This window comes from Coenobita brevimanus, chromosome 102, assembly GCF_032717465.1.
Source record: "Coenobita brevimanus isolate Jiangsu-jjx chromosome 102, ASM3271746v2, whole genome shotgun sequence".
Lineage (NCBI taxonomy): Eukaryota > Metazoa > Arthropoda > Malacostraca > Decapoda > Coenobitidae > Coenobita > Coenobita brevimanus.
The window spans coordinates 18308239-18447407 of NC_137055.1; the positions used below are offsets into that span (position 1 = coordinate 18308239).

General features: G+C 41.8%; 1 protein-coding gene across 1 annotated transcript; it reads right to left on the reverse strand.

Annotated features, from left to right (window-relative positions):
- Positions 1-63619: 63619 nt before the first annotated feature.
- Positions 63620-105926, reverse strand: LOC145415407 (UDP-glucosyltransferase 2-like). Its single transcript, XM_080284690.1, has 7 exons — positions 105912-105926; positions 104864-104985; positions 103269-103890; positions 100705-100803; positions 68756-68879; positions 67952-68171; positions 63620-63911 (listed from the first exon to the last, which is right to left on the reverse strand). Exons 1-7 carry the CDS (start codon positions 105924-105926, stop codon positions 63620-63622), a joined length of 1494 nt encoding a protein of 497 aa, XP_080140816.1.
- Positions 105927-139169: the final 33243 nt, after the last annotated feature.

The following is a 139169-nucleotide window of genomic DNA, read 5'->3' on the forward strand; positions in this document are numbered from 1 at the left end:
AGGGGGGCGGGGTGGTGGAGTCGGAGGTGAATGAAGGGCGCAGGTGGCAGTTTTGGTAGGTGTGAGTAGTGTTATGATTTTGTATGATTACTTGGTATGAATTAGGGACTTTTACAATTGTGAAAGATCCCATGTAACGTGGTGATAGCTTGTTCGGGGCCGTTAATCTGGCCACCATGATGGAGTCGCCTGGCAGGTACAGGCTGGGTGTAGTGGTGTTGGATTGGAGGTCCTGGGTGTTTTGGAGGTGGAGTAGTCTGCGTTTGACATGGTGTAGGGGGTCGGAGATGGGGGACGTGGCGGGTGGTTGCAAGTGGTGGCGAAGTGGCAGGAGGAGTGGTGACTCACTGAACACTTGTTGATGTGGGGTGATGCCATCCTTGTGTAGGAAGGAGTTCATTACCCACTGCACGATTTTTACGTTGGCTGGCCAGACTTTGTTTTGTGTTTCCTGGATCCTAGTCCGCACTTGGTTGAGTAGAGTGCGGTGGCTCCTCTTGTAAATGCCATTACCCTGTAGCCAGGACAGGGAAGAGTGGGAAATGTTGTACCCAAATATTTCAGCAAGCTCCGTCCATATTCTGCTGGTGAATTCCAGGGTGCTGTCAGACTGGAGGGCCTTGGTAATGTCAAAATACGGGAATACATGGCAGACTAAGGCGTCTGCCACAGCGACAGAGTGGTGGTCCTTGACTGGACAGGCAATCATGAATTTACAATAGGTTTCGATGAATGTGATAATGTATTTATAGCCTGATTTGGGTGAAAGGGGACTGACAATGTCCATGGATAGGAACTGTCATGGCTTACTGGCGATGATGTTGCTGGATGGGCCTGGTATCCTGGTGGTGTCTTTACCAAGTGCACATGCCCAGCAGGCTTGGACAACTGGCTTGGCTAAGTGTGAGGAGTTTGGTGTCCAGTAGATGTCACTGAAAATTTTTAGTAGTTTCTTGGATCTTAGGTGTATTCCATTATCTGAGTGTAAGTGGGTCATGGTGTCTAGGGCGGTGCCTGGGTCGAGTGCTATGTGTCCTGAGTGTGGGCACAGGTGTTCGCTGTATGGCTGAAGTTTGGAGAATATGTGGGGTGGGATCCAGTCGGGCCGATCTTTTTTTTTTTTTTTTGCCATTGCTGCAGGAGGCTGGGAGCGGTGTGGATGGAGTTGATGGGCGTTGGCATTTGTATGTAGTTTTCCTGGCCGATATGCTATATCGAAGTTGAATTCCTCGAAGGCTTCTCTCCTTCTGATGATTTGGGTGTTGTGGGTTTCTGATTCCCGCAACCACTGGAAGGACTGGTGGTCAGTGATTATGGTGATGTGGGTGCCGAACAGCTAAGCCCAGAAGTAGTCCAGAGCCAAGATGATGCCCAGGCATTCCCATTTGGTGGTGGCATAATTTTTTTCCGCCTGGTTAAGGGTACGACTGGCGCAGGTGATAATGTGTTCCTGACCTTCCAGGACTTGAGCTAGGACGGCACCGATCGGTACTACGGATACGACAGTGTACAAGTGAAAAGGTAGGGTGTAGTCAGGGAATGAGACTATTGAGGCAGTGATTAGTTGGTTTTTGAGGGTGCTTAATGCCTGTATGTGGTCTTCTGCCCAGGTGAAAGCTTCTCCTTTCTTCGTCAAGTTGTGAAATGGTTTTACCAGTAGTATGATGCAAGACTGATGAAGGTGCAGACCTCATGGACGTCTCAGGGCTGGGGGAGCCCTCCTTGGAGGTGACATGTCCCAGGAAGGAGACGGATTGTTGAGCTAGGACACACTTGGATGGCCTAAGCTTGAGCCCTGCTTGCCAGATTTTGAGGATAACTTGTTGGAGGCGGTGAAGGTGGTCGGCCCAGGTCCAGCTGAAAATAATTACGTTGTCTAGGTATGAAAGGCATATCTACCAGGTAAGTACAGTGAGTACTGACTCCATCAGCCAGGAGAATGTTGCAGGGGTGTTGCAAAGGCTGAAGGGGAGGACGTGAAATTCGTAGTGCTTCCCGTTACTAGTAGAAAATGCTGTATTGCCTTCGGAATGCACTGGGACCTGCCAGTATCCTGACTGCAGGTAGAGGGTGGAGAACCAGGATGACCCATATAGGGAGTCAAGAGAATCGTCGATCCTGGGCAGGGGTGTGGCGTCCTTGGTGGTCACGTTGTTTAACTGCCTGTAGTCTATGCTAAAAGCACATGGTGCCATCTTTCATTTTCACTAGGACGATGGGGGAGGACCAGAGGCTGGTGGAGGGAGAGATGATGCTGACATTTAGAATGTCCTCGACATGCTGGTCCTCCTCGGCCCATTGGTTGGGTTTTTCCTCTTAAATGGTTGGCGTATAGGTGGTCGGGTGGTGTGTATCTCGTGGGACAGGTATATGGTGTGGCCGATGTCTCTTGGTCCCAATAAGATGTCTTGGAGGTCCAGGAGGAGACGTTGAATGCTGTCAGTCTGTTTTGATGAGAGGTGTTCAGGTATGGGGGACAGGGTGGTGGCAGGAAGGGAGAAGGGAGAGGCGCATGGTTCAGCTTCCTCTCCTCCATCTTACCGTCCACTAATCCCTTGGGGAGGGTGAGGGGGGGTGGAAATGTTGGCTATGCGCACTGCTCCAATGTGGGGGAGGGGAGGGAAGTGGGGGACAACAGGCAGGAGGTGATGGCTCCCGTAGGTAGGCTCGGTGAGAACAGCATGGAGTTTCTGGTGAGCCAATGCTGGTGGAGCCAGGCCTCACGGTGGGGGGAATGGTAGGGGTGGAGGCGATGGTGGCAGGGAAGGTGGTGGGTGGGGTAGTGGTGGGGAGGCTAGGGGCTGCAGGAGGTAGGGTGGATGATGATATGATTGGGTGGGTAGCTGGGCGGGTGTGCACGTACATTGTGGCTGAGGGGGGGATGTGGGGATTTCCTGAAGTGGAGATACCACTCGTGGCAACTGATGCTTGTGTGAAATTTTTGCAGGAGATCCAGCCCCAGGTAGCCATCATAATTATGTGCAGCAGGTCGAGTCAAAGATAATTAATTGGTGGTGCGTGACACATTTTGCTGGGTTTCGGTATGTACGGCCCGGGTCTCCCCACCTATGGGCAGGGGGCCATCCCCCACATCTACGAGATGGGTAGAAGTGGGGAGGAATGGCCCGAAAGCTGAGGAGTGGTGGGAATAGAAATGGTGTTAGAGGCAGGACCTGGCTGCTCCCATATTAATCAGTAGCCTCACTTTCACCCCATTCAGCCTCATCTTATTGTAGACTGGGGGGCGGTATATGTGTGAGGTAGCCCCCACCACTGTGGGGAGGTGGGGGGCAGTCCTAATAATCCAGCTGTTATAGGGCGTCCTCCTCTCCAAGCTCTGATTCTCCGGGTTCAGAGTAGTTGACTGTGGGGGCTTTGTCCTCAACATTGCCATCCTCTATGGATGAGACCTTGCGGCACCCCTGGTTGGCTGCCCTATGCCAGGCAGCCTTCAGCAGCTCCTGTATGTCATGAATAGTGCACCAATGGCTACATGCAGGGAATTCCCACAGGTTGATGGAGATGAGATTGTTTTCTCTGGGATTGGGGTGCTTCTTGGTGGGGAGTGCCCGTGGTATGGTGGGTGAAGCAGTGTTACTGGGGGACATCCGGGGTATGGGCTGTGCATGATTTTGGATTGGGACTTGGCTAACTGCCCCGATGTGTTGGGGGGTGGTGTGGGCGGTGAGGAGGCGCCTGACCAGTTGGATGTCCTTATCGAGGTCTCCTGTGGGATTATAGATCGTAAAGAACACTCAAATGGCACTAGGGAGGATCCTCAGTAGAATGTTGAAGGTGTGTTGATCCTGGGTGGCAGCATCGGCTTCCGGGTAGGCAGCGGTGACGAGCTGCCTGGCCTGGATGAGGGTGTCGTCCAGACTACCATCAGAGGTGAGGGCATTGAGTTGAGAGCAGGTGACAACCTTCCCTAGTGATGGCATGATTGTTTGGGTCATGAATTGCTTGAATTGTGCCCATCTCACCTCAGGGACGATTTTTGGAGCAATGTTGGGGACTATTTTTCCCAGGTGGGGTAGGGTGACTGTGATCTTTTCTTCTGTCATGTTCAAAACCTACATCCAATAATGGTTTGACCATGAACATGTATATTCTATATTGCATTGTTCGGGGTCAAACTAAAGTAACTGAACATGAGGTTTGGAAGCCATTTTTGTTACTCTTTGTTCCTTGTTGCTCTCTGCCGGATCTAGAACCATCGCTAGCCACCAGTGTTATCCAGCATGTTCAGGGTTCAACTTCTTTAACACAGAACACGTGCATGGACTTGGGTTCTTTTGTTCAGGACCGGGCAACAGCATGCAACAGAGGAATAGGGCTCAAACACAGGCTAACCAGTCTTACACGTATATTACCTTACAATGATGCAATGCGGAGCACAATACATATGGCAGAGTACGACACTTATTGACTCATAAAGGGTGGACACTGACTAGATCACAGACAAGTGCAGGTGGCAGCAGGGTGTGGGAGGTGGGTCGTGTGTGGTGCGCTCTCAGGAGAGATGCTCATCTCGGGCTGTGTGGTAGAGTGTCCAGTGTGGGCTGTAGGGCAGCATTATGGGTGGCCCTCCCCTGGTGGGGCCATTAGGCGTGTGGTGGCCCTCAGGATTAGGGCTAAACAGGGCTACTAGGCACGCTGCTTAGTGCCTGCCATTTGAAGTGGTGAAAGTCCTGCTGTAAGGTCCGGACTTGTCCCGGTCCGGGGTCATCGGGGCACCCATCAAGGGTCGGGGCATGTGGTCTCGTCGGGAAGGGGAAACTGTCAGGGGCTGCCTGTGGCCACTCACTCCTATGAAGTCCGACAGCAGCTGGGGGTGTCGAGTGCTCAGCTGCAGGGACAGGACACCAATGCTCACGATGGGTCCAATCCAGACGTCCTCCACCAGGAACTCTGTAGGGGAGCAATCTCCACCCCTAGTGGTGCGGGGGGAGCGTGATGGGCGTCTCGCTCGGCCTCTGGAAGGGCGGGCCAAGCCATGGATACTACACTCAGTGGGAGCCTCCGTGGTAGTGCAAGAGGGAAGACCGGTGGTCATACCCTCAGCTTGGCAAGTCCGGTGGATGTTGCCGAAACTTCACTCCGGGGCAATGAAAGGAGATCCATTGGGCGTTCCTTCTGCCTGGCAAGTCCAGTGGCCGTTACGAAGGCTTCCTTCCGGGGTAATAGAGGAAGGAAGTCCGGTGGACATTCCTCCCTCCAGGTAAGTCTGGCGGACGTTACCAAGGCTCCACTCGTCCTAGGGCCCGCAGGTAGAGGAAACCCGGTTGATGTTCTTGCACCTGCGTTAAGTCTGGTATGTGTTACTGAGGTCCTGCTGCCAGGGGAAAGTTGCAGCCAAGGGGAATCCAGTGGAAGTCCCCTGTATGGCAGGTCCGGTGGATGCTACCAAGGCTCTGCTCCCTTCCCTGGGACAACAGGTGGGGGAAGTCTGATGAACATTCCTCCAACAGCAAGTCCGGTGGATGTTACCATGCCCCTGGTCCCGGTGGTGTGTAGCAGAAAGGGAGATCCGGTGGAAGCTCCCTCTACAGCAAGTCCAGTGGACGTTACTGTGCCAGTGCTTCCCTTGGGATGGGTAGGTCTGGGAAGACTGGTGGTTGTTCCTCCTCTAGTGGCAAGTCTAGTGGACATTACCAGGGGCCTACTTGGGACTGCATTAGAACAAGTCCCACCTCGAGTCTGGTGAGTGCTCTCCTGGTAGGAGGGTAATGGAGCAGGGCGATGAACTCCTCGCTGGTCCTGCTGAGTGGAAGAGGGGCATATGGTAGTGGGGTACGTGGGCCTGTGTGGCTCGGGGCCCCTGTGTGGGTGTGTGCCTCCCTGTAGCCTCCTCCTGGAGTGGGTGTCTTGCCCTCCCTAGGGTCTACTCCTCGGTTGGATATTTCAAAAATAAACAAAAATGGAAAATCAATCTGCATAAAGAATATATATATATATATATATATATATATATATATATATATATATATATATATATATATATATCCCTGCTTGTCATAAAAGGCGACTAAAAGGGTTGACGGAGGGTTAGTGCCCTTCCCCAGAAAACAACTAACTAAAAAAAACAATAAGCCTCGGACAAGGACTGACCAAACGATGACGACCAAGGACCGGACAAAGGACATGGTTATCGGAACGTGGAATGTAAAGGGAGCGAATGATGAGGTGAAAGAGAGAGAGATTGTCCAGGTTTGGGGGAGGCGGTGGCAGAATTGGTAGAGAGGCGGCCTGCAGTCCTAATGGACCCAGGTTCGAATCCCGGTTGGGGCAGGGAACAGTTTAGGGATTTGGATTTCTTAAAAAGCAGACTTTTCTGATCTACCAGATGACGCGCCGACATGTCATAAAAGTACCCCCGCTAATACCAATACACCAGTCCTGTATGAGACAGCCCTAGAATGTATTCAATATGGATGGTGGGTGTTAGCGCCGAAGTGGTGACATGTGGAGATGTAGGAGGACTACTGGGCCCCAAGGAGGACTACTGGGACTTGGGAATAGGCCTTGAAACCTTTGCCCAGAGTCGGACACGTAAAAAAAAAAAGAAAAAAAAAAAAAAAAAAAGGTGCTTGAAGGTGCGAAAGTGGATGTATGTGGAATAACTGAAACAAAATAGAGAGGAGAAAGTGTGAGAGAATGGGAGTATGAATGGGGTATATGTGCAGGAGTAGGTGAGAATGAGAGGGCAAAGGAAGGAGTATGTATAGTTGTGAGTAAAAGATGGAAGAGGAGCATAAGACAGTATGGATCAGTTGGGTCAAGGATTGTGTGGGTAAAGTTGAAAGCTGGAATACAAATGTGGGCGATTGTGTGTGTGTATGCACCAACGCAAGATCGTGCTAGAAGAGTGAGAGAAGAGTTCTGGACAAATGTAGAAGTGTGCATGGAAAAGTTTGGAAGGAATGAGAGAGTGTTTTTGATTGGTGATATGAATGATAAAGTTGGGAATGTGAAGGTGAGTGGGGTGTGCTTGCTGAGATAGATGAGAATGGGAGTGCGTTAGTGGACATTTGTGCTGCGAGGGGGTTGGTGATAGCCAATACCCTCTTCAGGCATAAAATGATCCACAGGTATACATGGCGAGTGATGCGAAGGGTGGGTGGTGAACTGAATGAAAGGAAGGCAATGATTGATTATGTGTTTGTGGATGAAAGGATGCGAAGATGAGTAATGGATGCAAGAGTTTACAGAGGTTGGGGGAGTGGACTTTCTGACCACTACTTGGTGGTGGCCAGAATTAGAATTAAAGTAAGATGGAGGAATAGAAGAAGGGAAAGACGCGAGGAAGGAGTAGTTGCAAGGAGAGTGGAAAGGTTACAAGAGGATGAGAAAAAGGCAGAGTATAAGAAAGAAGTCGAGGAACGATTGGGCAAATATGAATTGAAGCAGATGGGAGACGTGGAAGGTGTGTGTAGGATATTTACAGAAGAAATATGTGCAGCATGTGATGTGGTGTGTGGAAGGAAGAGAAGACGGAGGGGGGTGCAAGGAACAGCGTGGTGGACTGAAGAGGTGAAACAGGCTGTGGCACAAAAGAAGAAAGCATACAATCAATGGATGAGAAATAGGGGCATGGAAGAAGTTGAAGAGATGGCATGGTATTGCTGGGGTTATGGTGAGTTGGTGTTGTGATGGTGTCCTAATAGGGTTATGGAATGGTGTAAAAGGGATAGTATGTTGTTCGTGAGGTGGCAGGGTGATAGTACTTTGACACGGAATGAGTAATAGTTTTTGAGGATGGCTGTGAGATCACAGAGTGAGGAAGGATCTGACAGTGCTGGAAGGGTGATGATGGCAATGACAAGGAAATCATGGAAGTGACTGCGTGTTGATGGAATAACACGGTAATGATGTGTTGAGAAGGAGGAAGGATGCAAGCAGAGAGTTCAACAGAGCAATGGCCACATAAATGGCGATAGTAAAGAGACGAAGGATGAATGGAATCGGGGAATCAGTAAGGGAGAGATGCTGATGAGACGAAAAGTCTTTGACTCCACTTCCGTAAGACGAACTGTAAACGGCTACCTTGTGAGAAAGAGAAAAGGAAACGTAATAACTAGTAAGATATTATAACCATTATTCTTAAGGAACCATTACTGGAAAATGGTTAAGCCATGTTTAACTTATGACAATACATACAGAGCCACAAACTATGCTGTTCTCGCTGGACAGTATATCTCTGGTTCAGGGACAACAACGTGACGTAATATAGGTCTCAGTAACTGTCCGTTTCCTTTAGGGGCTTCATGGCTCTATGATTCACAAATATTTGATTATAGTTTGACTTTAGTAAATTTAGTTACCAGGGGGTGTTACGAGGTAGCTTGATGAATAAACATGAAAGTTTAGATGATGAAGTCTATGAAAGCCTTCAGTAGGAAGGAAAGGTTGCTGTTTCACATAGATTAAATTAGTATAATTAATGAAGTTATCACAGAAGTAAAAAGTTGCTGCCTAACAGTACTGTGATCCAGACCATGTCGTATGGATGTTAAGCTTTGATTTTGTTTGAAGGTAACAAATCTTAATCGAATGCACCGGACATGAGTTACGTGAGAAGAGCATGTCGCCTGACAGGGAGACACTGACAGACTAATAAGGAAGTGATGTTGCGCTGTGATGTTGACACGAAAATGCTGGATAACATTAAGAGAAATACTTTTTGAGATTGGCTGGCCATGCCAAGAGAATGGAGAATGAGGGGCTAGCTAGGAGAGTGTACGGAATGTGTGTGAAGTGATGGGAGAAGGACGAGAGAGAGAGAGAGAGAGAGAGAGAGAGAGAGAGAGAGAGAGAGAGAGAGAGAGAGAGAGAGAGAGAGAGAGAGAGAGAGAGAGAGAGAGAGAGAGAGAGAGAGAGAGAGAGAGAGAGAGAGAGAGAAAGAGAGAGTACGAGACATGGGTATCTGCGAAATTATACTAAATATTGCAGCTCCAATCTGCATTATATATGGTTGTTATGTAGGCTACTCATACACATTATTCCAGTGCAATATGAAGATTGAATTAACCATACGCACTGGTACGGACACGGACAAAAGTATCTTTGTCTTTCTTCCGAAAGGAATATGAAATCTTCAGGATCATTCTGCACCCGTTGCCGCATCTACTTTTGATCAATTGGTATTGATGGGTAGATAAATGGTTTCAGTTTTATATGAAGCATCACAACTGCTGAGCCGAATCGTTGGAACTGTAACACGAATCATGTATGAATCATATCATCAGTTTTTTTCCTTTCCGATAGTTTGTGCTTCGTCGCTATCCGGATCACAAGGCACTTACCGTATCATTGAGAGGCTTACGAGGAGGTACGAGACCACGCAGACAATGACAGGTGTCATGACAGTGTTGTGTTTTTCTAATACAAGGACAAAGGAACCAAACACAAGAACCCCTCAAGATTGCTCCCTCCAAGAAAATATAAAAACAATATAATAGGGAGCAAGATTCAAGATTCGTTCATTTCTAGATGCCTGGACACACAGCGTTAAAAAGACTGAAGGTCATAGGAAGTAGGAAATACAGGCAAAGGAAGACAGTTCCAAAGCTGATCTGTTGCATACATGAATGAAGGGGAGTAACAGTTAAATCTTCCATAAAAGAGTAAGACAGAAAAACGTTGAGAGTTTGCTGCTAGTCGGTGCTCCGTGCCAACCGTAGGGGTGGAGGGATGCAAGCAGATAGTTCAGAGGAGCAGTGATAATTGAAGTAGCGATAGAAAAGAGATACAGATCCAATAGTGCGGCGAACACGCAGAGGTTGAAGGGATGCAGTAAGATGAGAAGAGGTGATGAATTAATGAAGCCTTAGACATCACTGTCGTTGAGAAGAGCTGCATGTGGGAAGCCTCAGCACACATGAGATTTGTACAGTAGGCAGGTGAAAATAAAAACGGTGTAAGAAGTCAACAACTGTGGAGAGGTAAAGAAGGCAGGAGTCGGTTTAGCACATATCATGTCTTGGAAGCAGATTTTACGAAAAGTAATATAATTTTCTGAAGATAAATCCCAAGGGAATGAAACTCCAAGTACGATACGTTTAAAAATCATGATGGATCGAGTTGGATAGTGTTAAAGAAAAATTAGAGAAATCTCCTGAGGTAGATTTTGACGGGTCATAAAATGTAATAACTGAGTTTTTGATGCATAAAAAAAATGAAGATTACTTTTCCCCCAATCAGAAATATGAGCTAAGTCAAACATTAGGTGTGCCATTGCTTCATCCCGTGTTTGATTAAAAAACTGCAGAGATGGACGCTGCAGGAGGCAAATGGAATGGTGAAGGGTGGAGTCATCAGTGTATGAATAGGTTGGGTTCCACATACTAGTTAAATAATGAGGTTTGAATTGAAGCAAAAGTACTTGTCCAAATGACAGCCGTTTCTAACAGCTATCACTACAGCCACGACCACCACCACAACAACAACCACCATCATGACAGCATCCATTAACATTATCACCACAGCTGCCTCCATCATCATCATTAGGAGGACAGCTACTACCACCATCATCATAGCTACCACCATCACCACAACTACCATCACCACAACTACCATCACCACCACCTCCATCACTATGGCTACTACCACCACCGCCATCATTACAGCTACCACCACAACCATCACCATCATTACAGCTACCACCATCACAATCATTATTGCTACCACCACCACAACAACAACAACCACAACCATCACATCTGCCACCACCATCTTAGCTACCACCAACAACAACAACACCATCGCAGCTATCACCACCGCTACTACTACAGCTAACACTAGTTTCTGCTGAATAAAATCATCTCTCCATAGCATCAGTGAAGTAATAGACATCGAAATGTATATGCACACCCGCGGCCATAAGAAATGTTGCATCGTCTTCGATACCCTCTGCGTCCCTGCTGCCCCTTTCCATGCTGCTGGTTAAATTAGGTAGGAGGGGACTGACGGGGTGGGGGGAGAGGAGAGAAGAGACAGTGTGAGTGGGGGTAGGGGGAGGGTGGCAGGCCTGGCGACCGAAGAATGGTGAAAGGAAGCAAGTGGAGGAGGGGGATGCTTGAAAGAGGGAATCATTAATTTGGCTATCATACATTTCATTTAGAGCTTAGTATATGGATTACCATTTAGCAGGTAATGCCACAATAGGTCAATGACATACGGTTTTAGATAGTTGGTGATTGTTAAGTGATTACTGTCAAGGAGAATCATTATTCGTCGTTTTACCGAGGTTGGGTTTCTTGCACCCTCACCCCTCCACACACACTTGCATCCCACATACAGTCCTGCCACAACAACCCTGCATTAAATACTGTACAGTGCTATTCTCTTTATATTTGGCAATTATTTTGGCATTAGGGTTATAGGTAATAACCCATGAGTTGCAATACTATATATAACTTTTATGAACACGAGTTTTGTAAAGTGAAGCATTCACTTCCTTTGCCAGTTTTTATCCCAACTGTGAATATAGATATGCTACATTTTATCGTTTTTCGTGGCTATCTACGCATTAAAATCTGAATCCTTCTTTACCTATGTATAACAGAGGGTTGAGGATGTATGCTCATTTAGAAGGATGACCTCGGGATGGTTTGTCTCCCCGTACATTCTTTGCCACTTATTCGACTAAGTGTCATTTACAGTTCGGTTGTTTCGATAGTTTCTTTTATAATTATATTTCAGTTTGAGATGTCTGACATATTTACTAGTTTGCCCTCGTACTTATAGATCACATCTCTCCTTTCTTCTCCTCTCCACCCACCCCGTCACTCATTTCCTACCCGTTTTAACGCCTAAGGTACGCAATTCCTCCACCCTGTCTATCCTCCAGACTGCAATTAGGGGTCGATTTTTCACACCAGAAAATGTATGTTTCATTTCCATATGTCAAATACTAACCGCACAGTGATGGATCTAAGCTGAAAATAGTTAGCCACCGCATATTGGAGAAAATGGAGAAATTTTCCCAAAACGTAATTTTCGCACATTTTCACAGAAAGTGCTGAATGCAATATAAATTCATGAAACATTTTTTTGGTAGAAGGAATGAGCATAAGAAATAAATAAATAAAGGTGAAGAAAATTGTTATCCAGCGTGTTCAGGGTTCAACTACTTGAACATAGAACACGTGAATGGACTTGGGTTCTTTTGTTCAGGACCAGGCAAGAGCATGCAACAAAGGAATAGGGCTCAAACACAGGCTAACAAGTCTTACACGTATATTACCTTACAAAGATACAATGCAGAGCACAATACATATGACACAGTACAACACTTATTGACACATGAAGGCTGGACACAGACTAGATCACAGATAGGTGCAGGTGGCGGCCAGGTGTGGGAGGTCGGTCATCTGGGGTGCATTCTCAGATGAGACGCTCATCTCGGGCTGCATGGTAGGGCATCCTTTGAGCGCTGTTGGGTGTCATTGTGGGTGGCTCTCCCGTGATGGGGCCTTTAGGCGTGTGGTGGCCCTTAGGACTGGGGCCAAACAGGGCTAGTAGGTGCACTGCTCGGCACCTACCTTTGGAAGCGGTGGGAGTCCTGCTGCAGGGTCCGGGCTCGTCCTGGCCTGGGGTCGTCTGGGCACCCCTCGTGGGTTGGGGGCTGCAGTCTTGTCGGGTTGGGGAGGCTGTCAGGTGCCGCCTGCAGCCACTTCCTCCCGGTGAGTCCAACAGCAGCTGGGGACTTCGAGGGCTCAGCTGCAGGGACATGCTGCCCAGGCTCATGACGGGTCCACTCAAGATGTCCTTCACCAGGAACTCTGTAGGGGAGCAATCTCCGCCCCATGTGGTGTGGGGGTAGTGTGAGGGGCGTCTCACTTGGCCTCTGGAGGGGCCGGCCAAGCCAGGGATGCTGCCTTCAGCGGGAGCCCTTGGGGTATTGGAGGAGGGAAGACCGTGGTCGTTCCCTCAGCTTGGCAAGTCTGGTGGATGTTGCCAAGACTCCACCCTGGGGCAGTGGAAGGAGATCTGGTGAATGCTTCCTCCATCTGGCAAGTCTGGTGGATGTTACCAAGGCTTCCTTCTGGGGTAGTGGAGGAAAGATGTCCGTTGGACGTCACCAGCGCTCCACTAGTCCTGGGGACAGCAGGTAGAGGATGTCTGGTGGACGTTACTGCACCCACAGTAAGTACGGTGGACGTTCCCGAGGTCCTGCTGCCGGGGGAAAGTTGCAGCTGAGGGGAATCCGGTGGAAGTCCCCTGTATGGCAGGTCTGGTGGATTCTACCAAGGCTCTGCGTCCTTCCCTGGGATGACAGGTGGGGGAAGTCCGATGGACGTTCCTCCAACGACAAGTCCAGTGGATGTTACCATGCCCCTGGTCCCGGTGGTGGGTGGTAGAAGAGGGAGATTCGGTAGACGCTACCTCTACAGCAAGTCCGGTGGACATTACTGTGCCGCTGCTTCCCTTGGGGTGTGTGGGTCTGGGACGACTGGTGGTCGTTCCTCCTCTTGTGGCAAGTCCAATGGACATTACAGAGGGCCTACTTGGGACTGTGTTAAAAATAGTCCCACCCCGAGTCTGGTGAGTGCTGTCCTGGTTGGAGGGTAATGCAGCGGGGAGATGAACTCGCTGGTCCCTCTGGGTGGAAGAGGGGCATATGGTAGTGGGGGACGTGGGCCTGTGTGGCTCGGGACCTTTGTGCACCTCCCCGTGGCCTCCTTCTGGGGTGGGTGCCTCGCTCTCCCCAGGGTCTCCTTCTCGGGTGGGTATTTCACCACCGTCGCGGGGTTGAAAGTCACGTCCTCGTGGCTGGAGGTGGTAGGTATCAGAGGTGGATGTCTGGTGGGAAGGCATGAGGTGGTGGAGTAGGTCCGTCCAGTGGTGTGTGGGGTGGTTTGGCTCCTGGTGTGAGTTCTAGATGACTTCCAGGGTGGAGGTCTGGTGTGTCTGCTGCAGAAGGTGGATCAGCTTGGATGTTCCTTTTAGCCGATGTTTGTTTCCTCCAGCAGGAGTCCACAGCACGTGTCTGATCTTCATCTTGGGTGGCAGGGAGTAAGGTGAGTGACCTGTGGCTGTCAGCTGCAGCCTGGAGATGAGTGAGGTCACCCTACTTTTATGTGGTCGTGGTGGGGGGGTCACCCTAATAGGCTTAGTAAGTCGGGCTACTGGAATTTACCATCCTGTGTGGTGTATTTTTAGGGTAAGGGGAAAAGTGTTGGGTGTGGGTGGTGTGGTGGAGGTTCATGTAGTTGATGTGGGTGGTGGTGAGGGTGTTGGGGTGTATGTGGCAGGTGAGTGAGACAAGCAGCCTGATCTGGTTGTGATTGTAGTTAGTACGGGCTTGGGCGGTGAAGAGGTGGAGGTGCATGGTGCGTTAGTTGGGTGGGCATGGACGGTTTGTGGTCAGGGAGGTGGGGTTGTGATGCTAGGTGGTGGTGGGGAGGTGGTGGTCGAGGTTGGGGAGGTGGTGTGGAGCCTGGAGTGATACGTGGGGATGGAGTCAGGAGTGGGTGAAGTTGAGGGGCATGTGGGCGTGCGTTGTCCTGTCTTGGGAGTGGCGGTGGTGAGGGCGGTGACGGGAATGGGGAGGACTGGCCACGTGGTGTTGGGGATGGGGACAGTGGCGTGGCCGTGGAGGCCAGGGTTGGCAAAAAAAAAAAAAAAAATTGAAAAAGCCCAACCCACCTGGGTTTTTTCGTTTTTTTTTTTCACAAAATACCCCCCAAAACCTGGGCAAAAGTTTTTTTTTTTTTTTTTTCAAAGTTTACCTTATCTGTCCAACCCTCATCCAATTCTACATTGCCCCATGAGAAACGTGGGAGCCCGGGGCTAAGCAGTTGGTCCCGACATTTAAGACGAGAGTGACCAGCCTACTCATCCCTGAGTGGCATTACATGAGCAATCAACCCCAACCATCCCTTGGATATAAACCTTCACCAGCTCAATCCGATTGGAGCGCATTAATTACCCATGACACTACCATGCACCAAAATTTGGTTATATGGTTACCACCCAGTGTAGTAAATGGTTTCCTGGTGTACAGGAAACCATTTGGCTTGTCACTCAGTGTAGAGTCACCCACAGGCAGAAGGAAGAGGAAAGAATGAAGGACAGAAAGACAGAAGAGGGAGTGTAAAGTCACCCGCAGGCAGAAGGACAAGGAAAGAACGAAGGAAAGAAAGACAGAATAGGATGGAAGGAAAGAAGGATGGAGGAGAGGAAAGGACAGACACCCGACAGCAGCACTACAACGATTGAGTGGATGGTGAGCGCCTCCACCTACCTTAAATAAAATTATGTTTCCGCTACACATAATTATGAATAGCCCAATAAAATCTTATTTTTCACACAGTTATTTGAATGAGGGAAATGAACACAATCATGTATTGACCTATTTGGCTGTTATCCTTGGGCTGCCTGCTATGCAGCAAAAAAGGCTGCAACATGGGAAGCTTGAGAGCATTGCACAACTCATGAGCTGGCACAGATCAGTCTACACTACACAATAGTAGGGGAAGGAGTCATTTGCCTTGCTACTCTCCTTTTTTTTTTTTTTTTTTTTTTTTTAATTTCTCAAAATTCTAAAAAAATATTATTGGAAATTCTGTTGCATGAGTGATTTCACACATTATCTTAACAGTACCAGTAATAATAGCTCTGGTAACCAAATATCTAAGCCTATAAAATACATCTTTTTTAAACAGAAAGCAATGTTATCATATACCGTATTTCTATAGAATTATCGATATTTGGTAATGATATGAGAAACATATAGTATAAGTTAACTCCAGTAATGATTACTGTTATATAACAAATTTTCCCCACTAATTTCAAAACTTTCAAAATTAGAGACAGTTTGTATTCACCACATTACATGTGGACGTATAAAAACTGAATCTTCTGAGAAGGAAAGCAGTGTAAAAATATTCTTAAGATGAAGAAAACTTGGACCTGATTTTTGAAATTACATTCAGTAACAATTTTTTTATTTTTCATTAAATATTATTTCTGTTTCTAAAGTCATTTATATGTTTTCATTTTGTTTTTATCACTGAGGCAAAGAATTGCATTTTTATTTGAAAAAAAAAAAAAAAATGCTCTTTTGTTATATTAGCTGGGTAACATGACAAGAACTATAATTTACTGTGACACAAAATTATTATCATTTCAAGAGAAAAGGATATTGGTTATAAAAGCTATCAGAAAAATAGAAATATTAAGAATAGTTTTGAAATAATCAAAGAACAACATTCATATTTGCAAAGACAATGTTTTCCTGATGTTGGTGATGAGAAATGTAATAAGCTTTTTTTTTTTTTTTTTAATCACTAAGATTGTGCTGCCAAGAGTGTATATTATAAATACTTGGGGATCCTTTTTTTTTTTTTTTTTTTTTTTTACCAGTGCAATAGAATATAATTAAGTATCCTTTATTTACTTCTAATATTGTGTGAAAAAGTATAACCATTTAATCAAACAAAACTGAATTTGTTATTAAATACATTATTAAAAAAAAAAAAAAAAATCGGTAAAATAGTGTTTTTTTTCAAGTGGGTTTGACTGAAAAAAACCCGGGTGGGTAAAACCTGGTTACCCACTTTGGTGCCAACCCTGGTGGAGGCAGGTGTGTGAGATGAGGCCGCCGGAGGCGAGTGGATAGTCTGAGGAGAAGGTGAAGTCGGAGGGGGGTGTAGTGGGAAAGGTGATCGTGGAGGGGGTGATGGGTGAGGGTGAGGAGAGGGAAGGTGTGAAATAGCAGGTGCATGAGTCAGTGCTGGGGGGTGGGGAAGCATGCTGGGCAGGAGGGTAAGGGTGGCGGGGTGGCGGAGTCGGAGGTGAATGAAGGGCGCAGGTGGCAGTTTTGGTAGGTGTGAGTAGTGTTATGATTTTGTATGATTACTTGGTATGAATTAGGGACTTTTACAATTGTGAAAGATCCCATGTAATGTGGTGATAGCTTGTTCGGGGCCATTAATCTGGCCACCATGATGGAGTCGCCTGGCTTGTATAGGCTGGGTGTAGTGGTGTTGGATTGGAGGTCCTGGGTGTTTTGGAGGTGGAGTAGTCTCCGTTTGAGATTGTGTAGGGGGTCGGAGATGGAGGACGTGGCGGGTGGTTGCAAGTGGTGGCGAAGTGGCAGGAGGAGTGGTGACTCACCGAACACTTGCTCATGTGGGGTGATGCCATCCTTGTGTAGGCAGGAGTTCATTCCCCACTGCACGATTTTACGTTGGCTGGCCAGTCTTTGTTTTGTGTTTCCTGGATCCTAGTCCGCACTTGGTTGAGTAGAGTGCGGTGGCTCCTCTTGTAAATGCCATTACCCTGTAGGCAGGACAGGGAAGAGTGGGAAATGTTGTACCCAAATATTTCAGCAAGCTCCGTCCATACTCTGCTGGTGAATTCCGGGGTGTTGTCAGACTGGAAAGCCTGGGTAATGTCGTAATACGGGAATACATGGCAGACTAAGGCGTCTGCCACAGCTACAGAGTGGTGGTCCTTGACTGGACAGGCAATCAGGAATTTACAATAGGTTTTGATGAATGTGATAATGTATTTATAGCCTGATTTGCGTGAAAGGGGCCTGACAATGTCCAAGGATAGGAACTGCCTTGGCTTACTGGCGATGATGTTGCAGGATGGGCCTGGTATCCTGGTGGTGTCTTTACGAAGTGCACATGCCCAGCAGGCTTGGACAACTGGCTTGGCTAAGTGTGAGGAGTTTGGTGTCCAGTAGATGTCACTGAAAATTTTTAGTAGTTTCTTGGTTCTTAGGTGTATTCCATTATCTGAGTGTAAGTGGGTCATGGTGTCTAGGCGGTGTCTGGGTCGAGTGCTATGTGTCCTGAGTGTGGGCACAGGTGTTCGCTGTGTTGCTGAAGTTTGGAGAATATATGAGGTGGGATCCAGTCGGCTCGATCTTTTTTTTTTTTTTTTGCCATTGCTGCAGGAGGCTGGGGACAGTGTGGATGGAGTTGACGGGCGTTGGCATTTGTATGCAGTTTTCCTGGCCGATACGCTATATCAAAGTTGAATTCCTCGAAGGCTTCTCTCCTTCTGATGATATGGGTGTTGTGGGTTTCTGATTGCCGCAACCACTGGAGGGACTGGTGGTCAGTGATTATGGTGATGTGGGTGCCGAACAGCTAAGCCCAGAAGTAGTCCAGTGCCCAGATGATGCCCAGGCATTCCCATTTGGTGGTGGCATAATTTTTTTCAGCCTGGTTAAGGGTACGACTGGCACAGGCGATAATGTGTTCCTGACCTTCCTGGACTTGAGCTAGGATGACACCGATCGGTACTACGGATACGGCAATGTAGAAGTGAAAAGGTAGGGTGTAGTCAGGGAATGCGACTATTGAGGCAGTGATTAGTTGGTTTTTGAGGGTGCTTAATGCCTGTATGTGGTCTTCTGCCCAGATGAAAGCTTCTCCTTTCTTCGTCAAGTTGTGAAGTGGTTTTGCTATGTTCGTGAAACCCTCCACAAAATACTGGTAGTATGATGCAAGACTGATGAAGGCGCAGACCTCATGGACGTCTCAGGGCAGGGGGAGGTCTGCGATAGCATGCCGCTTATCTGGGTCAGGTGCTATGCCCTCCTTGGAGATGACATGTCCCAGGAAGGAGACGGATTGTTGAGCTAGGACACACTTGGATGGCCTAAGCTTGAGCCCTGCTTGCCAGATTTTGAGGATAACTTGTTGGAGGCAGTGAAGGTGGTCGGCCCAGGTCCAGATGAAAATAATTACGTCATTTAGGTATGCAAGGCATATCTACCAGGTAAGTACAGTGAGTACTGACTCCATCAGCCAGGAGAATGTTGCAGGGGTGTTGCAAAGGCTGAAGGGGAGGACGTTAAATTTGTAGTGCTTCCCGTTACTAGTAGAAAATGCTGTATTGCCTTCGGAATATCACTGGGGCCTGCCAGTATCCTGGCTGCAGGTCGAGGGTGGAGTACCAGGATGACCCGTATTGGGAGTCAAGAGAATCGTCGATCCTGGGCAGTGGTGTGGCGTCCTTGGTGGTCACGTTGTTTTACCGTTTGTAGTCTATGCAAAAGCACATGGTGCCATCTTTCATTTTCACTAGGACGATGGGGGAGGACCAGAGGCTGGTGGAGGGAGAGATGATGCTGGCATTTAGAATGTCCTCGACATGCTGGTCCTCCTTGGCCCATTGGTTGGGTTTTTCCTGTTAGATGGTTGGCGTATAGGTGGTCGGGTGGTGTGTATCTCGTGGGACAGGTATATGGTGTGGCCGATGTCTCTTGGTCCCAACAAGAAGATGTCTTGGAAGTCCAGGAGGAGACGTTGAATGCTGTCAGTCTGTTTTGATGAGAGGTGTTCAGGTATGGGGGACAGGGTGGTGGCAGGAAGGGAGGAGGGAGAGGTGCATGGTTCAGCTTCCTCTCCTCCATCTTACTGTCCACTAATCCCTTGGGGAGGGTGAGGGGGGTGGAAATGTTGGCTATGTGCACTGCTCCAATGTGGGGGGCGGAGGAAAGTGGGGGACAACAGGCAGGAGGCGATGGCTCCCGTAGGTAGGCTCGGTGAGAACAGGATGGAGTTTCTGGTGAGCCAATGCGGGTGGAGCCAGGCGTCACGGTGGGGGGGAATGGTAGGGGTGCAGGCGATGGTGGCAGGGAAGGTGGTGGGTGGGGTAGTTGGGGGGAAGCTAGAGGCTGCAGGAGGTAGGGTGGATGATGACATGATTGGGTGGGTAGCTGGGCGGGTGTGCACGTACATTGTGCCTGAGGAGGGGGATGTGGGGATTTCCTGAAGTGGAGGTACCACTTGTGGCAACTGATGCTAGTGTGGAGTTTTTGCAGGAGATCCAGCCCCAGGTAGCCATCATAATTATGTGCGGCAGGTTGAGTCAAAGATAATAAATTGGTGGTGTGTGACGCATTTTGGTGGGTTTCGGCATGTACGGCCCGGGTCTCCCCACCTATGGGCAGGGGACCATCCCCTGCATCTACGAGATGGGTAGATGTGGGGAGGAATGGGCCAAAAGCTGAGGAGTGGTGGGAGTAGAAATGGTGGTAGAGGCAGGACCTGGCTACTCCCATATCAATCAGTAGCCTCACTTTCACCCCATTCAGCCTCATCTTATTGTAGACTGGGGGGCGGTATATGTGTGAGGTAGCCCCCACCACTGTGGGTAGATTGCGGGCAGTCCTAATAATCTAGCTGTTATACGGCGTCCTCCTCTCCAAGCTCTGATTCTCCGGGTTCGGAGTAGTTGACTGTGGGGGCCTTGTCCTCAACATTGCCATCCTCTATGGATGAGACCTTGCGGCACCCTTGGTTGGCTGCCCTGTGGCAGGCAGCCTTCAGCAGCTCCCGTATGTCATGTATAGTGCGCCAATGGCTACATGAAGAGAATTCCCACAGGTTGATGGAGATGAGATTGTTTTCTCTGTGATTGGGGTGCCTCTTGGTGGGGAGTGCCCATGGCATGGTGGGTGAAGCAGTGTTACTGGGGGGCATCCGGGGTTTGAGTTGTGCATGATTTTGGGTTGGGACTTGGCTAACTGCCCTGATGTGTTGGGGGGTGGTGTGGGCGGCGAGGAGGTGCCTGACCAGTTGGATGTCCTTATCGAGGTCCCCTGTGGGATCATAGATCGTAAAGAACACTCTAATGGCACTAGGGAGGATCCTCAGTAGAATGTTGAAGGTGTGTTGATCCTGGGTGGCAGCATCGGCTTCCAGGTAGGCAGCGGTGATGAGTTGCTTGGCCTGGATGAGGGTGTAATCCAGACTACCATCAGAGGTGAGGGCATCGAGTTGAGAGCAGGCGACAACCTTCCCTAGTGATGGCATGATTGTTTGGGTCATGAATTGCTTGAATTGTGCCCATCTCACCTCAGGGACGATTTTTGGAGCGATGTTGGGGACTATTTTTCCCAGGTGGGGTAGGGTGACTGTGATCTTTTCTCTGTCATGTTCAAAACCTACATCCAATAATGGTTTGACCATGAACATGTATATTCTATATTGCATTGTTTGGGGTCAAACTAAAGTAACTGAACATGAGGTTTGGAAGCCATTTTTGTTACTCTTTGTTCCTTGTTGCTCTCTGCCGGATCTAGAACCACCGCTAGCCACCAGTGTTATCCAGCATGTTCAGGGTTCAACGTCTTTAACACAGAACACGTGCATGGACTTGGGTTCTTTTGTTCAGGACCGGGCAACAGCATGCAACAAAGGAATAGGGCTCAAACACAGGCTAACCAGTCTTACACGTATATTACCTTACAATAATGCAATGCGGAGCACAATACATATGGCAGAGTACGACACTTATTGACTCATAAAGGCTGGACACTGACTAGATCACAGACAAGTGCAGGTGGCAGCAGGGTGTGGGAGGTAGGTCGTGTGTGGTGCGCTCTCAGGAGATACGCTCATCTCGGGCTGAGTGGTAGAGTGTCCAGTGTGGGCTGTAGGGCAACATTATGGGTGGCCCTCCCCTGGTGGGGCCCTTAGGCGTGTGGTGGCCCTCAGGACTAGGGCTAAACAGGGCTACTAGGCACGCTGCTTAGCGCCTGCCATTTGGAGTGGTGAAAGTTCTGCTGTAGGGTCTGGGCTTGTCCTGGTCCGGGGTCATCGGGGCACCCGTCAAGGGTCGGGGCATGTGGTCTCGTCGGGATGGGGAAACCGTCAGGGGCTGCCTGTGGCTGCTCACTCCCAGGAAGTCCGACAGCAGCTGGGGGTGTCGAGTGCTCAGCTGCAGGGACAGGACACCAGTGCTCACGATGGGTCCAATCCAGACGTCCTCCACCAGGAACTCTGTAGGGGAGCAATCTCCATCCCTAGTGGTGCGGGGGGATTGTGATGGGCGTCTCGCTCGGCCTCTGGAGGGGCGGGCCAAGCCATGGATGCTACACTCAGTGGGAGCCTCCGGGGTAGTGGAAGAGGGAAGACTGGTGGTCATACCCTCAGCTTGGCAAGTCCGGTGGATGTTACCGAAACTCCACTCTGGGGCAGTGAAAAGAGATCCAGTGGGCGCTCCCTCTGCATATGTATATATATATATATATATATATATATATATATATATATATATATAGGGTGTTTCAAAAAGAGTGTCCCTAAATTGGAGAATGAATAGAGTAGGAAAATTTAAATTTGCTTTACTATGTAACATTTTTGGAAATTTGTCATTTTTACCATGATATTACACATTATATGTTTAATAGGAAGCTCTAGGGGATGAAAACGATCAGTAGCTTACCATCCACTATATTGTAGTTACTTCATAGCCACCATTTATATATATGTAACTCTTTAGTCTTGGAATATGTAAGTCTTGAGTTTGGTTAAAGTTATTTTGGTAATCGAAGAACAGGAGGAGTTAAAGATGAATACAGGGAGTTGATCTTGATTTATTATCTTCAAAGAAAGTCTAAGTCTAAGCGTATGTATTACACTGGGACTTACTATACTAACTAAGTCTAATCAGACCCCTCTTCTTATTTGATCTCTCCATTATCTGCCGGTTCTCTGGCTAGCCCCTTTCTGAGCTCTGATTCCTACATTCTCGTTTAGCAGGGGCCGTGTCACGTGGGCTATACTGTTGTGAAGCTTCTAAAACACTGTATGTCTGCGTATATGTACAGTTTCCAGTGCATGTCCAGCATTCCTTCACTTAAGAGTTGCAAGCCTGTTTCCCATTCCCACACCTTGTCTGGTGTTCGGTCTATCTATCTATTGATCTATCCATCATGCTATCTGTTATGATTTGTATTTATGATAAGGAGTCCTGACATCGCTCGGTCACGCAGCTGGCGGTCCTCCAACAGCAATCATTATTGACATATGCTAATCTGTTAATACATAACATTGATTATAATATTGTATAGATATAATATTCATGTTAATATTGCAATGATCCAGTAATATTACATTTTAAAAAAGTTGTATGCATAATTGAACAAATACTATCTATCTATCTATCTATCTATAGCCTGACGCCCTAATCCCGCAAAGGATGGCTGCAGACAAAACGCCTCTAAGTCACTCTGTCACCCACCATTTGACTACCCTCCCCCAACTCACCCCCCCCCTCCCTCAAATACCTCTCAACTCCATCCCTCCACCTCATCCTCGGTCTACCCCTCCCTCTCCCTCCCTCCATCTCACCTACATACACCCTCTTAGTCAGTCTTTCATTCTCCATTCTCTCCACATGTCGAAACCACCTCAGTGTATTTCTCCTAATCCTCTCAACCACATCCACACCTACCCCACAACGTTCCTTCACTTCTTCATTTGTCAACCTGTCCCTCCACGTCACTCCACATGCTCCTTTCAAGTAACTCATTTCCACTGCTCTCACTCTTGACTTGTTCCCCTCTTGCCAGGTCCACGCCTCGCTTCCATACGTCAGGGTAGGGATCACAATACCATCATGCAGTGACTTCTTAATTTCCATACTCACCTCCCTATTTCTCATCACTGCTTTCAGTGTACCAACAACTTTCCTTCCCTGCTGTACCCTTTCACGCACTTCATCCCCCAAAGTTCCATCCTTACTCATCACACTACCCAAGTACTTGAATGCACTCACATTCTCCATATCCTCACCATCCAACCTCACTGCACGCTCTGTGACTTCATTCCTTTCAAACACCAAACTTTACTTTTGTTTACATTAACTTTCAGCTTCCTCCTCCTACACACTGTCCCAAATTCATTCACCAAACCTTGCAACTCCCATTCATCTTCACTCAACAATACTGTATCATCAGCAAACAGCAACACCGGAAGCTTCCAAATCTCACCCTCATTCATTAGGGCCACCCCTACATCCACTGCCCTACCTTGCATCTCTTTTACAACCCCATCCATATATATATTAAACAGCCATGGAGACATCACACAACCCTGTTTCAGTCTCACATTGAGATCAAAGAACTCACTCAGCTCACCATCCACTCGCACCGTAGCCCTAGCTCCCTCGTACATACTCTTCACAGCACTCAACAAAATCCCCTCCACTCCATATATTCTTAATATCTTCCACATACCTTGCCTATCTATTCTGTCATAAGCTTTCTCCAAGTCCATTAAGGCAGCATACACTTTCCTTCCCTTCTCTAGATACTTCTCCACTAAACATCTAAGAACAAATATCTGATCTACACACCCTTTTCCCTTCCTAAATCCTCCTTGTTCTTCTCCAACTAGCTCCTCTGTCATATGCCTAACCCTATCAATGAGTATTCTACCATATATTTTACCAGTCACACTAAGAAGGCAAATACCCCTATGGTTACCACATACTTCTCTCTCCCCTTTTCCTTTGTACAGAGGAACAATTATACCTGATTTCCAGACCTCTGGAACCCTTCCCTCTTCCCAAGCCAATCTACACAACTTCCATATCCACTCCACAACAATCTCACCCCCATACCTAAGCATTTCACCACACACTCCATCAATTCCTGGGGCCTTTCCCAGCTTAATCTTCTTCATCGCTTCCACTACTTCCGCCCTACTGATCTCTTCCTCCCTCCTCTCATCTTTTCTTCTCTCAGCCATTCCCCAACCACTTATACTCACACTGCTCTCACTCTCTACATTCAACAAATCCTCAAAGTGCTCTTTCCATCTCCTCAATTTCTCTCTCTTCTCCACCAACAATCTATTATTCCTATCTTTCACTCCCCTATTATTTCCCCTTTCACACTGCCTTACTTTCTTTACCTCCTTCCAAAACAATTTCTTACTCTCCCTCCATTTCACACTCAGATTCCTCCCAAACTCTTCATCCACTTTCTTCTTACTCTCCTTCACCAGTCTCTTAACCTCCCTTCTCCTGCTCACATATACCTCTCTCTTCTCTCTCTCATCTTCTCCCCTACCTCTACTCGCCAACCATTCACCATATGCCTTCTTCTTTTGTTCCACAGCTCGTTTCACCTCATCATTCCACCATGCTGTCTCTTGTACACCCTTGCATCTCCTCACTCCACAAACCGCCTCACACGCTGCGCCTATCTCTTCCGTGAATATCTTACATACGTCTTCCACCCCTTCCATCTGCTCTGGCTCATACCTTCCCAATCTTTCTTCCACTATGCTCTTATACTCTGTCATTTTCTCACTATCTTGCAATTTCTCCACTCTTCTCACAGGAGCTGCTTCCTCCTGTCTTCCCCTTCGCCTCCTCAACCACTTTCTTTGCATCTTTACTTTGGCCATCACTAAGTGATGGTCCGAGACTCCATTCCCCCACCCTCTCCACACTCTTGCATCCAACACTTGTCTTCTCATTCGCTCATCCACACACACGTAGTCTATCATTGCCTTTCGTTCAACAAGTTCACCATCCATCCTCCTCATTACTCTCCATGTATACCGGTGGATCATCTTATGACGAAAGTAGGTGTTGGCTATTGCGAACCCCTTACAAGCACAGATGTCCACCAAAGCACTTCCATTCCCATCTACTTCAGCTGGCACACCCCACTGACCAAATTGGTTATTGTATGACATTTTGTAAGATGTGTATGTATAACAGACATATGCATATAACTGTGCAGTGGTAATACTGCTAGGTCATTACATTACATATGGAGTTATCCTTTTAGTAATGTCTAATATTTCACTTAACTTGTACGATGATTCTGGTAATACAGAATTGTACCAACACTGTATTAATTGTTACACAATAATTGTATTTAATTGTTACATATCATTGACAGTTACATAACTGTAGCAAGTGTAACATAATTCTAGTAACACTGTAGTAATATTGTAGTAACATTGTAGTAATACATAATTGTAACATTGTATGAACTGTTACGTAATTGTATTGTAATTGTTACATATCGTTTGTAGTTCCATAACTGTAGCAAGTGTAACATAATTCTAGTAACGCTGCAGTAATACTCAGTCCTGACATCGCTAATCTGGTCATGCTGCGGTCGATGATAGTGATGATGTGCCTTGCCACTGGCTCGTGGAGAAGAACAATTTGCTTTTTGTTTCACTTATAGAACGAGTTTGTGATATTTTGGCATTTGTAGTAACACACCTATTTTCATTTTTTTGTTATGTGATCTTACTGTTTTTTTTTTTTTTTTTGTATGTTTTGATTTTCTATGGTTTGTTTTTCTTCGTTTGTCTACGCTTTTTCGGTGTTGTCCGAGGTTGAATAATTGCTGGCTAATTCCCTTGGGACCCTTTTTTAAGGTTTAGTTTATATTGCACTGATATTACTGAAAATGATATTATACGGCCCCATATTTAGTTATTTTATACAAAAAATATATATACACTAAATACAGTATTAACTATATAATGTACACTGACTTGTTGTTCACTTGTACCTATCGTGGGGAATATATGTGTCAGCACTGTGTGGAAATCTTTGTCTTCACAATTGTGTGGAAGATGTTGTTTATGCTTGCTAACTTCATTTGTGTTGGCCATTTTTGTTTTCTTTTCCTAGTTCTCCTTGTAATTTATTTAAACTTTTTCCACTAGGTAGGTTTAATTAGTAAATGTACAGTTCTTTTAATTGCTCACTGAGTAACTGTGATAGTATATTTTCTTTATTATTTTGTAGATGTAATAATGTATACCTGTATGTATGAAACACGTATTTTATGTAGGTATAAATGGTAACACTCGTTTGTAGTAAATAAATGCTGTAGTAAATGAATGAATATATACAGTGTAGAATATTTATTGTTGGTGCAAGTATTTAGTGATTCAGATAACTGAAGTAGGTATATGTATTTAAGTTGTAACTATACAGCACGTTTTATATGTTTGTGCAGAAGTTTTTTGTCTCTCACTGTGTATTGTATAAATGAAGTAACTATGTAACTCACTAGTTTTTACCATGGTTGGAATGGTGTCATTGGTGGTGAGTGGTGGTGTCACAGACGAGTTGATTGACGTGGCTTCGTCTCAGCAAACACGCATGGTGACGTCGTTTCGGCAGATACACATGATGACATCGTCTTCCTACACTGGTAGCTGTGGTGAGTAACTGAGTAGTGATGAGTAACCTGAGTGAGGAAAGGTGAGTAAGATGCGTTATAAATGTGGCTCTGGTGTTTGCCACATCGTCTTGACCTCTGCGTCAGTGGTGGAGGTAGGGGGGTGATAGGAGAGAGCGTTGGGGATCTACTACTTGTTGCTTTATTCTTGCTTTTCGTTTACTTGTTTTATTTTTATTCTTCTTGCTGATACATGAAGTTGCTTGAAGAAGATTATAGAGTTGTCATGTAGACTTGTTATTTGTAGTTAATTGTAAAGCTTGTTGATCCTCACTCGTAACTCGTCGTTGCTACTGTATGCTCGTAGACTCGTAGGCTTGTAGACTGGTAGACTCGTTCTTATTGTATACTCGCTTGCGGTTACTTGATCGTAGAATTTTAGTTTCTTGATAATTTAGAATCAGCTATAGAACTGGAGCTGATCTTGGTTACAGTTTCGCCTGCTTTTGTGAAAATGATGGTTCATAGGCGTTGAGTCGATTGTTACTGCCACCATTTATTGTAAAAACTTCGTAGCCACCATTTATACATATGTAACTCTTTAGTCTTGCAATATGTAAGTTCTGAGTTTGGTTAAAGTTATTTTGGTAATGGAAGAGCAGGAGTTAAAGATGAATACAGGGAGTTGATCTTGATTTATTATCTTCAAAGAAAGTCTAAGTTGAGCAGCGTATGTATTACACAGGGACTTACTATACTATCTAAGTCTGGTCAGACCCCTCTTCTTATTTGATCTCTCCACTACTTGCCAGTTCAATGGCCAGCCCCTTTCTGAGCTCTGATTCCTACAATCTCGTTTAGCAGAGGTCGTGTCATGTGGACTATACTGTTGTGAAGCTTCTAGAACACTGTATGTCTGTGTGTATGTACAGCTTCCAGTGCACGTCCAGCATTCCTTCACTTAAGAGTTGCAAGCCTGTTTCCCATTCCCACACCTTGTCTGGTGCTCTGTCTGTCTATCTATCGATCTATCCATCATGCTATCTATTATGATTTGTATTTATAATATGGAGTTCTGACACCTCAATACATTTGTTTTTTCATACATTTGAGTACACTGATGTATTGTCCACTACAGAATTACAACAGCTGCACGAAATTTCTTTTCCCCCTCATTGATACAGGCTTAGCCTCAGCGCAGAAGTGACTGGCATACACGTTCAGATACCCGTGGTGTGTTCCTTACTTCTCTGCACGCCTCTTGAACACTTTGCCACAATTCCTGATAGTTGTTGACTGGTGTAGCATACACTCTGTTCTTCAGGTGTCCCCAAAGATAAAAGTCAAGTGGAGTTAGGTCAAGTGATCCAAGTGGCCAGTCAATGGGACCTCCACTGCCTGTCCACTTGTTAGAGTATATAGCATTAAGGAAATTCCTCGAACCTCGTGCAAAATGAGTTGGAGCCCCATGCTGGAATCACATTCTCGTATGTGTTCTGAGGGGCACATCTTCAAGTAGTATGGAGAGGTCATCCTGAAGAAATTTGGTGTACACATTGCCCATAAGTTGATGTGGTAGCAAAAATGGTCTGATTAGACAATCACCAAGAATACCGGCCCACACATTGATCACAAAGTGTTCTTGATGTCCCCTTGTTGTTGTTACATGTGGGTTTTCTGCCGCCCATGTGTGTCTATTATGTTGGTTTAGCATGCCACCTCTTGTGAACACAGCCTCATCACTCCACAAAACATGTGTAAGAAAAACGTTGTTCTAGGTCACATGAATAAGAAGCCATCTACAGAAATCCACTTGCTGGGGATAATCACATTCGGTCAGAGCATGGATGGGCTGGTGATAATATGAGTACCTTGTCTGTTTACAATCCTCCATACAAATGCATTAGCCACACCGAATCGTTCACCAAGTCGACGTGTACTTGTAGATGGTTCATCTCCAATGGCATTGAGAATATCCTCTTCTACATTGAGTAGGTGCTCAGCATGAGGTCTTCCTCTGTTTACTGCACATAGATTCAGTGTGCCATATTCCCGTAGTCATCGTTCTACATGGAGGAAAGTGGGCCAAGATGGTTGCCTCCGGTTAGGACATCGCTCATCATACATCCTTACTGCTTCAGCTGCATTTCCTCCTGCTGCTCCCAACATATGTAACATGTCTGTGTACTTTTCAGGTGTGTATGGTTCCATGTCTGATGCTGACTTAACCCGCTGCATGCCAGGTATTTTCATCCCTATTGGTCACCCCTTTTTTAATTGGCTAAAATGATAGATTTTGATGTGAAAACAACGAATTTCACCATTAAAATACTCACCAAAGCTCAGAAATGGGTTTTATTGAGTTCTGCATACTCGTATACAGGTATTCACGTTCTCTCACACTCGCCACGAAGGTGAGAGAAAGCCGTTTTCTATGTAAGGTAGACTCCGGTATTTATGTTGGGAAGGTATAGCAATGTTCAGTATACTTCTCTGATTACTTATTACTTCCATATCTGTCACAATTTTCGTGTCTGTCTCAAAGTGAATGCATTGTCTTACACTTACTTGAAGATAGGTACAATCTGACTTCACTAAGAACGGTCCTGGCACTTACAAGAAGGTGTTTACAGCTTGACATCACTACGTACAGTTCTTATACTTCCAAGAAAATATTTACAACTTGATTTCACTATGTATAGTCCCTTCACTTACATGAAAATATTTACAACTTGCCTTCACTATGTACAGCACTGGGTGAGACAAACAGGCAGAGTGAGGCAGAGAGAGTGTGACGGGGGGAGTGAGTGGGTGTATGGCCTTGACTGCCTGGGGCATGATAGAGGAACAGTTAACATACATGCCTCCCTATTTTTACCTGCAAATCTTGAATACTGTGGTCACACTGAATGTTTTAATTTAAAACCATTTTAAAGCGGCACTGGCACTGATTGCAGATTTTTGTTAGACCATTTTAAATCAGCACTAGCACACGGCAGGTTAAGTCTGCTGGTACATCCTTCTTTCCCTCACCTTCTCACAGTACCTTCAAATCACGAAGTTTCATTCAAACCAATGAGGCAAACATGATTTGCTGCATCAGGTTCACATTTATGTAGGTTTCGTTAATAGTGTACATTACATCGGTATACACAAGATTATGAAAAAATAAAGGTATTGAGGTGATGGTAAGCTGCTGATCATTTTCATCCCCTAGAGTTTCCTATTAAACATAAATTGTGTAATAGCACGGTAAATATGACAAATTCACATAGTAAAGTATATTTTTATTTTCCTACTCTATTCATTCTGAAATTTATGAATCCTTTTTTGAAACATTCTGCATATATATATATATATATATATATATATATATATATATATATATATATATATATATATATGGTTGGAGCTGCCACAGTTTGAAAACCACCTCGTTCTGGACAGCTTTGGAGAGTTAGAGAACCTTTTCATACCTCTGCTCATAAAGTGAGTGCTGTTGTTATTCTTAATGATGTGTGTGTGTGTGTGTGTGTGTGTGTGTGTGTGTGTGTGTGTGTGTGTGTGTGTGTGTGTGTGGAGAAACTACATTACTTAAGTAATTTTTACTGGTTTCAACGAAACATGGTACAAAGGTTGAGGGTCTGTCAGTGAGACAATAAGTACCTTTAGTCAAAAGTCAAGGTCACAGGACTTGGTTAATTCAATTTTAAACATATCCAGTAACGATCAAACTTGAGGGAAGTGTGAAGGATAAGGCAAAAATTATTTTGAGAAGTCATTCAAAGGTTAAGGTGGTAGGGAAATATTAAAATTCAACCCACATGTGGAACTGCTTACAAAATAACTGATCAATTTTAAACCATGATTAACTCTTTAACCGCGGGCTTGATTTGCTTTTTCTTGCGGCACCCGTGGGCATCTTCGTGCTGCGACAGATTCTCTAAAAATATTTGCCAAAAATCAGTTATTAGTCCTAGAATATTAAAATCACATATGCTTATGGCACATACCTTCAGCTTTCTCCTGGGGTGTTTGTTGAGCCTTCGTCGAGTACCATAGGACTTGTGGAGACCTCTGAAGTTGGGTAACGAAGTCTCCACTTTACACTTCCCGACAACCCGTAATATGATTACCACAGCCTGATATTTTCACTAGACACACTATTCTATGATTCTCAAATAGTTTGGAATCCATATTCCAAAAAATAAAATACTGTGAAAGCAATGAAAATTACGATGGCGTATGACCTTCCCAATTGCACTAGTTCGCCGCTGGTGTTGTCATTTATTATTCATAAAAACACTCAGAGTTTATATTTCGAATACTATATAACACTTATATATATCGACAGTCTTTATCCATAAGTTTCCTTCAGTAATAGTAGTTTATTGTCACTGTAGGCATTCAATTTCTTTCAATAAAATACGTAGCATTCACTTTCTTGTCCTGTATTCTAGCATTGAGAGTGAATGTCACTTTCACCTTCACTCTCATAACTCACAGTATTCATACATGCTAGAGTGAAACTTTCACTTTCATTACTCCTAGTATATATACTCGTATTCTTATAATACTACTCATTTACATTTCTATTTACGTTCTCTATTTTATTTATATTATTTACATTTCTATGTTATTTACTCTGTGTTATGCACTGTCACTTGAAGTAACTTATAAAACTATTTTCCACTGTTCACTTATATTTACATTCATTACTTTACTTGCTATTTACACATTATTTACACATTATTTACAATTCCACTTGCACTGTTTTACTCAACAGAAAGATCGTAGTCACTCTTTTTCAATTGTCAGCCCTTCACCTCTTTCCACACGAGGTTTAGTAGGGGGTCAAGATCACAGGGCCCTTTGCATGGGGCTAAAAAGTGGCTGAAGTTAGCAGGAGCAAACAGACGTACCTTCACCTTGGAAGATGACAGTGAACTGATAGGGGTGGGCCGGGGTGGCCTACCTAGGGAAATGCATTACTGCCAACGTCAGCCTTTTGATAGCTTCTAATATATAGCAGTGAAATGATTGGCAGGAAATCTAGACAATACATTATAAATTAGGTAGTTCCAGGTGAATGTATATATCACTTAGGCTTCTCCCTTCCCTCCTTATATATATTTTTAGTACGAGAATAGATTATACGGTATATTTTAAGGGGAAATAAACAGCGAAAATTAACGAACGAGTGCACGTGAGATGTTGTCAGGTGATAATTAGCCAATTCCAGGTGTATGGCACTCTCACTTACCTTATTTCTTTTTGGTATATATTATTTGGTATAAGAATAGGGCATAGAGCTTATTTCAATGGATGAAATCAGTGGAAAATTCCAGGGAAGATTTACTTAACATAGCACTGCCAGGCAGGCGAGAGGAGAGGGTAATGGAGGGAAGGTAGGGAGGGGAGTCAAGAACGGGGAGAAATGGCTAAATTGTCAACAATGGATACGTAACCAGGGGAGTACTTAGAGATTTGTGGGCCTGGAGGCTAGGTTCTTTGCGGGGCCCCCTCCTGGAGGAGGGCCCCCCAAAGAACCTAGCCCCCCTAATTCTCAAAACTTATCTAATATCTCTGCCGGGATTGTCGAGATGATAAATATATACCGTAAAGTGGGGAAAGTGTGCACCTTTTTTGGGGGTTTTTTACCCATGGGAAGAGTTATAGGAGGAAACTGAAAAAAGTGAGACATGTTTTTAATGTTTATTAATAGAGCAACCTTTGGCACATATTGAAATGTTTCTGGAATTATTCATGTGGTAGGTAGTGAAAAAAAATATATGGTTGCACATTTACCCCAGGGTTGGGGGTAAGTGCGCAACATGTTTTTTTTCTCAAATTTAAGCACACTTAAGCATATTTGAACAATCCTAACGATACCTTAAATGCATTATTTGTGTTGTATGTGTATTATGTACTACCTCATTGGCCATACAGATGTAAAAAAGTACACACACAAGCAAAAAAAGATGAAAGAAAACATAAGAAAACGTAAAGCATTTATTAACGCATGACCATGCTAATCATTTCTGAAGCAATAAAGCAAAGTTTGTCTTTAATAAAGGATGGCTCAGGCAAACACAACAATGGGAGTTACATCAGTAGACCAAATGTCCTGATTTTGTGGCTCTATAAAGTATGAAAATTCACTCCTGACACGTTGTAATCACGTTTGAAATACTTCGCTCACACTTCCCCACTTACTTTTTCAACAAAATGATAGTCTGAATTAGCTTTTTTGCCAGTAAACTTCACAATACCATACAACCCCTCCTTTATTTCCTTGGTCTTATTCTCTTTCTCAACTCCTCCCGCTTCTCTTCCCTCCTTCTCTTTTCCTTTCTCTTCTCGAGCCTCCTCTTCTCTTTCTTCTGCTTCTGATTCCTTCCCTGAACTTTCCTCATCATTATACTCTAGAAGACTCTCTGGCATGTCCACATCATTTGATGAAAGCTGCTCTTCCGGGATACTGTCCGGGTCGGCTTCAGATACTCTCAGCTTCTTTTTGGCACCAGTTTTCTTGGTTTGCTGGCCAGAGGGACCTGCACCAATATGCAGGGATGTGTAGAAGTCGTGAAACCCTCTTGACGGGTTCTCCTGCTTTTACATGCCTGATAGGCTCAGACAAATCCTCTGGGGAGTAACGGCGCTCCTGCTTGGGGTCTGTTTTTCTCACGTATGGTCGCACCATCTGTAAAAACATGAGAAATAAATTGCATTGACAGATAGATATTATGGTATTTGGATTGTTTCTGTTTTGTTATGCTCTAAAGATTGAAAATGTAGGCTATAAGGCATGAACCAAGTCATTTAGATAGCAATTTATAGGCAATACCAGCATGTGCGCGTTTACCCCATGAAAATTTGCGCAGTTACCCCACCATTCATTAATGACTCACTATTCACTAATGCTTAGACCTAGCAACTTATAATTATAGCATAATCTACCTAAGGATATACACAATTAATGAGCCTAAATAGAGTACCCTAGGAACATTTATTGTTAGGTAACTTACCCTTAGTGTTCCAATGTAGTGCTTCGTCCAAAATTTCCGTCAATGCTCCGTCCTCCCTGTATAAAGCCGTGGTGGTCACTGTTCTTGATAAAATGGTTGGGTAACACTTGTTAAAGTTGAACCAATGACTCTGCTTCGTATTCAAACTTTGAAAAATGAAGAAAATCAAAAATCAAAACCTGTTTATGACCATTTTAAGAAATAACTTACTTAAGTGCGCACTTACCTCGTTCGGTGAGCACTTGCCCCATCTTATGGTATATTTTTAAATATTAATAAAAAAAGCTTATAAATTTTTACGGCTTTTGGGGGCCCCCCTCAATTGGGGGCCCGGGGGCAGTTTCAAACAGCCCCCCCCGCCCCCCCTCAGGTACGCCACTGTCCATAACCTAGCTACGGTAAAGATTATTCTTGTACTGGATAATGATTATGGCGCCAAGAGGGAAATGTTAAAATTTCGTGTAAGATTTTAAGGGGATGCATTATCTAAGACTTGCTGCACAAAAACGTAACATTGATGTAGTTGCATATTTCAATGCCATATTATTTTTCTGGAAAAACAAAATATCTAGCCATAAACGGATGACAAAAAATCAATAAATGAACGCACGATAATCAGAAATACATATTCTGTGTGGAAGTGTCACGAGGCACGTAATGCAGTATTTCTGCAGATGTTATCTGAAACTCTTAGCCTAATAGAAATATAACTTTCATCTTTATTTTATCAGTAAACTGTTATTTTAGTTATAACAGTATCATTCCCACGTTAATATATTTTATCCAGCAATACGTCATAAATCGGAAGTAGATTAGGCTTCAAAGAAAATTTTTCTTCTGACGAGGTCATTGAGATCACAGTTGTTTTTCAAAACTTCGTTAAAACAGTGAAACCATAATAATGTCAAAGAGGTGTTACTGTTTCACCATGTTGGTGAAGCTTACCTCAGAATTACACATCATGAAGACATGCCGCCTTTAAAATTAAAGAGCCCTCATATGAATGACACTTTTTTTTTTTAGCCTTAAGATGTGTATAATGTGGGGGTCAATACAAGATTAATTATTGGTCATTCTCGGACGTGTACCGACACTGAAACACCAAGTCAGTTATGTGACATTAAATCTTTAAACGTAACGTCACAGTTTAGGTTACGGGGTGAAAGTTATAATAATCACTTCAATGGAATGTTTTGAATTGTGTGGGGGAATAGTTGGAAATCACTTACAGATACGACATCGTAACTGTTTTGTGCATCCATTCATCATGTTTTAATGTGAATGATAGATGCTACATAACGAAAGTGTTCAACATTAGATTACCTACTGAGGTCAAAGGGTTTGTCGCTTGCACTGTGGTGTGATTATTTAATATCTATCTATCTATATACCTAGGCTGCTTCCCCCAAGGAAAGGGAGGTAGCCGAGACAGGACGACACACTCCCCATTTACTCATCCATTCAACACATTCATTCGCATCTTAGCCCCAAAGGGGAGAACGGACAGATCCTTACCACACCACACTGCACAAGGGTCAACTGCGCAATGCAATCAGTGACATCCGCAGCAGGGCCCGATAGCAGAGCTGGTTTACCCCTGCCACATCATAATAGACTCATCCCCTTACCCTCACCTGACCTGAAATAGCTGATCAGACCAAATGCGGGAGAATATCCCCTCAGGGCTGCGTCATCATTTATTCATTCACAATTTCTCTCCACCCATTTCTGTCATGCACAGCCACTCTTCCTTGCTCAACAGACATCCCTCTCGCATCCAGCGCTCTCTTCACACTGTCCATCCATCCTATTCGTGGTCTTCCTCTCAGCTTTACACCTCTCACATCAGATCTAGTTATCTTTTTCAGCAATCACTCATTATCCATTCTCTCCATATGCCCAAACCATCGCAGCACCCTCTGCTCAACTCTACCAGCCATCTCCCGAACAACTCCAGTTCTCCTCCGCACTTCATCATTCCGCACTCGATCCATACGCGTCACTCCACACATACTCCTCAGACACCTCATCTCCATTACATTCAAACTTTTCATCTCTGCTACACCCATATTCAATGTTTCAGCCCCATACAATGCAGTCGGTACCACAACACGCTCATACAGCCTTCTCTTTACATCCATTCTAAGCAAACGACATCTAAACACTTTTTTCATTCCTCCCAGCACCTTTCCTACTTCATTTATTCTAAACTTCACTTCTGCATCTATTCTTCCATCCACAGCAACATGTGACCCTAGATATTTAAAACACTCTACCTCCTCAAGTAACTCACCATTCAAAATTATATTCATCCCCCTACCATCTACCAACCTCGTACACTTCATCACTTTACTCTTATTCTCATTTACTTTTAATTTCCTCCTTTCACACACCCTTCCAAACTCCTCTACCAACTGTCTCAATCTTTCCTCTGAATCAGCCACCAGTGCAGTATCATCTGCAAACAGCAGCTGCTCCAGATTCCACTCTCCACCATCAACAATCACCAGACTCAGACCCCCACCTAAAACTCTTGCATTCAACTCCCTTCCAACACCATCCATGTAAATATTAAACAACCAAGGCGACATCACACATCCCTGTCACAACCCCACTCTCACAGGAAACCAATCACTCACAGCATTTCCCACTCTTACACACGCTCTACTACTTACATAAAAACTTTTCACCCCTTTTAATAACCTACCATCAAGTCCATACAATCTTAAAACAGTCCACAAAGCCTCCCTATCAATTCTATCATACGCTTTCTCTAAATCCATAAATGCCCAAAACACATCCTTGCCTTTTGCTAAATACTTTTCACACACTTGTCTCACCGCAAACACCTGATCCACGCATCCCCTCCCTCTCCTAAAGCCACACTGCTCATCACCAATCACTCCCTCTGTACCCTCTCTAACTCTCATAATTAACACTCTACCATACACCTTACCTACAACACTCAACAGACTTATACCCCTAAAGCTAGTACATTCATACTTATCATCCTTGCCTTTATACAACGGGATCACACAAGCACTTGCCCAGTCAACTGGCACCATATCTTTCACAAAGCACACATTCAACAATCTTACTAACCACTCAACAATAGTCACTTCACCACCCTTCAGGCATTCCACAGTACACCCATCCATACCTGCAGCTTCCCCTGTTTTCATCTCCTTTACTGCCTTCTGCACTTCCTCCTTCGTGATCAAAGAATCATTCAACTCTCCCAACACATTTATTCCTTGCACCCTTCCATCCGCCACAAACTCAGCCACCCTTTCCTCCTCTACATTTAACAATCTTTCAAAATACTCTGCCCATCTCCTCCTTACTGCATCCATCTCAATTAACATCTTTCCATCCTCTGCTTTTACTCGTTCTTCCTTCCCAGACTCTCCCTTTCGCACCTTTTTCACCTCCTTAAAAAACATTTTCTTATTCTGTTGAAAATTCTCTGTCAGCCGCCTACCCCACCTCTCATCTGCTGCCACTTTAGCATCATGCACAGCCCTTCTTGCCTTATTCCTCTTTTCCTTATACCTCTCATATGATATCTCATCCTTCCTCTGCAGCCACACTTGATATGCATGTCTCTTCTCAGCCACAGCCATACTTACTTCCTCGCACCACCATTCACTGCCTTTTCTTACACCACCATCCACACGTCTCACACCACACACCTCTTCTGCATGCCCCACCACAGCACTGTTAAATAACTGCCATTCCTCCTCCACACTGCCATTTTCCCGATCTTTCACTGCGTTCCACTCATCTTTCAATTTCTCCTGATACTCTATCTTTTTCTGTCTTTTATCCAACTCACTCACTTTCAAAACCTCCCTGCCACACGTAACTCTCCTAGCTCTCACCCATCTCTTATCTACTCTTAACTTTCCCTCCACCAGGTAGTGGTCAGACATACCTCCACCCTCCCATCTCAGAACTCTCACATCCAACAAGCTTCCTATTAGATTCCTACAGTAGACACAACCACATAGTCCATCAAAGCTCTCTCAATAACCCTTCCACCCTCCTGTCTCACCCATGTATACTTATAAATATCTTTCTTCTCAAACAGCGTATTTCCAATCACCATCTCTCGCTCAACACACATCGCTATCATTCGCTCCCCATTTTTATTTCTTCCAGGCACACCATGCACACCAACTACACCTTCAACTGCTACATTTCCCACTCTAGCATTCAGATCTCCCATCATTACCACATTCACATTCGCTCCAAAACTCTGCAGACACTCATCAACATCATTCCAGAAAGACTCCCTCTCTTCTTCATCCCTTTCACTACCAGGCCCATATGCACTCACAAACACCCACAACTCACGTTCAAATTTCACTTTCACCCACATCAGTCTCGATGACACCTCCTTCCATCCAATCACAAACTGCTGTACTTCCGGACTCACTAACAAGGCCACACCTTCTCTTGCCCTTCCTCTATCAACACCTGACAATCTTCCATTCACACTTCCAAACATAGACTCACCCTTCCCTTTCATCTTCGTTTCACTCAAAACTAACACATCCAACTTTCTTCTCACAAACATTCTCCCAATCTCCTCCCTTTTAGCCTCAATCGTACTACATCCACGCACATTCATAGACCCAATCTTCAGGGTACGGGGATAACTCCAACCCCCATCCCTTTCTCTGGCCTGTTTCTTTTTAGGAACTAAAAAACAGAGGAGGGGGTCCCTAGTCCCCTCACCCTGCCTCTTTTAGTCGCCTTACGACACGCAGGGAGTACGGTGGCAGTATTCTTCCTAACACAACCTGGCCGCAGAGTAGTAGTACCACCCCATAATGCGGCCAGATTCTGTCCCCCCCGCCACAGGGGGGGACACAAATTTATGAAGCGTATTTCCGCACACGCCATAGCTACATTGGTTCATCACGAAGTGAAACTGAATTCGAGCTGGAGTTCACTCAGGCATACTATATCAAAGCCCAACTCGAATCACCTGAAGTTGTAAAGGTTACAGTGTTACCAGACGAAACGCGAAGGGGTTGGACTGGCGAGGAATCACTTCTTTTATAAGTGACTGAGCCTTCAGCTTCTGCCATCGCTGGCCTCTTTTTTAACAAGGCATATGGGCTGATGGCATACCTCCTATTGTCCTCAAGAACCGTGTTACCTTGTCGAAAGCTTGAGCAGGTAAACTCTTTTGCCTTTGTTTGTCGACTTGTACCAATCTCTCCGAAGGGTGACCATTCCCAGCCTTCTAACTATCGCAAAACTGCTTAAACATTCTGCAGTTATAAAATTTTCAGTCTATTCTTAACGAAAAAATGTTTAAACACCTTTCCTATCATAACCATCTTTCCGATCGGCAATATGGGATCTGCTAGGAAAACTCCACTAGCAGTCTTCTCACCCAGGGATGGATCATGGGCGGGGGGAGGATGAAGGATGCATCTCTCCACCGGCCAGAGAGAGAGAGAGAGAGAGAGACCTGTTGGATGCAGCTGAAGGTGTCACTTTTGTGGGGGGGAATATATATATATATATATATATATATATATATATATATATATATATATATATATATATACGGTATATATAATCCTGAAGAGACAGATGAATGGAAGTATGCAAAGTATGGTCCCTACACTACTCCCCAAATTTAGCCCTAAACTCGCAGCTCGTCAGAGAGGTCGAGATAATGTACGTGCTGATAATACGGATGAGCATTTTAGGCGAGCTGTGTGGTATCCCTGCCTGGATATTGTGACTGAAGCTATTGAAGTCGCTTTACATCTCACTGCATTCTTGTCAGCAAAATGGTGGCATTCATTCCAGCACACCTGCCACATTTTGAAATGAATGATGTAAAGAACAGCGTGCAGCTGTACAACACCGTGCTGGGTAATCCAGATGTAGAAGAACTCAAGCTGCAATTCATGCAATGGAAGGAGTTCTGCTCTGGCCTTGAACAGCCCCCATTGGAGGCTCTTGATGTTATCCCTGATAGGATGGGGTATATCAAGATTCTTCTTATCATCATCTGCACTGTTCCTGTCACCATCTGCTCTGCTGAGAGAGCCTTCAGTGCTTTAAGAATTCTGTAGAATTACCTTAGTATCAGGATGAATGTTGAACGGCTAACAGGGTTGGCTTTAATGTATATTCATCCCGAAATTGAAATCAACATTTAGGAAGTAACTGATAGATTGTACTCTAAGAGTCTCTCAGATGTTAATTAATTGTTAGGTTGGGATGCTTAAGTTATAAGACTCAGTTTGTGGTTTGTACTCTGATCTAGTAATTTAAGATTCCTAAATTTTGAAAAAATATATGTTGTTCATCAGTTTATGTTGTTCATCAGCATCATCTCTAAACTGGTGCTTCTTTCTGTAAAAAATATTAAATGCTGCACATGTTATATATGCAGTATATAGCTGTTATATATTCAAATGAGAGTATTGGAAGGATAACATGTCATATACAATTAAACAAGTTGCTTTGAATTATGCCTGTACAAACAGTTTCTGACTTCCGTTTCAATATTTTTGTTCTGAAGTTATTCAAGAATGAAAATGTTTGCACAATAAATTGAATTTGCAAATCAAACCTTTCAAAAGTCTGTTCAGTGACACAGTAATTTTCTCCTTCACTTGACTGTTGAATGATGATACAAGATATACAGGGAGTGCACTTTAGCTGCTGACAATATTGGTATTTAGATATATTGAATTTACATAAAACTCACAATAACAAGTTGAGCACAGACAGAACAGATATTGGTGACTAATAATGCATTTGCAACATTGCAATACGTCTTGTCAAGTCTTCGGTTAGTTCAGACCCCTCCACAGAAAAATCATAGATCCACCCCGGTTCTCACCTTCCTTTCAGGCTCCTAGTCGTCCTTCTCTGGGGAGGTTGGCGAAAGCTTTGCCATTGCACTTGACATCTCAAAGGCTATCAATCGAGTCTGGCAGAGATCTTAAAATTCCAAACGGGCCTTTTATGGATTCTATCCTTTTATCTGTGCCTTCAATTCTAGCATCCTTTCTGGTCGTTGTGGAGTTGCTGACAACAGTTGTGTTCCTCGGGTTCTATTCTATCATCATCTTTCGTCATTCAGTTCATCAATGACCCTGTAGCTGTATATCTAACCCTATCCACTTAAAGGTTGTTGACTTCACCTTTCACCCTTCCATTCGCATCTAATAGTGTCCATCTCAGCGACCACTTCAACAAACACCGGATGAGGCTATGGCACACCTAATACCTGACTTGGCTAATATCTCTGATAAGTATAAAGGTAATCTTGTTTTTAATGCATCAAAAACTCAATTTTTACACCTTTCGACCCGTCAAAAACATTCACAGGAGTAACTTCGAATATTTGACAATATCCAACTCAAACCTGCACCATCACTGCACATGCTTGAGGTTTCATTGTCTCGGGGTTTGTCTTGAAAAGAACGTATTATCTGCCTCCAAGAGATTAGCTGTGCTAAACCGACTCCGTGTTTTCTTTACTCCTTCACTGTTGTAAAATTTGTATAATGGTTTTATTCTCCCATGTATAGATTGCAACGCTATTGTGTAAGGAGGCTCACCATATGCAGTTCTTCTCAACATGGTGGAGTAATAGGTTTTTAGTTTCATTAACTCTCCTCCTCTGACTAGTTCCCTAGAGCCTATGTTTATCCAGCCTTATGAAATACAGCAAAGTCAACTCGCTGGTATCGACAGGTGCCATCACAGCTTTCAGAAGTCGACTGTGGTACTCTGCCTCTCGGCTGAAATTTTGGTATCGCTGTTCCCGAGTCAGTTACACAAGCAGAGCGCCGTGCCATAATAGTCCACCCGCAGTCAAACCAGAATTCGAGGGAAGTACAGCAGCAGCACAAGACTGTTTTGGCACGGGCTTTGACAGTCCAAATTTCATAGCCATAACTCGCATTACAAATCTTGCATGCCTTGTTAGTGAAGACTCTTGTTGATGTCAATGTGTTATTTCCTTTTCGCTATACCTTGACTTTCAGTTATGTAGCAAGATTGTAACGAGTGGCCGGATTCTGCAACATTCCTTACTTCTAAACCAAGTATCGCGGCAATCAGTATCAAGGAATGGACTGGGATGGGAGATAAAGCCCTAATGTCTTTTATGCTGCGTGATCAGAATATTATTACGAGGGTATTAATCAGATTGATCACATCGCTATCAGTAGGAGGCATAGAAGTTCTCTGCTAGATGTTCATGTTAAACGGGGAGCGGATATTGGTAGTGACCATCAATTCAGCATTGCAAAAATAAGGTTTAAACTTAAAAATCAGAAGAAGGAAAAATCTGATGTTGGTAGATACGATATTGTTAAGCTTAGAAGGGAAGGAGAAGAAAAGGAGGAATTCAGATTAGAATGGAGAAATAGGTTTTTGGTGTTGGAAACGTTGGAAGAAGGGGAGAGAAGTGTAGATGAGATGTGGGAGGATGTGAGCAAAGTTTTGCATGAGACTGCTGAATGTACGATTGGAAGGAGACATAGATTCAGGAGAAAGAAATGGATATCAGAGGAAATGTGGGATATGATAAAAAAGAGAGGTGAGGCTAAATTGAGGAGTGAGATGCAATGCGTTGATGAACGAGAGATTGAATTAGCAAAAGCTGCGTACTGGAGTTTGAATTCAGAAGTAAGAAGGTTAGCTAGGAGAGATAAAAGAAGATGTGTGGATGAAAAGGTTGCAGAGACTGAAATCTTAATAAACAAAAATGATGGACAGAGTCAAAGAATAGCATATGAATCGATTAGAGAACTGAGTGGTAATGCAGGTAAACGCAAGGAAATACCAGTTAGAGACAGGGAAGGAAATTTATTGACCAAAGATGGAGATATTAAAATAGATGGAAAGAGCATTTTGAGACAGTTCTTAATAGACCAATACCACCAGAAGAGGATATACCGTCTGCTCAGGAAGATTTAAATATAGAAACAGGAGAGTTGAGGCTTGCAGAAGTGGAGAAATCAGTAAAACAGTTAAAGAATAATAAGGCACCAGGGGAGGATGGTTTATTTCCGGAAATGTTTAAAGTGGAGGGGGATAGATTAATAATGATCTTGACCAAGCTCTTCAATAAGATATGGGTGACGGGGTTACTACCATCAGTTTGGAAGAATGGTGTAATTGTTAAAGTTCCGAAGAAGGGAGACCTGAGTGAATGTGGTAATTGGGGGGGAATCTCTTTGTCACCGATAGCTTTGAAAGTTTTCAGTAGAGTGTTGTTAAATAGGTTGGAGCCGGTGGTTGAGGGTATTCTGAGGGATGAACAGGCTGGTTTTAGAAAGGGACGTGGTTGCAATGATCAGATCTTTATAGTTAGGCATTTGATGCAGCAAGTTAATGAAATGAGAGTACCGTTAAGTCTTTGTTTTGTTGATTTTGAAAAGGCTTTTGATAGTGTTTCGAGAGAGACTATGAGGAAGATCAAGAGACATTATGGAATACCAGAGGAGTTTGTGAGGGTCATTATGAACATGCATGAGGACACATTTTGTAAAGTGATGGTTGATGGTTGTCTGAGTGATTCGTTTGAAGTCAATTCCGGAGTAATTCAAGGTGGTGTTCTATCGCCTTTACTATTTATATTGGTCATTGATTACATTATGAAACGCGTTGGAACAGTAACCGGTGCAGGTATACTTTGGGGAGAGAACAGGAAACTTTTGGATTTAGATTATGCAGATGATATAGTTTTGATTTGTGATGGGCCAGAAGAGATGCAGAGAGTGTTGGACTGTTTGGTGAGTGAAGGTCGCAAGGTGGGTTTGGTTATTAATTGTGGAAAAACTGAAATAATCAATATGAATATGGAAAATGCGCAGGAATGTGTAGTTGGAGGTATGGTTGTAAAGCAAGTTGATAGGTTTAAATATTTAGGTACATATTTAGCCAAGGATGGTTCTTTGAACTTTGAATTCGAGGAAAGGTTAAAGAAGGCTAATCAGGCAATGGGAATGCTTAATAATATTTGGAATAATAACAATTTTTCTGTGCATACAAGAATCAAACTTTATAAGGTAATGGTTAGGAGTATCCTAATTTATGGACACGAGTCTTGGTACAGCACAGTGACTATGGAAAATAAATTCTTGGTGTTTGAAAACAAAGCACTTAGAAGAATATTAGGAGTTAAGTGGTGGGAAAGGATACCAAATAATAGAATTAGAGAAATAACGGGAGTGCAGCCGATCGATGAATATGTTAGGTTCTCACGATGGAAGTGGCTAGGATATGTGTATAGGAGACAGGGAATAGTACGAGGTACACCAGGGTGGGTGGCACTTGGTAGGAGAGGTAGAGGAAGGCCAAAAGAGACATGGGTGAGGACAATGAGACGGGAAGCTGGAGATGAGTGTTGGGGAGATCTTGAGGAGTTAGCACAAGATAGGATGTGGTGGTGTGAGTTCATCGAGGCCCTATGCATCCCCGAGGGTGCCACAGGAAATGATTGATTGACTGATTGATTAAGCAGGTGGCGGAGGTATACAGGATGAAGGTGTCAGATGCACGAAAATGAATAATATATATATCTACCTTTCTATCTATAGCCAGATTGATATTGAGTGTATGTATGTACAGTCTCTCTCTCTCTCTCTCTCTCTCTCTCTCTCTGTTTATATATATATATATATATATATATATATATATATATATATATATATATATATATATATATATATGAGCCTCTGTGGTAGAGTGTGCGTTTTTGTACACGGGTGAACAAGGGTTCGCCCCCCGCCAGGGTAATAAACTTTGGGAGTGTTCACCCAGCCACGTACTGCATTGGCGGACACAAGGGGTGCTATAGTTGAACCAGTGTCGCATACTATAAGTATGTTTGGACCCAGTCGGCTTGCGCTGGCCGATTACACTTGGTTCACAGACTACACACACATCCAAAACCACTGGCCCACTACAACACTACAATTACACTTACAAGCACTTCTCACCCTACATACAATCACTACTAGACAACCTAAGCCACTTGGTAGAGATACATTGGCTGTATCGTCCCGACTTCGGTCGGGATAGGCCGGTCCTGCAGTGGATGCACAAACGGCTGATGATGATGATGATGATAATGCTCTCTCTCTCTCTCTCTCTGTATATATATATATATATATATATATATATATATATATAGAGAGAGAGAGAGAGAGAGAGAGAGAGAGAGAGAGACATTTATACTTTGAGTGCATGTATGTATGTCCAGTATATCTATGTGTGCTTATAAATTGCCAAAAGTGTTGATATATTAAGGGGTGCTTTACTTTTCGAAACACTGCAAACACCCATCTTTGGCTTATCATATACATATGAGCATTATTATATTTTCTGACGCAAATCATGGTTTTGTATCCTTTATACTTAATTTTTCTTGAGAGGAAAACTCTGTAGTTTTTCAGCCTTTTTATTTTTTATTATTTTTGGACAAACATGTAAGCCTCGTGCAACTGGAGGGTGAAAGGGGAACTTCCGTGCCCATGTCTAAATAGCAGTGCTTCCCATCCGATTAATCCAGCTATTTTTCTGCCGTCCACCAGTGTTGCCCGCTAGGTTCTTTGTAAAAGACAATGAATAAATATTTGTTCAACTTGAAAAGCTACTCTAGTTCGTACAAATCCAATAATGCTATAGCGTTTAACTTAGCAGAGCCAGTCTGTAAGATTGTACAGGGATAACTAATACAACTCTGTATATAGGACTACATAATAGATAGATAAATAAATAGATAGATAGAGAGACAGATAGAAGCAGGAAGTCAAATGATGAGAAGGTGTTGTGTTTGCGAGAAGCGAGCAGCGCTAAACGCTTACACGGAGGAAAGCTGACGACAGCGGCCAGTAAGGAGATGATGCAGTTAGCTGTCAGCAGTCCTCTCGTGAGAAAGTTCTGTTGCCATGAGGAACATACGTGACACACACACCCTACTACACCAGATTTTAGGAAAGAGAGTTTAGAAGGAGACAAGCGACCCTAGAGAGAGGTCGAGAAGGAGATTAGCCTTAGAACAGAGAGAGAGAGAGAGAGATAGCGAGACAGGGAGGTAGCTACCCAGGACTTATACTATTATACCTGTTTAATATTTCCAAGACAAATAAAAATAGTCCCATACTATTCTTTACCTCTCCCGTCACTACATGACATCTGGTGGGGAAACTACTACAAGATATAAAAGCCGCTCGACCACAAGTCTAAAATATACGCCTCTACAAGCAAATACAAAGTCGCTGCTTTATGATACAAAGTCTTTATGACATTTGGTGGCAGCGAACGTATACGAACCTCGTCTACGAATCAACATTAAATTCCTACAAAATATCAAGATTGACAACAACCAACAATATCAGCTCCTGCCCCCTCCGTCTCCCAGATCATTACGCTGATGCAGAGGTCAAGAGATCACTCGACGCCTTGCAGGTAGCTTAACGACAAACCAGCAAATCTGCGGACATCGTCTCCGAATTAAAAGCAAATTTCTACAAAAGCAACCGAGACTACAAGATTAGCTTCAGTTCTACAAAGTCTACAGCCATCTACAATCAACTACAGCCATCTACAATCAACTACAATTAACAACTCTACGTCGTCTGTATAATCTTCTACACGCACCTACAAGAAGCGGCAGTCTTCATCCCACAACGAGTAAATCACAAGAAAAAAGGACCAAGAATACATCAAGAAAGAAAGAAAACAAACAAACAAACGAAGAGTGAGAGACGACTCACAACTCATAACCACCAGACCTCACCCTCCTCTCTCTGCTACATCCACCAAACCCCCAACGCTTACACAGGTGTGAAGAGGTCAATGCACGCAGCAAAACACCAAGTCCATATTTACAACTCATCTTACTCACTCGTCTTCACTCAAGTTACTCATCGCTACTCATTCACTCACCACAGCTACCAGTGTGGGAAGCCGACGTCACCATGTGCTGAGATGACATCACAACGCGAGTCTGCCATGCCAAGCAACGTGTGACTGACACCAGGCACTTCTCACCCACTACTCATTACTCATTATTCACATAGCTCCTACTCATATTCACTTATTTTCACAGTTAAGTTGGAAATTCGACGTTCTATGTTGAGGTTTGCCTGGGACAGCCGTTAACCACTACAAATACCAGGCCATGGAGTTTCCTGAGTAATATCGTCCATCAACACACCACTAGAATTATCAAGAGATCTTCAATCAAACCTGTATTTTCTTCCGAGATCGACTTTTGTATCGACACACCTCTACGATCTGTATCAAGTGGGTAAAATTATACTTGCTCATTTCTTCTCAGTGCTAAAATTAGCTATATTCAACTTATTTAATCATCTAGTTTGCTAGGACATAAATAAACAAGAGGCGTATTTCATAACATCATATCTTAATGACAGGAATATTTTCGCAACCACCCACGTTAATACCAGATGACACACAAATTGCCACAACATCAGACTCACAATTAAGAGACAGCCCACCCATTGTACAACCCACACCACACGTTATAGATAAGGAAACAAATACGGGAGTTTCGGATGATGAGTGGGAAACCCCTTCAGACGTTGAGAGTATTGACTTCGCAGCTGCCTTAAATACGTATGCCAATATACTTAACAGGGTTCACCGGTCCGGTCATACATATTCTACCATTCCCTCACATAACGATAAACTCGTACAAGTTGAATTAACAGGGCAATCATTAAATATGAATCAAGAAATAAATAACTGCTGATGTCTCCACAATCAAGAGAACCCTATTAGCTACTCTGGAGAATTCTAAGTGGATAACAGATGATGGAAAGATGTCCCCAGACCTCGTCGTGGACATCATTGGTTATGTAGCTGCCTTGTGTAAATTACCTGATAGAACCCTTAAGATCGCCAAAACAATCGCGTACATCCCTGGAATGTGCTTACTAGACTTAATGAACGAGGTAGAGATGCAGTGCAGTAAAGCAGGTGTGGTCGACACACATGCACATTCTGGTAGAATCAGGGTACCTGAGACAGTATCAGCTGTGAAAACATCAACACCGGCCCCAAACAGAGAACAAAATCGATCGCGACCTGAAATGAGGCAGCCCAAACAAACAAAGACGCCTAGACCTCGTTCCCACACGCCTTCCTACAGGCAGTTTCATAAGTTTTCGCGCAGCCCGAGCAGGTCTCGCGCTATAAACAACACTTTTTATGGGAAATCACCTCGTAGGTCACAGTCAAGGGATAGGTCCATTCTGTGTCATTACTGTGCAAAACCAGGACACACAAGGTATGAATGCTTTATCAAGGCAAAAGAGGATAATCAAAAGACACAAGGGTTTGGTCCTTACTGTAGGCATCATAGATACCAAGGGCACTGGACTAGTGATTGCAAAACAGTAGAAAAAATTGTGTCTATGTTCAAATCGGGGGAAGACCAAGTCATGACAAAAAACGAACAAACGTAAAGAAGAACAAGGTTAAACTTCACATAGGAGGCATGTTGGGAAATGAGTGTATCTTGATACCAGCTGTATGTGAGGATCAAAACGTTTCCTTATTTTTAGATACAGGCTCTCCAGTGAACTTAATAACACATGAAGAACTAAATAGAATTCTTAAAAATAAAAAGAAAGTAACTTTTCTGGATGAAGCTGATTTAGAATTAAACACAGTAGATGGTCAAGAGATTACAGTAAAAGGTATGATAAGATTAAATCTCAGTTTCACAGAAACTACAAGACCATTCTCTGCATTGTTCTATATCGTTGAAAACTTAGCAATTAAAGCTCATATGTTACTGGGCTTAAGATCCATGAGAACTGAGAACATAACTATACTCCCACAAATGAATGGAATAGACTTTGATAATGAATTTATAGAGGAAATACTTTTAGAGCCCTCACCGATTGGTAGAAGAGAGCCAAAAAGAATTGGTAATATTAAAGGCTTTAACAAACATACACAAACAGATGAGTGTATAGATCCACTTACACCAGCAACCCCATCCTCCAGAATTAGTGACCCAGCTAACAGTACTGATTTATCAATTTTTCCAGCCCATCTCACTAATGATTTGGTTATACCACCTAATTCATACATGAAGGTTACCATAAAGAGCAAATTACGGAATAGTACTGTTCTTGTCTTAGAAGAATTATGTAAAGTAAAGGGATTGTCAGTAGAAAACGCATTATGTCATACGAACGACGAAGGGCTAACTCAGATATTCATTATTAATCACATGAATGGGGAAGTTCAGTTGAAGAAGGGAACTTGCATAGTTAATATTGAAAAATGTTTCGCCCCTGTGAAGGAAATAAATATTGGTGGAGTAACAAGTGAGATCAAATCTACGGATAGAGAAAGAATAAAAGAGAATTTAATTCACTCAGGTGAATTTGACGAAGAAAATGATTTGTTAACCCTGCTGGAAACACACAGGGACACCGTAGCCTTGCCCGGAGAACAATTAGGGTGTACTAACTTGATTAATCACATGATTAATGTGCACCCAGAAACACCACCAATTTTCGTACCAGCTTATCGCATACCACACTCCCAACGTACACTTGCAAATCAGTATGTCGATGAAATGTTAAAGCTTGGAATTATTGAGCCTTCAGTTTCTCCGTGGAACGCTCCCCTTTTCTTTGTGCCCAAGAGAAATGGAGAAATGCGTGCGGTAGTAGATTACCGTAAACTAAATAATCACACAATCCCTGACAGATTTCCCATGCCATTGCTAAGTGATGTTCTACAGAATATTGGTCCTGAGAATAATATATTCTCGACCATCGATCTCCTAAACGGATACTATCAGATTCCGGTATCTCAGGAGTCACGTAAATACACTGCCTTTTCAACAAACAGAGGCCATTATCAATATACAAGAATGCCAATGGGACTGAGGACAGCCCCCGGTACGTTCCAGCGTCTTATGAATTACGTATTGTCCGGAATTTTAGGACAAGGAATATTTGTTTATCTTGACGATATTATTATCGCAACGAAGAATATTAAGGATCATCTCAGGAAATTAGACTTACTCTTACAAAAGCTTAGTGATGCTGGATTAAAAATTAAACTTTCTAAATGCAAATTTTGCTTTAAGGAAATAAATTTCTTAGGCCACAAATTAAGTTCTGATGGTATTCACACCACTGATGACAAAATACAGGCAGTGAGAGATTTTCCTGAACCCACTACGACTGACGAAGTTAGACAATTTTTAGGTCTGGCTGGGTACTATAGGTCCTTCGTACCACAGTTCTCTCATATAGCCTTCCCTCTATTCCAACTACTCAAAAAAGATGCTGTATTCCAATGGGAAGAAGAACAAAAAAGGGCATTTAACAATCTAAAAATTAAACTAACAAATGCACCTTGTTTAGCATATCCGAATTACACGAAATCATTTCTTATTTGTACAGACGCATCAGTTAAAGGATTAGGGGCTGTACTGATGCAGGAAGATAAAAGAGGAAAGAATCAACCAATTGCATTTGCCAGCAGACAGACAAGAGGTGCAGAGAAAAATTATAGCACTACAGACTTAGAGGCACTTGCAGTGATTTTTGCATTACAAAAGTTTCGAGATTTGGTATATGGTTACGAAATCCACTTATTCACCGACCATAAACCACTGGTGGGTATGTTTAAAGAAAAACTCCTTTCTGGGAGGAGAGCAAGATGGAAATGTACAGTTGAAAACTACAATGTACAAATACATTATATACAAGGTAAAATGAATATAGTAGCTGACGCATTATCTAGGAACCCGAACACAATTCAGGTCGCGGCGTTAGATCTCAAAGGAAATATCCCAAACCACGAGGATATCGCAAAGGCACAAAGACTTGACCCAGTATGGTCAAAAGTAATATACAAGTTAGAAAGTGGAGATGACATACAATTACCCAAACTGCATGTCCCACTTGAACAATTCACAATGGTCAATAATACATTATACAAAATTAACTCTAAACAACCAAAACGCCAAAGAAATACTAACCAGTTGGTAGTACCTAATGACATGATACCCCAAGTATTACGAATGATACACGACAGCCCACATGCAGGACACCCTGGAAAGGATAAGACATTCAACCAAGCCCAGCTATTATATTACTGGCCTTCATTACGAAGAGATATACACAATCATATAGACAGATGCGAATCATGTGCGAAACACAAAGGATACCCAATCACACCTGCACCGATGGGTAATTACCCAGTACCACATCAACCATGGGACGTTGTCGCTGTTGATTTACTCAAGATGCCATTATCATACAATAATAACCTATACTTATTCGTAGCAACGGATCATTTTTCCCGTTATGTCATTTTAGCTCCAATTAAAGATAAGACAGCAGAGACAGTAGCAAAGGCAATAACAGATAATGTAATATGTCGCTTTACTACCCCTAAGGTACTAATAAGTGATAATGGAGGAGAATTTAATTCTGAGATCTTACAAGAAATATGTAAACAATACAACATCAAAAAGGTTAACGTTTTGGCCTATCACCCAGCATCGAATGGGTTGGTAGAGAGACAAAATAAAAAGGTATTAGATGTGCTACGACACATTCTCAGTGAAAATTATGCAAGCTGGGATGATTGGATTCCCAGAGTAGAGGCCTCCATTAATGGGTCTATAAATAAATCCATTGGTGACACACCACATTTCATTATATATGGCACAGATAAAAAATTACCATATGAGCTCCTAGAAGGTGACAGCATGCCTATATACAATTACGATGATTACTCTAAACTCCGTTTACGTGAATTCCAGGACATTCACAAAAGAGTGCAAAAACAATTAACGATGTCCAAGGAAGAAATGACGGAGGCATTTAACAAAAAGGCAAAAGATTCACCTATCAGCTTAGGAGACATTGTTTACGGAGTCATTCATACGAGAGACAATAAATTATCCCCTAAATTTGAGGGCCCATACAGAGTAATTAACATAAAGGCAAACAAAGTTTTAATTAAGTCACTTTCAAGTGGCGAGGAAAAACAAGTTCATATTGACCATTTAAAACGAGTTTCAAGGGAATTATCACATAATTATTCAGCCTCGGATACAACCGAACAGGTGAACGTACCTCAAGAAACCAAGCAAGAACACAACAATGATTACAAAAAGAAATTAAGGTCATATACCAAACAATCGAACATAGGTGCAACTATTCCAATGAAATCTACAGTACATCATTTACGAGAATTAAATATCGATTTAAACTCCTTCTATAAATGAAATAACAGCCAACCGTAACGCACATCATCACTATCATCAACCACAGCTTTATAGGAAATTAATAGATTTTTTTTTCGGTAGGTTACGATGAAGGGACTTATGCTATGGATTCTCCTATACATAGTAAGGGTATATGCGCACCTAGACCCCAAGCATATAGTACGACAAGGATGCCTCATAGCTCCAACGGCCACGACTACAATCGTCAAGGACGTCATGAGTACTGAAATAAGTCTAGATTACTTGTATGACTTACCTACTTATATAGAAAGACTTGCGACGCCGATGCGAACTCTGGACTTCAAGATAGGGAATTATGTTTCACAATCACATATCACCAAGGAAGTGGATGAAATGGTGAAGTTAGCGAAATGGAAACTAGAACAGGCGAAGTCAACTATGCTCGTCATGATCCAAGATCTCCCATCTTATGGAACAGAGGTGCTGAGCGACAGGAACAACATCACACGTACTCGCCAAAAGCGCGGTTTGTTCGATCTGGGCGGCGCAATTCTTGGGAACATCTTTGGATTGGCTACAGCGGATGACCTTAAAGAAATAAACAAAAAATTTAATAAGATAGCTCAGGTACTAACATACCAAGATAAATTCATCACAGGACAGAACTCGGCAATGAAAACAATTGTGAAAAATCTGAAACAAGCAGAAAACGTAGCTCTCGAGAGTATAGATAAAATAAATGACTTGGAGGGTAACGTTACCCTTTTCCAGCACTTCTCCATCATCACAGAACGTATTGACACGATTCTACTACAATTAGAGAACACTAGAGATCATTTCCGGGCACTTATGCGAGGAATTTCGAATGCTGGTGATGGCAAGATCACAAATGACTTACTCCCAGTTCATGAGCTACGTCAGATAGTTAGTCAAGGCATACATAAACATAAATTGAAGCCATTGTTCCGCAGTAGGGAATTTATGCAATATTACCCGTACTTGGAAGCAACACTAACACCAACATCAGTGATAGTTCATGTACCATTCATCACGGAAGACCTGTTCACAGTATACCAAATACACCCCTTCCCCTATAGAAACAACAACACTTTAGTCATCATCAACATCAACACAGACACCGAACTCATCATGGTCTCCAAGAGACGAGACACTGTCACTTTCGCAAGTGAGTCAACGATTGAGCGAAAGTGCCGCACATCCTTACATGCTGTTCATCTTTGTCCTGCGTACATTTTCACGTTTCAGCCTACTGATACGGTCCCTTGTGAAATGGCTATCATCAGCAATAACAATATTCATCATCATTGCAACTTCACTTTTGCTCCAGATAAACTTGTACACCTTCAACGCATTGGACACTCGCAGTTTTTATTTCCCTCATAACACATCAGTTTACATAGTCTGTCCAGATATACCACCATCTCATACATCAGCCTCAGGATTATACATAGCACCAGACTACTGTGCGGTATTTACACCATCCATGTCTACTTTTTCCACCATCAATCACTACGCCATTATCAACCATACACACAAACATTTCCACCCACTGCCTGATATGAACTTAAACATGAGCACAAGTATTAAGCTGACTTCACCTAAGTTTGAAACTATGCAGCTGATCAATGAAACTATGAAGCCCTGGGAAGATTTGAGTTTGAGTATGTTCAACCCATATTATGTGTATAGCCAAGCACCTTCTGTCTTTATAATTATCTGCATTGTGGTTGCAGTATTGCTGTTGGCCATGCACAGAATGCATGCAAGAATTGCTAATTTGGAGTCATTGTTTAGTGGGGGGAGAGTTAACATCACAGTTAACCACCCTGAATGAAGTGTATATATTTTGTATATAGTATTAATTATATAAAAAAAAAAAAAAAAAAAAAATAATAATAATAATAATAATAATAACACAAAGAAGAATGACCCATATATGACAAACCAGTACCATTATCTTTGAATGAAATATTAATAACTCTTACAATAATCTTAATTTTAAACTATTTTTATTCTTGCATGTATGCAATTCACTATAATAACCCAAGTACATACTGTATTACAGTTAAATAATTTACTTTAATGCATTTATTCCAATATGTATTCAACTTATTTAAAATGTAATATTACTGAATAATCACTATTTACTATGAATAATATATGTATACAATATTCATACAATTATGTTACTTTACAATATTATGTATTTCACTTAATTAGCTTATAAGTTCATTATAATGTGTATGTAGTATGTATTAATATATTATAACTATTAAATGTCGATGGTACGCCATTTTCGCGGCCGAGCAAATATAGGACTACATAATAGATAGATAAATAAATAGATAGATAGAGAGACAGATAGAAGCAGGAAGTCAAATGATGAGAAGGTGTTGTGTTTGCGAGAAGCGAGCAGCGCTAAACGCTTACACGGAGGAAAGCTGACGACAGCGGCCAGTAAGGAGATGATGCAGTTAGCTGTCAGCAGTCCTCTCGTGAGAAAGTTCTGTTGCCATGAGGAACATACGTGACACACACACCCTACTACACCAGATTTTAGGAAAGAGAGTTTAGAAGGAGACAAGCGACCCTAGAGAGAGGTCGAGACGGAGATTAGCCTTAGAACAGAGAGAGAGAGAGAGATAGCGAGACAGGGAGGTAGCTACCCAGGACTTATACTATTATACCTGTTTAATATTTCCAAGACAAATAAAAATAGTCCCATACTATTCTTTACCTCTCCCGTCACTACATGACATCTGGTGGGGAAACTACTACAAGATATAAAAGCCGCTCGACCACAAGTCTAAAATATACGCCTCTACAAGCAAATACAAAGTCGCTGCTTTATGATACAAAGTCTTTATGACATGTAGACCTACCAAAACCCATTTTTAACAAGGTGAATATTCGAAGGGTAATTGCGATTCGACCGTGTGTGGTGCTTCGAGAGAACTGCACATGTTGGCAGATCAGATCCTGCCGAAGTATATACAGTACTCATAGTACATTATCATGCACAAATGAAACAATACAGCGCTGTCACAGAAGATAGATCGTTAACTTTACATACGTAAATGTCCAGTAGTTTGATCCAGGTTGAGGAAGAAACAGTTTGATGATCTTAATTTTGTATAAAGAATCTTTTCTGGTCTTCCATAAGATCCAACAACATGTCATAATAACGCCGTCGTTTATACATCATTTCTGAATGAGACAAAATGTATTCCTTGTGAGCAACAATTACTACTACAGAAGTGGTGAATGTGAAGATGTGTGGCACGTTGAGTAAAACTGTTGAGCCTCGGTGGAAGCACTATCACCAGACCTATGTCCAGAGTCTGGCACACAAAATAACAGAACTAAAGCCAAGGTCAGTGTGAACAACAAAATAGGAGAGTACATATTCGATGTACAACATAATTAAATAACCCGAATGCGGCAGTGTATTCTTCCTCGAATTATCTTCATACCGAGAGAAGCGGGCAAGAAAAACAGAGACAATCGTACACAGTAGTACCATTCACTAAGAGGGCGTGTGCGCGCACGCACACACGCACACACACACACACACACACACACACACACACACACACACACACACACACACACACACACACACACACACACGTTGCCTCCACACCGTTAAGACTTGTAAACAACTTGCTAAGTTCTGTGTGGGTTATTGGTAACGTCGATGTCAAAGTCAATTAAAATGTTTTAATTCAGTCCAGGTGCATTCATAGGCCACATACCTGGTTCTGAGTCATCACAATTGTAGATTCCTGAGTCTCATCCACTAAACAAAATCCAAATTTTAGTTCACATTCACCACTTTACATCACATGTCGAGCCAAACATCTTTACTCTTTCCCACCACCAATCCCAGCCTCCAACACACGAAGATACCCATTCACTTCTTCCCATCATTCATTAAGCCCTCCCAACTTACTTCCACCTCACTGCAATTTGTTGTTAGAAAGGTATGTGTCCGGTGTCGAGAGATGAGGAGAGATGATATTTTTTGGTGACCACAGCAATACATGTGTGAAGCCACAGTTGCGTTCTGGTAGAGTGTTTTCTTCCCACTATTCCTCTGTCCCAGGTTTAGTAGTTAAACCCCCAGTGCTTGATGGGAATTCATCAGAGTAACTGAGGATATGTTCCTGGATATGCCAATTTTATTCACTTTGTTGGCCTATACTGTTGACTAACACTGATTCTGACATACATAAAACTAGTTTTTATAGGTAATTCATTTTCAGATGCATTATTTTCACTACAAACATCTTTTCTCTCGGGTACTTGGCTAGCATGGGGAAGTGTTGATTCTGGCTGTCTTTTCCTGCAACGGACCTCATCTTTTCTGAAACATCCATTGGTTGGATTAAAAACGTGTATTTCTGCTAATAATCTAAATCTAGGTTTGATTCCACTTACGGTTTTACATCAAAGAAGGTGTTTTAGTATGCCATTACAATGGCCCTCACATACTTGCATTCTGATAAGATTGCTTCAGTGACATACACAGACTCCTCACTCAGAAATGCAGTGACGAGAAAGGAGCAGAAACTGGATACTTTTTCACTGCAACATTTTAGAAGCTGAGCGTCATCTGTGCGAAAACCACATGTGTGGTCGTGTCACTGCACTTACATAGTGGTGATATTTTTCTGCATGAATCAGTTTGCATTCGTGCCTCTTCAAACATAGATTTACTGTGCACAGAATACTGTTGTTGCTTACTCGTATCCCACTTATGGAAGCTGGCATAATTACAGTATTTGTCTCCATTCATCATTTTTCAATAAATTCGTCCTCGTTCTACCCCGTCCACGAGTACTCTCAGCTGACCTCATGTCACACCTTCATCTCATTCGCTTGACTCACTCATTCCATCTCTCTGCAGAATGCGTGTAGATGTAAAGGAAATATTAACTCTTAGGCTAAGAGGACTCTGGTGCATGGGTGCCCCCCCTCACAGGAATTTTTTTTTTTTTTTCGGTCTACCAGACCCCACATTTAGTCTTATGAAATAGTAGAAAACATCATACACACACAAATATACTTACTTATCATGCAACGATGTTTACTGATGTTTATGGTACATTTAACACGTACATGTATAATAGCTGAAACTGGTTTGATAAGAGACCCCCCCCCCTCCCAATTTCGTTATCTATTTAATATGAGTGCAAAAAAAATTGTGTATTCCTCAGCTGATCACCACAGACCTCTTCTTTGAATATTTTCAAATGCTAGTACTGCAAGTGAAACCTGTAAATATTCTTTCATGATTAAGTAAAAATAAACACTCGTCATCTTTTCATATTCTGTCTATGTAATTATAAATTCGGATTTATAGTCTTACAGTTTGTGTACGAATGTATAAACTTTTTTTTTTTTTGTAACCGAAGGGTACATACAATTTTGAAATAAGGTGAAGAATCAGCAGGTGAGAGAGAGAGAGAGAAATGGCGTTCCCCCGAGCTAGACCCTGTATTGGATCATATAGCCCCGCTAGGTTACTGTACAGGAGCGCGCTACCACTCCCGGCACGGCAGTCCCGGGCGAGGCTGGAACTTGCAATCCCCCGATTACGAGCTTGATGCTCTACCACTGAGCCACCTTGCCCCCAGAGAGAGAGAGAGAGAGAGAGAGAGAGATGTTACTTTTCAGAAAATAAAAATAAAAATCATCAAAGTTATAATCTCTCGTGTCTCATTAATTTTATGAACCCGAATTCTAGCACTTTGCGAACATCAGCAAATGCATATGAAGGAACTCATGGATATCCATTTTTAAAAATGGATATCTGCGAAACATACGGTCTTTCTTGAATTACAAGCATTTACATAGGCGCTTCTTGAGTTGAATTAAACTATTTTCTCGTATTACAATATAATTGGCCTGATAAACTACTCTAAAGGTTGTGCTGTAATTATATTTTTCTTACTCATCAGTACTTGATAATAATTTTGGATTCTGAGTGAGTTTAATTATCCTGTGGTAATGAAAACTCATTGAAGTTCATCGCCTTTTCTATTTCGATTTCTGCTTATTACAAATTATATTTGTTTCAGTGGTTTGCAAGGTTGGTCTCTTGTACTCTCCTGAGACTACACTGCTAACATATTAAAACTATTTTGTTTTTCTTTTTACTGACATCTCACACCTAAACACAGAACAAAACAAGTAATACTTAAGGAAACAGAATCACCAAAAAAAAAAAAAAAAAAGAAAAGGCCCTTTGCATTGAGTCAGTGGTTTTGTAAATGTGTATAAAAACGCATTTTCGAGTATGAAGAGGATCCATCAGTACACATGGAAAATATTATTCCATAAGAGATAGGTTAGGATGTTAGAATCTTTTCTGATGTTTAAGGCACGTTTAACACTTCATCCATCCATCCATCATCCAATCATACGTTGCCCCATGAGGAGCGTAGGAGCCCGGCGCTAGGCAGTTGGTCCTGACATTTAAGATGAGAATGACCAGCCTCACTCATCTCTGAGTGGCATTATGTAAGCAATAAACCCTAACCACCTTTTGGATATAAACCTTCACCGGTTCAATCCGACTGGAGCACCTTAATTACCCACTAAACTACCAGGCGCCTGGTGGTTTAACACTAAAATTGTATAATAACAAACTCGTATGTGAGGAGACCACTGTAATTACGTTATCTAATAAAGTATGAGTGTAAAATAACTGTGTATTCCCCATCTGATCACCACAGATCTCTTTTTTGATTAATTTCAAATGCCTGTTGTGGAAGTGAAACCTGTAAGTATACTTTCATGACCTGTGTAGGTATATCATCAAACTTATCCTCACTAATTTACAGTACATAGTTTTATGCTATAAATCTCCCTCCAACACAACCTAAAACACAGAATTAGCTTATCATCAAGTTCAGTAAAGAATTTCACTTAACACATCTCTTATGTATTTCATACTTCACTGTCCACAATGCAACAATCCCATACACACATTATCCCCTTTTTCAGCTTCTGCGTCACTTTGCTGGAGAAGTGGCGAAACGTGGCAACTTTGGAAACCCAGCCAATTTGTCAAGAAAATAATGTGAACCAATTGGTTTATATCAGTGTTACAAAAAAAAAAAAAAAAGACACATTTGCCCCTGTGAACTGCTCCTGTCCACCCAAATGATCATTTACATGCACAGTTACAACAGAGTTTATTTCGACTATCATAAATATCAGCAAGTGCGTTGGTGGAGGGTTAGTGCCCCTCCCCTTAAAATAAATAACTCAAAGTTAAATGGCCATCCCTTAGGGGATTATGGCGCCTGGCAAGAGATAGATAGATAGACTTATATTTCCAATAAAAGGAGATGACAGTATACCATTTCACTGACTGATTTATGTACTTCATCCTGTACTAATTGCTATTCTTATATAAGCTATATTTCATCAATTTAAGTCTGATCCGTTTCATATCAGAGAATGGATTACTATACATTCCTAGAAGAGTGACGGCTGGAACTGTAATTCTCGTCATCACCTGACGGACAGAAGGAATCTCCCAGTAGAAAGACACTGACGATTAAATTTAAATAAACACTCATCCTTTAATATTTTACCTTTGTAATTATAAATTCGGATTTATACAGTCTTACAGTTTGTGTACGAAACCCCCTTTTTTTTGTAACCGAAGGGTACATATAATTTTGAAATCAGGAGAATAATCAGCAGGAGAGTGAGAGAGAGTGAGAGAGAGAGAGAGAGAGAGAGAGAGAGAGAGAGAGAGAGAGAGCGAGAGAGAGAGAGAGAGAGAGAGAGAGAGAGAGAGAGAGAGAGAGAGAATGTTACTTCTCATAAAAAAACAAAACTTCATCAAAGTAATGATCTCCCATGTCTCATTTATAAACCCAAATTCTAGCACTTTGCGAACATCAGCAAATGCATAAGAAGGGACTCATGGATAACCGTTTTAAAAAATGCGTTATCAATCGATATTTGTCAAATATACGGTCTTAATCTTGAATTACAAGCATTAACATAGGCGCTTCTTGAGTTGAAGTAAACTATTGTCTCCTACTACAATATAATTGGCCTGATAAACTACTCTAACGGCTGTGCTGTAATTGTATTTTTCTTACTCATCAGTACTTGATAATAAATTTGGATTCTGAGTGAGTTTAATTATGCCTGTGGTAATGAAAACTCATTGAAGTTTATCCCTTTTTCTATTTCGATTTCTACTTTTTACAAATTATATTTGTCACAGTGGTTTGCAAGGTTAGTCTCTTGTACTTCCCTGAAGCTACATTGCTAACATATTAAAACTAAGACTTTTCTTTTTTTTACTAATACATCTCACACCTAAATGCAGAACAGAGCAAACAAGTAATATTCATGAAAACAGAATTATATATATATATAATCCCTTTGCATTGAGTCAGTGTTTTTGTAAATGTGTACAAAAATGCATTTTCGAGTATGAAGAGGATCCATCAGTACACATGTAAAATATTATTCCATAAGAGATAGATCAGGATGTTAGAATCTTTCCTGATGTTTATGGCACGTTTAACACTTCATCCATCCATCCATCATCCAATCCTACGTTGCCCCATGAGGTGCGTAGGAGCCGGGCACTAGGCAATTGGTCCTGACATTTAAAATGAGAGTGACCAGCCTCACTCATCCCTGAGTGGCATTATGTGAGCAATAAATCCCAACCACCCCCTGGATATAAACCTTCACTGGCTCAATCCGACTGGAGCGCCATAAGTACCCACTAAACCACCAGGCGCCTGGTCGTTTAACACTTAATTGTATAATAACTGAAACTTGTATGTAAGGAGACCACTGTAATTACGTTATCTAATAAAATATGAGTGTAAAATAACTGTGCATTCCGCATCTAATCACCACAGATCTCTTTTTTGAATATTTTCAAATGCTTGTTGTGGAAGTGAAACCTTTAAATATACTTTCATGAATTATGTAAGTATATCGTCAGTTTTACCCTCACTACAATACAGTACATATTTTTATGCTATAACTTTGCCTCCAAACCAACCTAAAACAGTTACAAAATTATAATTAAGTTCAGTAAAGAATTTCACTTAACTGCAGGAGAGGAGGTGAAACGTGGCAACTTTGGAAACCTAGCCAATTTGTCGAAAAGAATATGAACCAAATGGATTATGTCAGTGGTGCAAATAAAATGTTAAAAAGAACACGTATTTGTCCCTGCGAACTACCCCTGTCCACCCAAATGATCATTTACTGTACATGCACAGTTAGAGTGGAGTTTATTTCGACTATCATAAATGACACTGGTATTTGTATTTCCAATAAAAGGAGATGGCAGTGTACCATTCCACTGACTGATATATGTATTTCATCCTGTACTAACTGTTATTTTTATATAAGCTATATATCAACAATTGAAGTCTGATCCGTTTCATGTCTGAGAATGGATTACTGTACTTTCCTAGAAGAATGAAGGCCAGGCGCCATCACCTAATGGACAAAAGGAATCTCTTAGTAAAGGGACTCTGACGATTAAATAGAACTAAACACTCGTCATCTTTTCATATTTTACATACGTAATTATACATTTGGATTTATACAGTCTTACAGTTTGTGTACGACTGTATATGCTTTTTTTTTTAACAGAAGGGTACATATAATTTTTGAAATAAGATAATGAATCAGCAGGGGAGAGAGAGAGAGAGAGAGAGAGAGAGAGAGAATGTTATTTATTAGGAAAAAAAAAACTATACTTCATCAAAGTAATGATTTCCCGTGTCTCATTTATGAACCCAAATTCTAGCACTTTGTGAACACCAGAAATGAAAATGAAGGCACTCATGGATATCCATATTTAAAAATGCGTATTCAGTCGATATCTGTCAAACATATATTAATCTTGAAATTTTAGCATTCACATAGGCGCTTCTTCATTTGAAGTAAACTATTGTCTCGTACTACAATATTATTGGCCTGATAAACTACTCTAATGGCTGTGCTGTAATTGTATTTTTCTTACTCATCAGTACTTGATAATAAAATTGAATTCTGAGTGAGTTTAATAATGTCTGTGGTAATGAAAACTCATTGAAGTTCATCCCTTTTTCTATTTCGATTTCTACTTTTTACAAATTTTATTTGTCCCAGTGGTTTGCAAGGTTTGTCTTTTGTACTCTCCTGAGACTGCATTGCTAACATATTAAAACAATGTGTTTTTTTGTTACTTACACATGTCACACTTGAACACAGAAAAAAACAAACATGTAATATTTAAGGAGACAGAACCACCTTTAAAAAAATATGTAATCCTTTGCACTGATTCAGTGATTTTGTAAATGTGTATAGAAACGCATTTTCGAGCATGAAGAGGATCCGTCTATACACATGGAATATATGATTGCATAAAAGATAGGTTAGGTTAGGATGTTTGTATGGTTAACATAAAACAGGTTAGGTTAGGTTAGGACAAATAAGGTAATGTTAAACTGCAAAAATTTACGCTAGGTTTGGATAAATAGGCACTGCTAAAGGATTTTTTTTTTTTTTTTTTTAACAGCGTTCTGAGAATGCATCCATCTGTCTTCCTTCACCACCACGAAGTGGCATTCGTTACAGATTTTAAACAATTACGCCTTTTAAAAAGATTTTCACCATCTTTTAAACAATAAAAAAATCGATACATGCTAATGCACTCGCAAATTACATAAAGAATTCAATGAAGATCAAAGATAAATGAAAAAAAAAAAAGAAAAAGAAAACTGCAAACTAAGGTGGTCTTAAGTTTCCTTAAATGTTACCGAGAGAATAATGCAAACAACCTATGTTCGGTGATAAAGGCAGTGTTTAGCAGGGTTACAAATATTTAACCCGTGGGCCGCGACTTCCCATTCATGAGTTGGGTCTAGAGGGCTGCAATATACGTATTATGTTTGAGATTTTCAAACTAGTGCCACAATGTTTCTGAAATGATCAGCATCATCTAAATAATGCTTATTAAGCTAAATACCATCTCTAATCCCACCACCAAGGCTGAGCCTAGAGTTAAAGGAACAGTGGTCAATTTCTAATCCACTTATAACATTGTTAACAGTTAAGTAAGGATGGATCTGTTACGAAAAAAAAAAAAAAAAAAAACGTCGTTTGATGCTGAAATTGACTGTCATTAAATCTACTCTCAGGCCAACAACGGCTTAGGGAAGACAATTTGTGTGTTATGTGCCAGTGTTGAAACTGGCACATAACACACAAATTATGGTACAACGTGCTAACTGTGACTTCGCTCCTCACACATGGCTATTTTGGACTCTTTATGCCACAGCAATGGGTTATGTTACAGTAATGTTTCATTTTTCTTGAACAAAGCATATCTGATTGTTCTATGATGCAAACTCAATCTCTTTTTACCCGAATCTCAGTTTTCTGTTTCTTTGAGTAATGCGTATTGAGCCACTTCCTGAGACAGAAGAGAGTAAGAGTTGTAGGGATAGCCAAGATGAAGAGCCAGAAAAGAAGAATATCAAGCATGATGTACTGAAGAAGGTGGAGTCGCTTGCCAGCATACACGATGTGAGGAGACTTGTGGTGACGAATTGTATATTCCACCCACCATACCGCCCGCTGTGCAGGAGTCTCTGGCTGGTCCTTCACTGCGGCCGACACATGAGTCAGTCTCTCTTGATATCTGTATGTGATAGTAAGCATTAGCAACAGTCAAACACCTTTTTAGCCCTTTCATTTTGAGACTCGACCTTAAAATATGGAATAATTAATGTTCGTCTAACATCTCCCAGCAAGTATTCTGACAGCTATTTCCTGCTATGTGATGCATTTACTGAGATCTATTTGTACTTGAATTTCTCTGCTGTTTATTGCCTAGAAACAAGTAGGGATTTGGTTATATTTTCTTTCTTACCACTTATAAGTATTAAATGCGTCGCCTGTATAGATCAGTGTTTCCCAGACTTTAATTGGATTCTACAGCCCAGTTAGGTCAGGCATATATTTGCTGAATAATTCGTGTTTGTCAGTTAGTCGTTCTCCCTGTAGTGCGAATATTGTGTGCAGCATCATTATTATTAATGGTAAGAGATATATTTACAAAAGACCCCAAAAGCAGAAGTTGCGAGCGACCTTTTGGCGTATGATGTAGCTCTCTTCCCCCCCCAATCCACCCCCTCCCCCCCCAAAAAAAATCGTCCGCATACTGCATCGTGCCGGAATTACCATTGTGTGGACCCTCATATAATAGATACTGACAAAAGCAGAAGTTGTTAAAGGCCCTTTGACGTGTGCCACTTGCCATGAGAACGTCCAGAGCATTCAACAGAGTCTGTCATACCAGAAGGACCATTGTACGGAACACCACGTAGAAAAAGTAAGAGATATCAGCAGAATCAAAACGTACAAGTTATTAAGAAATTGTGAGGCTCTCAACAGATCAAAATTATACGGAAACTGTCCTAGTTTCCCTTTTAGCTATGAAGAAGAAAAAACGGCACTTAGCCATGGATTCATGGATCCATGGAGAAGCCAAAGAAATGATGAGGCCTTTACTTTAGGCGAAGCCAGACAGGCAAAAGCACGCCAGTACACACACACACACACACACACACACACAATATATATATATATATATATATATATATATATATATATATATATATATATATATATATATATATATATATATATATATACTAAAATTCTTGTTCGTTGTAGGTTGTATGTTATATAAATTTTATAGCTGGCCATACCGGAGCACCCAGGAGGCTGAAACTTGGAGTACAAAGGTAACTCAGCATGGGGGCAAAGACATACACCTGGTGGCGTTGGCTTCTGAGTCTGTTTAACATATATATCTATTATAAATCCCATACCTGTGAAACCGGTCGGAGACTATAGGTTTGCACGGTTTCGTCAGTACTTCAGCACTTCAGTACCTCTGTACCTCAGTACGTCTGCATATTCGTGTCAGTTCTGTAACTTCCACATGCTTGGACGGATTTTGATATATCTTCAGACAATTGTTTCTCATGCCATTATTGTGTGTCGCGTGCAACAACCAGCCATCTACTCCCAAGGTTAAGGTCGCACTTGGGGCTCAAACAAGGTCGTCTGCAATTTCGTGTCTGCTCTGTAAATTCCACATGCATGGACAGATTTTGATTACCTTCACACAATTGTCCCCCATACCATGAAGGTGTGTCACGCGGATCAACAGTTCATCTGCTCTCAAAGTTTATTAAATATGTATGGATATCATCCGGTAGGAGACTTTGTATATCATGGCAATACTGAATGCACTTGTTTTAAGATGGATTGGCTTTTTGTGAATAGCAATAACTCCATCCAGTAGAGTTTAGTGAATTTTCTGTATGTGTGTGTGTGTGTGTGTGTGTGTGTGTGTGTGTGTGTGTGTGTGTGTGTGTGTGATGGCGAAATTAATACTTAGTTTAATTGGTACTGAGGAACTACAAAAATTATAAAAGAACACAGGACAACGTTGATAATATTTCTATCGAACGTGACGATTTAAGAGTGATTCAGGTTTTTACCTGATCCAACAGAAACAGTTGCGAAATGTAAGTTTCATCGGACGAATGTGTTTGTGTTAGTAGAAACTGGCACTTATCTGTAACACTGGACTTGGGAAATGTATATAATGTTTCAAAAAACGAATTTTACTGCAATCCCATAAGACCCCATCAATTCATTACTGTTACATTTTGAATAAGTTCTCCCTCGTATATACCAATAGGTTTGGTGAATGCTGTCATTTGTCCATTTTAATCTGCCGGAGATTTTTGGCCAATTGTAGTTTATTTCTCGGCGTTTTGTTACTGAAAACGACTACAGATCTTTTCCACATTACTTCGTGGCTGGTATCATATATTTGTTTCAATATCTTGCTACATATCAGCATTTTGAAAAGGGAAATGAGTCTTAGGCCAAGTTACCTACACCTCAGTATTCAGAATGGAAAAATTAACAATTTTATACCAAGTGGAAAGATTATAATCTCTAGATGTGATGTGTAAGATTTGGCAGGACTCCCTCTACTTCCTATTTATGTGTGAAAAGAATAATGTCCCTAGGTAGATGACGCAGCTGCATGTGTCCAGAGATAGACGAGGAAAGAGGAAGAAAGAATGCGATTGTGTGGTAAGTAAAGAGGAAAGAGGAGAAGCATTACCAGTGCAAGGGTGGTGAGGGGCAATGGAAGTAGACAGCTATTTGACTGTCGTGGCAGAGTTATGCTTCAAGTAAGCTGAGTTGAATGTCATGATTATGCGGGTGAAAAGAAATGAGCGATTTATTACTCTACAACTAGAGCTGGCCAATGATGCAAATTATTATACGAATTACACTTGGACACGAAAACTCATCGTGATCATGCGTTTAATAAGTTTATTTTTATTTTTGTCTCTCCGCTCGCATGATTATGGGAAAATGTAGGATAAAACTTTACCAAATATTGTATAATGAATGAATACCACATGAAGAACTATTTATTAAAATTTGGGCGAAAAAGGTCATAGGTGAACACATTCAGCTCATGCAGCTGTGATTCCATTTTTATCAAATTTGGTAGAAGGGTTGTGGGGCAGGAAAGGATAAGGTGTTGCCATATTAAGAACAAATGTCTGAGGTAGGATCACCAGTCAAGATCAAAGGTTCGGTTTATCAATTCACTTAGATTCGACTTAGACCAGACTTGATGGAAGGGTTTATTTGCCCCCAAATAAAGTAATTCTTTTTTCAGAACATTAGATTAAAAGTTAAGATCACAGGGTATGGTTAAATCACACACTTCTGAAAGGATTTGGACCAAACTTGGGGATAGGCTTTGGGTAAGGTAGATAAAGCAATTCGATTTTAAGAGCAATGAATCAATGGTCATAGTCACAGGCCACGGTCACGGGTTTGGTTTTTGATCGAGTGTAAGGCGTGGGCGTTGCATTCTCTGAGAGATGCATCTCATTTTATATCTCTGGCGTGGAACCTGGGAAAAACACTTTCATTTAAAACAAAGTAAGATTATGTCATATCTTACTTCTTGTAGTCTTCACAGCCTGCGGCTAGGCTAATGTCATCAAGAATATGAGTGAACAACTGTTATACATCCATGTAGCACTGCACAGCATAAAAAAGAAAAAAAAACTGCTATATTCAGACTGATGCACGGAAGTAACTGTAAACGCACACATCATTATGAGAGGCACCTAGCACATAAGTTCGATAACTCAAGCAAATCTGATTTTAGCAAATATTAGAAGAGAAACCCCTCTGTCATGGAGGTGATATAGATTTTTGTATGTCTTTCAGTTTACATCCATATGAAGTAAGGACAGGTTTGGTGATAGTTGTGTGTATTTTTCTGGAGTAATATTTATTTTCCGTGTCAGTTACACTGGGTATGTTTGTGATCTTACTCTGGGCACAAAACTAACACCAAAGCATTTAGGGTTAAACACCAACACTTATGCCTCCTGAAAGGGATATTCATACAGTCTAATGCATCTCTTTGCCTGCAATCCCTTCTTCCTTTGTAGTGGCAAGTCGCAAAACAATATGGGTGCTTCCATACACAGTTGCAGCTTATATTCCATATATAAAATTCTATTAAAGTTAGCACTTCGAAGGAAGAAGAAAAACCACATGCTCACCATGTTTTGTCAGTTACTAACCGAGTACTTTGGCGAGGGGAAAAAGAACACCTACCCTGGGTCTGTTGTGAGAGTGGTGATGGCGGCCACCAGGGAGTCCGAGGTGAGGTCTCGCCAGTTGAGGACCACACCGAAACCTTTCCGGGCCATACGTGCGGCGTTACGGAACTGATCGAAGGCAACGGGGACCGCCAGCACAGGAACCCCGTGGTACTGTGCCTCCTGCATGCCCAGGTTACCGCAGTGTGACATGAACACCCGTGTCTGGTTGTGACCTGAAGTAACAGCTTATATTACGTTACCTATCTCACAGCCACCGAACATTGACAGCTTAATCAGACATTATCTAACACATTGTCTGATCATGCAGATTGAGATAATAAATGAAAGAACTACAACCCGGTCCACTGATTCATGTTCTGGAGAAGCTGTTTCTCACACTCATACATAATAAAATTGACAGTGTGAAACAGCTTGTCCTGTACGTTCTAGTAAAACTGAATTTTCTTTCATTATTTTTTCTTTCAGTTTAACCTAACCGAATTGATGTGTATTCATTTATGTTCGATCCAAAATCCTGGTTTCAGCGAAAAGAAATCATCGGCATAATTTTCACTTTTGTTGGCAATCAATATATGAATGACTTGGAATATTCATTTAGACTTTAGTACGTAAAAGGCACAAACAAATGTATATCTTTAGTTTTATCAAGTATAATCAGTATTCCGACTACCCAAATGGCAGCTGAATTTGTAAGAATATTAACGTAGAAGGTCCTATTTAAAAAATAATCTTCCCATTTTGGCACAGCGAAGAAAACATTCGAAACACTTGAGAAGAAAAAATGTTTGATAGTTACCAAGAATGTCCTGTTGTGGCAGCCATTTCCTAGTGATGATATTAGGTGGGAGATCCAGGTCATCACCCTCATACTTCCACACCACTCGCTGCGGCACCCGCCTGAACGCTTCCATCAGTGCCGCCTACACCAGGAACAACAACAACAACAACAACAACGTGTCACTGATGCGAGATGGAACAGATCCAGAGATAACAAAAATTAATATGGACTCATGTTCACATGAAAGCTCGAAGCATGAGATGGCCGTCCTAACAAAAGATTGCCACTGTATTATGTATAGAGGAAAACGGAATAAAGGATGACAGAACGACCTGGTAGTAGTTGCATGTTGCATACTGTCTGTCATACACAAATTAGCTGTACCCATTTTTATCGTTGTCTTAATTGATCATTTTCAATTCATAATTACACAGGACAAATACAATAAACCACAACTATTGTCGGGCATGATATTCAGCCGGCAATATAACTTTATCCCCAACTGCGAAGTCACACACACACACACACACACACACACACACACACACACACACACACACACACACACACACACACTTGAACATCATATTTCAAACCTCATATAATATAATCTATGGTTTCTGGCTGAAATAAGTGTCATTGCAATATAACGGCAAAATGTTTAGTATTTTCGGAATGAGTTCTGTGACTTAACAGCCCGGTCGAAGTTGTCTTATTGCCCATCGTACAGAATGTCTTGAAGAGGAAGTTTTAGCTGTTGCCGAGCGTAGGCTAGATACGATACTAGATACGGCCACGTCGAGACAACTAACATATGTTGCCCTTAACAGTATCCCTCATTCTCAATGTGGGCTTTGCACTCAGCTTGTTTCTTGCACATTTCACTATTGTCTGCGATGACGACCTTCTTTATATCATTAACACTGCCTTTAGGCGATTCAGTTTAACTTAAGAAATCAACTTGTTTGGAAAGACTTACGAGAATTTTAAAGTTTGTAAACGCCAAGTGCAGCATTGTATTAGTTATTCTGTGAACTCAGTAGAACTGCTAGCTTATAATACACTCATAAACGGTGTTTTATATATACTGTATATCCCATATGCGCTCAGTCTCCTAAATATATGACAGAGCTGGGCATTTTCAAACTATAATAAAGGCGGGACCCTCAGGGTAGGGACCTAAGAGCTTCGCGACTATGGGCCGATAGGCGGAGGACGGTACGTTCAGTAACCTTCCATCAAAATCCCTCGCATGGGAACTCTGGGAGGTAATGATATATATATATATATATATATATATATATATATATATATATATATATATATATATATATATATATATATATTGCCAGAATCCTTAATCCCGTACAGGGTGGCCACAAACAAAACTCCTCCATGTTGCTTGTCCCCCGCCATTTCGCTGCCCGGCTCCCAACTCACACCCCCCTCTCTCATATACCTCTCCACTCCATCCCTCCATTTCATCCTCGGCCTCCCCCTCTCTCTCCCCCTCTCCACCTCACTCATATACACTCTCCTCTTCAGTCTCTCATTCTCCATCCTCTGCACGTGGCCAAACCACCTCAGTGTGTTCCTCCTTACGCTTCCTATCACATCCACATCCACACCATAACTCTCCTTTATATCTTCATTCATCAGCTTGTCTCTCCATGTGTCTCCACAGGCTCCTCTTAAATAACTCATTTCCACTGCTCTCACTCTTGACTTGTGTCCTTCCAACAACGTCCAAGCTTCACTTCCATACGTTAGAGTTGGTATCACAATACTGTCATGTAGTAACTTTTTCACTTCCATGCTCACTTCCCTGTTTCTTATCACTGCTTTCAAGGAACCAGCAAATTTTCTTCCTTGTTGTACCCTTTCAAGCACTTCACCTTCCAAACTTCCATTCTTACTTATCACACTACCCAAGTACGTAAACGTACTCACATTTTCCATTTCCTCACCATCCATCGTCAATGTACATTCACTGACTTCACCTCTCTCAGAGACCATCACTTTACTCTTCCCTACATTCACCTTTAGATTTCGTTTCTTACACACTCTCCCAAACTCATCCACCAAGCCTAGCAGCTCCCCTTCGTCTTCACTTAACAACACAGTATCATCTGCAAACAACAGTACAAGGAGTTTCCCTCTCTCACTAGGGCCACTCCAACATCCATTGCCCTACCTTGTATCACCCCATCCATGTACAGATTGAACAATCATGGAGACATGACACATCCCTGTTTCAACCCAACCTTCAAAGAGAAAAATTCACTCAGTTCACCATCAAGACGCACTGCAGCCTTAGTACCATCATTCATACTCCTCACAGCATTCAACAACTTCCCATCTACTCCATATATTCTTAACACTTTCCACAATCCTTGTTTATCGACCCTGTCATATGCTTTCTACAAATCCATGAGGGCCGCATACAACGTGTTTCCCTTCTCTAGAAACTTTTCCACTAAAGATCCAAATGAATACCTGATCTACACAACCTCTTCCCTTCCTAAAGCCTCCCTGTTCTTCTCCTACTATTTCCTCTGTTATTTCCCTAACTCTGTCAATAAGTATCCTACCATACACTTTTCCTGTTACACTAAGAAGACAAATGCCCCTATGATTACCACACACTTTTTTCCCCCCTTTCCTTTGTACAAGGGAATAATTATACCTGACTTCCAATCCTCCGGGACTCTACCTTCCTCCCAAACCAATCTGCACATCTTCCACATCCATTCCACTACTATCTCTCCCCCATGCTTCAGCATTTCACCACACACTCCATCAATTCCTGGGGCTTTCTCCAATTTGACTTTCCTCATGGCTTCCACAACTTCTATCCTGCCGATTTCTTCCTGTCTTCTCACCTCCCTCCTTCTCCCAGCCATTCCCCAGCCACATATACTAACATTACTTCCATCCTGTATGTTCAACAATTCCTTAAAGTGTTCTCTCCATCTGCTCACTTTTTCTCCCTTCTCCGCTAGTAATCTACCATTTTTATCTTTCACTCCACTGCTAACCTCGCTTCCACCCTGTCTTACTCTCTTCACCTCTTTCCAGAACATTTTCTTACAGTCCCTCCACTTTAAACTCAAATTCCATCCAAATTCCTCATCCACTCTCTTCTTATTCTCTCTTACTAATCTTTTCATCTCTCTCTTCCTTTCTACATATAACTCTCTTCCGCCTGTCAACTTCTTCCATGCCCTGATTTCTCATCCATTCATTGTATGCTTTCTTCTTTTGTGCTATAGCCTGTCTCTCCTCTTCATTCCACCATGCTGTTCCTTGCACTCCCTTCCGTCTCCTCTTCACTCCAAACACCACATCACATGCTGCACATATTTCTTCTGTGAATATCTTGCACACACCCTCCACGTCCCCCATCTGCTCCAGTTCATATTTACCCAATCCTTCTCTCTTATACTCTGCCTTTTTCTCATCCTCTTGTAACCTTTCCACTCTCCTTGCAACTACTCCTTCCTCCAGTCCTTCGCTAATCGCTTGTTCTTTCTCCATCTTACTTGGATATATATATATATATATATATATATATATATATATATATATATATATATATATATATATATATATAGAGAGAGAGAGAGAGAGAGAGAGAGAGAGTGTGTATATATATATATAGATATATATAGATATATATATATATATACTCTCTCTCTCTCTCTCTCTCTCTCTCTCTCTCTCTCTCTATATATATATATATATATATATATATATAGATAGATATATATATATATATAGATAGATAGATATTTTATATATATATATATATATATATATATATATATATATATATATTATATATATATATATATATATATATATATTATTATTATATATATATATATATATATATATATATATATATATATATATATATATATATATATATATATATATATATATATATATATATGTTTAGTGGGTAATTATTGCGCTCCAGTCGGATTGAGCCGGTAAAGGTTTATATCCAAGGGGTGGTTAGTGTTGATTGCTCATGTAATGCCACTCAGGGATGAGTGAGGCTGGTCACTCGCATCTTACATGTCGGGACCAACTGCATAGCCACGGGCTCCTACACTCCTCATGAGGCAATGTATGATTGGATGATGGATGGATAAACAAATAAATAAATTATATATATATATATATATATATATATATATATATATATATATATATATATATATATATATACTGCTCTCTCTTTTGTCTTCTTTCCTTCATTCTTTCCTGTTCCTTTTGCCACTGATTGACTCTACAGTGAGTGAGAAGTCGAATGGTTTCCTGTACACCAGGAAATCATTTACTAAGCTGGGTGTTAACCATATAACCAAATTATGGTGCCTGGTGGTTTAGTGGGTACATGCGACGCTCCCATCGGATTGAATCGGTGAAGATTTATATCCAAGGGATGGTTGGGGTTATTTTTCTTTCTATGCAAGGAAGAAGGAACCAAAGGCAATGAGCCCGCAATAAGTGTTCCTTCCAAGAGAATGACAATATACAAGAGAAAGCCAAATTCAACATCTGATCATTTCGATATGCCTGAACACACTGCGTTTAAAAGACTAGAGATCATAGCTAGCAGGAAATACAGACAGAGGGAGAGCGTTTCAGACTTGACCTGTTGCATAAATGAAGGACTGGGAGTAACGGTTGACTCTTGCTTTAGAGAGTCGGACAGAAAGGGGATGAGAGTTTGCTACTAGACGGGTGCTCTGCTCCCATCGTAGAAGTGGAGGAATGCAAGCAGACAGTTCAGAGGAGCAGTGACCATTGAAGTAACGATTGAAAAGAGATAAAGAGTCAATAGTGTGGCGAAGAGACAGAGGCTGAAGGGAACCAGTAAGAGGAGGAGAGTTAATGAGACGAAAAGCCTTTGACTCCACCCTATTGAGAAGAGCTGTATGTGGGGAACCTCCCCACACATGGGAATTGTACTCTACACAGGGGCGGATAAAACCCGTGTATAGAGTCAACAACTGTGCAGGGGTAAAGAAGAAACGGAATCGGCCTAGCACACATAATCTCTTGGAAGCAGATTTTACAAGAGATGTAGTATGATCTTTCCAAGATAAGTCCCGAGTGAATGAAACCCCAAGCTTTTCAAGGATGATGAAGGATTAAGCTGAATATTGTTAAACATTAGTGGTTACACGTGTGGAAGATTTTGTCGGGTTGATAGGTATAAAACCTGAGTCTTTGATGCATTAAAGAACAAGATTATTTTTACCCCAGTCTGAGATACGAGCCAAATCAAATATTAGGTGTGGCATAGCCTCATCCCTTGTTTGTTGAAGTAACTGCTGAGATGGACGTTGTCGGAACCGAATGGAAAGGTGAAGGCTGGAGTCATCAGCGTACAAGTGGATAGGGTTAGATGTACAGCATAGAAGGTCACTGATGAATAAAAGGAAGAGTTGGTGATAGGACAGAGCCCTGAGGAACACCACTGTTAATAGACCTAGGAGAAGCACGATGGCCGTCTACATCAGCGGCTATAGAACGACCAGAAAGGAAGCTATAGATGAAGGCACAGATAGAAGGATAGAAACCGTAAGAGGGCAGTTTGGAAATTAAAGATTTATGCCAGACTCGATCGAAAATCTTTGAGATGTCAAGTGCAATGGCAAACCTTTCGCTAAAGTCCCGAGAGGAGGATGACCAGGAGTGTGAAAGGTAGGTGAGAAGATTGCCAGTGGAGCGTCCCTGACGGAACCCATACTGACTATCAGAAAGAAGGTTGTGATAGGAAAGATGCTTTAAAATTTTTCTATTAAGAATTGACTCAAAAGAATTTTAAGAAAGAGGATGTTAAAGTAATTATACGATAGTTAGGGGGTTGGGAATGGTCACCCTTCTTTGGGACTGCCTGAATGAGAGCAAACTTCCAGCAAAAAGGAAAGGTGCAAGTTGAAAGACAAAGGCGAAAGAGTTTACCTATGCAGGGTGTTAGCACAGAAGCACAGTTCTTGAGGACAACAGGAGGGACTCCATCAGGCCCCTATGCCTTGTTAGTATTGAGGCCTGTGATGGGAAAAAATACATCAGCTGAAGAAATTTTAATGTCAGCCATGAGGAAGTCAGAGGGGGGAAGTGATGGAGGAACAGCACTGGAATCGTCTAAGGTGGAATTGGAGAAGAAAGTCAGAGTGAAGAGACCTCCTTTACCAGTAGAAGAAACAGCTACAGAACCAACAAAGTAGAAAAGAGGAGGGAAGGGTGATGAGGTAAATTTGTTAGAAAGGTTTTTGACAAGGTGCTAGATGGACCGGGAAGAATTCGAGTTGCAGAGTTGAGAGCATTTAGTATGGAAGAAATTAATTTTAGCAGAGCGAGGAACAGACTTAGCACGATTCGGGGCAGAAACGTAAAAATGATGTGATTCAGGGGTGGGTTGGCTTCGGTACCTTTTATAGGCCCTCCATTTGTTACGGACAGCATTAGAACAAGCGTGATTAAACCAAGGCTTTCTTGCATTAGTCAAAGGATACGAAAAGGGAATGTATGCTTCCAGGCCCGACAGAATAACCTCCGTAATGCACAAGGCACATTCACAAGGCTTCTGGCCATGGAAGCAATAATTATTCCAGGGAATATCAAAGAAGTACTGCCTGATGGCCTCCCAATTCGCAGCTCCAAAGTGCCACAGACGACGTTTCGTTGGTGGGTCCACAGGCCATACTGGAGCAATAGGACAGATTAAGATAATAAGGTTGTGATTGGAGGAGCCCAACAGAGAGAAGAGATTAACAGAGTAAGCAGAAGGATTAGTTGTCAGGAAGATGTCTAGTATGTTGGAGCTCTCTCCAAGGCAGTCAGGCATATGGGTAGGGTGCTGTACAAGCTGCTCTAGATCATTAAGGATAGAAAAGATGTAGGCTTGTTCACCAGGTGGATCAGTGAAAGGAGAGGAGAGCCAAAGGTGGTGATGAACATTGAAATCTCCTAGAATGGAGATTTCAGAGAAAGGAGAAATTGATAGAATGCGTTCCATCGTAGAAGTAAGATAGTCGAAGAATTTTTGATAGTCAGTAGACTTAGGAGATAAATAAACAGCGTATGTATATTTGGTCCGAGAATGACAGGAAAGCCGAAGCCAGAATGTAGAGAATTCAGAAGAATTGAGTTCAGAAACACGAGAACAAGATAAGTCGTTGTGTATATATACATAATATACATTCTTTGGCTTTGAAATGAGTATAGAGAAAGTAGGAGGATACAGAAAAGGGTTTGCTGTCAGTTTCTTCAGACAGCTGAGTCTCAGTTAGGAAAAGAAGGCGAGGTTTAGAGGAGGAGAGGTGGTGCTCAACACTGCGAAAGTTAGAGGAAATGCCGGGAACGTTGCAGAAATGAAGAAGTGATTCAGACAATGGTTCCAGGGAGCTCGAGTCGTCACCGAGAGAGGGGTGGAAGGTGGGGGCATTTATGGTCCCCCCCCCCCGGGGACTTCGGGGCTGTGTTGTGAAGCCATAATATGTTTTTGAAATTCGGAATAGGAAGTATAGTTTGTGCTGTGCATGTAGTTTGGTGTTGATAGAGAAACTAACTAACGCCACTCAGGGATGAGTGAGGCTGATCATTCTCATATTAAATGTCAGGACCAATTTGCCTGGCCCCGGGCTCCTACGCTTCCCATGGGGCAACATAGGATTGGATGATGGATATATATATATATATATATATATATATATATATCAATCATCAGCCGTTCGAGTGTCCACTGCAGGACCGGCCAATCCCGACCGAAGTGGGGACGATACAGCCAATGTATCTCTACCAAGTGGCTTAGGCTGTCTGGTAGAGACTGTATGTAGGGTGAGAAGTGCTTGTAAGTGTAACTGTTGTGTTAAGTGGCTTTGGATGTGTGTGTAGTCTGTGAACCAAGTGTAATCAGCCCGCACAAGCCGACTGGGTGCAAACATACTCTACAGTATGCGACACTGGTTCGACCACAGCATCCCTTGTGTCCGCCAATGCAGTACGTGGCAAGGAGAACGCTCCCAAAGTTTATTACCCTGGCGGGGCGCGAACCCTCGTTCTTCAGTGTACGAAAAAGCACACTTTACCACTGCACCACAGAGTCTCCATATATATATTGTTACATAGCCTATGATTTCATCATCCTTTGTGTAATTTTAACGCTCAGTTGCTGCATGTTTGATCACGAGCGTGTTCTGCCTCAGTCCCCCCCTTCTACCGTTATAGTAGAGTAAGTCGTCCTTTCTGTTATTCAGTGCGGGATTGTCGATCGTTTGTCCCCATCGCTTCATTTGCGCGTCCTTCTTACAAGTCGTGTCAGGCTCTGCCGGCCCCTATATAATGAGCTCAGTCTCTGCATCATTGCCACTTAGATCTGCTCCTCATTTTGTTCACATCTCTGTCCTCCCCTGTACAGATATTATTATTGTGAGTGCTCAAGAAGTCTCCAACCATCTAGCAGCTGTGTGTAATTTGAGTATAACTGTTGTTGCATTTTTTCTTGTACTGTGTAGCATAAGTTTAATTTGTAGGCCTAGTGAAGTTTTTGTAATTCATGTGGGGTTCTTTATGTCAGTCATTTTTGATAATAGTTTGTATCTGTAATTATTTATCTGGCATTCACTGAGTATTATCTGGTATCTCATTTTATCAGGGCTGACTTAGATAAATTTACTCTTGCTAATTTCGTGTTAATAGAGGCTATTGCAGTTAACCATATATTTAACCTGTTTATTTGCCATTACATTATCCTTATGAGTCCTGAATGTTTTGTTGTTAGTTTGTGCATTAAACTTTAACTTGTAATTTTACCTAACTCTTTTGTTTTGAACCTGGAACTTTACGGGACAGTAGTGACTCTTAGCATTCTCACTTAAAGTGAACGTTATCTTTCTCTGTTCCGTAACATAAATTTGGCGACCTCATACCAGGATATTCAGGATATTATCATAAGGATATTTGATATTTTGTGACTGTGATATATTCATGATGGCTACTATTTCTACACTTGATGAAGCCAGGGATTTTTTGTCAAATGTGCAAACAGTGTGTGATATAGAAAACAGAACAAAGAATGAACTTAAGATTGTTGCTCAACAATTGGGATTTGTTGTTCGCTCTCATCAGTCTAAAGATCAGATTGTTGCCATGATTAATGAAAGCTTGTTCAATGTAACTCCTCCAAATGAGCAAACGCAGATTGAATTAGCTAAGTTACAGCTAGCTCTGCAGGAGTCTCGTGTGAAGGAAGCTGAATTTCAGGCAAATGCTAAGCAGGCTGAGTCTCAGGCTAAGGAGGCGGAATCTCAGGCACGGATTCAGGAGGCACAGATACAGGCACAAGTTGAACTTGCCAGGATTCAGGCAGACCATGAGTATCGCATGAAACAAGGTGGAACTGGATCATCTAGCTCTGATGGTTTTGATGTGGCTAAAAATGTTAAACTTGTCCCTCCTTTTAATGAATCTGATTTAACAAAGTATTTTCAGTTGTTTGAGAGGGTAGCTACAGGTTTTAATTGGCCTAAGGAGTATTGGCCAGTACTCCTTCAAACTGTTCTCACCGGTAAAGCTCAAGTAACTTATGCATCTTTGCCTCAGGATCAGTCTGATAATTATGATGTAGTTAAGAGCTTGATTCTCAAGGCCTATGAGCTTGTTCCTGAAGCCTATAGAGTAAAATTTAGGACAACTTACAAGCAAGATAAGCAATCCCATGTTGAGTATGCAAAAATCAAAGAAGATTTGTTAGAGCAGTGGTTAAATTCTAAGAATGTGGATTCTGATTTTGGTAAATTTAAGCAGATGATTTTGCTGGAGGATTTCAAAAGGTGTATTTATAAAGATGTAAGCCTATATCTTGATGAGAAAAGAATAGATAATTTGTCTGATGCTGCAGTTTTAGCTGATGAGTATGTTCTCACTCACAAGAGATATTCTAGAGAGAAAGGGAAAGCTGAGAGTAAGTACGTTGCCTCTACTCAGAGTACAGGTAACAGGAAAGAAAATAAGGATGATGTTTCTCAGGAAGTAAATACCAGCTTCACCTCTAGATTTCAGAAAAGTAAATGTACTTATTGTAGTAAGCTTGGTCATACTACGGAGAGATGTTTCAGGAGACAGCGTGATGTGAACAAAAAGGAGTCTTTAAATATTCAGTCAATTGGTCTAGTGTCCACTCTTGAGAGTTCCCAGAATTCTTTAACTGAGTTAACTGAACCTGCTTTGAGGGGTAACTTAAATTCTCATGATGGAGCTCCTCTTTTGAGCAGTAACGTGGGTGACACTCTCAAGAGTTCATGTGCTAATTTCCTGTCTGATGGTTTTGTCAGTCCTCTGGACAGTAATGACAGGAAATCAGTTCAAATATATCGTGATACAGGTGCTTGCCAATCCCTTATGCTGACCAGTGTTCTAGGCTCTAATGTTAATTCCTCTGATGAAACTGTAATCTTACAAGGTGTAGGGAATAATTACTTCTCTGTTCCTCTGTGCAGAGTGAATTTAGAGTCTGGTTTTGTTAATGGTTCTGTTATGGTTGGGTTGGTTGAGACACTCCCAATGTCAGGTGTAACTTTCTTACTTGGAAATGATATTGGTGGAAGTCAAGTGTGTCCAGCTCCTCAGTTGTCTAGTGAGCCAGTGGCTGCGTCCCAGGATTGTGATGTCCCTGATGTGTTCCCTGCATGTGCTGTCACTAGGGCTAAGTCTAAAGTTACTGGTGATTTAGAGGATAATGATGATGATGATGTTATCCTAGCTGACACTTTTCTTGCTAATTTGGACCACTCACCAGATGAGGCAGTACCCCGTAGTGTTGATAATTTGTCTCGTCAAGAGTTGGTTGAGTTGCAGGTTGCTGACCCTGAGTTGAAAGGTCTAGCTAACTCTGCTTGCAGTGAGGAAGAGTCAGCTGGTGCTTCTACTTGTTATTATGTAAAGTCAGGAGTACTTATGAGGAAGTGGAGACCCCCAACAGCATCAGCCGACTGTGAATGGGAGGTTGTACATCAAGTTGTCATCCCTCGTGTTTGTAGGCAGGATATCATTCGTGTGGCTCATGATTCCAGTTTGGCAGGACACCTTGGAGTGAGGAAGACTGTGGCACGCATTTTGAAACACTTCTACTGGCCAGGTATCTTCAGGGATGTTTCCTGGTATTGTAAGTCTTGTCACACCTGTCAAGTTGTGGGGAAGTGTAATCAGACCGAAAAGGTTGCACCTCTAGTTCCCATTCCTCCTTTTGAGGCGCCTTTCACCCGTGTGTTGGTGGATATTGTGGGCCCTCTTCCTAAGACTTCTTCAGGATTTTCTTATGTGTTGACCCTGATTGATATGGCTACTCGTTATCCTGAAGCCATTCCACTTAGAAACATCTCAGCAAAGAACGTGGTTAAGGAAATGCTAGGGTTCTTCACAAAGTTTGGTCTGCCCAAGGAGGTACAGTCAGACCGAGGAAGTAATTTCATGTCAAATGTTTTCAAGCAGTCTCTGAAAGAGTTGGGCATCACCCAGATCACGTCTTCAGCTTACCATCCCCAGACCCAAGGAGCGTTGGAGAGATATCATCAAACACTCAAATCGATGCTCAAGAAATACTGTTTGGAACATCAGAAAGACTGGGATAAAGGTCTTCCATTCGTTGTGTTTGCTGCAAGAGAATCTCCAAATGAATCACTGGGCTTCTCACCTTTTGAACTACTGTTTGGCCATGAAGTAAGAGGACCCCTTAAGTTACTCAAGGAATGCTGGCTGTCGGAGGAAGATGACGTCAACCTGCTGGAGTATGTGATGAAGTTCAAAGAACGGCTGTCCACTGCTTTACAGCTGGCGAGAGAGAATTTAGGAGCTGCTCAGGAGAAGATGAAGACTTGGTATGATAAGAAGTCCAGGTTACGCCACTTTCAGCCAGGAGATCAGGTTTTGATTCTGCTACCAGTTCATGGGCAACCTCTTCAAGCCAAGTTTAGTGGCCCTTATTTCGTGGAGAAGAAACTCAGTGATGTCAACTATGTCATCGCCACACCAGATCGTAGAAAGAGCAAGCAACTATGTCACATCAACATGCTAAAGTTATATCACAGGCGGGACGAAAATAATCCAGTCTGCACTGTAGCTGTTCCACCCGAGTCTGCAAGTGAAGCTCTCCCATGCAGTATGAGCCTGAGTGATAGTTTGGGGAAGAATCCTGATATCATGAATGATCTCCAGACTAAGCTTTCTCATCTACCACCCAAGGAAAGGCAGGAGTTTTCGGCATTACTGCAGGAGTACCCGCAAGTGTTCCGTGCCACTCCAGGAAGAACCACTGTGTTGATGCATGATGTCGATGCTGGAGACGCAAAGCCAATTAAATTGCCTCCTTACCGTGTGAACCCAGTGAAAGTTCCTCTCATCCAGAAGGAGCTTGGCTACCTGTTGGACCACAAGATGATTGAGCCCTGTCAGAGCGAGTGGAGTTCTCCTGTCACTCTGGTCCCTAAGCCAGGTGGGTCACAGAGGTTTTGCATCGACTACAGACGTGTTAATCAGATAACTAAAACAGACACTTACCCTCTCCCTCGTGTGGAAGATTGCATAGACAAGATCGGAAAGGCTAGGTACATAAGTAAGTTTGATTTGTTAAAGGGATACTGGCAAGTACCTATGACTGAACGTGCTAGGGAGATCTCATGTTTTGTGAAATTAGGAGGGACTTTTGCATGTTCTGTAATGCCATGTACAGATTGTTTTAGAGTAATAAGAAATTTCCTTTGTAAATTTCTTTTTTCTTTGTGGGGAGGTGTTACATAGCCTATGATTTCATCATCCTTTGTGTAATTTTAACGCTCAGTTGCTGCATGTTTGATCACGAGCGTGTTCTGCCTCAGTCCCCCCCTTCTACCGTTATAGTAGAGTAAGTCGTCCTTTCTGTTATTCAGTGCGGGATTGTCGATCGTTTGTCCCCATCGCTTCATTTGCGCGTCCTTCTTACAAGTCGTGTCAGGCTCTGCCGGCCCCTATATAATGAGCTCAGTCTCTGCATCATTGCCACTTAGATCTGCTCCTCATTTTGTTCACATCTCTGTCCTCCCCTGTACAGATATTATTATTGTGAGTGCTCAAGAAGTCTCCAACCATCTAGCAGCTGTGTGTAATTTGAGTATAACTGTTGTTGCATTTTTTCTTGTACTGTGTAGCATAAGTTTAATTTGTAGGCCTAGTGAAGTTTTTGTAATTCATGTGGGGTTCTTTATGTCAGTCATTTTTGATAATAGTTTGTATCTGTAATTATTTATCTGGCATTCACTGAGTATTATCTGGTATCTCATTTTATCAGGGCTGACTTAGATAAATTTACTCTTGCTAATTTCGTGTTAATAGAGGCTATTGCAGTTAACCATATATTTAACCTGTTTATTTGCCATTACATTATCCTTATGAGTCCTGAATGTTTTGTTGTTAGTTTGTGCATTAAACTTTAACTTGTAATTTTACCTAACTCTTTTGTTTTGAACCTGGAACTTTACGGGACAGTAGTGACTCTTAGCATTCTCACTTAAAGTGTACGTTATCTTTCTCTGTTCCGTAACAATATACAGACAGACAGAGGGGTGTTCATGAAGAACCTCCACCTGGTGACTCTGTGCATTGCGTGAAGCAGCTACATCGTCCAACTGGGAGCCAAACCTATTCACAGTTCCCTGTACCTTGCTGAGGGAAGGACCCTAGTGCTCTCCTGGTGAGATGCAGTCCGCACAGCGTCATGTTATATACTATTCCTGTAGGATGGCTGCGGTGGACTGGTGTCCTCGGTCAGACAGAATGGGTTTTTGTAATAACAACGACAGAAACACAGCCGTTGTACTTGTTTGCAATCTTCTTTATACAGGCTCACATTTATTGCACGGACGCAAGTGTGTGTGTGTGTGTGTGTGTGTGTGTGTGTGTGTGTGTGTGTGTGTGTGTGTGTGTGTGTTATTACAGAGATTACTGTTACAATTTCAGTATGAGTTTTTCCACTTTTTTGCCAAAGGAAACTCAACTAATTGATGTCACTGAGAGCAGTCCTTATTTTATACCTACTTATTTTCTTTTTGAAAATTAAGTTATTGTCTGTTTTGGGCGATGCTGCCAATTTCTGATTAATTATATTTGTGATATTATCTTACTGTTCACCATTTATTTAAAAAGTTGTTGAACTATTTCACATCAATGCAGCCACTTTCATTTTATATGTACTTCCTCAAAAATCTCTAATTAAAACAAATTTGTGCTGACTGCCACCTATATCTCTGTTGTATATGCAGTGATACATCTGATGAACAGCTTTCCTGTTCTTAACACCTTTGTTGCAGCATGCCTATCAAATGGGACATATGTGTTGCAACAGATTTGGGTAATAAAATCTCATTCACTAAGAACGTTCTCGCAGAAAAACCTAACAGATTATTTTTTAAAAATACTTTCACAAGTAAATCACCCCCTCCCCCCTCCCCCAAAATGCAAGTAAATTAAAGTAGACACGAGGGAGGACTCGATGCCTCTGTTCATGGGAACTAAAAGTGAAACACCTTTTCTCGGCCCTCGGTGTATGTTTTAGGTGCTTCTTAGGCGGAAAGTATTCACCACTGACCACTGCTCTAGATAATGATTCCGTCACTCTATGTATGGTCACCAGTGAAACACATACATGCATCCGTTAATAAGGAAACGAATGTAGCTTGAAAAATTATGCGCAGTTGCTAAAAACACACTGCAGGCTTCCAGAAAAGCTTTCTGAAAGACACATCTCAACAAAGGGTATCAAAGAGTTGATGAAATGGCGCCTTATCCATATCCTTGACCGTGTTGGAGACGGTTCAGGCATGCCTGACGCATTTATTTTAACTCGTCACTCTACTTATTTCTTCAGTTTGTCTCAGTAACTGAAGAAATAGGTAATTATCTAAATATCACCTCAGTAAGAATTTCTTCAGTTTGTGTTCACTATTGTTCTTGTTAGATTACAAGCTTACTTCAGTAACCTGAATATCATCCCAGTAAGGCCTGTGGACCAACCAAGTGATGCCTGTGTCACATTTTCACTTCAGAAAGGGTGCCCCCCAGAAAGTTCAACCTGCTAACTATTTGAATTTGCCCTACCGAACATTATCTTCTTGTACATTGATGCTGTCTTGCATCTTATATGCTTTCTGATAGAATCCTTATGGCCTAATGATACCCACGAATTCTAATACTGTCTACAGCGTGGGAGTTGCTTTGATTCAGTACAGTAATTTACTCTTCGATCATGTGCAATTTTTTTTTTTTTTTTTTTTATGAATCAGGGTAAATCTGGTTTTCCTTTTGGCAAAAATCACTTCAATCCCTTTAAGATAAGTCCAATGAACATTTCAGTATTTTTATTCGTGACACTTTACAAAGACTTCTCCAATAATTTTACACATTTTCCTTCTCAATTCCTTTCATATCGCTTTGTAACTATTTTCTTGTATGATTAATTAAAATATTTTGTGCCTCTAATTTTTCTCTGGTTGATTCCGGTTCTGTTTCACTATATGTTTCATCACATACTCAGTTTCAAAGTTCAAAAAGCTTCAATACTTAAGAAAATACATCAAAAGTACAGTTACATTCTTCAAGGTTTCTTCAAAATTCCAGGTCAGCCAATGCCAGCTTTGGCCTTGACATATTGAACTTGTCCCTTAGAAGATGGTTAACGTCATATATTAAGACTTTTGTAAGATAAGAAAGAGCTTGCTATAACAACATTATGGTCTTCATCCTGTGTCTCTATATTGCAGCATTTGTGCAGTATGAATTTATTGATTTTAATGTATTACTCTAGACCTTGACCTTTGATGTTTTCGCCTAAACTTCAGTCATGCATTCCTCATGTAGTTTTCAATTATATTTCCCAAATTTTCGTGCATATCTGTTAAAAACTGTTTGACCTGACCTTGACCTCTAACCATGACCACTGACCAATTACTCTAAAACACAGTAGTTCTGCTCCTTGGCTAACCCTCAACATTTCCACCAAGTTTGGCTAAAGCTGGGCGAAACCCTTCGAGTTACTTTGTCACTGCTCACGCAGCTTGAACTTTACTCTTGACCTGAAAGCTTCACCTTTGATGATTGATTTATAACATGAATCACTTGTTTCTTATTGTAACATGAATCATATTCCAAAGTCCGGTGAAAAATTGGTTTAAACCTCTAAGTTTACTTTCACCTTTGACCTATTAAAAAAAAAAAAAAAAAAATGCTTCTTGGGGGATGCTCAATTCTTACACCAAATTTGGTTAAAATCGGATGAAAACTATTTGAATGATTTTGATGATGAACACTCAGATAGGTCGAATTTTGACCTTCACTGTGATCTTGCCATTTGGCTGGTTGTTGTTAAAAAAAAAAAAGAAAAAAAAAAAAGACACTTTCCAAACGTATTTTTCCATAAATAATTTCCTAATATTTGGTTGAATTTGGCAAAACTTTAAAAGTTGATTCTGCTAGATGAGTACTCGACCTAACCTCGTCACCTTCACCACAGACCTATTGTTCTGTAAAACAACAGGTTTCCTCTTGAACCATTCCCTAATCTTTCAACCAAGCTTGGCTAAAATCAAGTGAAAAATGAGTTATTGTAAGACACACACACACACACACACACGCACACACACACACACACACACACACACACACACACACACACACACACACACACACACGCACGCACGCACGCACGCACGCACGCACGCACGCACTACCGCCTGTCGATCATGCACTATTGTCTGTCGATCATACAATTTCTTTAATGTCTTGCCTTTTAAAAATTGCGTGATAGACAAGGAATGTGCAAAATATTAAGAATATATGGAGTAAAGGGGAAGTTGCTGAATGCCGTGAGGAGTATGTATGAGGGGGCTAAGGCTGCAGTGTGCGTGGATAGTGAAATGAATGAGTTTTTCTATCTGAAAGTTGAATTGAAACAGGGATGTGTCATGTCTCCATTGTTGTTCAGTCTGTATATGGATGGGGTTATAAAAGAGATACAGGGTAGGGTAGTGGATGATGGAGCATCGCTAATGAGTAAGGGCAGTGTTTGGACACTCCCTGTACTGTTGTTTGCAGATGATATTGCATTGTTAAGAGAAGACGAGGGGAACTGCAAGGCCTGGTGAATGAGTTTGGAAGAATGTGTAAGAAACGGAATCTAAAGGTGAATAAAGTTATGGTCTTCAAGTTACTAAAAGTACAGTGATGTTGATGATGAGGAAATGGAAAATGTGAGTGCCTTTTAATATTTGGGTAATATGATTAGTAAGGATGGAAGTCTGGGGGAGGGGGTGAAGTGCTTGAAGAGGTACAACAAGGAAGAAAGATTGCTGGTTCATTGAAAGCGGTGATAAGAAACAGGGATGTGAGCATGGAAGTAAAAAAGTCGCTGCACGACAGCATTGTAATGCCAACTCTAACGTATGGAAGTGATGCTTGGACCTTGTTGGAAGGACACAAGTCTAGAGTGAGAGCATTGGAAATGAGTTATTTGAGAGGAGCATGTGGGGTTACTTGGAGAAACAGACTAACAAATGAGTAAGTGAAGGAGCGTTATAGTGTGGCTGTGGATGTGATTGAAAGCATTAGGGGAAATACAGAGAGGTGATTAGGCCATGTGGAGAGGATAGAGAGCGAGAGACTACCGAGGAGACTGTATGTGAATGAAGTGGAAGGAGGGAGAGGGAGTAGGCCAAGGATGGGATGGAGGGAGAGAATGGAGTGGTATATGAGAGAGGATTGTGTGAGCTGGGAGCAGGGCAGTGAAATGACGGGGGACCGGGTGACTGTCTGTCTGTCTATCTATTCCAGACGCCTTAATTCCGTATGGGGTGGCCGCAAACAAATCGCCTCCATGTCGCCCTGTCCCCCGCCATTTCATTCCCCTGCTTCCAGCTCAGACCCCCCTCTCTCTTATACCTCTCCACTCCATCCCTCCATCTCATCCTTGGCCTCCCCCTCCCTTTCCCCCCCTCCACCTCACTGACATACACTCTCCTCGTTAGTCTCTCACTCTTCATCCTCTCCACGTGGCCAAACCACCTCAGTGTGTTTCTCTTTACTCTTCCTATCACATCCACATCCACACCACAACTCTCCTTCACTTCCTCATTTGTCAGTCTGTCTCTCAATGTGACTCCACAGGCTCCTTTCAAATATCTCATTTTCACTGCTCTCACTCTTGACTTCTGTCCCTCCAACAAGGTCAAAGCTTCACTTCCATACGTTAGAGTTGGTATCACAATACTGTCATGTAGTAGCTTTTTCACTTCCATTCTCACTTCCCCGTTTCTTATCACTGCCCTCAAGGAACCAGCAACCTTTCTTCCCTGTTGCACCATTTCAAGCACTTCACCCTCTAAACTCCAACCTTACTCATCACACTACCCAAGTACTTAAATGTACTCACATTTTCCATTTCCTCCTCATCCAGCCTCACTGTACATTCACTGACATCACTTCCCTCGAAGACAATAACTTTCCTCTTCCTTATATTCAGCTTTAGATTCCGTTTCATACACACTCTCCCAAACTCATCCACCAAGCCTTGCAGCTCCCCTTCGTCTTCACTTAACAACACAGTATCATCTGCAAACAAGAGTACAGGTAGTTTCCAAGCACTGCCCTCTCTCACTAGGGCCGCTCCAACATCCACTGCCCTACCTTGTATCTCTCTTATAACCCCATCCATATACAGATTGAATAATCATTGAGACATGACACATCCTTGTTTCAATCCAACCTTCAAATAGAGAAATTCGCTCAGTTCACTATCCACATGTACTGCAGGCTTAGCACCCTCATACATAGGGCCTACTCTTCACGGACTTCAACAGCTTCCCATCCACTCTATGTATCCTTAATACTGTACTTTCCACAACTCTTGTCTATCCACCCTGTCGTATGCTTTCTACACATCCATGAAGGTTGCATACAGCTTCTTTCCCTTCTCTAGAAACTTTTCCGCTAAAGATCTAAGAATGAATATCTGATCTACACAACCTCTTCCCTTCCTAAAACTCCCTGTTCTTCTCAGACTAATTCCTCTGTTATTTCCCTAATTCTGTCAATAAGTATCCTACCATATACTTTTCCTGTTACACTAAGAAGACAAATGCCCTTATGATTATCACACACTTCTTTTTCATATTTTCCTTTGTTTACGGGAATAATTATACCTGACTTCCAATCCTCTGGGACTTTACCTTCCTCCCAGGCCAATCTGCACAACTTCCACATCCATTCTACTACTGTCCCCCATGCTTCAGCATTTCACCCCACACTGCATCAATTCCTGGGACTTTTCCCGTTTTATCTTTCTTCATTGCTTCCACAACTTCCATCCTACTGATTTCTTCCTCTCTTATCACAACCCTTCTTTTCCCAGCCATTCCCCAGCCACTTATACTTGCATTACTTTCATTCTCTATGTTCAACAGTTCCTTACAGTGTTCTGTCGATCTGCTCACTTTATATTCCTCTTCCACTAGTAATATACCGTTTTCATCTTTCTCTCCCCAGTTAATTCCTTTGGCACCCTGTCTAGCTTTCTTTACCTCTTTCCAGAGTATTTTCTTACATTCCCTCCACTTTACACTCAAATTTCAAGTTCCGGGTGACATGGAGGCGATTTGTTTGTGGCCACCCCTTATGGCATTAAGGCGCCTGGCATTAGAGAGAGAGATTTTTTTTGAGGGTCTATCTCGTAAGGTAAGATTATAGTCGTATCATATTTCTTCTCATAAACTTTTTCCTGGCTGCCAACATGGTTTCTGCCAAGGAAGCTCCATTAGCAATATTCATATCCTGTCAAATTCCTGGTCAATATCTTACGGAAACATAGGAGAAAGCCCACTGTTTTATTGTGATAAACTTGTCAAAGGACTTTGATAAAGGGTGCCTCTGATCTCTGATTTTAAATTCCCGACTACCATCTTGTGACGTCTGCGGCACTTTCGTTTACGTTTCATCTCACGTGCTGATGTATATGGCCAGTGTTTTTCCTTAGTTGTTATTAATGGATTTCAGTCAGGTGCTGTTCATGAAATCTCGTGCTTCTCATCATTGGTGACTTTCTGATCTCCATTTCAAGTCCTGTTAACTCATTAAGCTGCTGATTTCTCTTAAGTTACTCATTTTCAACAATGTACAGTCAACAAGAGTTCCACCTGGACCACGTAGTCGCGGGATGTGGCTAACGTGGCAGCAGCGCGTGTGTGTGTGTTCGTGTGTACATGCCCGAGAATTTATCGAATCATCAAGCTTCATCCTCTTTGCTATATTATATTATTATGTGGTCATTGTATTATCCTGTGATATTGGCTAATAAATACTGTATGATTAGGATAATGAGCTGTGCACTATGCTATTTATAAAGTTTGATTTATATCAAAATAATTCTTTTATCTTGTAGTGTGAACCACGATACAGGTTGAGTTGTGGTTCAGAAACAGTGAGCAAGTTCACCCACAAATGGTGCGATGTTTCTGAACCACAGCTCAACCTGTATCGTTGTTCACACTACAAGAGAAGAAAAGAATTATTTTTAAAAAATCAGACTTTATAAATAGCATAGTGCACAGCTCATTATCCCAATCACATAGTATTTATTAGCCAATATCACAGCATAATACATTGACCACATAATAATATAATACGGCAAAGAAGATGATGCTTGATGATTCGATAAATTCTTGGGCATGTACACACAAACACACACACACGCGCTGTGCCACGTTAGCCATATCCCGCGACTAGGTGGTCCAGGTGGAACTCTTGACTGTACACAAAAAATAAAAAGTCAACATGCTTTCACAAGAAGAGGGTTTAACACATTTCGGGCCTTTAGATACTTTCTTTCAGAAAGAATAAAAACTTGGCATTTTTAACACGGTACTGCAAAACACTCAGTCAATTCATATTTCAGTTACGCACACTGCTTCATAAGGTCATTTTCATGTTGTCATTATGACACAGCTCATTTCTTGATCATATATCAAAATTTTGGTACTTTTTTTTTAAATAACTCATCTGTGCCATGAAATATCCGCCACAGAGTTCATATGAGCAAGCATCAGTTATTGCAGCCACATATCAACTACATATATGTTTGTCAGCGAAGAAGTTCGGGTTGGGCCTTATATCTTACCAACGTAGTGGTCTTAATGCCAGTTGAAATTCTGTTCACTTCTTCCTTGAATCCATGTCCCCTCCAGACCTTTTGCTTACAGAAACCTGAATCTCACACTATTGACTTAACCATACTCTGTTTTCCTGGTTACCCACTCACTAGCTTTCGTAGCAAGAGTGGCAGTTACGGTATTGCTGTATTAAATCTAGATATGCAATTGGCACTGTCATGAACCTCACTTCAACTAATTTTGATTACTCTTTGTACAAAGTAAATTACCTTAACATATCCAAATAAATCTGTATAGATTATCGCTCCCACAATGCCTCACATGAACCCATCATATCTGAAACCACATTCACACAGTTGACAAACCTTAACCTCCACCATTACTACTGATATAACCGTGCTGGATGATTTTGACTTCCACGAAGTAGAATGGCTCTTGCAATCAGCCAGGACTGATGATACAGGTCTAGATTGCGAACTATTTGTAGAATCGTTTGATTTCATCCCAGTGATAAAACAACCAACCAGAATACCAAATAACCTTGGCCAATGGCCGTCTCTTGGACTTATTCCTGACAAATAACCCAGATCAGTAGAGGATAGAGGTATTGCCACCACTTGGATCCTCCGACCACAGTCTTATCAAAGCCTCATTCACAAGTTGCCCCACATCTGCTCATTATAAACAAGTTAGGGTCACCAAGTGGCATTCTGATAGGCCAGACTGGGATGGATTTAAAAATTATCTACCTGATATTCCAGGGCATTCTTGGTTTTCCACTGACATCAGTTCTACCCTGTCCCATAATAATGACTAAATACAAATTGATAAGGTTTTATTCATACCCTGTCAATAGTTTCCTAAAAGGTCAGACTCCTCAAAATCGTTCGACTGTAATTGTGCCAGAGCAAAGGCCCAACAGTCTTTAGAATATACCTCATACTTAAAGAAAAAATAGTTGAAGCCCTCAGTCCCGTAAGTATTGCTAGGAACCATGCAAAAACACTGATTACTCTTTCCTAATCAAACTTTCGTCACACCAAAGCATGAAGAGTATTAAAACTGTTAATCTGGTCATCTCTCATTCCTTTCAATAATAACTTTAACAACTCATCACCCATTTCCCCACTAAAATCTTTGGACGCAAACACTGTCAATGACTCTCGTGGAAAAGCTAACCTGTCAATGACTCTCGTGGAAAAGCTAACATTCTTGTCAGTACGTTTGCCAGAAAGTCTGTCACAATATTTCTGTATTATTGGAACATGACTTTCTCAAAACTGCTCTGAGATAGAGACTATATTAGGAAAATCTTAATCTTATACAGTTTTAAGAACCAACAAAACTTCAGCACCAGAAGGAATTCCTCCAGCACACAGGGGAAAAGTGCTTCCATTTTCTAGCTAAAAAAAAAAAAAAAAAAAAAAAATTAGACTATTCATGCATACGGTTTTCATTCCCTACTTCTTAGAAGGAAGCCAACATCCACTCAGATTCAAGGAAAAGAACTTTCATTGATCCCTCTGATTACAGACCCATAGCTATCACATCTTCTCTTGTAAAAATTTTTGAGACTCATTGAGATGCACATTATTTAACATCTTGAACCCGACAACGTAATTAGTGACAAACAGTATGGTTTTCGCCATAAAAGGTACATTGTTGATATACTCAGTCTCATAACTCATGAAATCCATCGGTCAACTGACACACATAGGCAAACCCACTCAGTATCCTTTGATAATTCTAAAGCTTTTTGACAAAATATCGCACCGTTCCCTGCTATCCAAACTCCTTTGATACGGCCTTTCATCTATTGTCCCACTGATCTCCTCATATCTCAACAGAAAGGTAAAAGAAAAGTCAGATGATGTATATTCGAATCTCCACTCAGTGCTGGTGTATGCACAGATCAGTCGTGGATCAGTCGTGGCACCAACCCTATTCTTTATTGATGTTAATGCTCTCTTGTAGGTCACCAGTAATCCCATTCACACATATGTAGATAACTCAACGTTTCACAGTTCCTTTACACTTAACCACCCATACGCAAACTCTGATATCTAACTCAGCAGAGCTCTCCACAGAGCTCTCCACAAATAAAAACTTATATAAGATAACTGACTTGGGACAGAAGAACAGTCTCATTAAATTATTGGAAAACCAAAAACATCCAAGATACAAGCAGACAGATGCGGATTCCTATATTACATTAAATGCAGCCAATACTGAATATCTAAAAGTACTGAAATTCTTGGTGTTTCACTAAAAAATATCCTTAGTTGGACCTCTCACGTTAGACATCACGTTAAAACCGCCTCAAACAAACCTGGATTATTGTTGAGAATATATAACTTCCTCACTGACGAGCGGCTAGCTATAATTTACAAGTCTTGTGCGGTCTCGGCTCAAATATTGCTTACCCACGTGGAATAGATGTGGACACCTTGAATTAAAACAACTCGACAAAACTCAGAACAAAGGTACAGGAATAATGAATAACCCAACAATTACAAATGAACTACCTCCCCTGCAGTTAAGACAGAATGTTGCATCCTTTACATTATTTTACAGATACTTTTATGATTGATGCTCAGACGAAGTAGCATCCATTGTGGTACCTCTCCAAGTCTTCCCCCGTGCTACATGGGCATTCGGTAGCGTCCATGGCTACACTGTCACGCTGCCTTATTGTAACTCTTCTACCTATCAGAATTCATTAATTCCCCGAACTGTTTCTCTTTGGAACTCGCTTCCCCAGATTAGTTCCCACCAAAATTCAACCTACAGCAGTTGAAGTTCAAATATTACAGAATATCAATGGACGGAGGACACCTATAATCTGGCGTATGGAAGTTCATTTACTTAAATATTCCCTCCTATGGCCATGTAAAGAAGAAAAAAAAATGACGGTGCTTTCTGCAACTTAAGTCAATAACAGACCTTTTCCTTCACTGTGTGAAAGCTTTACACACACGCCCACACCCACACACAAAATACACACACACACACACACACACACACACACACACACACACACACACACACACTCGCGCATATAGACAGATATATATATATATATATATATATATATATATATATATATATATATATATATATATATATATATATATATATATATATATATATCCAAATTTATCAGAGAATAAACATCGCTTGCTCGCATCACTTGCTCACGTGTAATCTTTTGGTTTACCGATGGTGCCTCTATTTTCAGTAACTCCAGGACCATCACGATAGCTATTAACCAGTTGAGCTTCATAAATTACAGCCGGGGAGATGAACGACGGTTGATGGGCTGCGGTTGAGCCCTACTTCTAAAAGTATTAGCCATTGTGGTCAAGGAAATGATACTGCCCTCGGAGTCATTGACATACCTTGGTACCTTAACAGTGACCTGAAGCAAGATTATTACTAGGCCAGGCCCGGAATTACCTATGGCATGATTGGTCCCATCGTGATACATGAGTGTTTCTGACCAGTGCCACCTTCTAACTCCCTCAACAACACAGACTTTGTCCTCTTCCTTTCCCTCCTTCACTCAGCATCCCTGTGCCTACTCACTCCTCCTGGCCTCCCCACATGCATCAACCCGCACACTGGTAGGTCATCTATAACTGACCTCGTTTCAGGGGACTGTATCTTCAACAGTTGTGACTTCTGTCCTGGTCTTTATATGAGCAGCGATCACCTGTCTGCCATACTCTCCTTTCTATCTCTACATGCCTCAGTCTGTTCACTAGCCGCCCTTGGTGGAACCTCTGCTCTGAAGGATGGAAGGCTTTTCATGAGACCCTTCTGCAACTCTCCTTTTCAGCCCTCCCCTTATAAGAAGCAGCTGAGGATTTCTCGGTTGGGATGCTGGCGACTGGCAGGGTAGCCTTCCGTCTTATATCAGTTTCCTGCTGTTTAAGAACTAGGGTAGGGACCATAGCCAAGCATGGTATTCTTGAATGAGAAGAACGGAAGCTAGAATACTGGTGCTTAGATGCCACTTGTACTAGTGTCCTCAACAGTGCTATGCATATAGGCTGGTCTCCCTTCTAATCTACAGTAGTCTCATTTTCTCTTCTTCTTTGGCCTGCGCATGGTGTTTTATCTGAAGTATGCAGGGATGTTCCTCCTTGTTCTCCTACCCCTTCCACAGAGTTGGCTTTGATCTTCTGGAAAGTGTGGACAAAACATGTCTTGCCTGTCATTTCCACTCATTACTGGGGTCTTCCTTCCCACCCCTTCCCCTCCCTGACATGCCCATGGCACTCGGCTCGGGGGTGGAAACATATTCCTCCACCTCTCTCAGCTGTTCATCACTCTTCACGGGTTGTATAGTGCCACCTCCAAAATATACCCAGGTGTAGCTGTTGGCCCTGATTTGGTGCTTAACAGATTCCTTCGCTATCTTCCCCGTCCACACTGGGAAAGTCACCCATGTGTCGACAACAGGGGCTGCCATGAATGTTAATACCTCCCTCATTGAAAGGCAGCCATTCTTCTGCTTTTCCCAAAACCCACAAAGGACCCCTTCAACCCCACTTCATACAGGTCCATCAGCCTCGTCTCTAATGTAGGCAAACCCATGGAGAAGTTTACGGTATCCAGTTCCCTACAATGATTGGAGTGAATAAAGAGAAATTCCATCCTGGCAAGTGTGGCTTTCATCCCAATCGGGATAAGTTGGGCCTCCTATTGAAGCTAGGCCATAATGTACATAACACATACTGCAAGATGCAAGTAATGGTGACCCTCTTTCTGGATATCAAGGGGACATTTGATATGGTTCCTGTCAGTGCATCCTCCAGCAATATTTTTGGGAACTCTCTGTCTTGGGTTTGCAGTTTCCTAACTGACCCTTAACCTTCGCTTGCAGGCAAGCAGTGTCAGTTCCCTTCCCCAGACCATTGACCACAGAGTTCCTCAGGAGGCAGTGCGCAGCATTGCCTCTTTAACCATCTCACGGTTTCCATACACACTTGATGAGTATGATCTACTTACCCCCCCTAACGGTTCTCGCCTTTAGATGCATTGGATCAAAAAACATAAGAAAGAAAAGGCATATGATCTGCTTTCATACACATTATAGGCTCGTCAGTCTGGCAATGGTGTACCTAACAGTAAACGTGGATCTCGCTGGTCCAAGCTCCAAATGATAATCTTTCACTCTTTGTGACTAATATATTGCAATAAATCTTGCTTTAACAGAGACCAGAAAATATTAATAAAGCAAATTTTCATGTGCACTATGCATTTAATTATTCGAAGATCACATAATATATGAATATATTACTTTGGTGTCAAACAGAGGAGGAATTGTGTTTAATATAATGATATTGTACTTCCTCAAATAATTCTAATTTCTTTATGAATAAATGCAATATGGTGTTCACATGCATGTTTCTACATAAATTTTTAAGTCTACAAATTTACAGCCCGAGAACAAAAGAAAGCTACAGCTTTTGGGTTTCCAATGCAACAAAAGAATAATTGGTATAAGTATTACGGCCCATTCTGTAACAAAAGGTATAAACCATACTTTCACTGAAGGGGAAATATCGGGCTGGGCCAAAACCGGGAGGAGTACGGGTGTGCGGGCCAGGTTTCCTGAGAGGGTTAATATCACCTTAATCAGGGCTCTCCATTGACCAGGAATGTCACACACTGATCTATGCAGATGACTTCACCGTAATTGCAGGGCCAACGCCATGGAGCATGGCCAACACTCCATTCAGTGTGCGGCTGATAAGAGTGCTGTCATGTCTTCACGAAAGAAAACCCCCATCTTCCTAGTGGTTTGCCTAAGGTCAGGTGCTGTGCATCTACGAAGGCACCATACCTTCCGTGGCATGCAGACTGATGGTCTTGGCCTTCCATAGAAGCCACACATTGACACCAATGCCTTTCATGTTCCAAATGCCTGGACATCATGCATAGCTTGGGTGGCATATCATGGGATGCAAACTGTGATATCCTTCTCCACTACAATAGTGCAGGGATACTCAGCCTCATTACCGATGGATGGATTTTGTATGGGGGCAGCACTGCCCACAGCTATCCACAAGGTGGATGTGATCTGGAACATGGCTTTCTGTATCACCACCAATAACTTCTGTGTTCACTGAAGGGGAGCCTGCTGCCCCTCCAAGATCTTTGCCATCAATAGGACTGCCTCACAGTATGCAGGGTTATGTTCCACACCCTTTTCTCAACCTCTATCTTTACCTGGGCATCTCCTTTACCTGGCTTCACTCGCTTGTCAAGTTCCATGCTCCATCCTATGTCAGATCCTTGCATCACTTCCATGACCTCTCCCTCGTTCCTCCCATATGCTCTCTGACCTACCCACCCCTGGTCACCCCAGTCCCAACCTGGATTGATTTGTCTCCATACATTTTCACTTCCCTTCACTGTACACCAGGTTCCAATACCCTCATCTAGCATAACACATCTACAATGAGATGGCAGCCACCCTTTGTGTGGCTGCTTCTGGATCTTCACTGACTGACCACATATTGATTTCCCGCCCTCCACCTCTGCAGCTGTGTACTATGAAGATCTTACAGTAACACAGATGTGGCGGGTCAATCGTCTTCTCTCAGCTAACTCTGGTAAACTATGTCCCATCTGCCAAGCCCTCTCCTTCATGTTGTCTCATCTTCATCCATAGAAAGTTGTCCTTTTCACAGACAGTCAGTCCTTTCTCTTCCTTATTCTGTCATGCACAGCCTTAGATACATTGCAAGTGTTTACCATCCAATCCCACCTCTTGTCCCTCAACAACAGTGACTGGATATTTTGTCTCCAGTGGGAGACTCTGCAAATAAAGGCAATAAAATAGCTGTTGTTGCTGCGAAGAGTGCACACCCCTCGGTAGTTATGGACCCTCACCCACTGGCTGAACACCCAATGGGACATAATCTGCCAAACATGCCATAGCCAGTGGGACTCCTCTCTCAGCCTCTTACTCGCAAAAACTACTCGCGGCCTCCATGACAGAGTACTCCCCTCATCCTTGAGCCCAATCAACGGACGGAGCTAGTGATGTTCTCCTGACTAGACTTCATATTGGACACATACCTCTACACTCTTACATATGTCACTTAAAACTCTCCCCTGACCCTTTGCTGCCAGGCTACAGATGAGACTACTTTACTGCCCTCGCTTGCACTCACACAGAAATACACTTCAGACTAGACTCCTGACTATCTGGATCACCTCTTTCTCTCTCTCCCAGTTTCATTGTCTGGACAAGGACTGAAACCCACCAGATGACTGATTGTCTTATAATTATTAGGTCTCTTCCTGAGGAACTGTGGATGCTTTTGGTAAACTGCTGTACACTTAACTCTGATATTAGCAGGGTGAAAACAGCAGCATCGTAGTTCTCGCCCTTAATCTCGATAAGAAGAGCTATTTATTTCCACCCTGTTCCCATCCTCTGCATTCTTCATTGCTTTACTTTTTTGTTTAACTGTTCATAGTGTATTATTATTGCTTGCATATTCTTAGTAAAAATACTGCAGTGAAGATAACAGACAGTGGTAACTAGAGGTAGAAAAAGATAATGTTTCCCATTACCGCCTTTCAAACTTAAATGCCCATTACTTCATATCCACACTGGCAGGCAGTGGCGACCATCATTCAGTCACTTGATGTAGTGCAGCCTACTTTTTCCGTCACTTTTGTCATTCATTTATCTGTCTACCCTCCTTTCTTCCCATTTCTCCCATCCATCCTGCAACTTCTTATTACTATTCTCTCCACTTCAGGTGTTTCTACACTGAATGACAAATATATAATGGTTTCCTTTATCGCAGGAAACCATTTACAGCGCTGGGTGGTAACCATATATTCAGATAACGAGGTGATTTGGAGCTTACTATGATTCCTCTACTAACTGGGTGGGGAGGCGCAACCACAGGTTCCACCAAGGAACCAAACCTCCACACTATCCCCCACACCTCGCTGTGGCAAGGTGCTGTCTGCCACAAGGCAACAGCACGGGATGGTCCCACAGTGACGAGTGCATACTTACAGTTGATGGGTCTGCTTGGCTTAACAAACTGGGGTTACTCAACACAGCAACAACTCCATAACCATTCCGAATTCGACGTACGTTCATAAAACATTTATGTGAGAATGACCCCGGAAATCACCTGCTGAAGTTAGTACGTGAACTCCCATAACTCTCTCTCTCTCTCTCTCTCTCTCTCTCTCTCTCTCTCTATATATATATATATATATATATATATATATATATATATATATATCATCCGGACGTCCTTTCCCACACTAGAACAGGGTGAGGAGTAGCAATGTCCAGGCAGTCCAAATATGCCCAGTCCAATGGGCCACACTTCCATTCACTCATCATTCAAGCCCCTGGAATCCTGGCTCTAACGGATACGCCAAAAACATTCACCACGTTCTGTACCTTCACATAAACGTATCCGAAAGAGTCAGTCCGGACGCTGCCACGTTAAAAAGGGGTGCCAAATCCCTGATCATGCACTTCTCACAACATTCATCCAGCCAGCTCGATCTCTTGTCAGTTCCCTAGCCTCACCGACTTCCAAACCTCTCTTCCTCACACATTGATGCACCATAAGTCTCCACCTTCTCCTTGGCCTACCTCGCCTCCTCCCTTCTCCAAATTCGCTCAGATATGCCTCTTTCACCATTCTATTGTTATCCATTCTTTCCACATGACCATACCATCTCAGTACACTCTCTTCGATTCTGGTGTCCACCTACTTCTTCACTCCGAATCTTTCACGAAACATTATTTCGCATCCTATCCACCGTCTGTACTCCATACATTCCTCAGCAGTCCCATCTCCACTGCTCTCATTCTTGACTTTTCATTTTCATGCCACACCACAGTCTCACATCCGTATGTTAAAGCTGACACTAACACTCCTTCATGTAAGCCTCGTGCAGCTGCAACACTCAAGCCTCTGTTTCTTATCAAGCCCTTCATTGCACCAGCTACTTTTCTTCCTTGTGTCATTCTACTTTCAACTTCTTTTGCACATTTGCCTCTCTTTTCTATCACTGTACCCATGTATTTGAATTCTCTCACCAATTCCAGTCTCTCTCCATTCACTCAGCATCGCACTGGGAGTCACGTTCGCTCTCAGTAACCATCATTTTACAGTTCTCTTTTCTGCATTTACTCTCAAGGCACGATGCTCACAGACCTCAGCAAAACTCTGCACTAGCCTGCCAAGTTCTTGTCCGGTATTTGCAACCAGTACTGCGTCATCAGCATACAGCAAATTTGCGATATTCCATCCATCACCATTCATTACCAACGCCATCCTTCTATCCATTACTCGTGTTTTTACTTCTTTCATCACCCCATCCATATACATGTTTAACAATCCTGGGGACATCACACAACCTTGTCGCAATCCCATTCACTTAAATGTTCATTAACCCTTACATATGGTTCACTAACATCATAAAAACTCCTGACGGCACCTAGCAGCTTACCATTTACACCGTACATGCGCAAAACTTTCCACAATCCTTCTCTGTCCACATTGCCGTATGCTTTTTTCCAGATCCATGAATGCCATAAACACCTTATGGTCCTTCTCACAAGCCTTCTCTGCCATCTGTCTCACTGCAAATATTTGATCCACACATCCTCTGCCACTCCTAAAGCCACCGTGCTCATCACTCACTAGAGCTTCTGATATCTCTCTTACACTCTCTATAATAAATTTTCCATATACTTCCCTACCACACTCAATAAACTTATGCCATGTTAATTCTTACACTCACTTCGCTCACCTTTATTTTTGTACAGGGGTACAATCACAGCCTTTTTCCACTCCGCAGGCACCGTGCCACTTATCCATGCCTTCTTACATATCTCCAACAAGAACTTCATTCCACTCTCTCCACTGCACTTAAGCATCTCTCATACACCTTATCAACCCCAGCTGCTTTACCATTTTTCAGCTGATTCAAAGCACTCTTCACCCGTGCGAGTGTCACATCTCCTGTTACTGCATTCCTTCTCTGCACACCCCCTAAACCAATCATGTTTGCGGCCGCTTTGCTCTCTCTGTTCCCATTCATCAGGCTTTCCATCTGGTCCTTACTTCATCCCTATGGGTTAATAATCTACCATCTACGTCCTTCAAACCATCACATTTCTTTCTTTCACTTCTACAGTGCCGCACCTCTTTCCAGAATAACTTCCTATTTTCATAGTAGTTCGCATTCATTTATCGTCCTAGATCATCATTTACATCCATCTTTTTCCTCTTCACTAGTCTTTACGTGTGTGTGTGTGTGTGTGTGTGTGTGTGTGTGTGTGTGTGTGTGTGTGTGTGTCTCTCTCTCTCTCTCTCTCTCTCTCTCTCTGCTGATGGTACTACCCTGGTCACCGATACGTTTGCATGTTTCCCGCACTACAGCTTTCACCCTTAACCTGTTTCCCTACACACTTTCCTCCTTTTAGTTTTTGTAATTATACAGTGGATTAGGTAACGGATACTTTGTCTTTCATTCACAGAACTAGTTAATTTTGAATCTTTTCTTCTCAGATTTCTTTCTAATTTTTCAGGCGTATTGTGTCTAAACATTTGTAAAAGAACGTATCATGATTTTGGATTTCCAAATTTAAATGAATGTGAGCAATTTGCAAGCTCTCAGCCACTTTTTCCTTTGTGTTTATGAAGCAATGCCACCCTATTAATTAATGGTTCGCCTGTTGAAGGAGTGAATCTATCTTACCTTGCATTCTTGAGGGATATCTGTGGCCTTGACGATGCTGCCCAGGCTGAATAGTATGACACCAGCCTCCCCAGCACCAGTCACAAACTCCTCCAGGTCCTGCGACACGACACAAGAGCTACAGTGTACCGTAAATCAAAGGAATATATTTCAGTTACTTGTCTTTTCTCGTAAGCGCCTGTATCTTTGCAATATAAATTGTACCCATGGCTTTTGTCGTCCAGTATGTCAGCAGATATTAATTATCTATATCATCTGGATAAAAAAGGTATACCTGTACCCCTAGCATGCTTCATCCCGGTATAAATGCCTGTTAGCCAAACCTTCAACAAATGTACCTGTCTGGAGAATAACAATTGAATTGACCTTTGGCCTAATTCATATTAGGTCAGGGATATTCAGACTAACTTTGGCCCATTCAAGTCGCTCATATGAATTCATATATAGAAAGGTCACTTCACGGACCCTGATTGTCCGATGAGGTTCAATCAGGCCCAGTTGGACCTGCTCAAATATAGGACCATCCAAGTTGTTCACGGTCATTTAGGTCAGGCAGCCACAATTATGCTCATTCAGATTATTTAAGTCTGCTCGGGATCATTCATTTCTAGTACGCAATTTTGGTTTAATTTACGTCGAATATAATATTTTACACTCATTCACTCGCAATCATGTCATTTCTTGTCAGTTCAGGGTCTTTCCAGGTCAGATATTTCATCTGAGGTCCACGGTGGCACATTCGTCTTTTAAATCCATGTAGGATATTCACTTTCATTTCAGTTTCGTAAGGCCAGTTCTGTGGATGCGGGGCTTTGTTCTGTCGTTCTATCCATAATCCTCCTTTTGGAGAGTGTTGACAACTAAGGATCGTTTATGTTTTTGGTTTGGTCGTCTGCCCGGGTCCAGGCTGGTTTTACATCCCGTTAAGTTTTTCGTCCAGGCACTTTGGCGCTACCATGAGAAGTCAAACCTCTCCATGCACTGGTCAATATGAGGGGTTTCCTGCAATTCATTCTGTTTGCTTCCACATGATCCTGTGAGAACAAGAATAATAACAACATAATTAGACAGTTGCATGGCCTTCCAGGGCCATTCAGATCCTGTCTGAGCTTTACTTAGCCTTTACATACAGTATGGCCCTATTAGAGCAGTACGGGTTCAGTCATAGCCGCTCAAGTCAGATTCGATCCACTTTTCATTTCAGCCATGTCCAGACCCGAGGTGTCCAGTTATTGATGATGTGGGATAATTTTGGTCCTTAGGTAACTTCAGTTCTGTGAAATTCAATTAGGTAAAAAAGAAGGTATTCGAGTCATGCTAATGTAAATGTGTGACAAAACTTCAACCCAATGAGTGAATGAAATGAGCGAAGTGGTTCCAGGGATATGACACTGCAGGTTCTCGGTTGTATGTGTGGAAATGTCTGGGCGACTCGGAGCCGTTCTTAGATTACAGTGCAGAAGTGCTGTAGGGCGAGGCAAAAAGAACGAAATCCGTAAGGTGGGGGATCGAGATAAAAATAAGTAGGGTGGTGGAAAAAATAAGTAGGGTGGGGAAAAAAGAAAATGCAGCCAGTATTGGCTGAACTCGTGAAAGGTGACGAATATGGGCACTGGAGATAACCTAGTACCATTGTCATTACATTCACTGCATCAGAGGAAATAGCTGTAGGAAGTAGAGAGGAGGAAATAGATTGGACTGGGATGGTGAGTGTTAGGATACCCTGGAGAGAGTTTAGGTTGTGGAAATGGATGTTGTTGTTAGGTTAAGATTCATGTCTAAAGTAATGGCTGTAGTGGGCATGGAAGAGAGGTTTGGGTGTCTGGGACAGACAAAAATGGTAATTGGTAGTAGGGCAGGGTATGAAGATTACACTCGGCAGATATGCGTGATGGATACGATAAAGTTTTATTATTAAGAGCAGATTTTTCTCAAAAGTATATATAAAAAGGGGGGGGGGGTGGAAAGAAACAATTTGTGGTGAGTGGAGCAGAGTGGGAGAAATGGGTCAGGGATGTTGTGAGATGGGTTGGAGCCAAGTAAGAGGTCCTGTGCTGTTAGACTTTGTAAGCTAAGTACTTTGGGCATGGCAAAGCAATAGTTCAGAACTTTCTCCAGGATCAAGAACAGGAAGAAAACAAAGAACATGATGGATTAAAAGCTAAGAACTCCCTACTCTCATCTACCTGTCGTCTTTGAATGTATGTGAAAAGTAGACACGAGGCTTTTGACGTGCCACATACGAAAAGGGATAGAGAAAGAAGAAGTGCTTTGGAGAATCCCAAGCCAATGATACTGCATGTCATTTTCATTCTTTATTCTATGTGACACACTAATAGTATAAATCAGAAGTAAGTATCGCAGTTAAGTTTAAACAGAATTGCAGTTTCATCAGCCGTCCCGTGATAAAGAGGATAATAGAACTGCGGTTCACCACAGAAGCATCCAACAATAACTTGTTATTCCTGGCTAGTTTTAGGTAATAACTTTCCATATATTGATGCTAAGTTCATTAATTATATCCACTGATATAACAAAAGAAATGAATTATCATCAGATCTTACCTTCGGCAGTGGCTGAGGTTGCTTGGCATTAATAGTGCCAATCTCGACCTGAGTAGGTAGCAGTGGCACCGGCCCGTCTAAACTGAAGTGACCGTTGATCAGGGTGAGGGAGCTGTTAAAGTATAGGTCCTCCAGTGGAGGCATATCAGGGAAAATTTCCTCAAGAAGACTTTGTATACGGGGACGAAAAATATACTTGCTAATGGCAAAGTTTAGCATCTCACTCGGCAGATTGACAGCTCTCTCTAAGAAAGACATGTGGTTGGTGAAAGTCTGAAGAATGGAGGGAATAACGGACAGAGGAAGCCAGTTCCCCTGCATGGTTAGATGGTTATATTCCACACCTGGAGTGCAAATATTGATGAAAGCACCATCATAACCCCAAAGAAAGGGAGCAGCAATTTCATTACCATATCCAACTATAATTATGGCATGAAAAGTGTTCCGTTCCTTCCAGAGTTTCTTGATAACCTCAGAGGACCACATTTTTCTCCCTGTGGCCTCTTCAGCATCCAGGCCAAAAGAATATGTGCGCATTGTGCTTTCTGCAACATCAAAAATGTTGGCATCATCAAATACACAGTTGTCATATCCTGTGCCCACTTCCCTCACCCTCTCGTGCCTGTGGGAGAAAAACACGGATATAATATCGTCATGTCCATATATAACAGAAATAAAAAAATGCATGTAAAATACTTACTGCACATTGCATAAGTCATAACTGGTCGTGTGAGCAATGCAAATGAGAACACAATTAAGCTGGTAGTAAGGTGTGGATGGCTTTTTTAGTCTCAATACTAAAACTGTTATTTTGGAAGCTATTGAAGCTATAACACAATGCAAAAAAATACCAACATATACTGCCTTGAGCACCATACAGCACCAAAACCATGTTTATCAGAGACTGTTAAACCTGCAACAGATCTACTGAAATCGCATTTAAGGTTATTGCTACAATAATTTTATTTGAATGTACAAGAGATGCTACATATATGCCGCCATGTCTTCATATGTGCATTGTGATAGTGATGTGATGCTTGATCTCGATATTTCACTGATTGCGTGCTAGAAGTTGATGATAAAAAAACGACAAGGATGCTGATTGGTTCTAACATCACAAATCAGTGCCAAGACGCCACCTCTATCTCCCGCTCAGTGCCGAGCAGAACATCACATTGAAGGGGGCACTCCATCACACTCCTGAACCCACTACCAAGAAATATGGGTAACAGGACTGCTTTTTTTTTTTTTTTTTTTTAATAACACCGTACTTATCATCGGCTGGATGTAGAGATACAAATTTATGGCAGCAGAGGGATACCAACACCCCTACAAACCTGCAGAATAACTCCAGCTTAAGTTCATACACCTTTTGCTTCATCTTCTGCCTCGCTTAACATTTGAGGAACCGTATTCAGTTTTTTGCGCCCTGTCTGTTATCTGTAGCCACTTGCTTGTGAATATCATGGCTTCTCGGGGGTTATACTTTTGCTACGCAATTAATATTTTTTCAGATATTAGTGTTAGTACTCAGTCGAGATCTAAACGTCTGGCAACGCTTTAGGCACCATCCAATAAGAAGCCTTGTTCCATGCCTCTGGCGACCTACAATAAAGAGCTGAAGTGTAAACGTCACGGTACCATGACAGCCGCCGTGCTGGTTCAACACAAATATCAAACGAAGGGCTTTTGTAATGTCGTCTCTTGTTTCTTTTTTCTGGGAGAACGACAGTCAATATTTAAGTGGAAAAACCCCTACAAATGTTTTCATATATCAGCCTTCCTTCATTTGTGGCCTAATATTAGGTAAAGTTAAGGCTAGCATAAAAAAAAAAGACTGGAATGTTTCTGGTTGGACTGCACACTTTTTCTAATCTATACCTTTTCTTTATATTATGATAATATATAATTTTTCATTGCTGGGAGAAGTAAAGTTCTTAATGTAACCATATTTTTTCTATGACTTTCAAAGCTTAACTCGGTGAATATGATGTATTATCAGATGATAAGTACTGTACTTTGGTTCCTCTACTCATAGACAACACACAGTGCAATTTAAATTTGAAAGATAATCCTGAGTTAAGCAATAACGTTTATCAGTCTAGCAGATACTGTCGTATCAATTACCAAGTGATCGATCTTATTTATTGCACACTGATGTCATTTCAATGGGATGGACTGTTTCAGAATGAAGTGCCTCTTGAAGAGTATAAGGCTCTAGTTGATGACATTCTGAATTAGGACAAATGAATTTTGGTACACCTCCTTCAGAATCTCAAAAAGTCCTGAATCTTCCACAATCCATCATTGACAGATGGGTAGTGGCTGTTGGTAACGTGCATAAACCATAAGAACATTATTAAACAACAACGGCCATGTACCATCCAAATGTTGGCAATGAAATGAAAGCATCCTTGCACCAGTACGAGATGAGCACATGCTTTTTGTTGTGAGGCAGGAGCATCAGCAGGGCAATAAGACCATAAACTCGTAACACACCAGATAATGTCACTTGCACAACATGATTAGGGATGGAGGATCTCTTGCATTTACAAAGGCATAGTATTTACCAGCACATCAGGCCGGCTTCATCCACGTCATAGAGCCTTCAAATTATTCCTCCTCCTGGCCATTCTCCAGTACCTGCCACTCAGCCATCGTCACTGTTGACCTCATCAAAGGGATGGACAACAGTGATCTCACTGATCCTATGATTTGATGAACACTGATCTCACTGATCCCATGGTTCATATGGCTGAGATAATAACAGCAGGAGGCTGTGGACTTGAAGTTACAGGTGGTGGTCGACTGCAGGAGTTGATGGTGAAGGCAGTGAAGGTCATGATGAGGCTGGGGAGGTTGAAGGTGATGGTTATCATGAGGTGACCAGATACGATACAAAGCAAAATGCAGTGGAGATGGGGTGGTGGAACGTGCTCACCCTTCCTCGTTTCCCTCCTGCTTCTGATCTCAAACTCTTTCTCACTATCTGCCCATGTACTTTGTATTTCATGAATCTCTGCTACTCCCTCACCATCTTGAACCTTCCCATTAATCCATAAACCATTGAGGTCCGCCTTGCTTTCATTGTTGCTGCCTTCAAACAACAGTCTTTGCCACACTGCACAATAACATGGGCAGCTGGATTTGAAAACTAAGGTGGAGGATTGGGCTGGGTCATGTGGTAGTAATTTCTCCCTGGTTGGTAAAAGGCATGTCATGGATAGGTGGGTGTGTTTCCTGCCTAGTTGGGCTCGAAGTAAAGGAAGGAATCAGGAGAAATAGAGTGACTCCAAGGAAGTTAGAACATGACAGATGGATCATGTTTTTGCTCACAGCCCAAAGAATACCCATGGTGTCCAGTGTCCACTTACTAAGCATAAACACACATTTGGTGGCAAAAGTTAAGTATGCAAAATATAAAAATATCACAGGATCTACTGGGGGGATGTTTGCAGAAGGCTTCACTGTCCTTCTGGAAGGACCATCGCAGCTAAGGGAATAATTAATACTATATGAGCTGCATTTCTTGAAATTCACTAACATAATGCTGAAAAGTTTGATATTACCAAATGGAGCACAAAATTGTGTCAGGTGTGTGTGAACTGCCATGCTTTGGCATGAGGCTGCACAGCCACTAAGCAGAGATTTATACATTCTGAAAAAAATGAATGGCACTCTTCCTTTGTTTTCAAAATACAAGAACATTAAAAAACCTGCTTACATGAAAACTTTCCACACTATCAAGTACCATGCTGTAAAACGATAAAACGTTAAGGGCAAATTGATAAGATATAATGTTAGCATTTTTGTTCTCATTCGGTAATGCTGCATAGCTGCTGAGGGAGGTATAACTACCACAAATAAAGAAAGGGAGGATTAGGATGTCCTCACCACACACACACACCCTTTCTGGATCCACTGCTGATACCAGGCACTGATAACAGGTACTGATAGCAGGTACTGTACGAGCCTGCATGTGTGTGCTACTGCTTAACTTCTAGAAAATGCTGTAAATACTGAAGTACGTTCAACTTGACTTGTCGGATACATCCATTGTTCCTGTACTTTTTTCCTGTAGCTCAATTGACCAGTGATACAGTACGACGACCCAACATCCTTTTCATTGTACTTTTCCACAAATACCAACGTATTCTAAAGTAAATCTATTATCCTAAAACATCACATTCATTACTGAGACATGTTAATTTTAGGCCAAGATGAAGTAGACAATGTATGATTTCCAGCTACTTTGAGTGAACTACGTATGGTTGTGGCTAGGCCTATTCCAACCAATGCAGTCAATAAAACTGAGTAAGATCGGACCGTCTTTGGAAGCTTATGTAAACCATGAGGCGTGTTGAGAAAACGAACTTAGCTAATGCTCTAGGGTGTTTAAATTCCTAGTGGAATATTGTAGGTCTTTCTGAGATCGGAAAAATTGGAGAGTAAAATTTTACAAAACTGTACAAAAGCCAGCAATTTTTTAAGATAATCAAGGAAGTAAAGAGGGAAACACAAATTATCACATATCGTACCTACACGTTACTACAGAAAATTCATCAGCAGATGAAAATTGTGCAGGTTTAATCATTAAACACACACACACACACACACACACACACACACACACACAAAGATGATCTCGAAGGGCCAACAATGAAGCTGAAAAGATTTCCATGTTTAATGAAGGAGAGAAATGCACAAAGGCAATATCGTGTACAGTCATAAGAAAAACTATCGTTACCCCCAGGAATGTTCGATGCAAAACGAACGTTAGCTGGGCTATGTGGGCAGGTCCTTGCTGTTCGCCCCTCCCCTATCTAGTGTTGTCATGTCACAATCGCATTACTAGAATTGGAACAATGAGCAAGAATGAGCCATGTGGCGGGGAAATATATAGGACGTGTTTGCATTACCCTGAGCACCCCGCTGGGGATTAATAATGAAACTCGCCACGTTTATTATTTTCCTACTATTCAGCACTTATTATCTATAGGATACAGCCAATAAAATATTTTAAAGGGTATTATATCTATAGGCATTGTCTTTTTTTTTTTTTATGATAGTCTAACAGGGGTGCGCGAGTTCATTTGTTTGCTTTAGATGGGTGGTTAAATGCTTCAGATAGATGCTTTAGAGTTAATATGGATGAGGTGTGGTATATCCATGTTATGCATTATGGAGAAGTCACACAGTGCTTGAGGGACTATAATCATTCTGCATTTATAATATGTAGAAAGCAATACATATCATTATTATACTGAACTGTACTAACTTGGCTTGTATCGGCTGGCATGGGTGCACATACACATTGCCCGTCTGCATGTGTGTTGCCAACTTTACACCATTCAGTAAAATTTTTATTTAACGAATCTGGTGCCGGATAATTTAACGTCTTTATGTACAGAGGCAAACGGTCTAATTAGCTTTTATTACCTCTAGCACAAATTCTAATATCTGTGTCTCACATAACCGACATTGACGGTTTTGCAGTACAATCTTCCCCGTCCTGTCATTCCACAACACTTTGTCATTGTGTCATAGTGCATAGCTCTGAAGAGCAACGATAGTTTTTTTTTTTTTTTTTTTTTATGACTGCACAACAATTATAGCAAACTTAGGTCAAGGAAGTAAGGAAAGGGTAAATTATATTACAATCATTGCCTCTATTATTCCGTTCTTAGTTTTCATAAGACAGGACTTTGCTCGGTAGAAAACATATACCCAGAATTACCCATCCCCAGTTTGGTGACATATGATTCATGAAGGAGTGTGTGTAGTGAGAACAGAACATTTGAAAAATGAAGTTATGTAGTGTCAGTTCTTGACTGCAACAGAGTCTTTATGTAGAGGATGGTCCATATATAATGCTCCACTTCCACTCCAGCGGATGATTTCTCGTGTGCTTTGAGGACGGCAAAGTCTCTGTTATCAACGTCTAACCTACATCATTTATTTATATCTTTGATGTCATTGCCACAACCGCACCCAAACCAGCAGACTGAGTCATCCCCGCAAGACTTAAGAGATTCAATCAATCGAGTTTTCAGTAGAGCGCTATTTATGGACCACCCTGCATGTCATCGGTTTGAAACGACAGAGAGCAAGAGTTATGGTAAAAAAAAATGCTGGCACATGAAAAGACATGCTACCAGCACTCTCAAAAATGTCCATCAAGGCCTAGGTTTCAATTACGACTGTAGTGCCATAATTTTAAGTATTAGTGTAAGTTAGTATAAGTTAGTGTTGTAAGTGTAATCTTAAGCTTAAATATAGTTATAAGTATAGCTCATGATTTAACCTTTAAATCTTATATTTAAGTCTAGTCTTAGTTGATATTCATGATGTGAACATGATTCTGATATTGATAGTACTAAATTGAGTATAAACCCGCCGCATGCTGGCTATTTTTAGCCCTCTGGGTCACCCCAGTGCCGGTCATTTTTTGACCTTTTTTTTTCTTGGCTAAAATGATAGATTTTGATGTGGAAACAACGAATTTCGCCATTTAAATGCTCACCGAGGCTCGGAAATGAGTGTTATTTAGTTCTGCATACTTGTGTACAGGTATAGCCGCTCTCTCACGCTCACCACATATGTGAGAAAGCCGTTTTCTATGTAAGGTATACTCAGGTATTTATGCTGGGAAGGTATAGCTATGTTCAGTACACTTCTGATCACTTATTACTTCAGCATCTATCACAGTTTGTGTGTCTTTCTCACTGTGAATGCATTATCTTACACTTACTTGATGATACATACAACTTTACTTCATTATATACAGTCCGGGCACTTACAAGAAGGTATTTACAAATTGACTTCACAATATAGTCCTTACACTTACAAGAAAATATTTACAACTTACACTTACATGAAAATATTTACAAAATGCCTTCACTATGTACAGCACTGGGTGAGGCACACTGGCAGAGTGAGGCAGAGCAAGCATGAGGGGGGGAGCAAGTGAGTGTATGGCCTTGACAGCCTGGGGGATGGTAGAGGAACAGTTACCTTACATGCCCGCAAATTTTTACCTGAGAATCTTGAAAAATGCGGTCACAGTGAAGTTTTTTATTTTAGACTGTTTTAAAACGGCAATGGAACTGGCCGCGGCATTATGTCAGACTGTTTTAAAACGGCACTGGCACGCGGTGAGTTAATGTGAATAATGAACCAGCTGCTTGCCAACAAAGACGTGTATCTGCGAAATTTAGCAGATGTAAAAAATCACGAATACCTTTCTTTTATATTCTGATCTAGAGATTTACCTGCCAAAGTTAATAGATTTCCCCTTTTGAACCATGCAGTGGTGATTGAGAGTTGATTGAAGTAAGAATATTGAAAATCGTCATTTGTGAAGTGCGAAATTCACGTTATTGAGTCGGGGTTACAGTCACGTAAGCATGTAACCAACAGAGGGTAATAAAACTGTTCAAATTCTTAATTGATTTGGTTTCATTATGATTAAAGTTCCTATATGTTGGTTACAAAAATTTCAACATCATAAGTACTTTTTCTACATATGTTAAGTGCAAACGTATCTCTCGTATTCCTTGAAGATCTAGTAGTCAGTAGTATTACAGTGTAATCAGTTAAACTTTCAGCAAATCCTTGAACACTGTGTTGGTCACTTATAAAACGTCAGGGGACAGCATCAACCGCCAGATCGATGTTCCTCTCATCGTTGCAGGTTAGTTCCCGAGCTCTCACCCCCCCCCCTTTCTCCCTCGTGTATTAAATCATATACGTTCGTGAGTTGAATTAGTGAGATTTTCCCCTGATCCTTCTTGTGCTGAATAATGAGATCGCTGTTCCTCTCCTCATCGTTGCAGACGAGTGTTACGGAGGGCCGTGGCTCGCATCCCAAGGATTCGAGCGGTCTAGCCGCGGCCTAACTGCTAACACACTGAATCACCCTCCCCCCCATTTAGATCATGGAATCTATGTGAATATCGGCTGGTCCATTTGTCCATTTGATTACGGTCCATGTGATTATTGACCCCATTGATTATTTTGTCTAACTTATATAAGATTCTTCAGTTGTGCATTTAGTCTTAGAGATTCTTTAATGATAATCTTTATGTTCATTCCCAACGAGTCCGTCAGAGACCACGGGACTATATCCATGCGTATCAGTATTCTTGGGATATAATCTAGTGTGTAAAGATACATATTTCTGAAGTTATACTGTAAATCCTTATTACTGAATATTAATTTACTTCGTGAAGATTCATATATCTGAAAAGTGTAATAGTATTCTTTGAATATTCGGTTTGAGAAGATTCATATTTCTGCTGATATAGATCCTCATAATATTTTGTTTGTATAGATCACAGTTTGAGGAGTAATCTGTATCTCAGTTCCTAATACTCAGTAAATTTAGGTTAAATCATTTTGAGTTTGAATTTTGCTATCCTCCAAGGAGTAGTACAGACGAGGTTGAGTGGCCTGCATGGTATGCTAATACCTAACTACTCATGCCCTATCTAATACGATCACACAACCTCATTTCTCATAAAGCCATGTATTCTCAAATAAGACCACACTACCCCATTTTTCATAATTTCTAAAATTCTCGGCATTACACTGGTGGTATCAAAAAGTTCTGTTCATTATCCTGGTGGGAGACAGTGGTGGCATAAATTTTTTTCGTCGTTACACTGGTGGCTAAAGCGGTGGGATAAGATATTGTTGTGGGATAGAATCCCTCAATAACAGTACACTGGATGCCCACTTAATTTCGCGATATTTCTAGAAATAATGCTCTTTAAAGCTCCTGGAGGACCAGCAAAATTATATTTCACCGAGAATAGAATGAATAATGAGATGGAAACACAATTTCTGTATTTTGTGGTTTGGTCTAGTGGAAGGAGTAGTAAGGTAGAAGATGAGTTGTTGATGGAACTTAGGAGTCAAATGTCAAGAAGAACAAGTGTAGCTCAGTGGACCATGATAGCCGATTCGTTAGGTTCTTCCCCCTCAAAACAAAACAATCCACACATATCACGCCATCATGTAGTGGAAATGTTGATGGACAGGGGTGTGTACGTGGTAGAGGATGTGTTCACGGGGAAGAGGATGCAGGGAACCACGGGACGAGTGAGGCCCTGGTGCGGAGAAGAGTGGCCCTTGGGACCCCTGGAGGTGGCCTTTGAGCCTGATCCGGTGGATGAATAGCTGCCGCCCTGTGAGAGATGCCCTCCCAGGAGACTTGTTGAGAAGTGTTGAGTGTTAAGCTGGTTATGGCGGTATTAACAGATGGATAGGGAAATGTGTGCGGGTCAGACTGTCTGACTATTGACTGAGAGTTCATAGGAGTTTGGGTTATAGGTTGCCATGTGGTTTTTGAGATTTTGCTATATTAAAGAACAATATTCAATAATACTTGAGAGCAAGGACAGAGAACTGACTTGCGAGAATCAAGCAATGATTACTTTATGCCGGCCTACTTCGCCAATTCTCTAGGGACGAGAATTTATAAACTTTCTCAACAGTACACAGCAGAGACTAATTACTCACACGTGCTGTTTATTAGTACTGTTGGACTCCGGAGAAAGTGACTCCACCCCAGACAATCAATAACTAATGCTATTAATGATAAACAGGTTCTTGCTGGTGCATTAACTCTTGGTTGCACAACAGATTTTAAGCTTAATACAAAAGGACTGGCCTAAGTACCAGTTACGAATAATGCAAAGTGTTATGCAAACTAGGAGCGATATCTAGAATAAGCTTAATGTGGAGAAATAAAACACGAGTTTACATTATATCAAGCTCAAAGAAAAGAACTGAAAATTTATTAATTACAATGAAACAAATTTACGTTACGTTTCAAAGTGTATTCAAAATAACAAAGAGAATACACTCACTCGCTCACTCACAAGCTAAACTCTTAAGCCTAGGAAAAACGAAAGAAAAATACTGGTCAGAAAAGAGGCTAGGCGGGATGGACTGGGCGTCGTTGCTGAGGAAGGACACTGCCACACATGCTGAACCTCTACGCTGGATCACACTGAGTGGAGATTTCAGGAACCCGCTGAAGAACAACCTGGTCTCACGGCGCTTCAATCCTAACTGAATTCAAATAAGCGAGGCAAGGACTGAGGCCAGCCGCCAACTAGTAACGGAATTAATGCGAGCGAAACACGCCCATAACAAATTACTCAGCGAATACGCTAATGTCGCTCACAAGGACGATCACTTATGAAACAGTGAAAAATGTTCAGAAAACATTCCCGATCGGGTGAATGCGTGGTGGTTGACTGAGTGATACTTATTAGGAATTCAATAGAATTCACGGTTTCCCACAAACTTCAATGTCACAGTTTATTTAGAAAGAAAATCACGCCAATTCCTGACATTACGCCCTATCAAAAATCAAGTTTTTGTCACAGTTTATTTAGAAAGAAAATCATGCCAATTCCTGACATTACGCCCTATCAAAAATCAAATTTTTTTCTACAAATTTTTTTTACAACATATGCATACATATAAATCCTAACTCAGTCACACAAGATTCACAGTGTGGTGTGTGTGCTATCCTGCTACAGGGGAAAGTCACAGTCGCCAGTGAGTGAGAAAACCTCGTATTTACGTTAATAGAAACAAGCTTGAGGGAAAAACTCCGTGACGACAGTGAAAAATCCTGTACTCAGGTCAAACTAAGCGAAAAGTTCGCTACATTTACATTAACAACCAATTGTTATGTAGCGTGATGTATGTGATAACACGGTGTAGGTGTGTCAGTTGTGGTGTAACTGTACCTATGTGTAAAATTACATAATGCAAGTCAATAGTAAATATTGACGATGAGGCAGAAGAGAAGAGGTGACAGCATGCATCAGGGACGATCAGCTGTTCTGCACGGCAATGCTGCACCCGCCAGCTGCACTTGTGAAAGCAATCAAGGTGGAGCATCAAAAGTGTCATTTCTTTCTCTCTGCTTGGCAATCAGTACTTATGTTACATAAAGTACACTATTTACATTATTAACCAGGAAACGTAGTCAAGGCGTCTCTGCAGGACATCAAACACTGACCCAGTTTACTGGTTAAACCCTATACCTAATTAGCGAAAAGACTGGGCGTTTGTGCAGGACATCAAATGCTGGAATTCGCTAAATTAACCAGGGAACGTGGTCATGAGCGAAAAGACTGGGCGTCTGTGCAGGACATCAAACGCTGCAATTCGCTAATGGAACCTAGTTTACCAGTGAAACTCTATACCTAATTAGCGAAAAGACTGGGCGTTTGTGCAGGACATCAAACGCTGCAATTCGCTAAATTAACCAGGGAACGTGGTCATGAGCGAAAAGACTGGGCATTTGTGCAGGACATCAAACGCTGCGATTCGCTAATGGAACCCGGTTTACTGGTTAAACCTTATACCTAATTAGCGAAAAGACTGGGCGTTTGTGCAGGACATCAAACGCTGCAATTCACTAATGGAACCCGTGTTAGTTATCAGCTAGCAGGTCTGCGCCTACATTGTCACTTCCCTTGATGTATCTCACAACAAGGTTAAACTGCTGCAAATACATTGTCCAGCGTATCAATCTTGCATTAGCCGTCTTGGTCGTGCTGAGACTAGTGAGTGGCATATGATCAGTTTCCAGAGCGAATGGTGCCCCATATAAATAATAATAATATTTCTTAACACCATCAACCACAGCCAAGAGTTCCTTCGGCAGGTTTTAGCTTATGGCTATGGTGTGCCACTGGGAAAATACCACCTTCTGATTCCTGCATTAATACGGCACCTACTTCATCTTGTGAAGCATCATTGCGCAGTATGAAAGGTTTGTTGGAATCAGGCAACTGCAAGATAGGCTCCTTACACGGCATATTTTTAAGGGCAGCAAAAGATCTATCTTGCGCTTCTCCCCATTCAATGGTGTTTGGAGCATGTTTTCGAAACACCTAATACAAAGGTTGGGCAATAAGAGCAAAGGTGGGGATAAAACTCCTATAATACCCCACTAGGCCAAGGAATGCCCTAACCTGTTTCTTGGTCACGGGTCTCGGGGCTTCTCTAACTTTCCTAATCTTGTCACCCTGACACCTGCAGTGATTGTTGCCAACAATATGTCCGAGGAACTACACCTCACTGTGAACAATTTTACATTTGCTAGGCTTCACAGTCATGTTGAAACTCTGGAGTCTACTGAAGACAATTTCCAAGAGTCTAAGGTGCTCCTCCAATGTGGCAGAATGAATGAGGACATCATCGACGAACATCTCTACTCCTACAATACCATGGAACACTTGTCTCATGGCATGATTGAATACTGCTGGGGAATTGGTAAGTCCAAATGGGAGGACTTTATACTGATACAACTACCTAGGAGTAGCAAAGGTAGTGAACTGACGGCTCTCGGGGTGAAGGGGAATCTGAAAGAATCCCTTCGCCAAATTGAGTTTTGTGAACTATCGTGACCCTGCCAGCTTGGAGAAGATGGCAATGTGGTCACCCATTGGCTCAGCATCCACTTTGGTGATTGGATTGAGCCTCCTATAGTCGCCACAAATCCTGACTCTACCATCTTTCTTGCGAACTGCTACCATTGGACTGCAGTAAGGAGATGAGGACTTTTCAATAATACCTGCAATCTCCATATCAGCAATTTCGTTGTCTACTGCGCCCAGCAGTCGCATGGGAATCGGATATGGCTTAATCTTCACGGGAGTATCGTCGGTCAACTCAGTTTTGTGACAATCAACCTTTGCAAGTCTAGGTTGGTCAGAGAAGACATCAGCATACCGACAGAGTAATGACCTTATGGCATTCTGATCACCCAATGCTAAGTCAGTGTTAAGTAAAACATCTTCGACAGTCTCTTCCTGATGGGACTGAGCGGTTAAGGGCTCGTCATCATGGTCATCAACTGGGATCACCGCGGCTGCCCCGTTTTCTTCCAGTGGCTGGTCACTATCATCAGCTACTCGTAGGCCAGTCTCCTCGGGGTTTGACTCATGATAAACCTTCAACATGTTAATGTGGAACCTTTTGCAAAGATTCCCCATCTGAATTATGTAGTGTTAGGTATGAGATGCGCTCTACTACATCAAATGGACCCTTCCACTGTGCCAACAACTTGTTCCGGGCAGTGGGGAGTAACACCAAGCACTTATCGCATGGACTAAACTTCCGAAGTTTTGCTTTCTTATCATAATAGGCTTTCTGAACTTCGCGCGCCTTGATCAATTCTTCTTTAGCTAACTCACACGTCGACTGGAGGTGGTCAGCTAGATCAAGGACGTAGGTGTAGGTGGTCTTGACTTCAGGGTTGGGTTCTTCATTGCCCCATAACTCGCGAAGGACTTGAAGTGGTCCACGGACCGACATTTCATACACCAATTCAAAGGGTGAGAACTTCAAGGAATGCTGTGGGGCTTCTCGATAAGCAAACAGAAGAGGAGCAATGAAACGTGGCCATTCCTTTGGCTGTTTGGCAGCCATGCACTTTAACATCTTCTTGAGAGTCCCATTGAACCTTTCACACAGCCCGTTACACATGGGATGGTAAGGGGTAGTTCGCAGGCCTCGGATGGACAACAACCTGAATGTTTCGTTCATCATTGCGGAGGTGAACTGCAAACCTCGGTCGCTTAAAACCTCTTTGGGGATTCCTACATGACAGGACACTTCAATCAATGCCTCAGCAACAATAACGGCCTCTATATTCTTAAGGGCCACGGCTTCAGGCCACCGTGTGCTGAAATCAACAATAGTGAGGATATACCTTGATCCATCACTTGCCCTAGGGGAGATTGGCCCAACAATGTCAACTGCTACTCTCTTGAACGGTTCAGAGATAACAGGTTTCAATGGCGCAGGACAGACACATCCCCGGTCAGTGGTACACTGACACACATTACAGGAACGCACAAGCCTTTTCATTTCCTGTCCCATTCCTGGCCAGAAAAAGTCAGCATGGATTCGGTCAGAGGTTTTCATTTGGCCCATGTGACCTCCCATCACTTAACAATGACCTAATTCAAACACTGCCCGGCGATACTTCGGGGGAACAACGAATTGCAGTCCAACCTCGACCCGGGGTGTTTGTGACTCACGGTATAGCCATCCTTGCTTGTGAAGGAACCTGGCTTGACCTCCCCATGAATATTTAATCACTTTACCCCCCAGCTTCTTACGCACTGAGGCAAGTGTTGGGTCAGACTGTTGTTATTGGGCAACATCTTGACTACGAATCAAATCTTGCGGCATTGTGACGGTCAACGGGGTGACACGATTCGGAGCCTTAGCCATGGCTCGTGTTACTGCAACAGCCGAAGTCTGAGTAGCAACATCTACGGTGCAACTGTTTTTGACGCCTGGCATGTTGCCGATAATGAGGTCAAACAAGGGTTCTGGCATGACAACAGCAGTTTTCAAGCCAGTGTAGAAAGGAGATGCCACCTGGATACGTGCCTCAGGGAACAATCTCACTGACCCATCAGTAAGTCTAACTTGGATCTGCTTACCCGTGTACTCGTCGGGCCGAACTGAACTTTGCTTAACAGAGCAACCTGAGGAACCATTATCTCTCAGGAAATTTACAGAAACACCTCCCACAAACCCTGGCTGAACAAGAAAGGCAGTGTTACTGGTGGAAGGATCTGAGGAGGTAGCAGCCAGTCATTGGTGAGACTGTGGAACAAACGATGCAGCCAATGTGGCGCCCTGAGAACTTGATACCTGAGGGGTCGTGCTCACCATCTGAGTAGCTGGAGCATTGACCACCTGTGGATGAGGGTTCACTGTCGCTGGGGAACTAGTGAACTGTGAAGTACCTGTACTAGTGGGGTTGGCACCATTGTACGCTTGTTGTGGCATAAGGACTGCATTTGCATCCTGCCTCTGATACACTAAAGTCAATTGTCCTGCCTGAGGGTTACGTGGTCTGTCCTTGCCCTGTTGCTGCTTGAAATACTGGTACTGTTGCTGGTTAGGGTTCTGCTTATTGTACCGCTTCCACTCAGGTTTCTGAGTGTTTTGCCCCTGGTCCTTCTTCTGTGGTTTTGGACCTTGGCCATTATTCTGAGAATGGCCTTGTTGCTGGGGTTTGGTCTGAGATGGTTTCCCAGATTTATCAGGTTTCCTGTTCCAGGTATGCTGCTTGCGAGTTTGATACCCGTATGCAGTGAAGAATGCATCAGCCTTCTTCACCATTTGGCTGGCATCTCTTACCTGGCAGATCTTAAGCTCAGCCATAAGTTCAGTAGGCCACGACTTTTCTAGCTGCGTGCACAGCATAAGGTCAATTATCCCCTCACACATGGAAGGAGTTTCATCTTTCTCCATCCACTCATCTAAGTAAGCAGTAAGCCGATCAAGAAACTGAACAGCAGTCTCTTTTTCCTGTAGACGCGCCCTCAGGAACTGACTCTTGGCGTCATCAACTGTGAGACCGTACGCTTTGATGAGTGTGGCCTTCATCATCTTATAAGCGAGATTGTCTCCATGGATTCTGTGGAGAATATCGAGGGCAGAGCCCTCAAACAGGCTAAGAAACTGAAGCCGCTTTGCTGCATCATCCAGCTGGTAAAGCTGAGCCATGTCTTCAAAACGAGCTATGTATGGCTCGATTCGCTCGCCTTCCTTGTATGGAGGAAGCTTAATGTGTGGGGTCGCCATAATATGTGCATGGAGAGCGCTCGTGGAGCTTGGGCCAGCTGCACCAGATGTGTCTGAAGCCAAGGAATCTCGCTTGAGCTTCAACATCTCAAGTTCATGTTTTTCACGTGCCTCATGCTCGGCACGTTCGTGTTCTCGTTGTTCTCGCTTGTATTCACGTTCTCTCTCTCGTTGTTCTAACTCGAGTTGACGTTCTCTCTCACGTTGTTCTCGCTCGTATTCGCGTTGTTCTCGCTCTTGTTCTAACTCGAGTTCGTGTTGTTTTTGCTCGTATTCGCGTTCTTTTTGCTCGTATTCGCGTTGTTGTCGCTTGTGTTCACGCTCTCTCTCACGTTCCTCGCATTGTTTTCGTTCGTGTTCACGTTCTCTTTCGCGTTCTCCACGAGCATCTTTCTCACGTTGTTGCTCGTAATTAAACCGTGAGAGGACATAGTTTTGGATCTTTTCGGGGTTGCTAAGCCCCATATCTCTAGCTTCCTGTACATAGACGTTGGCAGCCATGATGCTAAGTCAATCAAAGTGAACTAGAGACCAAGTACTGACAGCTATTTTGCAGAGAAAGATGCCAATAATCGAGAATAAAGAATATAGGCACAGGTTAGTGGTGACCAGTTTTATGTAGTTAGACTGGTAAAGAACGAAAATTAAACAAAACACTGTGAAAACTATTACATAAATTGATAAAAATGAATTAATAATCACCAGTAAAATAGTGCCTATAGACTTTAATGATAAATACCTAACTATGGGTGAGTGAGTATTGTCTCGTGAATAACTTTAGAGCTAGGAGTTAATATCCTGGAATGAGGTCGCCAAATGTCACTGGGTTTTTGAGATTATGCAATATTAAAGAATAATATTCAATAATACTTGAGAACAAGGACAAAATACTGACTTGTGAAAATCAAGCAATGATTACTTTATGCCGGCTTACTTCACCGATTTTCTAAGGACGAAAATTTATAAACTTTCTCAACAGTACACAGCAGAGACTAATTACTCAAACGTGCTGTTTATAGTACTGTTGGACTCTGGAGAAAGTGACTCCAACCCTGACAATCAATAACTAATGCTATTAATGATAAACAGGTTCTTGCTGGTGCAATTAACTCCTGGTTGCACAACGGATTTTAAGCTTAATACAAAATGACTGGCCTAAGTACCAGTTATGAATAATGCAAAGCATTATGCAAACTAGGAGCGATATCTAGAATAAGCTTAATGTGAAGAAATAAAACACGAGTTTACATTACATGAAACCCAAAGAAAAGAACTGAAAATTTATTAATTACAATGAATCTAATTTACGTTACATGTTTCAAAATGAATTCAAAATAACAAAGAGAATACACTCGCTCGCTCACTCACAAGCTAAACTCTTAAGCCTAGGAAAAACGAAAGAAAAATACTGGTCAGAAAAGGGGCTAGGCGGGACGGACTGGGCGTCATTGCTGAGGAAGCATACTGCCACACGCTGAACCTATACGCCGGATCATACTGAGTGGAGACTTCAGGAACCCGCTGAAGAACAACCTGGTCTCACGGCGCTTCAATCCTAACTGAATTCAAACAAGCGAGGCAAGGACTGAGGCCAGCTGCCAACTGGTAACGAAATTAATGCGAGCGAAACACGCCCATAATAAATTAATCAGCGAATGCGCTAATGTCACGCGCAAGGACGATCACTTATGAAACAGTGAATAATGTTCTGAAAACACTCCCAATCGGGTGAATGCATGGCGGTTGACTGAGTCATACTTATTAGGAATTCACTAGAATTCGCGGTTTCCCACAAAGTTCAATGTCACGAGTTTATTTAGAGAGAAAATCGCGCCAATTCGTGACATGGGTGCAGCCCAATTTGATGGAAATATCAGATTGCTATATTTCGAGGGGCAATGCGTGTCTACCTCTCAACTTACAGTCAACACGGTCTCGGGCAAAACAGTGACTTCAGGACCTGACAGGCGCTCATCAGTTACTAGATGGAGAGCTGGAAGCATAAGAACGAATGGATGAGAGCATAAATGAGATTAGTTAGTAAGTTGTATGAATGAGAAGCGCCCCTAGGATGATCCTGGCAGCGAGAGTACGGGTCTGTCCAGGTGAGACGACCATGTTGCCACCCAGACATGAGGTTGGCTGGGGCTCATCTATCCACTGAATTTCGAGAGTTTATCGTGACAGAGAAGCGACCCCCTGGGGTACGTGATTTTTCTTGTGGACCGACAGGTACCACTTATTGGAGTTGTGTTCACAGTCAAATTTGGTAAGTCCGTCCCATCCACACACACGTCACTAGGAAATGTAGATGAATGATTTGAATGTTGACTTCCGATGTTAATTTTTTTTTTTCCGGAGGAAGGACACGTGAAGTGTCATAATTTTAAGTATTAGTGTAAGTTAGTATAAGCTAGTATTGTAAGTGTAATCTTAAGCTTAAGTATAGTTGTAAGGATAGCTCATGATTTAACCGTTAAATCTTATATTTAAAGTCTAGTCTTAGTTGATATTCATGATGTGAACATGATTCTGATATTGAGAGTACTAAGTCGAGTATTAATGTGAATAATGAACCAGCTGCTTGCCAACAAAGACGTGTATCCGCGAAATTTAGCAGAGGTAAAAAATCGCGAATATCTTCCTTTTATATTCTAATCTAGAGATTTACCTGCCAAAGGTAATTGATTTCCCCTTTTGAGCTATGCAGTGGTGATTGAGAGTTGGCTGAAGTAAGAATATTGAAGACTGTCATTTGTGAAGCGCAAAGATCATGTTACTGAGTCGGGGTTACAGTCACGTAGGTATGTAACCGACAAAGGATAATAAACCTTTTCGAATTATTATTTTTTTTTTTAAATAACAGAACGGAGAAAGTAAAAACAAATTAGTAAAAAAAAAAAAAACAATCCATACAGCAGATTACTGGCATCCTTCGTTCATAAAATATCTGCAACAGTTAGGCTTGAACAGCTGTGGGTTGAAATTTGGAGGGAAACAACTCTGGGGAAGCGAATTCCAGAGAGATGCAGTTCGGGGAATGAAAGAATTCTGATAGGCAGAAGTTCTGCAATATGGCTGAGTGACATTCCAGTTATGAGCGCTACCAGATGCCCGTGTAGCACGAGGGAAGGCATGGAGAGGTGGCACCATGGACACAACTTCGTCTGAGCATTTGCCAAAAAAATATCTGTAATATAATGCAAGGGAGGCAACATTCCTACTTACTTGCAGGGGAGGTAGTTTATATGTAATGAAAGGGTTGTTAATGATTCTAACAGCTTTGTTCTGAATTTTGTCTAGTTGTCTTAAATGCAACCTCTCCACAACCATTCCACAAGGGCGAGCAATATTCAAGCTGAGAGCGCACATGACTCTTATAAATTATAGCTAACTGCACATCAGTGAAGTTATGGACTCTGTACAATAATCCAAGTTTCTTTGAGGCGGTTTTAGCAAGTGATCTGACATCAGAGGTCCAGCTGAGGGCACTGTCAAATGAGATGCCAAGAATTTCAATACTTTTGGAGATGGGAATATTAGTAGCACTGAAGGTAATGTACGAATCTGGCAATATCTGTCTATTAGTAAACTGTATATATTTAGTTTTACTAGCATTAAAAGAGACAAGGTTGTTTTGTCCCCATTCACTGATCGTAGATAGATCTTGATTTATGGAGATGGCTGTACTGAGTTGAGAAGTAGAGACATTAGACTTTGTAAATGGGTGTCTGAGTGTGAATGAACTATGTAGTGTTGAGTCATCTGCATATGAGTGAATGGGATTGTGGGTGACAGATAAGAGATCATTAACCCGTCACGTCCCGAGGTTTTCCGCACCTTCGACATCCCCCAGTCCCGAGGTATTTTCGAAATTTTTTGGGGGGGCTAAAACCTTCGCTTTTGGTGAGAAACATCGAAAATTCATAGAGAAATCGCTCACCTGAGGTTTAAAGTGCCCAATCCAGGTAGGAGTTCCTCCTTACCTGAGTGGGTTTTCTAACATGCTGGCACCAAAGAAAACGAGTTCTATGGGAGGGTAACTATTTTATCCACTCATAAACGGTATTTATTTATTTACTTGGTACGAATGTATATGTAGTGTGACAGTATATTGGTTTTCAAGCAGTAATAAAGGCATTATAAGCATTGTTTCACTCACTAACTAATCACCATACCTGACCTATTTTTGCCACACTACCTGATCATTATTTCTGGCTGTTTCTTCTTCTAATGCTATGTAAACATTGTCCTCCACATTGTCATCGATTGGGGAATCACTCTGGCCCTGAATAACTTTACTAGCTAGGTCACTGGTAACAGGTCCTTTGCCAAGACAATTGTGTGAGGGGGGGAGGGGGGAGGTTATGCAGTGTAAGGCATTGTCCCTGCTTGGTATCTTGTACAGGAATAGAGGAAGGTGTCCCGTGTATACATACGAAAAATCACGTGCGAAAATTGAAAATTGTGCAAATTAGGTACCTTGCAATTGCACGACGTACTGGTACGTCGCCGGGACTGGCAAATGCAAATCGTTGCAACGTACCCATACGCCGTCGGGACGGGGCGGGTTAATATGAACCAGAAATAGGGTTGGCACCAGAACTGATCCTTGTGGCACACCGCCGTTAATTGAGTGGAAATTGGAATATACCTCATCCACTTTTACTCTTATTTTCCTGTCACTAAGATATGAAGAAATCAAAGGAACCAAAGACGTCAGTCCATAGCAAGGGAGTTTGGACACCAGGGAAGGGTGCCACACTCTGTCGAAAGCTTTAGAGATATCAAGAGCTACTGCATGAGTTTCTCCAAAAAGATCAATTGATTGATGGATGGTATGAGTTAAGAGATTGAGTATGTCAATGGTGGATCTTTCGTGGCGAAAACCATATTGTCTATCACTAATTAAGTTGTTGGATTCAAGATGTTTAACAATGTGCTTATTAATTAATGTTTCAAATACCTTACCAAGAGAAGATGTGACAGCTATTGGTCTGTAATCGGAGGGGTCAGACGAACTTCCTTTCTTCGGAACTGAGTGGATATTGGCTTCCTTCCATGAATTTGGGAATAAAGAAGTACGTATGAATAGTCTGAAAATAATTTAGCTAGGACAGAGGCAAGTTCAGGGGAACACTTTTTCAAAACAATTGGTGGAACTCCATCTGGCCCTGGAGCTTTGTTGGTAGGTAAATTGTCTAGGATGGATTTTACGTATCTTGTCTGTATTTTAAGTGGGACAATTTCGGGAGAATCATGTTCCAGTATTGGGACATTCTGGCTGGTATCGTCTATGGTAGAGTTTCTGGCAAAGGTACTGACAAAGGTATCTGCTTTCCCACGCGGGTCATTTGTAATGTTGCCATCTGAAGATTTTAGTGGGGGAATGGAAGATGACTTGTTAAAGTTATTATTGAAAGAATTAAGAGTTGACCAGAATATTCTATTGTCATTAGGGTTGTTAAGTAGTTTTGATGCTTGCTTTTGAAGAGAGTTTGATTTAGATAGATTTAATACAGCTTTTGCATGATTTCTAGCAATTTTAAATTGGGAGAATGATTCAGATGTTTTTGATTTTAGGTAAGAGTTATATGCTAATGACTTCTGGGCTGTTGCTCTGGCACGGTTGCCATCAAACCATTTTGGAGAGTCCGATCTTTTAGTGAACTGTTGACTTGGTATGAATAAATCCATACCAGCTAGTATTAAGTTACAAATGTGGGACTGGGTAGAACTGGGATCATTGTGATTAAAGTTCCTATACGCTTATTAAAAAAATTTCAACATCGTAAGTCATTTTTCTACGAATGTTGAGTGCAAACGTATCTCTCGCATTCCTTGAAATTCTAGTAGTCAGTAGCATTACAGTGTAATTAGTTAAAGTTTCAGCCGATCTCTGAACACTGCGTTGGTCACTTATAAAAAGGCAGGGGATAGCATCAACCGCCAGATCACTGTTCCTCTCCTCATCGTTGCAGGTTAGTGCCAGAGCTCTCACCCCCCCCCCTCTTTCTCCCTCGTGTATTAAGACATCATATACGTTCGTGAGTTGAATTAGTGAGATTTTCCCCTGATCCTTCGTGTGCTGAATAATGAGATCGCTGTTCCTCTCCTCATCGTTGCAGACGAGTGTTACGGAGGGCCGTGGCTCGCATCCCAAGGATTCGAGCGGTCTAGCCGCGGCCTAACTGCTAACACACTAAATCACCCTCCCCCCCAATTAGTTCATGAAATCTACGTGAATATCGGCTGGTCCATTTGTCCATTTGATTACGGTCCATGTGATTACTGATCCTATTGATTATTGTGCCTAACTTATGTAAGATTCTTCAGTTGTGCATTTAGTCTTAGAGAATATTCCATGGTGATAATCTTTATGTTCATTCCCAACGAGTCCGTCAGAGACCACGAGACTATATCCATGCGTATCAGTATTCTAGGGACATTAATCTAGTGTGTGAAGATACATAATTCTGGAGTTATGCTGTAAATCCTCATTATTGAATATTAATTTAGTTCGTGAAGATTCATATTTCTGAAAAGTGTAACAGTATTGTTTGAATATTCAGTTTGAGAAGATTCATATTTCTGTTGATATAGATCCTCATTATATTTTGTTTGGTATAATTCACAGTTTGAAGAGTAATCTGTATCTGAGTTCTTAATACTCAGTAAATAGGTTGTCAAATGAATATGAATTTTGCCATCCTCCAAGGAGTAGTACAGACGAGGTTGAGTGGCCCGCAAGGTGTGCTGATATCTAACTACTCACGCTCTCTAATAAAATCACGCTACCTCATTTCTCATAAAGCCATATATTCTCAAATAAGATCACGCTACCCCATTTTCCATAATTTCTAAAATTCTCGGCGTTACACTGGTGGTATCAAAAATTTCTGATCATTATCCTGGTGGCACACACACACATCAGATGAAAACACTGCCACTGAGCCACCATGGCACCAGTGAATTTTACTTTGCGTTAATTTCAGATAGAGAACAAAAAGAATGTAAGAAGTGACAGTACATCATAATTTGTACAAAGGAACAGCACTGAATCTATAAGGTACTTATCCTCTGTCTGGTAAAGAAAATAATGAAACTCCTGCAGATAAAGCGATATGATAAAGAATCTGTTTCATTCTTTATTCGCTGATAACGTACAGCGAAAGACTAAAATAATATCTGGTGTGGATTTTAATCATTAAAGTATCACAGAATCATGAGCTGTCAGGTAATATTAACATCTCACGAGACAGACGGAAAGAATTTTTTTTTTTTTTTTATAGGGGATAAGCTGTTACTATTAAGTACAGCCATATTATAAAATCGTAGATCACTGAGCGAAATTAACAAATCCAATGGTCTTTCTCATGCAGACTTTATTTCTGCAAGCGATAATCACAGGAATCCCTTGTTAAATCAATTTTCATTGTCTAAACGAAACAGCTGTAATTAAAACATTCTGAATTACAACCCTACATGCAGAGCCATATTGGAGATGACCTGGCAGGAGCAGTAGTTATAGTACTCGGTGAAAAATTGTTTTAAAAGCTTCACTCAAAAAACACAGCTAACACTGAACCATTATCAAAATATAAAGAGTGATAAAGAATGCTGCCGTCAGAAATAAAATATGGAGTGATAGACTTACTTCATGGAGGCCGGGAAGGATGACACAAGGGTGACAGAGTGTCCTGCATCGCCCAGTGCAGCAGACAGTGATCGGCACAGGTGGTACAGGCTGCGACTGCCCAATGGCACTAACACCAGCATTCGGTAAGGGGGTGCCGGGCTCTCTGACACTACCGAAGGTGCCGAGGTCCCCAGGTATACCAGCAGCAGGGTCCCCAGTACACAGTGAATCTTGTACATTTTGCAGCCAGAGATAATTCCGCGAGGGTAAAATTATCTGCCACTTCACTCACACTCCTTGCTTACATAACCAGGACCATCTTCACCTGGAACACGAGGAAATAATATCATTGATGTTGTTTCTGGGTTTCAGTGACATTGTATAAATACAGTGAGGGAAAAAAATGATTAACAAACGGACAAGTCAGGTGAATGTGGTCTGGTGGTCAGATGTACCACCAGGCCAATGCAGTATGTGGGAAGCCTGTGTGGTTGTGTAGATGCCATAACTGAGGAGTATGGAGTGGCGGTACCTAGAACTGCATTGCAAGTGAGTGTGAGTGGCAAAGTAGTGGTAGGTGTTACCGGGTTTAGTGCATGAATATGTGATGTGGTGATGCCTGGGCAAGAGGACAGAGTTTTGTGAGTGGGAAGGGTGGCGGAGTGTGGTTGGAAGGGGAGGGATGTCGTGTGGTAGAATTGGTAATGAAGGAACCGATGTACCTGTGGATTATCTGCATCTGTCTGTTACAGTCACTATGACTGAAAGTGGATGGAGACCAAAACTATCACGAAGAGACTGTTGTAACAAGGTTTTAGTTCTTTTTAGGTGTCTATGGAAGGTTCACAATTGCTCATTGTTCTCGTCGTGCATCATGATGTAGTGTGAAGGACTTATGATGCTGGTACTATTCATATCCAAAGTGCATACCATATGAAATATAACGTGATGGATGGTGGTGAAAACTAGGACATCTTTTTTTGACCCTCAGAGAAATTTTTTTTTTTTTTTTTTTTTTTTTTTAATGAGAAGCATGTAATTGCTTAGCGATAGTTGAGTGCGACCTCAGAGCCTGTCAGTGGACCCAGGATGATATAGCCACTGCGGTTAATGATGCCATAGCCTCTTAGCAGCAGGGATCTAATATGGCAGTTTAAGAGCACCGTTTTGATTTGCCCAGGTTCTTTTCTCGCATTCATAGCATTCAACTGGATTTTTCATATTTTTGATATGACATTAGCATTTGCGTAATGTTTAAATTGTAGAAAAAAAAAAAAAGGCCTTCATAAAAAACAGGCTTAAGTGTTGCAGCTGCACGAGGCTTACATGAGGGAGTGTTAGTGCCAACTCTAATATATGGGTGTGAAACTATGGTGTGGCATGAAAATGAAAAGTCAAGAGTAAGAGCAGTAGAGATGGGACTGCTGAGGAATGTATGTGCAGTACAGAGGGTGGATAGGATACGAAATAATGTAATTCGTGAAAGGTGTGGAGTGAGGAAGTCGGTGGACACCAGAATCGAAGAGAGTGTCCTGAGATGGTATGGTCATGTAGAAAGGATGGAGAACAATAGAGTGGTAAAAAAGATATACCTTAGCGAATTTGAAGGAGGGAGGAGGCGAGGTAGGCCAAGCAGAAGGTGGAAAGATATGGTGGATGACTGTGTGAGGAAGAGAGGTTTGGAAGTCGGTGAGGCTAGGGAACTGACAAGAGATCGAGCTGGCTGGATGAATTTTGTGAGAAGTGCGTGATCAGAGATTTTGGCACCCCTTGTGAGCATGGCAGCGTCCGGATTGACTCAGTCGGATACGCTGTGTGAAGCTGCAGAATGTGGTGAATGTTTTTGGCGTATCCGGTAGAGCCAGGATTCCGGGGGCTTGTAGGATGAGTGAATTGAAATGTGGCCTATTTGGATTGGGCAAGTTTGTGCTATCCAGACATTGCTACTCCTCACTCTGCCTTTAGGTGGGAAAGGAGGTCCGGATGATGATGATGATTAAATTGTAGAATAACTCTAGAGTTGTTTGCCATCTTTTGAAGTGGAAGGCAGTTGCTTCCGAGTGGCAGAACTTTGCAGAGACTGTTGGCCTGCTATAACATGGAAAGTGATGTCACTGAGATAATTATGAGCATAAGTGATGTTCTGCAGTGTCCCTGGCTAAGTATTTTCTTATTTAATATTGTAACTGACCAGAGATTGGTCCAGTGCACGGCTGGCACACGGTACAATGTGTTCACAGTCACGTTTAGCCTGGGCGATTACAGACCCCAAGCCAGTGTCTAAAGCATCCATATAATGTCTGAATGGGAAGTTGTACTTTGTGTTGGCAAATGCTGACGCTAGAGGGAGCATTTGACAAGTATTGTTGCAGTCACAGGACAATCCCATATCGAGAAGATAGTGAAGGGGAAGATGGCAAAACTTTGCATATTTCAACTGTATCACAGTGCCAGGCCGGGGAGGAAATGATCTCTGGTAGGATCTGTGGGTGGTGGTATAATCCTGATGGTGGCTATTTTGATGAGGTGTTGTTAGTGCCGTGTGGCGAGATAAGACAGCGCAAATATGGGAAAAATTGCTTCACCAGTGTCTATTTCTTTGGCCTCAGTTTTAGTCCTCATTGTGGGCTGTGGTGAAAGACATGTGTAAGGTGCTGGCTGTTGTCAAGTACAATTGAAGATAATAACTGTTTAGGTAGGTGGGACTGGTTTTGCAGGTTGGGCTGTGGAGTATGGCATCCTTAATGTGGAAGGTGATTCAGCAGTTGTAGAGACCAAAGGTAAGTAGCCTACCATGAATTGATACAAGTGATTCATTGTGTAAGATCGATAATTCTCTTTGTATTCGTGGGCTACATCAGTCCTACTTGAATGACCAGAGAGGAAAATATCTGCTAACCAGAGTGTGCATCTAACTAGTCGTCAATATATGTTCTCCTCTGGGATGATTGCAACGGCATCATAATCTAAGTGGAAGCCTAACTATTCGTCTGTAGTCGGAATAATTGTTCTAAGAACGTAGTAATACATGTCATACGGTGTCGTTGCTGTACCTTCTAGTGAGAGGGATAATTTTGTGGTGCCAACCTACAGAATTGATGGAGCCCTCTACTGCGGCTGGATGGATCAATATGAACTGAGAAGAGGCAAGTTGCCGGGGATTTGCGTCATAGAGGGTGCTGTCATACAGGAACTCGATATGCCTGTATAATCCAGTATCTGGATGGGAATGCCTTGTTTGGATTTTTGGTGGTAAAATTAAAGTCTGTGTTACAATTTTCTCCCGAAAACATACTCAAGCAATATGTGGGTTCTGATATATCCATTGGACAGTGGTCTGTATAATGGATTACATCACTGCATATGCCACAGTGATGGACCATGGCTACAAAGCGTGTTTTGCTATGTGGTCGTCCTGACTGAACAGGTTTGTGTAAAACAAGTTCTTGAAGCCCAGTGCTCAGGCTGGGGTTGTGGTCCTCCCTGTTCTCGTCGAGCGAAGATTGAAAAGGTCAAGCAAGGTGGAGGACATAAGATATGATAACGTTCTTAATGAATCTTAGCCTCAACGGTATAAGTATCAGTAGAACCTCAGTTAAAATCATATCTATTGTGAGGAATTAGAGCATCTCATGCCATCCTCAGTGACTTGTATTTGATCGCGTCCACGCTGTTACTTTTAAAGTTTTATATATATATATATATATATATATATATATATATATATATATAGAGAGAGAGAGAGAGAGAGAGAGAGAGAGAGAGAATTTGTCCTTTTCCTTAAGAGGCTTTGGGGCACAGTACTCTACTCAGTATGCTAGGTGTAGTGACGGAATATATATATATATATATATATATATATATATATATATATATATATATATATATATATATATATATATATATTATTTCGGATGTTTTGTGACTGAGTTCCCTGTCCTTAAGCTGTTACTCACTGCTGTACACAGTGTAGAGTCATTTAGAGCGTTATTGATAACTACTACATTCTTTTCTTCCTGTTGCCTCGTCAGCGAGTTACCGAATATTCGATACTTATATTTAATGTTTTAACACAGTTGCGGATTACTTTACAGTTTCATGTCGTCATCCATTTTTTATTCGATTTTATCAACTAATCCGCGTCATTTTAGATCGATTCACAGAACTTTGTAGCCTATACTTAACCAGTGATTGTTGTGTTGTCAGCAAACTTCGCCCACTCAGAAACGAGTCCATTTTCCAGATAATTAATACAAACAGTACAAAAAAATCAGTCTGAGACCTGAACTTTGTGTAACTCTCTTAGCTACTTCTAATCAGCGGAATGATTAGCAGTTTATTACCTGCCCTTGTCAGTCTCTGGTTCATGAACATATTGGATTTGAGTTGCCATGACTTTAATTTCTCTGTTATACTTCAAGGGGAAACTTCATCACCCGCATTCTGAGAGTCTTGATAGACGACGTCCGACGGTATTTTCCGCCCTAAATATAACTATCATCTATTTTCATTTAATCCCACAAATTTGTAAGGAACAATGTATGTATATAATTACGGCGCCCATGTTGCGTATATGTTGCAACAATATGTCTACCATGGAGTGAAGTAATGCAGTCTCTAACACTTTTCTCAGTGTTTTGCATAATTTTGAAGCTAAATTCTTGGTGCTGTAATTTGTGGCTCGTTTGCAATCATTCTTTTAAACGGTACGTTATATATTAGCGAGCTGCCATTGGCTGAGTGTACTACATTCAGTTACTGAATTATTGAAAAATTCAGTGCAGGTAAGGTTCATTGTATGTGGAACTCTAGGAGCGCTCCGAGAAACAGCTGAGATGGTTCAGTAGATTAGGTCGACACTCTCAAAATATTTTAGTACCTTTTAATTCTTCGTTGATAGATGATCTATCATTCTTTGGTGCGAAGCAGACTGACTGTGGGCTGGGTGTTTCTATGCAATTATCTCTTAATGAAAACACCGCTAAATGACTCGCTCAGCATTAATGCTATTGCCTCGTTTTCATATACAAGTTCCCTTTCTGAGATTAATTGAGGACCAGGGCTGGCCCTTACATAATAATAATAAAGAAAAAACGTTTTAACTTAGCTTGGTCCGATGTTTTTCTATAATATCTCGTTACTTTTTCTGGTTTTCTTCCATTAACGCTCTATTTTATAATACTCATGACCGTCATCTATATTTTTTGACACTGTTAAACCGCGCTAACAACAACAACAAAAACAATGGTTATTATGCTTGACGTCTCTCTCTCTCTCTCTAAAAATTTTTTTTTTTACTACACTAGTTTACGAGTTAAGACTCAGCCGAGAAGCTGATTTATTGTTTTTTAGAACGGTAGTTCAAATTCAAGGTCACAGGGCTAGTCATATTCTCACAAATCAAGGTCAGCTTCGTTATTTTCTCCAGATTTAGGATGAGGTATGACAAGAACGGAGGGAATTAATTTTCAAAATCAAATCTCAAAGTCTGTCAACTAGATAACAAAGACTGATCTAATTTGAAAATGGTGTAGATCAATCTTTGTGGAAGAGTTAAGGAATAGCCAAGGAGCAGCCTATCTGTTTTCAAACAATAGGTAAAAAGGTAAAGTATTCATAGGTCAACTTTAATACTGTATATATAATTTTGACCTTTTTGGAAGGGTTATGGGTAAGGCAAGGATGAAGAGATTCGACTTTGAGAGCAATCAGTCAGAGGGGAAGGTTAGCGGCCAAGGTCAGTGAACTGAATTTCATAATTCTACTGTACAGTTCTGTACGTGTCCGTGCGTGCGAACACGCGCACTCACGGCCAACCTGCAGTGCCTATCACCACCAAAAATAGGACATTAGGCAAACTGAATCAGCGCACGAGTATGCCCTCCGTCCTTTTGAGCTTAAGCCTTCTGAAATTCGTATGTGTACTACTACGATAACCCATGAACTTGTATGTGACAGAGATGTGATCAGGAAAAGGAGAAATCGCGCACCATCATTTTCCCTCAACAATCCATATGAAGCAATATGGCACGATTAGCATGTGATTTAGCACTGACACGTCCCTTCACCCATGCAGATGTGGCAGAGACGTGGCCAGGCTAGCTGTCGCTCTGGCTTTGAGACATCCCTAAACCCACGAATATGTGGTAGAGACGTGACTAGGCTAGCGTTCGCTTTGGCACAGACACACCTCCTCAATTCACACATTATGTGGTAGACATGTGGCCAGGCTAGCGTTCTCCCTGGCAGTGACACATCCCCTTCACCCACGCATATGTTGTGGAGATGTGGACAAGCTAGCGCTTACTCTTCACTGACACATTCTTTCACTCAAATATGCAGTAAACTACAGAGGAGAAATTCTTTATATGGATAATAAGCTGAGCATTCAAACTCAGCTCTTGAGCTTCAAGCTTTGGGATCACAGTCCACGACGGATAATATTATCTACAGTCATTACACATTAAAATTACAGTATATCGTAAAGAACAAGCATAATCTATGAAATTCGGAGATTGAGATGATAAAGGTACTATTTCCATTAGAATGCAAATGGGACAGTGATGCTTAACCTGGCTACTGTAAAAATTCTTCTTGTACTGCATGATCATTATGGGACCGGCAGTGATACGCTAAAGTTTGGTGAAAGGTATTAAGAGGATGCATTACCTAAGACATTCCACAGAAAAGTAACACTGATGAAGTTACACATTTCAATGCCATTTTATTTTGCTGGAGAAACAAAATACCTAACCATAAAAGGAGGAAAAATATGAATAAACGAACGATAATGCAAGAATTCATACTCCGTGAAAATGTCACGAGGCACGTAATGTAATACTTCTGCAAAAATGATCTGAAACTCTTAGCCTAATAGAACTAAAAATTTCATTTTTATTTTAGCAGTGAACAGCTGTTTTAGTTGTAACAGTATCATTCCCTCGGCAATATATTTTATCCAGTAATAAGTCACAAATCCGATGTCGATTTGGCATCAAAGAAAATTTTTTGCTTCTGATGAGGTCATCGAGATCACAGTTATTTTACAAAGCTCGTCAAAACAAAGAAACCAGAATTATGTCAAAGAGGTGACCCTATTTCATCATGGTGTTGTAGCCTACGTCGAAATTACACATCATGAAGGCATGCCACCTTCAAAAGTATGCAGCCTCATGTGAATGTTTTTTTTTTTTTCTTTTTCAGCCTGAAGATATATAGTGTGGGGTTCAGTACAAGAATAAGTATGCGTCATTCGATGACGTGTACCGACATAGAAACTCCAAGTCGGTTATGTGACATTAAATTTTTAAACATAACGTCACAGGTTTGGTTCCGGGGTGAAAGTTATAGTAATCACTTCAACGGACTGTTTTAAATTGTGTGAGGAATAGCTGGAAATCACTTGCAGATAAGACATCGTAATTGTTTTAGTGCATCCACACGTCATGATTCAATGTGAATCATAGATGCTACATAACGAAAATGTTCAATAATAGATAATCTACTGAGGTCAAATGATTTGCCGCTTGCATTATGGTGTGATTATTTAATATACAAAGCAATAATGTGAAGAGCATTTCCGCACAAGCCATAGCTACTTTAGTTAATCGGGAAGTGAAACTGAATTCGAGTTGGGGTTCACTCAGGCATAGTATCTCAAAGCCCAACTCGAATCACCTGAAGTTGTAAAGGTTACAGTGCTACCAGACGATACGAGGAGGGGTTGGCTAGCGAGGGATCACTTCTTTTATAAGTGATGACAACCCATATTTATCTCCCGAGTCTTGCTGGTGTTAGACAGCGATAACAGTACTTATTTCAAGTTGTTACGTATGGTCTTGTTACTCCCATGGGTTGTGGTGTCTACTGTAAGCTAAGTATCTTGCTATGCATACTTTGCTTCTTAGTCTGAGAACTCAGCTATAATACAGTACAGCGAATCAATATACAAGCTAAAGTTGACGGTGACATAAATAGCATCTCTTCGTAATAATTACCGTGCTAATGTATGGCCCGGCCTCCACTATAGGTGGAGGAAATCTTAAAACGAACGAACGTAATAATTCCTTCAGAACAAAACATAATGGATTTCCTTGGGATTGAAAAAGAATGAATTCTTCCCTTCTGTTTACTTTCCGGATATACAAAATTAAATGTAAATATAAATAAACATATTAATGCATAAATTCAAAGACACATGTACTGGGTCTTTTGGAAGTCTGAGGCACGAGATTAATATCGTTTTTTAAATTAATGGACCGATTTAAGTGAAATTTACTGCTTATTTTATTCAGTAAATTATATTTCGTCAAGAGTTACAACATAATTTCAGAGAACCCGTTGTTCAAAAGTAGCAACTTTCCTGTGCAGTTAATCCTATGTGATGAATGGGTAATTCCTGAAGTTTTTTTTTTTTTCCAATAGCTAATCAGGTGTTCTGTGCTTCGTATTAACCTATATGCTTTTTAGGTTGCCCAAGGTCCAAGAAAAACTTTTAAATCAAATCAGCATTAAAAATACGGGTCCAATAATGGAGCTCGCTATGGTCACTAAATCAATGCTGTTGACAATAAGTTTTACTCAGCGCCGCACTTCTGTAGACCAACAGTTCTTTTGAATGGCATTTTTCTTTTCTTATGGAAGGGGGATTCAGAATTAAAGTACAGTATTTGCCTGTTATAAAGTGAAGTTTGTGACAAGGGAGCTTCACTGATGTCGTGTACAATTTGCGAAATTCTGGGGACACAGTGTAGTGAATCATCTTGTACATGTATGTGCGTAGAGCTTATATCAGTCTGTCTATTGCCAGACACCTTAATCCTGAAAGGGGTGGCCACAAACAAATCGCCTCCATGTCGCTGTCCCCCGGCCATTTCACTGCCCTGCTCCCAGTTCACACCCCCTTGACTCATATACCTCTCCACTCCATCCCTCCATCTCATCCTTGGCCTCCCCCTCCCTCTCCTTCCCTCCACCTCACTCACATACAATCTCCTCGACAGTCTCCCACTCTCCATCCTCTCCACATGTCCAGTCCACATTGATGACTTTCTCCCAATGCTTCGTATTTCATCCACATCCACACCACAATATTCCTCCACTTCCTCATTTGTCAGCTTGTCTCTCCATGTGACTCCACATGCTTCGCTCAAATAACTCATTTCCATTGTTCTCGCTCTTGACTTCTGTCTCTCCAACAAGGTCCAAGCTTCACTTCCATACGTTAGAGTTGGTATCACAATACTGTCATGTAGTAGCTTTTTCACTTCCATGCTCACTCCCCTGTTTCTTATCACTGCTTTCAAAGAATCAGCAACCATTTTTCCCTGCCGCGCCCTTCCAAGCACTTCACCCTCTAAACTTCCATCCTTACTCGTCATACTACCCAGGTGTTTAAACACTCACATTCTCCATTTCCTCCCCATTCAATCTCACTGTACATTCTCTGACTTCACTTCTCTCGTAGACCATCACTTTACTCTTCCCTATATTCACCTTTAGATTTCGTTTCATACACACTGTCCGAAACTCATCCACCAAGTCTTGCAGCTCCCCCTCGTCTTCACTTAACAACACAGTGTGAACTGGAAACAACAGTACAGGAAGGTTCTAAGCACTGCCCTCTCTCACTAGGGCCACTCCTACCTTGTATCGCTTTTATAACCCCATCCATATATAGATTGAACAACCATTGAGACATAACACATCCTTGTTTCAATCCAACCTTCAAATAGAAAAATTCACTCAGTTCACCATGCACACGCACTGCAGCCTCAACATCCTCAGACATACTCTTCACGGTCTTCAACAACTTCCCATCTACTCCACATATTCTTAATACTTTCCATAATCGTTGTCCATCTACCCTGTCATATGCTATCTCTAAATCCATGAAGGCTGCATACAGCTTCTTTCCCTTCTTTTGAAACTTTTCCACTGAAGATCTAAGAATGAATATCTGATCTACACATTTTCGTTTCCTAAACCTTCCTGTTTTCTCCAACTATTTCCTCTGTTATTTCCCTAACTCTGTCAATGAGTATCCTACCACATACTTTTCCTATTACACTTAGAAGGCAAGTGTCCGTATGATTACCAAATACTTCTTTTTCCCTGCTCCATTGTACACGAGAACAATTATACCTGACTTCCAATCCTTTGGAACTCTACCTTCCTCCAAGGCCAATCCGCACATCTTCCACATGCATTCTATTACTATCTCTCCTCCATACTTCAGCACATCACCACACAGTCCATCACTTCCAGGGGCTTTCCCCATTTTAACTTTCTTCATTGCTTGCACAACTTCGATCCTACTGATTTCTTCCTCTCTTCTCATATCCCTCCTTCTCCTAGCCATTCTCCAGCCACTTATACTTGCATTACTTTATTTCTCTATGTTCAACAATTGATTAAAGTGTTCTCTCCATCTGCTCACTTTTTTTCTCTTCTCCACTAGTAATCTACCATTTTCATCTTTCACTCCCCAACTAACTTCTTTGGCACCATGTCTAACTCTCTTTACATCTTTCAAGAACATTTTCTTACATCCCCTCCACTTGACACTCAAATTCCTTCCAAATTCCTTATCCACTCTCTTCTTACTCTCTCTTACTAATCTTTTTACTTCTTTCTTCCTCCCTGCATATAACTCTCTCTTCCATCTCTTAACTTCTTCGACGCCCCTGTTTCTCATCCACTCACTATATGCTTTCTTCTTTTGTGCCACAGCCTCTCTCAGCTCTTCATTCCATCATGCTGTTCCCTGCATCCCCTTTCGTCTTCTCTTCACCCCACACACCACCTTACATGCTGCACAGACTTCTGTCATCTTGCACACACCTTCCACGTCCCCCATCAGCTCCAATCTATATTTATCCAATCGTTTCTCCACTTCCTTCTTGTATTCTGCCTTTTTTCCATCATCTTGTAACTTTTCTACCCTCCTGGTAATACTTCCTCTTGTTCTTCCATTCTTCTATTCCTTCATTTTGTTTGGACTTTGATCCTGACCACTACCAAGTGGTGGTCCGAAGGGTCACTCCCCCAACATCTATATACTCTTGCATCCATCACGCACCTTATCATCCCTTCATCCATACACACATAATCTATCATTACCTTTCGTTCATTCAGTTCACCATCCACCTATCTCGCCACGTATACATTTGGATCAGTTTGAGCCTGAAGAGGGTAGTAGCTATCACTGCCATTCTCATGCATCTCTGCAGGCACACCCCACTCACCAACTAGTTCATCCATCTTCATATTCCCTAGTTTTCCATTCATATCTCCAATCAAAAACACTCTCCTTTCAAACTTTTCCAAGCACGCTTCCACATTAATACATAAATCTTCTCTCACTCTGCTTTCACGATCTTGCATTGGCGCATACACTCACAGAATCGCCTACATTTATAGTCCAACATACACGCACAGAATCACCTACATTAATAGTCCAACTTTCACCATTACCCACACAATCCTTGAGCCACCTCATCCACAATCTCTTGTATTCTCCTTCCATGTGTTACTCACAACAATACACACTCCTTCTTTTGCACTTATTTTGTATGCATGTATGTATGTATGAATTTACTGTATGTATGTATGAAAGTATACATATGGAGAGAGAGAGAGAGAGGAAAGTCTATATCAATATCAATATATACTATATCTATCTATCGATAGATAGATAGATATAATATAGTATATATCTATATATAGAGAGAGAGATTACAATATATATGTATATATATATATATATATATATATATATATATATATATATATATATATATATATATATATATATATATATATATATTATATATATGTATATATATATATATATATATATATATATATATATATATATATATATATATATATATATATATATATATATATATATATATATATATATATATATATATATATATATATATATATATATATATATATATATATATATATATATATATATATATATATATATATATGTGGTAGGTGGGGGCGCTCACCATCCACTCACTCGATGTAGTGTTGCTCTTGGGTGTCTGCCCTTTCCTCTAAATCCTTCTTTCCTTCCATTCTCTTCTGTCTTTCTTTCCTTCATTCTTTCCTTGTCCTTCTGCCTGCGGGTGACTTTACACTCCCTCTTCTGTCTTTCTTTCCTTCATTCTTTCCACTTCCTTCAGCCTGTGGGTGACTCTACACTGACTGACAAGCCAAATGGTTTCCTGTGCACCAGGAAACCATTTACTACGCTGGGTGGTAACCATATAACCAAATTTTGGCGCCTGGTGGTTTAGTGGGTAATTAAGGCGCTCCAATTGGATTGAGCCAGTGCAGGTTTATATCCAAGGGATAGTTGGGGTTTATTGCTCATGTAATGCCACTCAGGGGTGAGTTAGGCTGGTCACTCTCATCTTAAATGTCAGGACCAACTGCCTAGTCCCGGGCTCCTACGCTCCTCATGGGGCAACACAGGGTTGGATGATGGATATATATATATAAATATATATATATATATATATATATATATATATATATATATATATATATATATATATACAGTATATATATATATATATATATATATATATATATATATATATATA

What these genes read in the sequence shown, in the direction of transcription:
- LOC145415407 (XM_080284690.1), bottom strand. An exon ending in TTTATTGTAGGTCGCCAGAG is followed by an intron (nt 103,891 to 104,863) that starts GCATGGAACAAG and finishes TTTCTCCCACAG; the next exon opens with GCACGAGAGGGTGAGGGAAG. An exon ending in GCCACAACAGGACATTCTTG is followed by an intron (nt 68,172 to 68,755) that starts GTAACTATCAAA and finishes CTGTTACTTCAG; the next exon opens with GTCACAACCAGACACGGGTG.